Source organism: Vicugna pacos, chromosome 8, assembly GCF_048564905.1.
Source record: "Vicugna pacos chromosome 8, VicPac4, whole genome shotgun sequence".
Lineage (NCBI taxonomy): Eukaryota > Metazoa > Chordata > Mammalia > Artiodactyla > Camelidae > Vicugna > Vicugna pacos.
The window spans coordinates 41333836-41466940 of record NC_132994.1 but is presented as its reverse complement, the minus strand read 5'-3'; the positions used below and the strand labels follow the sequence as shown (position 1 = coordinate 41466940).

The 133105-nt window shown below is 40.0% G+C and overlaps 2 protein-coding genes across 6 annotated transcripts; one reads left to right on the top strand and one right to left on the bottom strand.

The window, feature by feature from the left end:
* Window positions 1-17186: 17186 nt before the first annotated feature.
* Window positions 17187-116899, top strand: MCM9 (minichromosome maintenance 9 homologous recombination repair factor). 5 transcript variants are annotated; one of them, XM_072965787.1, is made up of 13 exons: window positions 17187-17531; window positions 19901-20219; window positions 23981-24297; window positions 25436-25517; window positions 30642-30842; window positions 34471-34596; window positions 36034-36153; window positions 65071-65245; window positions 83563-83765; window positions 84383-84586; window positions 85687-85769; window positions 86256-86401; window positions 116629-116899. In XM_072965787.1, the coding sequence occupies exons 2-13, from the start codon at window positions 19916-19918 to the stop codon at window positions 116651-116653; spliced, it is 1986 nt and encodes a 661-aa protein (XP_072821888.1). In that variant the 5' UTR covers window positions 17187-17531; window positions 19901-19915; the 3' UTR covers window positions 116654-116899. The 5 variants fall into 5 exon arrangements, with proteins under 5 accessions (XP_072821888.1, XP_006205764.2, XP_072821889.1 ...); XM_006205702.4 differs by lacking the exon at window positions 116629-116899 and adding an exon at window positions 90559-93885; XM_072965788.1 differs by lacking the exons at window positions 84383-84586; window positions 85687-85769; window positions 86256-86401; window positions 116629-116899 and having other exon boundaries at window positions 83534-83654.
* ASF1A (anti-silencing function 1A histone chaperone) lies at window positions 39858-51354 on the bottom strand. Its single transcript, XM_072965796.1, has 4 exons — window positions 51221-51354; window positions 45557-45672; window positions 41539-41715; window positions 39858-40256 (listed from the first exon to the last, which is right to left on the bottom strand). The coding sequence occupies exons 1-4, from the start codon at window positions 51327-51329 to the stop codon at window positions 40044-40046; spliced, it is 615 nt and encodes a 204-aa protein (XP_072821897.1). The 5' UTR covers window positions 51330-51354; the 3' UTR covers window positions 39858-40043.
* Window positions 116900-133105: the final 16206 nt, after the last annotated feature.

Sequence of the window (133105 nt, the reverse complement as noted above, 5' to 3'; positions counted from 1 at the left end):
TAGAATGTAAAAAACTGTAGAATCTTGGAATCTTGGAGTCAGAATTCTGAGGCCTTAAAGGCCTTCTCTTCCAATCTTCTACAGAATGCTCAACTCCTGTGTAACATCCCTGAGTGAACTTTAATACTTCAGTGGTAGGAAGCTCACCTCCTCTGAGGCTCCCTCGTACTGGCTCTGCCACCAACCAGTATCTTAACCTCTGTGACTCCGTCTCCTGGGCTTCTTCCTACAAAGAATAAGAGAGTTTGAGAAAGGTATAAATTACTACCGTTGTCTTGGAAAGTAGAGAAAATATACTGGGGGAGTGTAAAAGGATTGTCAGGCAGTGCTTGAACTCAGACTGTATATTATATATGTTACATATTGTTTATAAGTTACATATATTTTTTGAAAATACAACTAAAGAACCTTTATTTGTTTTTCACTAAGACTTTATCTTGATATAACTAAACTGTGTCACCACCCCCATCCCAATTTGAAAGGGTTAGTACAGTGAATGTTATAAAGCAGGTAAGAACAGTTTGAGGATTGAAACCAACATTAACTGACAAAAATCAACTTCCATATAAATCATCATAAAAATATTTTAAGTAAAAAAAAAAAAGGTGGGGGAGGGCAATGGGGTTTCTGATTGAACAAGATCCTCAGATTTCATCTAATACATTCTATCCTAGCTAGAGTGTACCAAAATGGAAACAGGATTCCACTTCCAAAGAGCATGATTATTCTTTGGATACAGGTTTATAGGAATGGATAGTTACACTCAACCAGGATTAGGATTTTGTTAGGTAAGTACAACAGAAGGGAGGAGGAGGTCAGAATAGCAAGAGTATTTGCAGAGACGAGATTATTATTTTTATGCTAGAATTTTAGAAGTAAAAGCACAATGGACAAATACTATCAATTGCCTTACCAAAGGGTCTGGCCACCAACTTCCAGTGGTGTCAGGGGCATTCCCCCACACATCCAAGCAAGTCTTGGACACCAGCTGGGTGTCCCAAGCTACAGTTCCTCTCAGTTCTGACACTACCTACCCAGATAGGACATCAGATCCCACAGTTAAGGGCCTAGTCCTGAAAGACTACCTTCCCCTTCAGATGCCAATCATAAGCCTGGGTTATTACTGGCTATAAATCAGAGGTTCCCATGACCCTCTCCTTGGGTTTGATTAATTTGCTAGAGTGGCTCACAGAACTGAAGAAACCCATTTACTCACCAGGTTACTGGCTTATTACAAAGGATGTTAAAGGACACAAATCAACAGCCAAATGAAAATATACCTAGGGTAAGGTCCCAAACAAAGGATCTTCTGTCATAGGGAAGTTTGGGGCCCAGCATGGTGGCACATGAAACTGTTCCAGCTCTCCAACCTGGAAGCTCTCCAAACACAAGTCCTTTGGGGTTTTTATGGAGGCTTCATTATATAGGCATGACTGATTAAATTCACTGGCCATTCGTGACTGAATCAGTCTCCAGCTGCTCTCTTCTCCCTTCCCCTGAGAACCAAGGGGCTCTAACCCTTTAATCACATGGTGGGTTTCCCTGGCAACCATCCTTAGGTGGAGGTGGGGGGTCCAAAAATCACCTCATTAACATAAAGACTACTTTTGCACTCGTCACTTAGGAAATGCCAATGGTTTTAGGACCTCTGTGCCAGAAACAGACTAAGAACAAATACATATCTCTTACTATAAATTACAGTATCACTCTTACCTTGGGAGTTCTCAAATTGATTTTTACACTTAGGTCAAGATGTTTAGTTCTTAGTTCTACTCATTCTGTTACCTCTTTCATAACCAATCATATGTAGGTATGATTAAAACTCTTGTTTTTTATCTTAACACTGTATCTTAAAATATTTACCTAAGGCTTTTCATCATCAAACAGTAAGTCTAGCTCAGAGCTTTTCCCCAAACACTCTGATTTTGAATCTGGAGTGAAGAGATAGGTCCTCATGGGACAATCATAAAGAATATTTTCTTTGTATATATGGTGCCCTGCATTAGAGCCGGAGCAGAGAAAGTGCTTCTTGAAGAGATGAACCATGACTGGTTTGTTTTGCTGTATTTCTCATCATGTTGTAGAGAATGTTAATATGAATTAGGGAATGGAAAAGGAAAATTGTATAACATATGCTTCATTCATGTCCACAGGAGCCATATGCAAAAGTTGATTAAAAAAATACATATTAGATGTATGGAAATATGTCCAGAACAAGTTTCTTAGTTAAGTATTTGGATTCGAAAAATGTATTAATGATAAAAGCATATGAAAATATTTTGAGAGCAGTATCTTGGTTTGGACCCATCTGGAAATTCTCTATACAAAGTCTCTTAAATACTAATTTTATATATGAAATGGAGAACACATTTTATCTTTCCAGCAAAACAATATAATTTGGAATAGACATTCTTTGACAGTAATGACATGCATAATTTTTCTTTTCATGTTATCACAAATACTCTGTCATATGATACCACTGTGATAATGGATTATATCAGATTAATTTCGGTTTGGAAGACTACTATGTATTAACCACCTCTAGTAATATTAGGAATATAATATCTAATTTTGTGAATGTAACTGTACTTAATGTTAACAATATAACTATTTTTTATTGTAGTATAGTCAGTTTACAGTGTCTCAATTTCTGGTGTACAGCATAATGTTTGAGTCATATATATTCATTTTCATATTCTTTTTCATTATAGGTTACTACAAGATATTGAATATAGTTCTCTGTGCTATACAAAAGAAACATGTTGTTTATTTATTTTATGTATAGTAGTTAGTATCCACAAACCTCAAACTCCCAATTTATCAATTTCCATCCCTTTCTCCCCCAGTAACCATAAGTTTGTTTTCTATGTCTGTGAGTCTGTTTCTGTTTTGTAAATAAGTTCATTTGTGTCTTTTTTTTTTTTTTTAGATTCCACATGAGTGATGTCATATGGTATTTTTCTTTCTCATTCTGGCTTCACTTAGAATGACAATCTCCAGGTCCATCCATGTTGCTGCAGATGGCATTATTTTACTCTTTTTATGGCTGAGTAGTATTCCAGTGTATAAATATACCAAAACTTCCTTATGCAGTCATCTGTCAATGAACATTTAGGTTGTTTCTCTGTCTTGGCTATAGTAAATAGTGCTGCTATGAACACTGGGGTGCATGTATCTTTTCAAATTAGAGTTCCCTCTGGATATATGCCCAGGAGTGGGATTGCTGGATCATATGGTAAGTCTATTTTTAGTCTTCTGAGGACTCTCCATACTGTTTTCCATAATGGCTGCACCAAACTACATTCCCACCAGCAGTGTAGAAGGGTTCCCTTTTCTCCATACTGTTTCCAGCACTTGTCATTTGTTGACTTTTTAATGATGGCCATTCTGACTGATGTGAGATGATACCTCATGGTAGAATTGATTTGCATTTCTCTAATAATTAGTGATACTAAGCATTTTTTCATGTGCCTATTGGTCATTTGTGTGTTTTCATTGGAGAATTGCTTGTTTAGGTCTTTTGCCCATTTTCTGGTTGGGTTTTTGTTGTTGTTGTTGTTGTTGTTGTTATTAAGTTGTATGAGCTGTTTATATATTCTGGAAATTAAGTCCTTGTTAGTCTTATCTTTTGCAAATATTTTCTCTCATTCTGTAGGTTGTCATTTTGTTTTGCTTATGGTTTCCTTTGCTGTGCAAAGTTTAATTAGGTCCCATTTGTTTATTTTTGCTTTTATTTCTATTGCCTGTATAGACTGCCCTAGGAAAACATTGCTAAGATTCATGTCAAAATGTTTTGCCTATGTTTTCTTCCAGGATATTTATAGTGTTGTATCTTATATTTAAGTCTTTAAGCCATTTTGAGTTTATTTTTGTGTATGGTGTGAGGGAGTGTTCTTACTTCACTGATTTACATGCTGCTGTCCAGTTTTCCCAACACCACCTGCTGAAGAGACTGTCTTTACTCCATTGTATATTCTTGCTTCTTTTGTTGAAGATTAATTGGCCAAAAATCTGTGGGTTTATTTCTGGGCTCTCTATTCTCTTCCATTGATTCATGTGTCTTTTTTTTTTTTTGGTGCTGATACCACACTGTTTTGATTACTGTAGCTCTGGAGTATTGTCTGAAATCTGGGAGAGTTATTCCTCCAACCTTGTTCTTTTTCTTCAGTATTGCTTTGGCAATTCTGGGTATTTGTGATTCCATATAAATTTTAGGATTATTTGTTCTAGTTCTGTGAAAAGTGTCCTGGGTAATTTGATAGGAATCACATTAAATCTGTAGATTGCTTTGGGTAGTATGGCCATGTTAACAATATTAATTCTTCCATTCCAAGAGCATGGGATAGCTTTCCATTTCTTTAAGTCATCTTTAGTTTCCTTAATCAATGTTTTGTAGTTCTTTGCATATAAGTCTTTCACCATCTTGGTCAGATTTATTCCTAAGTATTTTATTTTTTTGGATGCAATTCTAAAAGTATTGTTTTTTTACTTTCCTTTTCTGATATTTCATTGTTAGCGTAAAGAAATACAACTGATTTCTGTATGCTAATCTTGTATCCTGCTATCTTGCTGAATTCTTTTATCTGCTCTATTAGCTTTTGAGCCTTTAGGGTTTTCTGTCAATAGTATCATGTCATCTGCATATAGTGACAATTTTACCACTTCTCTTCCAATTTGGATCCCTTTTACTTCTTTTTCTGTCTGATTGCTATGGCTAGTACTTCCAATACTATATTAAATAAAAGTGGTGAGAGTGGGCATCCTTGTTCCAGGTTTTAGTGGGATTAATTTACATTTATTAGTAGCAAAATGCCTTTTAAATAGAATAGATAACCCAGAAATAAACTCTCACATATGTGGTCAAATGATTTTTGATAAGGATGCCAAGGTCATTCAGTTGGGAAAGGACAGTCTTTTCAACAAATGGTGCTGAGAAAACTGAGTATCTACATAGAGAAGAGTGAACATGGGCCCTTACCATCGTATACTGTATACAAAAACTAACTCAAAATGGATCAAAGACCCAAACATAAGAACTAAAACTATAAAACTCTTAGACAAAAGCCCTCGGGTAAACCTCTATGACATCTGATTGGGCAATGATTTCTTTGATATGACACCAAAAGCACAAAGATAAATTGGACTTCATCAAAATTAAAAACTTTTGTGCACCAAAGGACACTACCAACAGAGTGAAAAGGCAGCCCTCCAAAATGAGTTGCTAAAAAATTTACAAAGCATATACCTGATAAAGGATTAATATCCAGACTATATAAAGAACTGCTAAAACTCAGTCAACAAACATAGTTTGAAAATGGGCAAAGGACATAGCCATTTCTCCAAAGAAGATACACAAATGGTCAATAAGCCCTTGAAAAGATGCTCAAAATCACTAGTCAACAGAAAATTTAAGTTGAAGCCACAATGAGATATCATAGAACAGCTTTTTGTTTTTTAAAGAAAAATAACAAGTGTTGGCAAAGATGTGGAAAAATTGGAGCCCTTTTGCACTGCTAATGAGAATGTAAAATGGTACAATCACTGTGGGAAACAGTCTAGCAGTTCCTCAGTTAAACATAGAATTACCATATGATCCAGCAGTTCACCTCTAGGTATCTATCCAAAAGCAGAATTGAAAGCAGGAATTCAAACAGATACTTGTACACCAATGGCCATAGCAGCATTATTCACAATAGCCAAAAGGCAGAAACGATACAGATGTCCATCAACAGAAGAATGGATAACTAAAATAAAAACCACAGTCTTTCCCTCTTGTTGTAGGGAAGATCTTCAGTTTAGTCTATCTCCTGTGGGTTTCCTTTACTCCTGATACAAAACACTATTTCTGATTATCTAGTGCGTGGGGAGGCTTTCTCTGCAACATGCAAGTCTCCAACACCAGCTGGGTGCCCTATGATTTAACTGAATTCTGACACTACCAGGAGGTAATATCCCACAGTTTTAGGGCTCAGTCCCGTAAGACTGCAGAGACACCACACACGCACACACACACTCAATACTTCAGATGTTAGTCCCAAGCCCAGGTGATCACTTGTGCCTCTGAACAACCAGCTACAGATCAGAGGTTCTAATGGCCCCCTCCTTGAGTTTGATTAACTTGCTAGATTAATTCGACTCACTGAACTCAGGGAAACATGTTTACCAGTTGATTAAAGGTCATGAGAAAGGATACAAATGGACAACCAGATGAAGAGATACAAGGGTGAGGTCTGAGAGAGTCCTGAATGCAGTAGCTTCTGTTCCTGTAAAGTTGGGGCGTGTCACCCTCCCAGTGTAGATGTGTTTGCCAACCTGGAAACTCTCTGAACCCCATACTATTGGGATCTTATGGAGGCTTCCTCATGTAGGCATGATCAGTTATTAACTCTGTTTTCAGCCCCTCTCCCTGCTCTGGAGAAATAGGGTGGACAGGGCTGAAAACTTCCAAGCTGCTAGTTAAGGTTTAGTCCTTCCGATGACTGGCCCCATTCAGGAACCTGCTCAGAGTCACCTCAAGAGGACAAAGGATGGTCTCAGTGCTCTTTTATCATTTAAGAATTTATAAGGGTTTTCAAAGCACTGCGTCATGGACAAGGGCAAAGATAAATATTAGAACAAGATGCTATTAGTGTTTTTATCATTTAGGAAAGGATTTTAGGAGCTCTGTGCCAGGAACTAATGGCAGAGACCAGTACATATTTTCTGTTCTCTCAGACTTACTCTTCGCATTTGTTGATTCCTTGGATCTGTGGGTTTATAATTTTCATCAAATTTGGAAAATATTTTGGCTTTTATTTCTTCTGTTTTTTCTGCTTCCCTCTCTCCTGCCCTTTGAGGATTACAACTATACACATATTATGCTACTTGACATTGTCCTACAAAACTCACTGATAACCTGTTGAATTTGGGGGGCTCTTTTTTTTTTTTATTATGTTTCAGTTTGGATAGTTTCTATTGCTCTGTATACAAATTCACCAGTCTTTGCTGCTGCTATGTCTAATCTGCTGTGAGAATCCTATTCAGTTATGCTCCATCTCAGCCATTGTAGTTTTTATCTCCAGAAGTTAGAGTTGGGTTTTTTAAAAAATATTTTCTATCATGTCTCTACTTACCATGTTCCTCTACGACTAAATCTTTCATACTGTTAATTATGTAGTTTTGAAACATCTATCTTGTTCTATTTCTGTAAATTTTTAGTTATGTAGTTTGAAATTATTTTACTGTTATTACAAGAATTCTTAATTTCTACTTTTGTCCTACTATTCTGTATTCTTTTACTCTATTTTACTTCACAATTTACATTCTGCTAAAATGCGAACAGGAGTTTTTGTTGGTTTTGAAGCTCCTAATATAGTGCCTTTCACATAGGCGATACCAAATACTGTTTGTTGAATTGAATTTTTGTCATATCATTAAAATACTGGTTTTTATAACATTGTTTTAGACCAATGTATCTATTTTCTATTATCTCACTATAACAGAATGTGGTATATACTTAAAATGGAATATTAGCCTTTAAAAGGAATCAATTCTGATATATGCTAAAACATGGATGAACCCTGAAAACATGCTAAGTGAAATAAGCCAGACTAAAGAACGAATATTGTATAATATGTACAAATACTGCATATTATGTGGGATACCTAGAATAGACAAATTCATAAAAACAGAAAGAAGAATAGAGGTTGCCAGTGACTGAGGGAAGGCAGTAAAGGGGAACTACTGTTTAATGTATACAGAGTTTCTGTTTGAGCTAATGAAACATTTCTGGAAATGGCTATGGGGTGATGGTTACACAACACTGTGAATGTACATAATGCCAATGAATGTACATGTAATGTATGCTTAAAAATGGGTAAAATGATACATTTTGTGTATATATGTTTAATACCAATTTCCAAAAGCAACAAAAGCAAAAATAAACAAGTGAAACTTCATCAAGATAGAAGTTTCTACACAGCAAAGGAAATCATCAACAAAATGAAAAGGCAACCTACTGAATGGGAGAAAATATTTACAAGTCATATCTGATAAGAGGTTAATATCCAAAATATATAAAGAATTCATATAATTCAGTAGCAAAAACAAACAATACAAATTTAAAAATGGGCAGAGAATCTGAATAAGACTTCCCCAAACATACAGATAGCCAACAATTATATGAAAAGATGCTCTACATAATTAGTCATCAGGGAAATGTAAATCAAAACCTCAATGAGGTATCACCTCACATTGGTTAGAATGGCTATTATCAAAAAGACAAGAAACAACAAGTGTAGCCAAAACACTAACTCTAAAAGATGCATGCATGCCTATGTTTATTTCAGCATTATTTATAATAGCCAAGACATGGAAACAACCTAAGGGCCCACCAATGGATGAATGGATAAAGAAAACAATAATAGAAAATTGTTCAGCCATTAAAAAGAATGAAATAAGTCAGAGAAAGACAAATACCATATGATCTCATATGTGGAATATAAAAAAACAAAAACAAGCTCATTGATACACAGAACAGACTGGTGGAGGTGGAGGGTAGTTGGGGGTGGGAAAAAGTGAAGGAGGTCAAAAGGTATAAACTTTCAGTTATAAAAAAAGCCATAGGGATGCAAAGTACAGCATCATGACTAGTTAATAACACAATAGTGAATATTCATATATTTGAAAGTTGCTAAGAAAGCAGATCTTAAAAGTTCTCATCCCAAGAAAAATAAATTTTGTGTAACTATGTAGTGTGATAGATGTTAACTAGACTTATTGTGGTGATCATTTCACAATTTATACAAATATCAAATTATTCTGTTGTATATCTGAAACTAATACGTTATATGTCAATTATATGTAAATTAAAATTTAATTTTTTAAAAAGGAAGACTAAGTAGTGGAATACTGTCTCAGTGATCCTGCAAGATTTTCTGAATAAAAATAATTACAAATTGCTATATTTGCAAAGTATTCAAGGTGAAATCTCTTCTGTTTAGTAAGATCCATTCCTTTTGCTTTTTTCTACATGCCATTTTCTACATGAATGAATGATTTGCTGTTAGTACCTCAATATGTTTAAATTCCAGTATCTGAACAGAAAGTGCTTAGAAAGTACAGTCAGAGAGATAGAGAAGGATGCCTGAAGATTACCTCAGATACTGGGAGGATGTCAGGTACAGACTAACTCATGGCTTCTACCTAGAGCATTACAAAGGCATTTATCCTTCCTATTTCTGCATATTCTGTACTTGTGCCTGAAATATCTTTCTGTTGCCACTTACTGAATTCTCTTGTCACCTCCTCTCTGAAGGTTTTTTCCACACCCTCACACTGAAATAGACATTCCTTTCTAGGTGCACCTATAGCACTAAAATCACAATTATTCACAATCATTTGACAAATATTTATTAAGTGCCTACAATATGCCAGGCATTAAGGTTGTTGAGATAAATACATCATCGAAAAAAACAGATAAATATCCCTATCCTCATAGAACTTAGATTAGAAGCAGGGAATGTAGACAATAAACATCATAAATGCACTTAATGTTAGAAAGTGATAAGTGCTATAGACAAAAAGGAAAGGATGAGTAAGAATGCATGGGCGAGAGGGGATGGATATGATGCAGGATTAAACAGAATGGTCCGAGTTAGCCTTATCAAAAGATGATGTATGATACTGACTTTAAGACCTTAAAGTCTAAGACCTAAAAGGTCTTAAAGTCAATTTACTATGTAATTTATCATTTGGCTCTCCCTCCTAGTACAATGCCCAACTCTTAGTAGGTTACTGGAAGAATTGAATAAAATACATCTGTATCTTTAAGAGAAAATGACTCCAAGTGTTTGTCCATATGTTCACATACACGTGTGTGGTTGTACATATACACAAATTCATTTACATTCTAAATTAACTGTCATTTTATGTTTATATATGTATATATACATTAAAATATAGACACACTGTTTCATTCAAAAAGGATTAGAAGTGACTACATAGAAGATATACACTAAAAAAATACGTATTCTTTAGCAAAGCAACTAATCAGATGGTACTGGAAAATCGGGACTGAGAGGAGAATACAAACATGTAATTGAAGGCCAACATAACTGGGTTTAAACCTCAGTGTTTGTCTGACCCTAATGTCTTTGAGCTAGGGTGAAAAGATGTATGTTTATATGATTCTTATCAGAAAAGGGAAAGGGTTCTCGGGAGGATAAAAAGCTTTCCTAGCACTAATTTCTGGAAGGAATTCCTCATAAAACTTCACTATAAGAGACAGTCAAATAAAATAGTGAACGGTATTCCCAATTATTTTCACAACAAAACAAACGAATTTTAAACATGTTATCTCAAAGTAACCTTCGGTACCTTTCCGTTTGGAAATTATAGCATTTAAGAATAAATCAATTTATGAAATTCTGCAAAAAAAGTACCAGACTACTATGAAATAGCTATCTCATGTCTAACTTGATCCTAGGATCAAACTGAAAATAAAGAGGTAAAAAGTCCCTTGGACAACCATCCCCAAGTATCATTTATCTTAGCTAGACTCTTGGCTAGCAGAAAGAGGTTGTAATCAGACAAGCTACTGATGGCAAGACCTGGAATGCTGTTATTTTGTATTTCTAACCAATGACAGAACCATGTGCTTTGGAAATGGTGGATTTGAAACCTAATTATGAAACCTGAGACAGAAATCAAATTATGAAATCTGAGATAACTTATGTTATGACATATCCTCTGACCATTTTATTTCAAGCAAAATAAAAATTTTCCTCAGAAATCTGCTTTAATTGAATTTATTTTAGTTTTTTAAATCACTCTTTACTAGGATTCCAGAGTTCCATGTCATAAAACAGCCAAAATAATTTTGGCTGGAACACATTCAAAGCAACTGCTGATATCACCCATGATGGCCAAAGAACAGCTTCAGTCATGCATCCGTGTAGCATCTGTTTAGAACTGCATGACTTCCTAGTATAGAATTTAGCTGAAAAAACATTCTTACAAAAGGGTAGCCAAGATGGCAGAGCAGGAAGACCCTGAGTTCATCTCCCACAAGGACACCAAAATTACAACTATTTACAAAGCAGCTATTGATGAGAATGACATAAAGACTAGCAGAAAGGATTTTCCACAGCTAAACACATAAAGAAGGAATCACAAAGAGATGGATAACAAAGCAGAGACCCAGTAAAATTAACACTCATATCTCCTGGGGTAGGAGACCCACAAACAGGAGGACAATCACAATTGCAGAGGTTCTCCCCAAGAGGCAAGGGGTTCAAGCCCCATATTGGGGTCCTCAGCCTCGGGGCCCTGCCTGGGGAACATGTGCCCCTAGGAAATTTGGCTTTGAAAGCCAGCAGGGCTTGTGTACAGGAGAGCTAGAGGGCTGTAGGAAACAGAGACTTCCTCTTAAAGGGTCCACACAAAATCTCACATGCTCCAGGAACCAGGGCAGAAGCAGTAATTTGAAAGAAGCCTGGATCAGACCCACTTGCTAATCTTGGAGTGACTCCCAAGAGAGGCAGGAGGCAAAGGGGACCCCCCTTGGGACAAAGATGCTGGCAGCAACTTTTTTGGAAGCTTGTTCTACCATGAGGACACTGGTGCTGGCAAGAGACATTTTGGAGTCCTCCCACTATCCTATTAGTGCTGGTACTTGACCCCACCCACCAGCAACCAGCACCAGACCCAGGAGTCCACAGGCCATGCACTCAGCTACACCAAGACCCAGCCCCACCCACCATTGGCCAGCAGCCTCCACAGGAGGCAGGTTCTGACAGTCAACCAGGCGATGGACCAGCCCCACCTCTAAGTATATCCACAGTAGTCCACCCCAATATAACAGAAGGGCCCATGCAGCCCACATAGGCATCACCCTGAGATCATATAGCTCTGGTGACCAGAGGGAAGTATGCTGCTAGGCCCCATAGGATCTCCTACATAAGGACACTACTCCAAGATCAGAAAGTGTAGCCACCCTACCTAGTATATACAGATAAGCAAAGAATTAGGGGAAATGAGGTGACAAAGAAGTATGTTCCAAACAAAGGAACAAGCTAAAACCCCAAAAGTACTAAGCAAACTGGAAATAAGGAATCCACCCAACAAAGGGTTCAATGTAATGATTATAAATATGCTCAATGAACTCAGGAAAATGGATGAATACAGAGAGAAGTTTAACAGGGAGTTAGAAAATACAAAGAACCAGAGATGAAGAATACAATAACTGAAATTTTAAAAACACTAGAAGGAATCAAGAGTAGATACAGGACAGCAAACTGGAAGAGAAGTGGAAACACACAAGCTGAACAAAAAGAAAAACAAAGAATTTTTATAAAATGAGGATACACTAAGAGACCTCTGGCACAATGTTAAGTGTACTAGCATTTACATTACAGAGATCCCAGAAGGAGAAAAGAAAGAGGAAGAGGCAGAGACATATTTGAAGAAATAATAGCTGAAAACTTTCCTAATGTAGGGAAGGAAACAGACATCCAGGTTCAGGAAGCCCAAAGAGTCTCAAACAAGATCAACCCAAAGAGGTCCACACTAAGTCACAATTGTAATTAAAATAGCAAAAATGAAATACAAGGAGAGAATATTAAAAGCAACAAGAAAAAAGGAAATAGTTACATACAGGGGAACTCCAGTAAGATTTTCAGCTGACTCTTCAGCATAAACTTTGCAGGCCAGAAGGGAGTGGCACAATATATTTAAAATGATGAAAGGAAGAAACCTACAACCAAGTATACTCTACCAAGGAAGGCTATCATTCAGATTTGAAAGAGACACAAAGAGGTTTACAAAGAAGAAAAAGACTTCAGCATCACTAAATCAGTTTTTAAAATACATGTTAAAGAACTTCTGTAAGTGGAAAAGACCAAAACTAAAAATATGAAAATTAAAAAAATAAAATCTCATTAGTAAAGGCAAATACACAGTAAAGATAGTGGATCAACCACTTAAAAGCCAGTAGGAGGTTAAAAGACAAAAGTAGTAAACATCATCCACCCTCAGTAAGTAGTTAAGGGGTACACAAAAGAAAAAGATGTAAAATATGACATCAAGAACATTCAACAGGAAGAGGGGGAGTAAAATTGTAGGGTTGAAGGAATGTGTTCAAAGTTAAGAGATCATCAACATAAAATAATCACAGATAAAGAGAGGAGATAGAGACGATGGTTATAACAAAACAAAAATCTATGACAGATACACACAGAAGAAAATTGCCACTTAGTTCTGACAAGTAAAAACCTAAAACACTGAAAAATCAATAGCTCTTCTTAGATCCATAAGAAAGTAGGGGCAAACTATTGCCCCCCCCCCCAAACTGGAGAGACAACAGGCTAATACAGAGAATCACAATTTACTAGAGCAGAAACTCATGAGCTAGGGTAGGCAATCCTAGATTGTAACTGACAAATTACCAGAGGCTTAGCCTAGGCAAGTCTGAAAAGTTAAAAACCCCAGGAGAACCCCCTCATGCTTTTGTGGGTTTTACCTCCAAGAGCTCACCAGGTCCTCACAGTAGATATTGGAGAAAAATCCGCTTGTGCTTCTCACAGGGTCTGGGGAAAGGGAACCATTTTGAAATACACCAGAGCATTCAGTTCTTGTTAACAAGCTCTGCCCTCAGTGGAAACTATTTAACCAGAGCCTAACTTCCCAGGGTCTATCAGAGCCTAATCGACCTGGAGAAGGGAAATAGCCATTACCAGCTGGCGCTAGCCTTCTACATAAAAGAAGGGAAATACACAACTCCAGCCTCCTTTAGCCTTTCACATGGGAGAAGAAAAATATCCAGGTCCAGCCCATTCTAACCATCCTATCCCACATAAGGGGAGAAGGAACTGAGAAGAACATGTGGATTTCACAATCCAGAGGCAGAGTCACTAAAAGATTGATACCTAATCATAAGTCTATAGAACATGTCTCCTAGCTCCACACCTTACCACCAGGTTACTAAAAACCTACTTACAGCACTTTTACCCAGTACATCATGTCTATCTTTCAACAAAAATTATAAGATATAGTATATCTTTCCTTTTAGTAAAGGAAAAAAAAAAACACCCAGTTTGAAGAAACAGAGCAAGCATCAGAACCAGATTTTGATATGGCAGGGATGTTGGAATTATCAGACTGAAAATTTAAAACAACTATGATTAATATGCTAAGAGCTCTAATGGATAAAATGGATAGCATGCAAGAACACATGGGCAATTTATGCAGAGACATGGAAATTCTAAGAAAGAACCAAAAAAATTAAAGATTAAAACCATCACAACAGAAATCAAGAATGCCTCTGTTGGGGATATTAGTAGATTGCACACAGCTGAAGAAAGAATCTCTGAGCTTGAAAATATGTTAGCAGAAACCTCCAAAACTGAAAAGCAATGAGAAAAAAGAGTGAAAAAACAAAAACAAAAACAAAAAACTTCACCAGAATATTCAAGAACTGTGGGACAACTACAAAAGGCATAACCTCCACATAATGGGAATACCAAAAGGAGTAAGAGAAAGGAAAAGAAGAAATATTTAAAGTAATGATGACTGAGAACATCCCCCAAGTTAATATCAAATTAACGTCAAAGAAAAAATCCTGAAAGAAGTCAGAGCAGAAAAAAACACTTGTAGAGGAGCAAAAATAAAAATTATACTCAACTTCCCTTCAGAAATCATGCAAACAAGAGGAGAGTGGAATGAAATATTTAGTGTTGAGAAAAAAACCCCAGTCTAGAATTCTGTACCCTAAGAAATTATCCTTCAAAAGTGAAGTAGAAATAAAGATTTTCTCAGACAAATACAAATTGAGGGAGTTTGTTGCCAGTAGACCTGCCTTGAAAGAAAAGTTAAAAGTTCTTTAAAGAGAGGGATAAATAATAAGGGTCAGAAATTCTGTTCTTCTCTGTTACACATACACACACACACATACACACACACACACACACAAATCTAGAAACAGATTTTACAACCTTCACAAAAATTAACTCAAGGTGTATCATAGAACTAAGTGTAAAATATGAAACTATAAAAGTTCTAGAACATAGAAGAAAATCTAGATGCCCTGGGGTGATGACTTCTTAAATGCAACACCAAAACCACAATCCATGAGAGAAACAATTGATAAGCTGGACTTAATTAAAATTTAAAATCTGCTGTGAAAGAAAATGTTAAGACAATGAGAAGACAAGCCACAGACTGGGAGGAAATATTTATAAGACACATCTGAAAAAAGACGCTTAAAACTCAACAGTAAGAAAACAAGCGATGTGATTTTTAAAATGGGCTAAAGACCTGAACAGACAGCTCACCAAGGAAGAAATATAGATGAAAATTAAGCATATGAAAAGATATTCAACATCATATGTCATCAGGGAAATGCAAAGTAAAACAACGAGATACTACATACCTTTTAGAATGGCTAAAATCCAAAACAGTGATAAGTCCAAATGCATGAGAGGATGTGGATTAACAGGAACACTCATTCGTAACTGGTAGGAATACAAAACGGTACAGCTACTTTGGGTAACATTTTGGTTGTTTCTTATAAAACTAAACATACTCTCACCATATGATCCAGCAATCACACTCCTTGGTATTTACCCAAAGGAGATGAAAAATTATGTCCACACGAAAACCTGCATGTGGATGTTTAAGGCAGCTTTATTCATAATTGGCCAAACTTGGAAACAACCAAAATGTCCTTCCTTAGGTAAGTGGATAAATAAAGTGTGGTACATTCAGGTAATGGCATATTATTCAGCACCAAAAATAAATGAGATGCCAAGCCATGAAAACACATGAAGGAAACTTAAATGTATATTACCAAGTGAAAAAGGCAATCTGAAAAGGCAACATACTGTATGATTTCAACTACAGGATATCATGGAAAACTATGGAGACAGTAAAAAGATCAGTTGTTGTTAGGGGTTAGTGAGGAGGGAGGGATGAACAGACAGCACAAATTTTTAAGGCACTGAAACTATTCTGTATGATATTAACAATGGTGAATACATGTTACTACATATCTGTCAAAATCCATAGAATGCACACCACAAAGAGTGAACCCTACTATAACTAGAGACTTTGAGTGATGATGATGTGTTAACACAGGTGCATCAGTTGTAATAAACGTACCACTCTGGTAAAGGGATACCAATATTGAAGGAGGTTGTGGGTGGGTGGAGACAGGGATTATATGGGGAAATCTTTGTATTTTCTGCTCAGTTTTGCTATGAACCTAAAACTAACACTGTTATAAAAATATATTTTACTATTAAAATTTTTAATAAAATTTAAAAAATCAATCGTATTTCTGCATGCTAGAAAAGAATAACCAGAAATTGAAATTGGTTCCTCCTTCCGCATGATTTTAGGGATAAATCTAAGAGATATATTTGACAAAAGATCAAACATTGTTGAAATTATACAATACCTAAATAAATGCGGCTTACCTTGTTCAAGGTCAAACGACTCTATTATTGACATGCGAATTCCTCCCATATTGACCTACAGATTTTATGCAACCCCAACAAAAATCCCCGCTTAACAGAAAATGACAAGCTGGTTTTAAAATTCATATGGAAACAGAAGAGCCCAAACAACTTTGAAAGAGGACAAAACTGGAGGCCAAACACTACCTAATTTCAAGACTCATTATAGAGTCACAGTAACCACGACAATGTGGTACTTTTTATAAAGATAGACAAATAGGTATGGGAAGAGAATCCTAAGTCTTAGACCCACACAAACAAGGATAACTGATGTGTCTGACACAGGTGCAAAGGCTATTCAGTGGGAAAAGAGTAACTCTTTTAACAAACGGTGGTAGATATCTAAAAGCCAAAAAATTACCTAAGATCCATACTTCAAAGCATATCCTAAAGTCAGTTCAAAATGATCATAGACCTAAACGTAAAAACTTCATTCTGAAACTTCCAGAAGAAAACATAGGAGAAAACCCTTTGCGGCTTTAGGTTTGGTAGAGTTCTTAAGACTAAAAGCCAGGCGGGTGCAACCCCTGAGCCACCACACAGCCGGGCTCTTCCCACTTCACCGAGCGGCTGCCCGGCCCGGCCCCGCCTCGCCCCACTCCCTGCCCCGCCCGGGATCCTCCTCGCACCTCCCATCCAGCCTCGCACCTCCCATCCAGCCCCACCCCGCCCCGCCTCTCTCGTCCTGCGGCGTCTGGCTGGGCGCGCGAGCCAGCTCGCTTCTCCACCCGGAAGAGCACCTGAGGCTCCGAGTTGAGGCGGTGCGCGGCCCGGCGTCCGTCGGGAGCGCGGGCCGGGCCGGGCCGAGCCGGCCGCGTGGCGCCTACTTCTCCCCAGCGCGAAGCAAGCTCGCCAGAGCCTGCGCGCCCTCGCGGCCGACGGCGCCTCGAGCGGCCCCGCGCACGCGCCCCGCCCCGCCCCCACCCGGGGCCTCCTCCCGCCTCGCCGCCGCGCTACTCCGCTGCCCGGCCCGAGCTCTCCGCGCCCCTCGGCCTCAGGAGCAGCGCGCCCCTGGTGACTTCTGACACCACGCGTCCTCCAGTAAGTGACAGCCGCTGCCTCGTTTCACCATTATTTATTTCTTTCTCCCGCAATGCGTCCCAAGTCTCGCCCACACCTGGGTAGTTTCAAAACTATTCAACTCGGCGACTGGTCCGGCGCCGGAGCTGCCCGCGGCGGAGTCTGGGGAATGTCAGAGACCCGCCGGTTGCCGTAGGGCACGGGCTGCGGCCGGAGTCGCAAGGGTGGAAAGCAGTCCTCCAGGCACGACTTGGCTCCACATTTGCCGAGCGCCCGCGGCGAGTTGGGCGGGGAGCTGACGGGGGCAGGCGGGCGGGCGGGGCGTGTCTTAGGGCTCTGGAGGGCGTGGCTCCCGGAGGGGCGGGGCGGCGGTTTGCGGGCGGGAATTCCCACTGACCCAGCTTCAAGTTGGCGCTTGTGCGGCCTCTGGTTTTTCTTGTTGGAGGGTCACTTTAGTTAGGAGAATAAAGTAACACAACTTGACTTTATTTATTTTGTCCTCAAATATTCAGTAAGAAAAAGGGGAAAGGACTTGAAAGTTGTAAAACATTGCCACCAGCCTGTATCTGGGTGGGCACGTTTATAGGGTTAGCAAACTGCTTAGAAACATTTGATTGGTCAATTGGGCCCAGATATTGAAAGTAAATGCTATTTTTTTTAAAAGATGCTCTTTCAAAAAGACCAGGCGAAGTTTAATCTGATCTTAATTTGAACCATAAATTCTGCAGCTGCCCTCTGCCTGCCGTATGTGGAGCTGACTTTTAAATTGCTTTCCAAATTTAATACGCTTTTATAGAATTTTAGATTGTCTTAGAGCCACTTCTCGCAGTCCAGATTGTTTTTATTAGCGAAGGCCACTTCGTGAAAATACTGTATGATTTAGTTGCTCCTTCTCAAGAGCTTTTTCTGCTTTACATTTAGCTGAATTTATATTAACTAACCCAGACAAAACACTTATCAGTGTAAGTGGTCACAGTTTATTTTCACGAGTTCTCTTGGATATGCGTATTCTTGTCTCTTAATCTCACATTGGCATCCTGTAGGTGTCAGGATTCTTGACCTAACTGCTGTATACCCACCTTACTCCTTTCACACCTTCTAGTAGGTTCCCAGAGAAGGCAAAATATTGCTAATAGCACGTGTAACGCATGTTTAGGATGCTAAATGACATGTTAATGTCATAACAATGTCTGTAACAATCTTTCTATTTGTAGAGTCTAGTACAGTGTGTTGGTTGAATGCAATAAATCAAAGGACACATCCTCCAGTGCTCTGTTTCCAAACCAAGCAAGAGTTTCTTAGATGATCACTTTGGACAGTTTATTTGTAACTGTCTTGCCACATCTCAGATTGTCACCCATTTAAATTTAATTCTTCTCTCCTTTGTGCTCCCATTTGTATTGCATTTTTACCACTGTTAGAGCACTGTTTCATTTGATCTGTTCCTTGGCTCTCTTGAGGACATAGAGAACCTTTTATTGTGCTTTTTTCATTTCCCAAAACAGTGCCTTGTACATGGTAGATACCTGAACCTATCCATGAAAACATAATGGAGATAGACTCTTTTAATCTGTAGATACGAATTTTTAAATATATATTGCCAGCCATGTAATATCCTGTATTTACTTTCAATCTTGGTGATTTATCACTTAGAGACCAATTTCCTTTCCTCAGTTTAATTATCTAGTTTCTTTGTATTCTTGACAACTGTTTTTTCTGAAGCCAGTAGGTTTCCTAGGTAAGGAAGAGAAAATAAGAACAAATTCACCTCAAAATGTAAATTTCTAAAACCAGTCTGTTAACTAAGTCATAATGGCTACCCATCTGAGCAGTAGTGTGTGTTCCATTTATGTAGCAGAGTATAGATGAATGTTTGTGTGTGTGTGTGTGTGTGTGTAACTAGGTTGAGGGGACAGAGAAAGAAAGAGAGAGAAAGGTATGTTCTTTATGTGAATAAAACCTAGAGCCAGGATACTTGCAAAGAACTCTACCAGGAATAACTTAAACCAGAAGACTGGCATTTAAGATTTTATACTTGAGAGCAAATGCGTGTATGGAATGTGATTAAAGAAAAGGCAAGGGCCTGTTTCATAATATAGGGTTAATGAGGAGGTTTTGGGAAAAGATATGGAAAAGGAGGCATCGGACCATTTTGGATTTGGATAAGCAGAACAAACATAATTCTTTAACTTAGAATTAACTTCACTCAAAAAATAAATTCACTCAGTGACTGACAAATAATTCAGATCTAATAAAGGTTTGAATTCAGATGATAATTTGAGATTAGAGTATGAGCCAAAGTCAGAATGATTTACAACCAATCTTTTGTGTAAACTAGTGTATAAGTCTAGAAAATTAAAGGTCTAATGCAGTACTTTCTCTTTTTTTAGTTACTTGGATCCGAGATGAATAGTGATCAAGTTACACTGGTCGGTCAAGTGTTTGAGTCCTATGTTTCAGAATACCATAAGCACGATATTCTTCTCATCTTGAGGGAAAGAGATGAAGATGCTCATTACCCAGTTGTGGTTAATGCCATGACCCTTTTTGAGACCAACATGGAGATTGGGGAATATTTCAACGCCTTCCCGAATGAAGTACTAACTGTTTTTGATAACGCACTGCGAAGATCAGCCTTGACGATTCTCCAGTCCCTTTCTCAGTCTGAGAGTGTCTCCATGAAGCAGAATCTTCATGCCAGGATATCAGGTATCACTTAAGGATTTTTACTGCCATGTTATTCTTTGAGAAGATGTTGAAAAATCCCAACATATATTGAATCCAAGCACTAAGAAATAATTGATGTTTATACTTCAAAATATTATGCATTGTGTAGTTGGTCACTTTTGGAGCAGAATAATGATTTTATACTGTTTTCTCTGGATATTTTGGAAGGCTATGGGACTAGCCATGCCAACTGAGGAGAGGGCGAAAGTGTGGAGACACAGTGTATTTGTATCAAGGTATACACATACGTATATGTGTAAAAAATTATAATTCAGTTTTCTGAGTTTTTGTGACTACTGACAGTAATAGAATTGATAATACAAAGAATTGGAAAAATGGTATATACTACTCAGTGATCTTCAAAACTGTTTTAGGAAATTCTTTATATATATGTTTTACTGAAGTATAGTCAGTTTACAATGTTGTGTCAATTTCTGGTGTACAGCATAATGCTTCAGTCATACATGAGCAAACATATATTTTTTTTCATATTCTTTTCACCATAGGTTACTACAAGATATTTTTTAAATTCGTTATTTTTGTATATCAAGTTTAACATTGTGCAGGCCACCTATTAGGCGCTCAGTAACTTTCTGTTGAATGAACGACAGCTGAAGCATCCTAACATTAAAGAAACTGCTGTGGAGCAGTCCGCAATTTGTGATGTCAAAGCTGTGTCCTTGAATTACTGCAATCTGTGGTTAAGTTGGAGAACACATACCACTTTGTTTGAAAATAAATATTTACTTTATACATTTCAGAAAGGTAGGGATTTATGATCAACAAAAAAACAATGGCCATGATTCCAAAAAGGTTAGGAGTCACTATAGTAGAACTCCTTGGAGACAAATTAAATTTCCAAAAAATGCCAGCCCCTTGATTTGACTGAAAAAAATAGTATCTGCAATTGCACTTACTATTCCAGTAAATTTATTCCAAAATTATGATGATTATTAATCTTTATGCATCAGACACTAGATAATCTCTTGCTGGGATCAAGAAAACTTTCTCTTCTGATAATGTTGCAAAAGGATTGTTAAAAGGGGCTTTAGTTAATTTTGAAATGGTATTTAGTGAATAATTTTAGTCTGTCCTTATATTTAGACACTCTTCCATGCTTGGTTTAAATAATAAAATTCTGTCTGCATAAATCACTGTATTAGTTTCAGGTGAATTTAGCTTATTTCTTCATTCTTCTCTGAGAAAGTGAATTGTGAATTATGTTACTACCATAGTAACATTCATTCTACAAACATAACCTATGAAGGCATTTGCTAGACCTTTGGGAAACCAAAAAGAGTATCGTATAGTCCCTCATCTAAAGGAGTTCAAGGCTATAGAGGAGACAGCAGTATAATCAAATATTTACCAAATGGTGTATGTATGCCCACAGATACATGCATATGTGCATATGAAAGGAGCTTAATGGCAACTTTTACTTATGTGATGCATGCCTCACTCAAGGTATGTGCAAGATATGTATTAGCTCACCTAGCAGGGAGTGAATTGTCCTAGGGCATCCACCCAGGTTTCAGGGGATGGGTGTGTCCCAAGCAGAATGAACCGAGGTGGAAATAGTCTGAGCTTAGTTGTATTGCACTTCCATCTTGGACTCCAGGCAAGGCATTCAATTATTAAAACTCAGGATGCCTCTGTGGTTCAGTCTCTTTAGGAACAGACATTTTCTGGTTTGTTTTTCCAGGATATGCATTGCTCTCTGTCTTCTGGGACTTTTATTGGTCTAAGATTTACTTGCTGTTCCCAGTGGTTTTGATGAAAGGTGTTCAGATCCACAGTTAGCATCAGAGTAAGTGAAGAAGGAAAAAAATAGCCCTCATGCGTTATTTAAAGTAGTGGTTCTCAAACATTAAGGGGCATCAGAATCACCTGTAGCGCCTGTTAAAATGCTGATTGCTGGGCCCCAACCCCAGAGTTTCTCATTGAGGAGGTCTGGCCTGGGGCCCAAGAATTTGCATTTCTCAAAGCTCTGAGGTGGATGCGCTTTCCAGGGACTGCACGCGGGAAACCCCTGACCTGAAGTAATTGATCTAGATATATCTCTATTTTAGACATGTCTCTATTTTAAAAATGTACTTGTTCTTTTACAAGTGAATGAGTCAGAATGATAATGGTTTTTGTGTTTCAGCGATAATAGCGGCTTAGTGCCTGATGTCCCCCTGCGGCTTCACTAGGAGAGCACACTTAGTACCGTGTGTAGTCAGACAAAGATTAGAATAAATTGACAGTTCTCTCAAAACACTACCCCTTAGCCTTCTTTAGTACTGAGATTTTGATTTATGGGGTCAGTTTTGTTTACCATTATGTTGCTTTGTATCTCTATATTATAAATGTACTCAAAATTATAGTATGAAAGAAAAGAATGTGAAGATCTAAAAATGTACTCATCTCTACTGACCTTTTCTTAAAATGATTCGGCTACTTTACATAATGAACCACTTAATGGTAATGATAGCCATGTTTTAGACTCATTTGCTCAATTCTAAAAATCAAAAATTATTCTAACAGGTACCCATATACATGATTCAATTCAGTAAGATAAGAACATTAAGGGTGGGTTATTGCCCTGTATTGTAAAAATATAGAAGATAATTAAAAGCTAATTTTCTTAGAAACACAGCTTGTAATTTGTTACGTAGTTTTTTCTTTAGAGGTGCTACGACTGGGTTTAGACACAGGTCCCTTGCTGGGGGTGGGCAGCAGGGAATTCACTCAACTTGGCCATACTTCAGGAGGAACACAAGAGGGCTGGTGAGCATATGGGGGACCCTTTGGCTGAGCCCTGATGCCCTCTACCTCCCTGCCTTCTTCCTGATGTGTAGTCTCTCTCTCCAGCACATTTTATGCTAATTGAAATAGGACCAGTATTGCATAGACTTGCCATGACCCAGCGTGCACAGGCCTTAGTCATTATTTGCAAGAAAGGAAGGCATCTCTGGACCCAAGGAGTATGCTTTTTTTTAATCTTCCGACAGAAGGTTCCTCCAGATATAAAAGACATCTTTCATGCAGTGGTGCATTCATTTGACCATTTTGCTTAACTGTTCCGTCTGTGTATGTGTGGGGGTTCTAGTCTGGATTTAGGAAACTTTTCTTGCAGAAAGTAAACTTCTTCCTGGGTAAGTGAACTGGGGAGAGTTCCCCAGACAAAGTACAGTGCCTACGGAAAGCTACAGAGGTAAGAAGCCCCATATACACAGAAAAATTCATGCATTTTTGCCTGAACGGGGACACTGGGGGCCAGATGTGGTAAAGGCAAGGCTGGAGAGAGAGGGAAAGCCCATCCCCCCCTTCTCTTTCATTCACTAATTTCCCCCTTATCTAAAAGCTCTTAATAAAGCACTGCTTTTACTCAGAGTCATCAGTTGATTTTATGTGTGGCATGTGGCAATATATTCTTCATTGAATGTGGTTACAAGTTTATACAATTTACATCCGACTGAGATATCCCTCTTACGAGAATCAGTTTTTTTTTAATCCAGGTTATTATATCTTCTAGATGCTTTTAAAGAGAGTCCATTGATAATTGTTATTTGAAATAATTCTTTTCTATTAGTTGAGTTGATCTGAATTTTTTCTTAAATAAAACAAAAAGGTTTTTTTTTTTGTTTCTGAAATTACACTTTCTCCCTCAGGAAATATGAGAAAAATTCATTACGTGGAGTCACATACCAAGGTATATGTTGATGTGTTTTTTTCTGTGTGCTTTTTTTTTTCCCCATCAGGATTACCTGTTTGTCCTGAGCTGGTAAGGGAGCACATCCCTAAAACCAAGGATGTGGGACACTTCTTATCTGTCACTGGGACAGTGATTCGAACGAGTCTGGTGAAGATCCTGGAGTTTGAGCGAGACTACATGTGTAACAAATGCAAGCATGTATTTGTGGTCAAGGCTGATTTTGAGCAGTATTATACCTTCTGCCAGCCATCCTCATGTCCCAGCTTGGAGAGCTGCAATTCTTCAAAATTCACTTGCCTCTCAGGCTTGTCTTCATCTCCAACTAGGTGTAGAGATTACCAGGAAATTAAAATTCAGGAACAGGTAAATGATCAAATAAGAAAAATAACAAATTTGAAGAAGTGTTTTTCAGCTAAGTGGAAATCACCAGGACTAGGGAACACATAGTGGATTATCAACGGAACTTGTCTCATCACTTGGTAGATCAAGTGTGAAACCGTTGCATATATATCAGAATATAGAATTTAGGGACCATAAAATAATCATCTTTTTATAGCAAACATTGGCAAGAGGGTTGTGAAATGACTTAATTACTTTAGATTAAGTGAATATTTAAGAAATTCAAAGAAGTTGTACTTAACTGATAGGAGAAGATTAAGTGGGTGTAATTGGTTGTTAAACGTTGGAGTGGGCAGGATTTGGAGTTTAGATTTAATTTATTTACCCTGCCAAATGAGTTATGCATAAGCTCTCTTTAACATGTGAAAGTGAGCTTGATTTGCCTTTACTTGCAGCTTATACACAAAAGCTTATTCAGTGTCAAGAACACAGACCCCTTCTGTCTTTCCACACCATTCTTAAAACATGGCTTCTATTCTTATGGGTGTCTGTGGTCCAGGATGGTGGTTACAACTCTGTCACATCTGTTTTCCAAAGAACAGGAAACTTACAGGAAACATGTCACTTAACCCAAGTCTCCATTTAAACAGTCTCCCTCAAATTCTCTTGCATCAGGTCTGCTTGTGTCTCACAGGACTTGGTCGGATGACCACACCTAGCTGTAAAGGAGCCTGGGAGAGTCTACTTACTGGGCATATGTCCATGTGGAATAAAATCAGGGTTCTATTACTAAGGAATAATCAAAGGAACTGAGTGATTTGTCCCGGGTCTTATGACTAGAGATGAGGAAAGAACTGCCTCTCTTTTCTAGTTAGGTAACTTTGTTATTGTATTCAGTAGTTGGAGCATATGTCTATTTTGACCATCAACATGGTAGGTTATATTTGGAGATATTTTCCATATTGGTGATTTTAGTTTACTCTAGTTTTGGTGAATTCTTAAACTAATAGTAGGCACAATTTTCAAGAAAATTTCATAAGTCCCCATCATAATTAAACTGTATGTTAATAACAGAAATAGAGTAATTTCAAGAAGTGCTAGGCTTCTGAATACTTAGTATGTATTTAAGCATACTAAGTATCTGCTTTCTTTTCCTTGCTAGGTTCAAAGACTATCTGTTGGAAGTATCCCACGATCTATGAAGGTTATCCTGGAAGATGATTTAGTAGACAGTTGCAAATCTGGTAAGAATTAACTTTTGTTAACTTATATATCAGTTCCTAAGGTATTGATTAGGAAAAGCCACTTTTTTAATTTTCCCAAGGTCACTGGCAAGTGAATGTGGAGTATTGATTGCTCACTTTGAGAATAGAGACGGGCATGAGTTGGGGGGTGAAAGCAGGAAAGAAGCTGGACTGGAGGTTAGCAGTCTAGTCCAACCGCTTGTTTTACTGATGAAGAACCTGATTTTCCCAAGGTCACTTGGAGAAGTAAGTGGCAGAACTGGAACATGAACTCAGATCCACTGACTTTTAGTCTGGGACTCAATTCAGTGCACCATAGCTTAACAGAGGCAACATTAAAAAAAAAAAAAAGCAGTGGATTTAGTGGGCAATTATACATATAAAATGCAGCAGAGGATGTGACTCTGTCAAATGCTGTTGTACTCAAATTGGTGTTCTTCTCTGCTCTGTGCTGGTGACACCAATACAGGAGCCACATGATTTTGGTCTCCTGAGCTCTGAGAGTCTTCAGTCTTCCATTGGCCAGTTGCCTGAGTGGAGAGGGAATGCAAAACCAAACTGAAAGAAGAACTGTGGGTATTTAGCCTAGAGAGGCCTCAGGAAGGACATGACAGCCAACGTTGATTAGTTGGAAAATGGTGATACAGATAGGAATTCTAATTACAGAAGCTACTGTTTGATTTCAGTGGGCTGAAGCTGCAGGAAGACCGATTTTGACTCAATATCTAACAAAGGTGTTTAACATGGGCTTTGGGTGATGGTGAGTTTCTGTTCTCAGACAGCCAACTAGAGGATGAACAGCAGTTTGTTAGCAATTGAGGCCTCATGATGGTCGTTGATCTGGGTGATCTACAGTGTTCCAGGCAAATCAGAGTCTCTCCGAGCCTCGGAGCTGTGCTGGAAACCTGAGGGCTTCAGAAGCTTGGTTGTTGTAGTCTCGCTTTGATTTAGGCTCTGATCTTCAGGCCAGTCAGACAGTGCCTAAGCTCTCCTTTGTCCCTCTCAGCTCATCTTGACCCCTCTTACTCTCCTCACCAGGGATCTTGGGAAGAAGTCAAACTTAAAAGTATTTATGGCCCGATTCTAAAGATTGGAAATTTCCTACACTGAATTAAAACTCGCTATTTTGACAAAGAAAATGGTAGGGAAAGGTTTTATTTGGAAAAGTAAGATATTAGGAGTTTTTGTGTGTCAGCAGTGTGGCTCAAGAGGGTAAATAGTATTCTCCCTCCTGTAGTACCCGTAGTTAAATATCATAAGAGATATTCTTAATAAAGTTTGGTATGTTTTTAAGTGGATGTGTTATTGACTGAGAGAATGAAGCGTGCTTTCTTCAGTTGGTAGGTGGTAGGGCTATAAGACTCACATGGCACTGGTCGCCTTAAGGTGAAGATCTTGGACAGAAGCAGACTGCCTTCTAAGTGATAATCTAAAACTTTTTTTCTACCCAAAGCACTTGATGTCCTCTGTATGCCAACTCTATCCTTATCCATCCTTCTTCTCCCTCCTTCTCCCTCACTGTCTTACTAACGAACCTGACAGGCCCTAAAGGCTCTAGTGTAGAGCTTTAAAGTCTTTTGGCTTCAGAGACTTTCAGTCTCAAAAGAGGTTTTCCTCAGAGCTACAGAGCTTTCGCCAGCGTCTCTGAGGCTGTATCTCCAGCCCAGGAAAAGGCAGGTGGAAACATGTTCACTTAGAGCCGGTGCCTTCTGCTCACGTTCCCAGGCCTTAACCAAACCTTTGTTTGTGAGGAGGACATGAGAGCTTGTCCCTTCTGTTTCCTCCTCTTATTCCAAAGAACTTAAAAATTGTTGCTTTTACTCTTTGCCTAGCAATTTCCATTGGCCATTTAACATTTAATTTAAATTGAAGGTAGGTCAGAAGGTAGAAATCATTATTATCATTGCCTTTCAGTTCACCACCTCAACATTTCCTGCTTTAAATATTTCCCATCCTCACTGAAAAACCCTTAATCTCTATTAAAAACAAATAGCACCAATGTGTCCCCCGGGAAGTAACAGGTATGTCTGACCTTTTATTTCATATTCCAGTTCTCCCCTACTGGAGAAATTGAAAATGCTTGATTTTTCTGAATTCCATCATTTCTTTTTTCTTAATCCTAGGCCTCTCCAAATGCCTCGTTTAAAAAAATATTTACTGATTTGATAGTTCATTAAAATGATGAGGCAAAGGCTTTATGGAAAGAAAGAGTTCGGCGTCCAGAGTTAATTCTTTTTCAAAAGATTCTCCCCTTCCACCCAAGAATCACCACCCCTTAGCTTGAAATTTATATCAAATATATTAACAAGTTTGTAGTTGTCTAAACAGTATTCTAAGTGAATAACAGCTTTGATATGGACTGCCTGCTGAATGGACAAGGCTGTGTCATAGTACCTTGCTCATATAAGACACTAGATTTTAACCAAAATCTGTAATACCTGGATCAGCAAAGCAATGCTTGTATGAGCTTGGCTGGAACATGAAAATATCCTTTGATTGAGACTAACATATTTTCATGTGGTTCACCTAATCTGAATTCTTTCTGCACTGAAAAAAAAATCTTAAGTTATTTTTCTTTCACATGTCACTAACAATAAAGAATGTATAGAAGCAGTCTGTCAATAGCTACTTTTTCCTTTATCCGTTGCTCTGAAGTTCTGTGAGAATCAGAAGACATAAATGGCATAATTCTTGCCTTTTAGGGGTTTACAGTCTAGTTTGGAACCCCGATCTGATGTTGCAGAGTAATAAAGTTGGAGGTTGTGTACTGATAACTGTCAGTGCAGCAGGAGATCAGAGATGGGTCTGACTGGGGGGGCGCCTGCAGTGGTAAATATGCCGCAGAAGATAGAGGGGCACAAAGAGATTGGATTGTACAAAAGTAAGAATTTTAGCTTCCTGAAAATAGCATTGTTTAAATGACATTTACTATGGAAAAATGCAAAAGTTTCAAATGAGTGTCTATTGCCTCACATGTATACCTCTGATGTTCTGATGATCATATGAATCTGTCAAACAATAAATATTTGAGTAAATGAAAACCTGTGTATATTAAAGGGTTTTTAATGGTATTAGTTGCTCTATAAACATAAGGTAGGTTTAGTATAAAAATAGCTAATATTTAAGGGGCACTTATTCTAGATATTGCATTAAGTACTTTATATACATTATCTGACCTAATTCTCACTAAGCTCTGTGATGTAAGTATAATTATTTGCATTTTGTAGGTCAAGAAATAAGCTCAGCTTATTAGGTAGCTTGCCCATTGTCACATAGCCAGTGAGTTGTGGAGCTAGGATTTAAATCCAGATCTGAGCTCTCGGCCATTCTTGAGTAGTCTGCGTTTTCCACATTATCACTGCTTGCTGAAGTCAGATTATTACTAATCGTGCAATATCTGAAAGCTAAGTTTCTCATTTGACTAATACAGGAACAACCTATATATAACCCACTAAAATGACCACAGTAGAGAACTGTCCCAAGTGCTCATATAAAGTTGCTCTGGTCATTTTCATCTAAAAAAAATGGTGCTAGACAGTAGAGTAAATGACCACTATTCCTGATTTATATTTGAAAACCATCCAAGCAGTTGTTTAGGAAGGATCTTGAAAACATTTGTGAAGAATCTATTTAATGTGTTTGTCATCATTTACTATGAAGTTGCATTTGGCTAGAAATATGCCTTCTATTCTGTGAATTGGTACCACCAGTTTCATGCATCTATAAAACACTTTTCTTCAGGGAATCAAAAGTCCTGCAGATTACACGTTACACATTGAAGTTGAGAGAGGGAAAGGCATTTGACATCGACAAACATCATGTATTTGACACATGCTTGGAAATGAAGACTTGCCTGTTAGTTCAGAGGCAGTGTCTGTTGTGCAAACTGTGAATACAGGATTGGATCTAAGGTTTGTTCAACATCCTGTGTTTGAAAAGATTGAAATCTTGGGGACTAGGATTATGTCTTTTCTTTCTTTGGCCCCCTTTTCTCCAGTTCCAGAATATTGAACACCAAGCATTCACCTATGCTTGTTCATTAATGCTGAGAATTGTATGTAGCAATAAAAACAGATGTCAGTGCTTGGAGAATGTGCCTATAAATTATCCAAGACCTCTTAGGAAAATCTGTGACAGTTTAATATTCTACCCATCCATCAGGATTGGGAAAGTTTCCTTAGGTGTGAAGGAACCATCAAGAAGGAACAAGCAGGGTTGTATCTTGTGCTTTGATAGCTTATGCAAAGGAGCTCTGAAGTAGAACAGGTATTCATTCATTTCTTAGTGTACTCATCCGTTTGTACATTAAAAAAAAAAGGCAGTGAGTAAAATGTTCACAAAGTAGTTAAGTAAAAGTGAATATAAAAGAAACTAAAACTGGTATCATAGTATCCCTCATTACTAGATTGTGTCCTTTCCTGACACCAGAGTGACCCCTGACCAGCATGGGTTTGAACTGTGTGGGCCCACTTACGCACGGATTTTTTTTCAATAGGAGATACTGTAGTACTACACGATCCATGGTTGGGTGAATCTGCGGATGCTGAACCGCAGATTCAGAGGACCAACTGTGGGTCCTGAGCATTCGTGGATTTTGGTATCCTCGGTAGGTTCTGGAACCAATGTCCTGCAGGTACTGAGGGACTCACTGTAGTTTAAACTTCTGGCTACAATTCCCACCTCTTTAACTGTGAACTACATGGCTAGAGATTCTGAGAGGATGAACATTTCAGCCAATATAATCACAATGAATAAATCATCCATTAAACTGTTTTCCCAGCCAAAGGCTATAACTTGGTGTGATTATCATGTGGCAGATTAAGAAAAATTAAAATGGTGGAGTTAGCTTTTAGCTGTGCAAATACAAGTCCCTGTAGAAAGAAAGAAAGGAAAGAAGGAAGGAAGGAAGGAAGGAAAGAAGGAATGGAAGGAAGGAAGGAAGAAAGAAAGAAAAAGAAAGGGAGAAAGGAAAGAAAGAGAGAAAGAAAGAAACTCTGCTGTTCTTTTGCCCCAAATGGTTTCTGGATGAATGTGCCCCACTATAAACCCTGATCCTTTGTTGTGTGAGTTTGTGCCCGAGCAGGCAGGATACTACTGCTGGACTGACTTGGTGCTTTTTCTCAGGTGATGACCTCACTATTTATGGGGTCGTGATGCAACGGTGGAAGCCCTTTCAGCAAGATGTGCGCTGTGAAGTGGAGATAGTCCTGAAAGCCAATTATGTCCAAGTAAATAATGAGCAGTCTGCAGGGATCAACATGGATGAGGAGGTCCGAAAGGAATTTGAAGATTTTTGGGAATACTATAAAAGTGATCCCTTTGCAGGTTTGTAATTAAGGATATGGTATTTGTGATTTACATGCTGCATATCGGTGCCTGTGTTCCAAGGGAGTAGCATTAGTCAGTTCTTCTAGCTCTAGTCTCCTTTTGAAGAACTTTTCTGGCATAATCTTTTCTATTTAGAGATCTTTCTGGATAATTTCAAGAGATTTTCCATTTCTAACTATTATTCTAACATCTCTTATATTGCCAAAATAGTTTCAGAGTTTTCTACCACCTTTACCAATTAAATAAATAGTTTTTCCTTAAATAAGCAAAGCACATCCTATTATGAAACCCCATCCTATTAAAGCCATATTTCTTTTCTGATGTATCTAGTACAGTTAAGACAGCTTCACACTGTTTGAGCCGAAGATTTAAAAATATGAAATAAGTAGGAAAGAGATGATAAGAGAGATACAGAAAATAAGCTTTATAATCACAGCAAAATTTTTGACACTAAGATATAATTACACAGATTAAAACATTACAGCCTTTGGGTTTGTAGAGTATTTTTTATTTAAAAATCCCAACTGCATAAAACACCAATTAAATCTTCAAATGTCTCTTTTCATTGTTCCTTGGAGGCATCTCAGAAAAATATACGGAAGCCAGTAATAGGCTATTTCTGATAAACTTCACCTCAAATCTAATACATGGAGATTACTTCATTAAATCACATGCTGAACTGGACAGGTATCATTTCACAAAAAAAGGCTTTCATTTGCCTAAATACAGGAGTTTACTTTTATTTTGTGGGATTTTTGTTGTTGTTGTTTATGTGTGTAACACGTATGTAGCGGTTATCGATCATGCTTTCATCTGATCCGTACAGAAAGAACCCAAGGGCCTTACATTGTGGCTTTATTAGGCAAGCCTTTTAAGAGTCATATATATTTTCAAATACATTTTTTTGCTTAGAACTGTTTCTTAGGATCAAATCCTCACAAAAATCAGTGACTTTTCCTTGGACATCACCATTCCTTATTGACTCCAGTGCCCCCGCTACACCCAACCCTGCACCAGTGAAGGAAGGAAAGGCATCATACAGTGCTCCAGCCAGACCATCAGAAGTGCTGTGTGCTGGCAATTAAAGAGTCTGTCTTGTTTTGATTAGAAGGCTATAGCTGTACAACTCATTTACTGGACGAAAGGAAGAAATAAATGTAATAACCTGTGAGAAATGTTAAGTAGGAAGACAGGGAGAAAATGAGGCAACATTTTTCTTTTTAGTATGAGCAGATTCTGCTTTATTAGTTAAGTACCCATTATCAGCCCACTGTATTTTACCATTTCAGTGTGTGTGTGTGTGTGTCAGGGGAGAGGGTGGAGATAGAGAGCTGTATCCAAAAGGGTGTCTTCATTATGCTAGTCTAAAGCCAGAGATGACGTCACTGCTTAGCTCTGGGAGGTTGGCCTGTTTCATTAAGATCTGATACTGTGAGTATTGACAAGGAGCTAAAGATTTTCTTATCTATACTGACCTCAAGAATCCCCTGATCCTGGTGCTTAAATGCTGGATAGAAACTTAAAACATAGGGGTTGGGGTCTGCTGGGCCATCTGAACCCACCCTGGGGTGACTCACTCTACTGTTGCTCTAAGAAATTCTCTTCTGGAGGTAACTGAGGGCTGTGCCACAAGAGTGGATTGCACGGGCATACCATTAACACAGTCTAGGATCAGAAATTTGGGAGGGAGGGAGGGATGAGGAAGCATTCACCCTAATGCATTCTCTTCATGATACAGTCATGGGAGCTTCTATTGCCATGACCCAGGGAGCTGAGTTTTCAACTTTTAGATAACAAATTTAGGGAATGGACCTTCCCCTTTGTTTTTATCTGGTATCTCACATGTGACTTCAGAGCATACTGTTTTATGTTGACTACAGGGTGAAGAAATCTTGAGATGAGCAATAAGCACAAGTAATACAGGCAATATAATAGTTAACAGTCAAGTAGCTCCTGTGGTGTGCCAGGTACTGCTGTGTGTGCTGTGCACTTAGGAACTCCTTAGGTCCTTAACAGTTCTGTGTGATACCATTATTATCTCCATTTCACACATAAAGAAATGGAGGCAGAGAGGGTAGGAAACTTGCCCAAGGTCACACAGCTCGTTAGTACCACCCTAGGGTCTGACACCAGAGCCTGAGCTCTTTACCAAGGGATGTGCTTCCTGTCAGCACATTAGTCACTGAATCTACCTTTACCCAGAAAGTTGGCTAAGTTTTGACTTGCATGTCTCGCAGGTCAGTTTGCTACTCGCTACATGCTTAGTGAGGCTGTTCCTTCTTTCTGTGTGTGTGTAGTCTCTAGATTATGGTCAGAATTTACCTACCTACTGTCAGGTCTTCGTAAATGCTTAGAGCTCAGAACTTTCATCTCTTCCCGTTGGGCTTTCTACCACAGGAAAGGGCAGGATTCCCTCCAGCAGTTACTTTCCTCCAGGATTCACTAATTCTTCTTTTCGGTTCCTTTTTTACTGAAGTATTTTCTTTCTTCCCTGTTTCTGCTATCCCAGGTCACAGCACTATAGCTCAGTTGCCACTGAGTCAACTGTGATTCATTACAAAAAGTAGCTTTTGTGTATAGGGCCATAAATTGTGGAGGAAGGCCCTTTCCTTTACCTTGATGGAAAAGCTTCTGGAACTGGAGTCATCGGCTAAAGGAGTTCTTGTACTGCTTTTCCTCCTCAAAAGTGCTATCACTGAAACATCAGTAAAAACGCAGAATTAAATATAAAAGTCCTCAAACATGCAGATCAGTTACCAGCATGCGGACATTCATTTCTGGTAACATGAATGTAGACATAAAGATTACCATCACAGTAGTGACTTCCATGTAAGACCGACTCAGGAAAGGCTTGTTAGAATCTCCTAAGTTTATGACCCTCTGTTGGTTGATTAGGCCAATGACAGAATGAAATCCCTACTTTATTCATGGATGGCATGGGCAGATTCTCAGATTTGCTGTTTGACATTTCTGAATAAAGAACCTAAAATAATGATAATCTGTTATTTAAAGCATGTGATCAGAATCCAAGACCTCCAGCTTGGATTACTAGAGTTGTCATTTATAATCTTCTAAATACCTCGACCTGCTGATACTTCAGAAGTTACCAAACTGCTCAGAGCCAGTGCTGAACTGGCTTGCAGGACAGGTTAATTTTACTTCTCTTAAACCTCTGGAGAAGCTCCACGAGCTAAGTCCTGTACTTAAAGGTTACTGTTTCTACAGTCTGACTCATTGTTTCTGAGATGGAACACCTTCCTTTTATTTAGGCAGTGGAGAATTTTACTGGAATTATTGCACAGGAAGTACAGCTAGTTTATTTCTAAGGGATAATGTTGGCCTGCTGAAAGAGAAAAGAGATTTCTTTCTGTCCCTTGTAAAGTATGCTAACTTTATAGAAACTTAAGCAAGTAGACCCAGGAATAAAGACTTTTCATCTCATGGCATTAATAAGAAAAGGACTTTTAGGACCAAAATAAAGTTATTCACTCATTTCAGTCACTTGGAAATGGTTCCCTTGATCATTTTAGATGTAGTGTTTACAGGAAGATAGGATAGAAAGGGAAATTTCAGTTAGGATTTCTTGAAAATTATTGGTAACTTCTGATCTTTCTGCCTTGTCTAGGAAGGAATGAAATATTGGCCAGTTTGTGCCCCCAAGTTTTTGGAATGTACCTGGTAAAGCTTGCTGTGGCCATGGTGCTGGCTGGTGGGATTCAAAGGACTGATGTTACAGGAACACGGGTCAGAGGTTAGTACCCATTTAAAAACTTTGAGAAGTACTAAGACATAAAAGAAGAGAAGCTAGAATTTTTCTTTCCTGAATAAAAATTGCTTGTTGAGCTTTATTTTCCACATACAATCTTTTAATGCTGACAGTTGTCTCACTAATACTTGGTCCAGGATCAGGAACTACTTTGTAGAATTCTAGTCTTTCCGAAGACTTTTTCAATGAATATATATTTTTGCTCCAGCCTGTAAGGGTGCCACAAAATAAAATCCTTGTTTCTTTTACTGTCTGTGTTTTTCATTGGATCCCCAGTCTCTCTCCAAAAGGAAAGAAAAGAAATAGTACTTTTTAATGTCTCCAAGCCAGTGTCTCTCCATCTGTGACTGTCAGTGTGTTTTTCTCAGACTGCTGCTCTCTGTCATCTGCCTGCTGGTTCCCCTTCTGCTGGTGGGCAGCAAATGTGCCATCTGCCAGGAGGTGCTGCTGTAGGTCACGCATTTCAGCAAAAGTTACTCTAAGTGTGTAATTATGTCCAAATGGCAGAAAGCTCTTCTGTGGTTAACACACTGAACTGACCAGAATGTTGCATAAAATAGGTTTATTAGGGCCCTCGTATAGGCCATATGAGGGCCATAATAACCAAAGTCTTAACCAAAAGACTAAAAAGATATTATTGTAAATCAGGCTGTTATTAGGGACTCTAAAACCATATAGTACAGTATAGTAAGTATAATAAGGTTTTTGTGTATTGTATGTTTTGATTACCTACTGTTTGCAAGGCACTCTGCTAAATGTTGAGCTTAAAATAGGATTTCCCTATTAATGTACTTAGAAAATACTTGAATATTACTGAAGAAATTTACCAGTGAGATAATATATACCACAGGATATTCATATATTCATCTATGTTACGTTTGAAAAATAAGAGTACTTTAAGATAGATATTTCATTAAACTACTTAAGTTTTCAAGAATGAAAAGGTTCTCAATTAGCTGTTAGAATCATAAGTGATCTAGTATTTTTAAGGTACTTATAAAGTCCTGAACACTTAAAAGTACTTAAAGAAAAATAGAGTAAAATGCTTGTATGGCTGGATGGAAAGATTTAATCACAACAGTTTGATATTTAAAAATAGATTAGATATACTGAGAAACTTCATAAGCCAAAATTTTTTGAAAAGTTAAACATAGTCCTAAACATCTGGAAATAGCACAAAATCTGTTAAAAAAATTTAGATTTTAAATGTCACATTCAGAAATTAATTAAAGATTATTATTTAGGATGATGTTAACTTTTCTAAAGATATTCTACTTAAATCTTTCCTTGAATGACCTTAAGCAAAAGCACTATGTATAATTTGTGTTGGGCATGCCAGGTGGACCATGTTCTTTTTGATTAATTATACTTCTGAGTCTTTTCACAGAAATTAAAAGCTTTACATTATTTACATTGTTCTAGGTGAATCTCATCTTTTATTGGTTGGGGATCCTGGCACAGGGAAATCTCAGTTCCTCAAATACGCAGCAAAGATTACACCGAGATCTGTGCTCACCACAGGAATTGGATCTACCAGTGCAGGTATTTTACACGGCAGTTTCAGTTAATTTAACGTTACTACAGAAGTTAGCACAATGGTTGTTTTCTTATGAAAAAGTACCTATAATAGGATAAATTTCAAGATAATTTTTGAGTTACTATCAAAAATCAAAGTAAATATGTAGCATTACTTTTGTAGCTCCAAGAAAATATTTGAAAAGCTCCACCTTTTGGAAAAGCTATTTTCCAGAACTTATCCCATCATTCTTTTGTGTCTTCCTTTTGAATGATCCTATTCAGTTTTCTCATTCTCTAGTGATTACCTTCATACATACTTACGCAGCATCTGTTATTCTGTGAAGACCCAGCAAACAATGTTGAAATTAAGTAGGGGAAAAAACCTCACTTTTGTAAGTAGGCAGATGGTATAAACCTTAAGGCATTTTCCTGCTTACAGATCTCACGGGCAACAGTAGTTCCTACTGAAAATTCTTAGGTAGAAAATTTGTCTTAGTACATGGAAAGCATACCTTCATCACTGCAGTGTGGAGCTTCATTCATACACTGTAATGATTCCTCAACAAGTAGATTTAAAGCCTTTGCTGATAGAAATGTCAAGATTTGATTATAAAGTGACTTTAGGAGAAAATTATTTTAAAAAACATGTTTTGATGCCATTTTGAATGGGGAAGTATTTCTCCTGTTATAGGAGAAAAGGCTTTTGGTTTGATGCATTTCACAAATGCTATTTGTCACTTGTTAGGAACGCCTGTCTATGGCCTGTGCTCAAATCTTACAAGAAGCTTATACTTTAACACTTATCACAAAGCAGCAAATGCTCCATTAACAGTCCTCTATAACAAGGGCCCCGGTTTAAGGTTGTGAAACATAACTAAACAGTATATGAAGCATTGATAAGAAGGGATTTGTGGATTGAGTAGACAAGTTTTAGGATACTCAAAGGGAAGGAGGCAAGAATATATGAAGAACACTTCATGTGCATTTAAAAATTCTTATAACCCAGTGTTCTAGAGTTCTGTATTAGATGATAGTAACAACAAATAAAGTTGTTTCCCAAGTGGAATGATGTGGAATGTTTTCCTAAGTTCGTTATATGGAGTGTCAAGAAATGAATCCAAGTTAATTTGTGGACAACTAGTAATTTCAGAGTATTAGAACAGTTTTAAAGCAAGTGGCTACTGAATTCACCATATTAGCACTTTTCTCTTTTTTTTCTTATTGCCAAGATCATAATCCAAATATGAGAGAAAAGATGGGTAGAGGGAATATAAATTTCAGAACTGTAGAAAAGTAATTGCTACCTCTCATCTATCCAGAAGGACCAAAGTAGCCTTTCTTCAGACTGTATCGTAGTCCATTTGAGGGTCATAAAAAGTTACTTCAGTGAGTTAAAACCAGCACTTTGAAAACAAAATACAACAAAAGATACCAGAATATACTGCATACAGTAAAGGTGCACTAGTAAGAGTGCATTTTCATGAAAACTGTTAGTATAAATACATCCTTTCATTAAGGGGTCATATATATATTTATATATATATTTTTGCCATGGAGTGCAGTAAAAAGTTTTGAAAACTGCTACCATAGACTTTCTTGGTAAAACTAGAAAGCTCAAATCTTCAAATCTGAGGGTAAGACCACATGGAAGCCTAAGGTTATATTTTTTATTTGGGTTTTTTTTTTTTTTGAGGGAGGTAAGTAATTAGGTTTATTTACCTATTTTTAATGGAGGTACTGGAGATTGAACCCAGGACCTCGTGCATCTAAGCATGTACTCTGCCACTGAGCTATACCCTCCCCCAGAAGCCTAAAGTTAGAGAACGTTACAAGTGGACAAGTGCATGCATGTTTCTCAGACTTCTGCTTGTTTTGTCCTCTCAAAGGATACCCTCATTCCCTCCAGCCTACTTGCCTACCTCTTCTGTGGCATAAGGAATTTGTTCACGTTTCTCTCAGGACACAGCTATTTACTATGACCAAAAAGCAAAAAGACAGTTCTAAACTTTCTAACTATAATTCAGTGTCTGTAAGTAAGGCTAAACAGGAAAAATGAAAAATCTGTGTGCTACAGTTTCTTAGTTCCTAATGTTTAAATACGAAATCTTTTAATCTTAAAAATTATCTTATAGAACTATAACAATTTAAAATGAGATATAATAGTTTTTAAGTCTCAAACTTCTATGAAATTGGCTGTTTTACAAATTGATATAAAAACCTAACCCTTCAATGTCAATACAAACCAATCATAATTAATCAGAATAAAAACTCAGCAATGAATTGATTTGATAATTTGGCTTATATATGCTTTATTTCTAATATTGTGTTCCTGTTATATTAATCACTGAGCTCTTGGTTGGAAATTATTACTTTTATTTTCATTTTAATATTTTAACATTTTCTTTTAATTGCAAGTAGACAAAAATGAAATTTTCTTCATATTGTTTTAACAGTTGGACATATTTTACTTTTAAAGTCTATGAACTAGTTAGTGGACAGTATTTTAATAATATGGTATATTAAATTTCAAAGTTTAACATTTAGCAAAATTTTGCTTCACAAATTCACTTTTTAGAATGACAGGAAATATATACAACTTAGAATCCATATTCAGACAAATGCCCCTTTCCCTTCCTCAAAATAAAAGCTTTAAAAAGTGCAGTATAAAAGTTTTAGATATGAAGGCACTGCATAACTGCATCATATGGCTAATGTCTTGCTTACCAGCAAGAATAATGAGAATATTCTACACTTAATTTAATGGAGAATAAGAAACTTTTTTGAGGAAGGACCTAGCTCTCATCAAAAAAAAAAAAAAAAAGAAAAGAAAAAAGAAACTTTTGGCCCATTTAGTTAATGCATTCCTTTCCAAGACTGCTTTTAAAAAACTTATCTGGAAAAGCTATCTAGAATATGTTAGCCACAAATATGCCTAATCTTATTGTGCATGAATGTCAGGGGATATGGAGAAGAGTACATGTGAAAATATATATAGTTCCAAAATAGTAACCTATCTATTATGACAAAGCTAAATATCTTTCCAAATCCACTGTTTTTATATAAATGCTGCTAACAACAGATGACCTATCAAAACACTTTTAAAGAGTTGAGTCCATAGTATTTTTATAAATCTAATGAACAGAACCAAGTCATACTTTCCTATTCTTAAACTTAGGGAGTTTGTATCTGTTCTTTACGTACTGAATTCACTGGGTAATAATGATGTATGATTCAGGAAGTGTTCTGATGTCCTAAACTGTTATAAAAACAAAAATCATAACCAGAGGACCTTATAAACAGTTAACCACATTTGTTAACTTAGAAACCAAACTGAATGCTAACATTACACAAACCGAATAGCAGCTACAAAAGGCTTCAAGGTGGCCTGGAAAATCAGATTCTAAAATTCTTAGTAGCATATAGTCGACTTCAAGTCTCTTCTTTAAGGACATGCCCCAAAGAAAGAATGGAAAGTTGCCCCTTAAATCAAACCAAATTTTGTGTTATCACAGGAAGACACATTTTAGTTGATGCGAACTCTGTTCTTTCCAAAGTTAGTAAAATAGTGGTCCAAAGATTATTGTCCAAGAGGCTAAGACATCTTTACAACCTGGTCTGCTGATTGATTTTTCTTTATAAGTGCTTTAATTACATATAGAGAAGAAAATAATATATGTTTTAATCAGATTAGTTTCAGAACAAATAAAATAACACATTAGAGAAAAAAATTACTTAAAAATAGTTGTATTTATATTCCACAATTTGCTCAAATACTGGTTTTCTTATAAACTTTCTACAGGATGTTTTTTAAACAAATTCTTCACATTGTATCTTGACTATGTACTTACGGAATTTCAGGGAAATAGTTCTGTATGTTTTTATAGCTTAATTTGTACTAAAGGGATGGCAAGTGGTCACATGCAGTCCATGTGGGATTCTAACATGACATTTAGTGAGTTTTCTGATGTGGACCATCCCTTTGATGCTGAAGGTAATGCATCTGTTGAAAGAAGTGATTGTAGATTTGGATTACTGCTCTCTGCATCTTCCAGTTTTTCTGTGTTATCTTCCCAATTAATGTGGAATCTGGTGACTCTGGGATTGGATGCTAGAATGTTCCTTTGAAGCTAGAGGAAGGAAATACATAAATGGTAAACACTAAGAAAGTTAGATCACCATATACAAACAGACCTTAGTAGAATGGTTCTTTATATTAGCCTCCTAAAAGGCTAAGTTCATATACAAAGTTTAAGTCAAATAAAGCATTTTAAACATAACTAATAAACAAGGACTAAGGCTGCAGCAAAGAAATTATTTTGGCCAAATGGAAGCAAGATATGGAAAAGCTGAGGGAATTATCCAGATCTTTTAATATCTAACAAAATAGATATCTAAGTCTATACTTGTTTCCTAAAAGGGAGAGAATCTCGACTGCTTCAGAGGATGCTTTATTTAACAAATTAACATGCTTTCTAGATTGGTGCGGTGTTTATTCTGTAATATTTTCAAGGAAAATGAAAAATTTTCCCAAACATAGCCCCTCATTATTAATGGTTTCCTACCTTTTAATTATTATGGCTTACTCTTAGAAACAGTATTCTAGTTTCTCCTCTTTTGCTATACAAGGAGCCATACATGTAACAAATTAGAAATGGAAGGCTCCACATCAGAATAAAAAACACTCCAGCCTTATTATCGGAAGGGAGAACATTCCATTCTACTCTCATGTAATTTTTCCTGCATGGTCTGGCAGATAGTGTGATGTTCAGTCTCACAAAAATCACCAGTTACTAAACTATTACAGTGCCCAATGGAAAATTACAAAGTACTCAGTATTTTTGAGAATACCTGAATCACAGATTTCAGCTTCTCACTCAGAAGCTAAGCTGCTTTCACCACCAGAAATATTTAAGACCTTTAGTTTAATCTCTGAGAACAGCAGATAAAGCAGGGCAAAAAGGTGTTCTGAGACAACAATGTTCATATGAAAAACAAATGCAGTCCCCCTCCCCCATTTTGGGAAGTTACAGACAAAAATACTATTGAATAATCAGTACAACAAACACGAATTTGAATGTCCTAAAGATTGAAATGGATAGAATCATGATGTTTGGGGAGTGCCATACTGAGAGCTACTAAGAAAGGCCTGTTTCTCACAGGAGGCACTTTCCATTTTCTAAATCATCAGAGACTCTCAAGGTGCCTGACCAACATTAATTACTAATGACTAATCTGGACATAGGGTTTGAGGTCATCCATGGTAATGGAACAACAATTAGTTTGCTCATTTGGCATAAGCACCTCAAATTTATTTTGTCTCAAAGCCATTTTCATAATGTACTATGAAATGGTAATTGCTTAAAAAATTATATTGTAAAATTGATGAAAAAGGAATACACAGAAAATTACCTTGGAAAAGTCTGGTTTTACTGGTGGGTTTTCCCTTAATTCTGTCTCGGTATATTCATTATTAACATAATAACCAACTCTAATAAATTCTTGACCTCGATAGGTACATGTAATTAGCACAACTGTTACACCTACTGCATCTGCATCTGGAATGAGTCCTGGATTAGGTGCATCAGCCTAGAATAATTTAAAAAGAAAAGAAACACACATCACAAAAGGTTGTTAACTGCAAGCAAAACTGGAGTTCTGGTTACACTGAGCACCGTCAGTTAAGGGCACAGCAACCAAGACTTGGAAACCATACTGGGAAGGCACGTGCTCATTTTTGAGACTTGACTTATAGCTAGAAAATATAGTTCATATGTTTCTCCACAGCATACCTAAGTACCCTTGGTACTGAAAGCATCACTACTTCTAGAGGAAAATAAATGTGGCATGTGATAGTTCATGAGGGATTATGCAATTATAAAACCTTTTATAAAGTATGGTAAACAAAGCAATAGTCTTATTGATTCCAACCTTTCCCAGTCATACCTTTCAGACCTGAATTAGTGAATATTCAGTTATCTCCACACAGCCTTTTGGCAGCAAATGTTTCTTACCCAGTTTCCCAGGAGTGACATATTCTCACTCCCACCCCTCACAGATATTCTAATAGTAAATTAATATAAAACTGAAAATGGAATGGAAATGGTTACATAGCAGATTTTTAAAGAATACTAACAGTTACACACTATGGAAATTCAATGAAGGTAAAGACTGACGGTGAGGATGGTGAGGCATGAGAGCATGACCGTTGAGTGGTAAGTGCATGAAGTCCCAGCAGATTGGCTTACTCTTGCCTGGGCCTGACTAAGCACTTCAGCCAATACCTTAGCTTGGGAACACTCCTGGCTGGCATTCTCAATCAGGCTACTATCATAAAAGACTAATGATTACTGTATATACAGGTGACACCAAAAAGCATGAAGCACCCACCTAGTCACCGAGACTAAAAACCTCTGACACCCTCAGCTTCCCTGCCTCCTACAATTAGTCTGTCTCAACGTTTTCCATCTCTGAAAGTGGGATTCATGTTTTCATCTCTTATCTGGAATATTGCTAAAACTTCCTTACTGGTCTCGACCAGCATTAGCTACTGAAGCACAGATTCATGCCTATCCCTTCACCAGGTTTTAAAACCTCAGGTGATTACCCTCATTTCTAAGAGATTAAAAATCTCAGTTCTTTAAAACTTTGTTTCTAAGGCCCTTCACCGTAGGTCTCCAACCAACATCATACCCCCTTTAACTCCCCATCTCTTGTTCTAGAAATGTAGGTTCCTTAGAATGGAATGATAATCTTTCATTCCTCTGTGCCTTGCATATACTGTTCCCTTGGCCTGAAAGGTCCTTCCCTAACATTCTGAAAAATTCATTTTCTAAAGCTTGCATCAAATGTATCCTCAACAAAACACTTTCTAATTCAAAGGTATAATTAATAGCATTCTTTAGGACCTCATTATTTGATCTAAATCCTCTATTCATGTATGTCCAACAATCTTAATATGTTTACCCTTTAATCTTCCTTGCGAGTCTAAGCTTTATCCTAGGTGGGAGTCACATCAACCTCATCTTTGTAATCTCATGTTTGGCATAGCTCTAGGCACATAGTATATACTTAGTATTCTGAATTCATTCATAACTCAGTTCCTGCCCTGACGTGGTTTATGATCTCTTTGGAGAGATGGAGACAGAGGGCCTGTCCTGAGAACATGCTCTTTGTCTTTGGGTGGAGATGGTATTTCAGTGCTATGGGAACTTTTCCCCATATTGCTTCCCATACCCTCAGGACATTCGTTCTAGGCATGTTTGTGTTTTAAAATTCGTTTGCTAAAAGATTCAGCTTGAGTAAATTCAAGGAGAGAAGCCTGCATACCTCTCAGATCATTCAGGATGGGGAAGTGGTAAGCAGAGATCTTTGACTCCAAAAGCAATACTAGGCAGATGTCTGGGCACCTTCCTGCTAGCCCTTGACACACTTAGGAGAAAGGCATGTTTATTCTGAGAGGTAAAATCACAGCAGACCAGGAGAATACTATGGTAGTTTCTTTAAAACATAAAACAAAAATTATTTTAGTCCCTTTCTGCTGATAATGGTAAATTTTGAAAAATGCATAGGCTGAACATATGATCTAAATCATACTGTACTTCATTAATACCTTTTGGCAATATGTGCACAGATACCAAGGTAAAAATCACTGGAAAATCACTAGAGGGAAATAGTTTTGAAATATTTTTTTTTCCTACAACACTCTAAGCCAAAAGCTGAGGAGTATTCTTAACAATATAAACACATAGAAGATTTTTAAGGGTTTGTTTCTAAAACATGACACTTATTTGCAAGTTTTTTTTTTTTTTTTAGCAGTGTCAAAAGGCATCTCACTACATCTCAAATCAAGTTTCTTACACCACAAATTATCATCTGTGAAGTACAGGTTCTCCAGGCTTGTGGGTCAAAGCATTATAATACCACTTCTTTAAATAATAATCTCAAGAAGCTGAGAGAATAAAAACTTAGTTCTAATTATAGAAATAAGGCATTGTCTGTCAGTGATTGTACTTAACTGCTTTATTCCTCATAACATTCTTATGAGATAGGATATTACATTTTATAGACGACTAGAGTGGCTAAAGAAGGTTGGGAGCCTGTCCAGTCTCTCACGTGGCTATGAAGCAGTAGAGCGGGATCTGACCCAGGTCTACAACTGCAGTGCCTGCTCTGCCAGGCTTTCTCTGATACCCACATCTTTCACCAAGATTATGCACTCACACAACTCAGGTTAACAGCACTTAAATTTAAGCCTCTTAGTCAATATATTTAAACTTTTCTTAACCATTTATTTAGATGTAATAGAATATTTGTTGCTTTTTAACAAAAAGCACTAAGGCTAGGAGACTGAGATTATGAATTCTGTATGTAAGAGAGGGGAGGGGGGGTAGCAGCTCTAGAGATACCACATGTTTGAATGATTCTTAGCCCATATCTGGTGGGATTATTTGACCAACAGTATTCATTTAAATTGGTCCCATCTGTGAAGTGAGAAAAGCAAGAGGTCAGGGATAGAAGAGTTAGATTCTCTTTCTGGATGAAGTCTTTTCAGTGGGTTCTACTTAACTAATGGGACTCTTGGGTAGAAATACTTGTAACAAAATTAATAATAGTTATTAAAAAGGTTTTGGCTAGTTACTCTTTGGACTATTATAAATATCTCCCTCTAATAAATATGGATAATTGAGAAGTGACTGAATAGTTTTATAAAACAATTTGACATGGATTAAAAGATTTCTGAATACAGGAGATAATGTCTGAAGCCTTGGCACAGACCTAAAGACTGTCAGTGGTATCTGAGAACAAAATTTACATTAGTAGAATTTCCCCTCACAAATAATAAATACAGGTGTGGATTTGTAACAGTAATCCTCTATAAGAAATATAGATTAGATGCTTTAGTAGACAACTGGACTTCATTTAGTTCCAGTGACCCAAGATCTTGCACATCTCTATCTTCTAACATACCTGTTAACCTAGCTGAATTACTAATTATGTGGAAATAAAGCTGTTCTATCATCACCATCCCTCATGGCTGAAACCATAATCTGAAGATGCGTGTTATTAACTGTATCCGTTAGTAGTAAGCATTTTGAATTCCTGTTATGGGCTGCTGGACAGCCACCCTGAAGGTCTCATACTAAGGGACTATTGACAGGAAGAGCCCAGAATTAACTACCATGTGTGCCCTGACACAGTATAAGGTTTACCACATGCTGTGCAAACCCTGAAGTAAGCACTGCAGTGACATTTCTCGGCACACAAAATCAGGAGGCGGCATTCCTTATGACACAAAGACTTATTAAAACATGATAGAAGCAGATAAAAAGTGAATATAGCAGACACAGACTGATTTAATCCAGAAGAAAAGGAGTAAGGACCATTTGGAAATGTGTTTGGCATACATAATTACCAAGAATCATCTTACCTGAAATACAAACATATGCCTTCCTGCAGGAACAGGGCCCACTAAAACAGAGTCTAAAACTTGATCGTATTCTTCACTTTCTGCAGAGCCCACATAGATAATTTTCCATTCCAGGTCTAGGGTTAAAAACCAAAACATTATTTCATATTCAGTAATTATCAAAGACCATTTGAATGTCCACTTAACCATTTACTGGCTCCTAAAACTGGCTTCTCATAGCAAAAAATCCAGAAAGGCACTGAAGTGCACCTTAGAAAATTCTTACATTTCGTACCAGAGTTTTCAAGATGCTGTTTTGTGAAATACTGGTCCCCAGGCAGGGATCCTCACAAAACAAAGCAACGTGGCCAGAAACTTGGGGAATAATACAACCTTCTCTTGAGGATTCAGAGAACACTGGCAGAGCAAGTAGTCTGTAAAATCCTTCAGTAAAGAACACCAGTAACAATAATCCAGTTTTTCCTAAATTTATTTAGCTGAGGAATCCCTCCCCCTTTTCTGTATGTCAGCTTTTAACAATCTGCTAAACACCCTTTGGAAGGGCTGCCCCATACTATGTTGCACAGATCCAAACCTTCAAAGAGCTCCAAAGTGGAAAAATCAGCATTTGCAAACTTTCCTTGTGGCTCAGAAACCCCTTAGGGGCTTCAGCTCAACTGTTAAAGGTCCAGCCAGGTTTTTCCCCATGGCACCCCTTCATATCATATATTCTTTACATTGGGAAGAGGAAACCAAGAATCCTTACACTTGATACATCAGAGTATATATAGTGGGAACAACACAGAATAAAGTACAACCTAAGACACTGTAGGTAAATCAATCATTATATGTAATTCAGACTTTACTGAGCACCTTTTATAGTGTGCTCTGTGAGAAGAACCCAGAGATGAGTAAAGGACTAGCCTTTGGGAGGGGCCTCCTCTTTAGTAGGGGGGCCACTCTACAAACACAAATCATCACTGAGACCTCCTGGTCCTCTTAGGGTGTTTGGCACTGTGTGGCCTGGCTCTTGGATTTACTACACAGAGACTACATCAGCACTCCCAGAGGGGTGTTTCTGGGTCACTTGTGGAGAATCAGTTACTGCTACCATGTGTTATTTCTGTGTAACTTTGTAGATATTTTTGTTCCCTAAACAGATAGTAGTATAGGTACTACTTACTCATACTGTATTATAAACTGCAATTTATCAAACTAAAAGATCCTTAAGTGTATACTTTCTCTTTTAAGCCAGTAGTCATTTTCTGAGGACCTATTATGTCATGGTTCTGTCCCAGACCTTGACCGCTTTATCTCCAGCTTCTAGCACATTTCTAGATGCAGGATCCTGCATCTGACATCTCATGAAATCATCTATTTGTTGATGAAGATTAAGAGAGGGAACAAGCAATATGAATATTAGTATAAAGATTTTTAGCTTTTACAGTGAGTGGCATGGGAAGGCCACTGGAGGGTTTTGAGTGGAGTGACATGATCTAACTTTTTCATTTTAAGATGGTCATTTTGCCTGCTGTGTTCAGTACAGACTATAGGAGGCCAAGGGAAGAAACAATAGGATAGCTCAACTGAGACAAGAAATTATGGTAGCTTGGACCCTGTGTAAATATGGCGGAGAGAAGCAGTAACGTTCTGGATAAATCTTGAAGATAGAGGCTCTAAGAACCACTTATTTTTATATTGGACATGGGAGGGAAACAATCAGGAATTTGAGACACAGAGAGTAAGTGGAGATAATGAATAGGTATGGTAAAAATTTGGAAACTGTCAGCATGTAAAGCCTTGAAAATAGGTGGGATACCTAGGGAGTGGTCCTAGGGGCTCTCTAAAGTTAAGAGGTCAGGGAGATGAGGAAGAATCAATAAAGTAAGTTACAAAACTAGTGGCCAATGAGGTAGGTAACTCAAAAGTCAAGTGGATAAATGGTTTTAAGAATAAAGGCATGTGCAAGTTACTAAACTAAACCAAGTAAGGATAAGGCTAGGAATTGTCACATAGAGGTTTTCATAATGTTTTGTTCATTTCATACGTATTTGTACTACTATGTATAGTGCTCTTGGCCTAATTTGTATAAGTTGGCATATTTGATCTGGCATAGGAACATGGTTATGACTTGTAAACCTACTTTTATAAAATACCTACTGTGTGCTAGGCATTGGTCTCGCCATTTCACACTTGTTTAAACCTCAAAAGCTTTGTATCATTTCGATTTAATCATACCTGTTACACAAATAAGAAAGTTGAGACTTTGGGAGGCTAAGTAATCTACCCCAAATTCACATAGCTAGTAAATCAAAGAATCAGAATCCAAGCTATGTCTCTGCAGCTTTAAAGCCTAGGCTCTTTCCAAAAACCTAAGGAAGACAAATTCCTCCCTTTCTAGCTCTCAAATTAATAGTGGAATAAAGGAACTTAATTCTGGCAAGGGGGAGGCCATGCAGATAAATCCAACCTTAACAATTATAGGCGGTAACTCAGGGAACACCTACCTGTATCTCACTTTCTATGCTTATGGATACGTCCTGTAGCTACTGAGATTGAAATGCTCAGTACTTATTGATAAATTAGCATCAGTTGTTTTGTTCTTAACTTTTTTCTTTTGAACCCAGGTTTCATTCCCCTGCCCCCTGTATTCGAAACAAGAAGGGCTAGGGTCAGATGTTTTTACACAGGTTATCAATGGAGGGAGTTTACTTATTTATTTAAAAAGGTAACTGTTTCATTTAATCATGGGGATCCAAGCCTGCAAGGATTTCCATTTTGATGGGAGTGAGGGAAGTCACCAAGGGAATTTGAAACTAATTACACTACTTGGGAAGACCTGTGATCTAGGGGAAAGTATGTAGCACCATCCAATTCTGGTACATTGTAAGTATGCAACTGACAGTAACTATAATTATTGATATAGATCAATTAAAAAAAAGAAGGCTCCATTCAATAAATAAGCAGAGGATCAACAGTCCACAGAAGGCATAACAAAGAAAGCAGTGAAGTCAATCGAAACTTGGACAGGCTTCATGACCATCAGATCAAACACATCCAAGGTCTCCTATCAGACTTACAGGAAAGCCTCTGTTTGAATCTGTGGATTGCTGTCCTACCTCTGTATAAGTCTTACGGTAGACACCACTAAAGTCTCTTTAAGAGTAAGCACTCCTCAGGGCTTTTTCTGAAGCATAGCTATAGGGCAGCTTTTAAAGGAAAGTAAAAATACTTGGGAACTATTGACAACTTAAAAGCATGAAAAATGGCAGCCAACCTTTGGCCTGGGACTTGAGACAAAATTATAAAGTGAAAATTTCTCTTCAGGATATTCTGTAGTTTAATTTCAAGAACAAATTTTTAAAGAACTGCAGTATAAAAGAAGGGACCTGTAAGAAGCCTTTGCTAAGTAAACTCAATTTCCTTAATCCACACAGCCTCTAGGTGGAGTACATAAGCATGGCACCTTTTTGAAAGATTCCTTTGCAGCTTCAGTATGACTCAGCTTAAATTCTTTAAAAAAAATACTAAATGCTCAGTATAGGTGCCCTAGGAATTGAGGTGGTATACAAGTCGGAGATGGTGTATTCCTGACACTGGTACTGTAAAAACTCTGATGTAATTCAGCTGGGTTCTGAACAGCTCCCAGTTAGATACAGAACACAATTCTGCTTCCACCAATGGCAGGTTTCAACTATCCAAAGTCAAAGCCCTAACAACATTCTGAATCATCTATCTTCCTTGTTCAGAACTGGCTCCTAAAATGGAAGGCATCACTTGAGAAATACCTGTAATTTCAAGAATTTCTAATGCCTAAAACACTGTAGTGTAAGTTGTAATGGACTAATCAATAGTTTCTCTTGCATTTGTCCATTTTTATATTCAATTGGTACTAAAAATGAAAAATTAGTCTAGAAGGTATGAACTTGGGTCTGGTGGCTGAAATGCTTCATGGTGGTACTACAGAAAAGTAACCAAATAGTTTGAGTACCGTAGTAAGAAAAATTCCCTTTAATTTTATTACCAATGGCCTACTTAGGAATTAGTTTAATAAATAAATCTTCCTTCAAAATGTGCCCTACTTATATGTGTGCATATAAGCTTTATATATGCAGTAAAACTCAATGAAGAGCACAGACTAAAGTGTTAATTATGGTTACTTACAGGAGTGAGATGGGGGAAGATACTGAGTACAGAGGACTGTTACTTTATATATGTCTGTACAACTTTTAAAAAGTTTATTACAATGAACATATTGTTTTTGTAATTTAAAAAGTTAACATCCTACATAAATACATTTCATAGAAATTAAAAACTAATTTTTAAGTGAAAATGCTTTACACGCCTTGATTAGCATAATTTAAAATGCACTGTTAAACATATTTGTAAGTTCAAAGAAATAGTCCCCTATTTAATTGTAAAAATTACCATTGATAAAGCTAAATTTTTCCCCCTCAAATTTTGAAAATGGAGCACTGCATTAATAATATCGCAAAGATAAGACCTTCACAAATTTTAGCTTTCTAAATATTTATTACTGCCCATATTAAAAATTTTATCTTTTTGAAGGGCTTAAAATGTAATTAGAAAAAAATAGTAAAAAATTTTGCATTGCCATCAGGACTTTACCTTTTACTTCCTAGCCCAGTTTGTGTCTTATGTTCAGGGTATTTGGATGTGGACTTATTTTAATTTGATTTCGACACGTTCTTGAAGTCTTCTTTCAGACTACTTAGAAGCCAGTGATTAAGTCCTGGAAATTATTTAAATGTCTTACTTATTTCTGCTCTTGGGTTAAATGTAACTTCCTAGCTTAGCAATATTTTTCTTCCTGAGAGAGAGGAGAGAAGATTTCGGTCATTAAGGATGAGGAGTCCACGTTGGTCCGGGCGAGCCTGCGCGCCGGCATCCCCGGGCGCCCCGAGCATCCCGGGAGCCGGCCGGGGAGCACCCGCGGCCCCCGGGGAGCGCCGGCGCCGGCCCGCGGCGCCGAGGGGCCGAGCCTGCGCCCGCCTCCCCCGCTGGTTGGTCGAGGGAGCCAGAAATCAGCGCGAGGACAGCCTCGCTCTCCTCCCCGAAGCGGCCGGGCATGGCCACCCAGGAGAGTACGGCAACTCCAGCGTAAGCCCTAAAAATGGATCTGCCTCTCGCTCGGGGGCAGGAAGGTGGGCAGGCGCGGCGCCGTGTTCGTCACCCGCGGAAAGGAGGCGTCGTGACGCCGGGGTCGGTGGCCCGATTCTCTACTCTTGGTAAGATGGCTCCGCTGCTAACTCGCCGGCGAGACCACACACACGCCTCTCCCTCCCCAGCGCCTGGCCCGGGCCGCCGGGGCTGCCGAGGCCGTTCGCGGCTCGGGGCCAGCCCGGCGCGACCCCCAGCCGGCGCCGCGGACGTGAGTGCGGGTCTCGCGAGCCGCCCGCCCGCCAGACAAAGCTGACAACATGGCTACCTCCGCTCGAACAAGTTCCTCGCAAGTTGAGCCCCGGCAGGCGCCCCGGCTGTGGCCGAACGCCGCGCGCGCCTCGGCGGCCGTCGTCCATCAACTTCAAGTTTCCCTCCGCAGAGCCGAGCCCGCAGCCCTCCCGGCGCCGAGCACCGGCCGCCCGCGCGAGGCCGGGCCCGGGAAACTTTCAACGTCTGCAGCCCGCAACTGACAGCCCGGCGGCGGGCGGGCGCCCGACTCACCTTCAGACAGGTCCTCGATGCACTCGAAGGTGATCTCGAACTGGAATGGGTTGTAGAAAGGAGAAGGGTTATCCAGCACCACTACATTGTTCACCTGAACCTTTGCCATATTTTGAAAAAAAACACAAACAATGGGAACGGGGGCTCGTTGCGGCACAATAAAGTCCAGCGCGCGGCCGCTCGGGAGAGCGCAGACCCCCGCCCCGGCGCCGGCCCGACGTCGTGCAGCGGCGACTTGAGAAACTTTTTTTTCCTCTTTTTATTTACACGGGAACACTCCACAGTGTTTTGCAGCTTTCCTATTTCACTAAACTACAGCCCATTCTGCTCTGATAACTAGCAGCGTTGCCCGCGATTGGCTGCACCCGAGCTCTGACCCTCCTCCTCTAGCGAGGGCCTCCGCGGCGAGCAAGATGGGCTCCCGCTCCCGGAATGGACTCGGAAACTTTAACTGCGGCTCCACCTGCTGGTGTGGATTAGGACAAAGGCGGAGAACAAAGTGAGTGGAATACGGGCTGGGAGGCCCGCGCGGAGGCCGCCGCCGCTGGCGGCGGGGGGGGGAGGGGCGGCGCAGGCCCCGCCCCCGGCCCGGCGGCTCCCGCGCCTCACGTCGGGCGTGGCCGCGCCCGCGGCGGGGCGGGGCCGGGGGAGGCGTGGCCACGGCCGAGGCGGCGGGAGGCGTGGCCACGGCGGGGAGGCGTGCTCGGGCGGGCACGGCGGCGGAGGGCGCGATTCCGGGCAGCTCCCGCCTCTCGGGTTAAGTGTGGATTTCTTTTTTTTTTTCTCCTTTTGACGCTCTTTTTACACCAGTCTAACGGCTGTGCTGGCTCTCTGCTGAATTTAACAGATGTGTATCAGTTGTCTACAGTAGGTTAGGTTCAGCTTTCTAGATATTGGGTAATATTTGAGGTAGTGAGAAGGGTTGGTTGCAGTGGAAATAAATTGCATTTTATAGACTGATGCCAACTCAGAAGGAGCAAAGCCATTTTGGAAATCTAGTTCTTGGCCAATATCAGCGTTTGGGCACGACAGCACCGTTAGTAAAATAGATATAAAATGAAGGGTGAGAAGACACTTTCCACACACTGTGGAATAGGTAATATCTGGGCTGTACCAGGGTCGTCTTCCTTCCATTCCAATCTGGAGAGCCTGGAATAAGAAAAAGATTACTGGAGATGTCATCAGTTACACCCCAGGTTTCTGTGGTGGGCATAGAGGGAACATAAAAGGAGAAAATGGAAATGTCAGGAGACCAAAGGGCAACAGATTCAATAGAGAAGGGGAAAGGAGCCATAGAGACCACAAAGATATGCATACCGAGACATGCATGGAATTTTCAAAAAATTTCATGGCTGTAACCGTTAGTAAATAAAAATTTATGGCACCACAAACAAGTTCAGAGGAACCTTTGTTGGATTATTCCACATTCAGTGTCAGTTTATTTATGCTACTCGCATATCTTTGTAGGGAAGGGGAGAGCTTGTAACACGTCTGTGAGGTTGTGGAACTGTTTCTGTTTACTAAGAGCAGTATAAAAGTTTTTTTTTTTCTGCTGTAATGGAACCTGATATTCATAAACCATCATTTTTTTTCCCCTTAAGTGTTGTGAATGAAACTACTAAACTTAACTAATGAAATTCAGAGAGAAAATTATTTCTTAAGTATCACCTATGCTGGAAGTTTTCTCTTAGCATAGTGTCGAGAGAAGTTTATTACTGTTCTTTGGGCATTGTTCAAACTTCAGAAGGTTGCTTTTGATGAGACGTCATCTGATGGTCTTTTGAAAGTTAGTAGGGGACAATGAACACCAGGCTTCCCACATTTAGGAAAACTACGTGGAGTGGGAGTCCCATTTTATTGTCAGTGGTTTAGCAGTCAGATAGGGCCTACCAGAAAATGCTTCCTCAAGCCCAGTTGTTTGTGTGTGTTAGAGTGTAAGAGTCATACTGTGGTGACAGATGTAGATTACTTTGACTCATAAACTGTATTCTCTGTTCGCTGTGAGTGCTGGTCCTAACACTGTACCTCAGATAAAGTGTAAATTGCTGTATACTCTGAGACACACTAGATAAATGACCATTTGAAGTATAAAACATGATTCCCTTGAGAATGGTGTATGCAGTTTCCTGATTATTGCAGGCATACTTAAAAGGAGATTCTAATCCACTTGCTTTATAAAAACGACATTACAAGCTTGGTAAAGTCAAGTGCATTTTGCATTCTGACCAAAAGCGTGTCATAATAAGGTGCACCTTACTGTAAAATTCACTTTTGGTGGATATGCAGCATTGATAATGAGAAAATTTACCTGGATACTACTAGTTTGGCTTATTTTCTTTAAAACCTTTTAAAGTGTCATATATAACAGCATTTATGGGGGGAGAGAACCCCTCCCTAATAGCTCACTGGAAACCACAAGAGTTGCTTCGAGGCCTCTCACATTGCCTCTCTCATCTTAACTCTTTTTTTCGCTCCTGCTCCTCAAACATATTAAAGAGCCTTCAAGCACTCTCCCCAGTCAGTCCTCACCATTAACAGTACTTACTTTCCAGGAAAGACCAAAGGGATTCCCAGATGTGCCCTTGCATATTTTTAAATTATCTGGTATGCCATACGGGGAAAAACTGTAAAAGCATCATTTTGGTTTCAGAGGCAATCTATGGGATCTGTTGCTGAACAACTTTTTGGTGACTCTCAGTTAACCATATTGCAGCAGATGGGTCACCATGAATGTCGTCATGTACTAAGGCCCACATGATGCTTGCAGGGCTGCATGGAATGTAATCCCCAAATTGTTTCTTTCTGTGCAGACTGCTTGGGGGAAGGATGGCTGAATAAGATTGTTTGGGCTCTAAAGTAAATAAAACTTTAATTAATGCCTAGGACAGAGATAAATGAACCTAGTTAGCTATCTTTTTCGGCTGAATTGTGCCTCCTACCCCCAAATTCATATGCTGAAGCACTAACACTTCCTCCCCACCAATACAGACTGTGACTGTATTTGGTGACAGGCCTTTAAAGAGGTGTTTAAGTTAAAAGGAGTCCCTTAGGGTGGGTCCTAATCCATTCTAACTGGTGGTGGTGTCTTATATGAGAAGGAAATTTGGATGTAAAAAGAGACACCGGGGCACTCATGCACAGAAGAAAGACCATGTGGGGACCCAGCAAGAAGGCAGTCATTTGTAAGTCAAATGAAACCAACCTTGCTGACACCTGATCTTGTACTTCTAACCTCCAGAACTGTGAGAAATTAGATTTCTGTTGTTTGAGCTATCCAGTCTGATATTTTGTTATGGCAGCCCTAGCAGACTAATACAGGTGTAATTTTTCCTCCCAGAATTAAGTTTATTTGGTAATCTAAGCGTATTTAATCCAATTATTGGTCAGTTATCAAGTGCTTTCTATGGCGTGAAATGAGGTGGTCCTTTAGCCGTGCCGGTAGGTTGTGCTGTGGTGTGGAGTGCTGTGCTGTAGCTGTTCCTCAGAGGAAGTACCTGCTGTTGAGCATACGCACCTTAAATTCTAAACAGACAAGATGCAGCTTGCTTCTGTGTTCCGAATCTCATCTACAGAGGGCTTCTAAGAATCTTAAACTTGAAGTTAAATTGAGTTCACACAGAAAACTAAATGGAAGAGTGAATTAAAATGTGCTAGAATTAAACTGGATTAAGTTAAAATATACTGAATTAAAATGTATTAGAACTAAGAATTAAATCAAGTCTCAGTCTCTGCCAGCTGCAAAAGTTATCATAGGAATGGAAGTGCTAACCTCTTGCCTTTCTTCAAATCCTAGATTCCACCTGGGGTAATTATCACTGTGTTGAATGCTCTTTGAAAAATCATTTGCATTATTGTTCCCATCTTTAAAACAAAATTATCATTTAAGACTTGTAATATGATCTTTAGTAGTTTAAAGAGCTTTCTATTATTATTAAGTGCAAGATGTCAAAATTTAATGCTAGTTTTAAATGAAAATTCCTGTATAAATGTGGAATGTAGAGATTTGCTTCAGTTTACAGACATTTCTAAAAGGAATAAATCCTACAGTAATGATTTGGTAATAACTTATGGAGAGAGAGAACATTTATTATGTGGAATTATTGTGCTAGGCTTTGTGGAGTATTCAAATACAAAAATATGTTTGGACATGATCCTCAAAGACCTTATGGTCCAGTAGGAAAGATAACTATGTATTCAAGTCAATATGATACAGAATAAAAAGTGTTAGATGCAACTTTAACCATCAGTGGTTAAAGTTCTATGCAAAATGTGGTATCACAATAAAGGCTGTGTGTATGTGTGTATGTAATAATATGTGTATGTGTATACATATATATAGTATGCATGTATATGGTATGACGTTTTCTTTACTATTTGTAAAAAACTTTTAAATAACTTCTTTTTGAGCCTTGCAATATCCTGGTATGGTAGGAAGGTGAGACATTATGTGGAGACATTATCATCTCCATATAACAAATGAGGACACTGGTGCTTAGAAACTGGCTCCTTTAATTGCTGACCTAGTGCTTCTCTATTTTCCCTCCACTGTGTCAGATAATATTTAAAGTGGACTTTATGTATAGAAAAGCAACTGGTATAATTTCCTGGAAGAACCCACAGGCTGGCAGACACTGTAATAATGACTTGATTAATGCACTCTTGAGAAACAAAGCTCCATGAATGAGGTTTGCCCAGGTATATACTGGGAGTGAGAGGAGGCCCCAGCCAAGGCAAATCTGTGGAGTCTCCCTATTGAGGCAGAACACAAGCCTCCTGTTACAGGAGTGATCCCATGGGAGGTGAGGGAGAATGGATCCCAGAGTGCATCCTTATACTTTTAATAAGATTTTCACATTTGTTACACAAAGTACATCCCCCTCCACCATTCTCTGCTCCACCTCATTAACAACAGTTTCACTGTTTTGTGTTCATTGATAGCCATCATTAGGTTACAGATTTGTTGAAGGTATAAGCTGTGTCTGATCTCTTTACACAGCTGGACTAGACTGATAGGATAGCTATTATCAATGTTAGTCAGCTTTCTGGAGCACCATAATTGTGTTTGTTGTTGACTATTTGATGATGTTAATATCATGGAATTGTTTCTGACCAGAAGAATATGAATGGAAATGCTTGATAACTATATTCTTTTCTTGCAGATAGTGTTTAACCATATGTTCTTAGTCCTCTTATAAATGAAGCTCCTTCTAAACTCGTATTCTCTTGAACTCTGTCTACTCGTCCACCAGCTTTCATGTTTTACATCCTATCCTTTTCTCTTTCACCCTCCACCTCTCCCATTCAGCAGAGGCCCTCTCCTTTTCCTGGTACCAGGAGGCATTCAGTGATAAGTAAAGAGAGAATTCAAATCTTTAAAATATCTCTAGGTTAGACCACTGCTTGCACAAAGCCACTGCTAAGCATAGCAGCTTTTTTAGCTGGTTACTATAGAGACAAATGACATTAAATGGAGTCATACTTGACAGAAGCTAGGCAAGTAAGCTTCCTGAGATTGGGGGCCTTACATGCAGGGTTATTTAGGAAAGGTAAAAAACTGGAAAGGATAGGAAGAGGAGAGTTTTCACAAATGAGCTAATTAATTGGTAGATTTTCCATTGGTAGAATTTGTGCTGATTAAGGCCTTGAATCCAGCATATTATGAATCTGTCTCCAAGTCCCCTGGTATGATTACACAGTGGTTTTTTTTTTTAAATAAAGCTATATTGCTGTCAACATTTGTATACAAATTTTTGTGTGAGACATACGTTTTATATTTTTCTGGGTATACGCCTAAGAGTGGAATTGTTGGGTCATACAGTAACTCCTTATGAGGAACTACTAGACTGTACCATTTTACATTCCCACCAGCAGGGATTAAGCTTTCCAGTTCTCCACATCCCCACCAACATTTGTTATTATGTCTTTCTGATTATAGCTATGCGTGGTGTGTGAAGTGGTATATCATTGTGGTTTTGGTTTACATTTCCCTGATGGCTAAAAATGTTGATCATTTTTCATTTGCTTATTGGCTGTTTGTATATCTTCTATAGAGAAATGTCTGTTCAGCTCCTTTGGCCATTTTAAAAATTGGATTATTTGTCTTTTTATTACTGCGTTGTGAATTCTTTATAAATTCTAAATACGAGTCTCTTATCAGAGACTTATCAGAGACTTGCGTTTACCAGATTTGGAGATTTTTTTTCCCATAGTGCGGGTTATCTTTTCATTTTCTTGGTGGGAGTGTCTTTTGCATCACAAAAGCTTTTAATTTTGATGAAGTCCAGTGTGGTAATAGCATAAGGACACAGACCAACAGAACAGAATTGATAGTCTGAAATAAACCCATACATTTATGGTCAGTTCATTTTTGATAAGGGTTGCAAGACAATTCATTAGGGAAAGAATAGTGTTTTCAAAAGTTTCTGCTGGGAAATTGGACATCCACATACAAAAATATAAATTCAGACCTCTAGTTCACACTGTATGCAAAAAGTAATTCAAACTGAATCAAAGACTTAAATGTAAGGTGCTAAAAGTATAAAACTCTTAGGAGAAAACACAGATGTTAATATTCTGGCCCTTGATTAGGAGAATCAAGAAGTTTTTGAGAGATGATAAAAAGCACAAGCAAAAAAAGTCAGTGAATGTGGGATGTTTTTTCATTTATTTGTCATTTTTAATTTCTTTCAACAATGTTCTATACTTTTCAGAATATAAATTTTATGTTCTTCTTTTGTTAAATGTATTCCTAAGTATTTTATTCATTTTGATGCCGTTGTGAATGGAATTATTTTCTATTTTTTATTGAAGTATAGTTGATTTACAATGTTGTATTAGTTTCAGGTGTACTGCAAAGTGATTCAGTCATACATGTACATATATATATGTGTGTGTATATGTATATATGTGTGTGTGTGTGTGTGTGTATATATATATATATATTCTTTTTTGGATTCTTTTCCATTATAGGTTATTACAAGCTACTGAATATAGTTCCCTATGCTATACAGTAGGTCCTTACTGTTTATCTATTTTATATACAATAATGTGTATATGTTAACCCCAAACTCCTAATTTATCACTCCCCACCTCTTCCCCCTTCGGTAACCATAGTTTGTTTTCTGCGTCTGTGAGTCTATTTCTGGTTTGTAACTTAAGTTCATTTGTGTCTTTTTTTTTTTTAGATTACACATATAAGAGATATCATATGATATTTGTCTTTGATTTATTTCACTTAATATGATAATCTTTAGGTCCATCCATGTTGCTGGAAATGGCATTATTTCATTCGTTTTCATGTCTGAGTTCTTAATTGTATTTTCATATTCTTCATTGCAAATATATAGACAGACACTTGATTTTTAAAAATTGATTTTGTATTCTTCAACTTTGATGAGCTTATTTATTAGTCATAATTTTTAATAGATTCTTTAGGATTTTCTATATGTAAGATCATGTCATCTTCAAACAGGGATGGTTTTACTTCTCCCTTTCCCTTCTGGTTGCCTATTTCATTTTTTGAAGGAATTGCCCCTCCTAGAATGTCCAGTACAATGTTGAGTAGAATAGTGAGTGTGAGCACCCCTGTCTTGTTTCTGATCTCAGCAAGAAAAAATCCAGTCATTCGTCAGGAATGGTGTTAGTTCTGGGTTTTCTGTAGATGTCCTTCAGCAGGGTGAGGAAGTTCTCTTATGTTCCTAGTTTGAGTGTTTTGTCATGAAGGGTTGTTGAATTTTGTCAAATGCTTTTCCTGACGCTATTGAGATGAGCATATGCTTTTTGTCTGTTCTTCTATGAATATGGGGATATTACATTAATTGATATCCAGATGTTAAACTACTAATCTTAGATTCCTGAAATAAATCTCACTTGGTCATGGTTGTATCATCCTTTTTATATATTGCTGGATTTGGTTTGCTAGTGTTTTGTTCAGGATTTTTATATATATAGTCATGAGAGATACTGGTCTTTAGTAACGTCTTTGATTTTTGGTATATGGGTAACACTATTCTCACAGAATGAGTTAGGAAGTGTTTCCTCCTCTTCTACTTCTGAAGAAGAGTTCATGAAGAATTCATATCTGCAACTTCTAATGTTTGGTAGAATTCACCAGTGAAGCCATCTGTGTGTGGGCTTTTCTTTGTGGGTAGTTTTTAAATTACCAATTCAGTCTCTTATTAGAGATCTGTTCAGATTTTCTTTTCCTTCTTGAATCTGTTTTGGTAGTGTCTTTTTAGAAATTAATCTATTTCATCCAAGTTATCTAATTAGTTGACATACAGTTTTTTGTTGTGTTCCCTTGTACTTCTTTTTATTTCTCTAAAGTCACTGAAAATGTCCCATCTTTGATTCCTGGTTTTAGTAATTTTATTCTCTCTTTTTGGCTTGGTTAATGTAGCTAAAATTTGTCACTTTTGGGATTCATTAATTTTCTCTATTGTTTTTATATTCTCTGTTTCAGTAATTTTTGTTATAATATATATTATTTCCTTCCTTATGCTTGCTTTGGGTTTAGTTTGCTTTTCTTTTTTTTCCAGCATCTTAAGGTAGAAGCATAGATTATTGATTTGAGATCGTCCTCCTTTTTTAATATAGACCTTTATAGCTTCAAGTTACTCTATAAGCACTGCTTTAGCTGCATCCCATAAGTTGTGGTACGTTCATTTTCTTTCATTTTGGTGTTTTCTGACTTCTCTTTGTTCAGCCGCCTGCTCACTTCATGAATATGTTTTTACACTATCTCTGACAAATAGACTTTCCATTTTTGCTTAAAGATTACTTTGATTAAAAGTTCATTACTTTGCAGAGTAGCTCATTCCTTTTAAACAGCTCAAGGTTTCCAGCAGTTCCCTGTAAAATTCTATATGTTGATCTCAGTTATTTCTTTTGAAGCCACCCCAAATTAGTCTAATTCCTTTTCCATAGGATAGTTCTCTAAATCCATCATAATTACTTTCTCTTCTCTAAATCTTTATTTCAGGCTAATTATACCCTATGTAATAAACTATTCTTTAAGTGGCATTATTTCCATGCCTTTCATTATTTGTTTACTTTCTTTTTTATTAGTATTTCTTTTAAAATTTGAGTCTCAAAGTAGATATTAATACTCTGCATCAGGAGTCAGCAACTTTTTTCTATAAAGGGTGAGATATAAATATTTTAGATATTTGAGGGTCATTCAGTGTCTGTCACAACTACTTGACTCTGCCGTTATAGTGTGAAAACAGCCATAGATAATATGTAAATTATAAGCCTAACTATGTTCCAAAAAACTATTTTTACAAAAGCAGGTGGTTGGGCCAGATTTTGCCCACAGATCATAGTTTGCTGACTGCTGCTCTGAATGTTATCTAACCAGTGCAGAACCTAGTGTGATTTTATCTGCACTTTTGCATGCTAGTCTCACCTTAATGTATTTTTTAGATTGTTTTAAAATATTCTGAAGGGAAGTGGATATAATTCTCATTTGCTTCTCTAAAAGGTAAGGTGTTTTTTCCCCCGGGCTTTTTTCAAGATTTTTTCTTTAGCTTTGATTTCTAAGGTTTATATCATATGCCTAGGTATAATTTTGTTAATCTCTTGAATTAAAAAAAATTTTTTTTTTCTTAGACTTTTCATCTCTTTGCTTACAATATTGAAACAAATTGCTGATACTCAACATGAGAACCTGTTAGAGCTCCTGGAGGTAAAACTCAACAAAAGTATCGGTACCCGCCCCCTGCCGCCCCCACCCCATGACTGGGTTCCTAAGGAGTTTTTCATTCTCAGAGTTGTCCACACTTAGCCTCCAGTAATTTGTCAATTTCAGTTCAGGGTTTCCTATCCCAGCACTGTGCCCATGGAGGCTTCTGCTCTGGTAAGTTGTAATTCTCTGTCTTTCTGTCTTTCCAGTTTTGAGGGCAGTGGTTTGCTCTGTGGTCCCATTTCTTAGATGGATCTTAGAACAATTCTTTGATTTTTCGGTTTGTTTAGGTTTTCATTTGTTAGGATGGATTGGCAACTTCTAAGTTCCTAAAATGCTGGACCAGAAACCAGAATAACTTACATAGCTTTTCTCCTATGTTTTCTTTTATAAGTTTTATATTTTTCATTTAGTTCTTTAATGCATTATGAGTTAATTTTTATATCAAATGTGAGTTATGAATCAAGATTGATTTTCTTTTTTGCATAAAGATATCCAGTTATTCCAGCACCATTTGTGGAACAGATGATCCTTTCTCCATCTAATTATTTTGCATTTTTATCAAAAAATCACTTGACCATATATTTGTGGGCCTATTTTTGGACTCTGTTCTATTCCATTGTTCTGTTTGTCTATATCTTTTCTCCATTACCACACGGGGTTGATGACTGCAGCTTTGTAGTAAATCTGAAAGTTGGATCATGTGAGACCTCTTACTTTGTTTTTGGTTTGGCTCTTCTATTTTCTTTGCTTCTCCATAGAAATTTTAGAATCAACTTGTCAATTTCTTAAAAAGAGAGAGAGAGAAATCCCACCAGGATTTTGTTTGGACTTACATTAAATCTATAGAGCAGTTTGGGGAAACATCTTAGAAGTACTGTGTTTTCAGTTCATTCCATGAACATGGAATATCTCTTGATTTGATCAAGTCATCTTTGATTTCCTTTATCAGTGTTCTGTAGTTTTTGCACACACACACAGACATCTTATTTAAGGTTTATACCCAAGTATTTTCATATTTTTGGGGTGCTGTTATAAATGTATTATTTTTAAATTGCAATTTCTAATTGTTTTTTCCTAATCTATGGAAATATATTTGATTTTTGTGTGTTAACTTGCACCCTGAAACATTGCTGCACTTAGTAGTTTTAGTAGCTTTTTTGTAAATTATTTGGGATTTTCCACATAATCATATTTTCTGTAAATATAAACAATTTTAATTTCTCCTTTTCAATATGTATGTTATTTATTTATTTTCTTTGTTTTATTTCACTGGCTAGACCCTCCAGTATAATTTTGAATAGAGGTGATGAGAGCAAATCTCCTTGCCTTGTTCTGATCTTGAGGGTGAGGGTGGAGATGGAGATTCAGTCTTGTATCATGAAGTATGTTAGCTGTAGGATTTTTGTAAATATCCTATATCAGATTGAAGAAATTCCCTTTGTTCCCTACTTTTCTGAGAGTTTTGTTTTTAAATCATGAATGATTGCTGGATTTTATCAGATGTTTTTTCTGTATGTATTGAGGTGGTCATTTGATTTTTCTTCCTTAGTTTGTAGATATGGTGAATTGCAGTGATTAACAGTTGAATGTTGAATTAGTCTTGCATTCCCAAGATAAACCCCACTTAGTTACGATCTATTATCATTTTATGTATCATTTGTTTTTCTTTTACTTTTGAAGGGTTTTTTTTTTTCATCTATGTTAAGGAGAGATACTGGTCTGTAGTTTTCTTTTATTGTATCTTTATCTGGTTTTGGTATCATGATAGTGCTATTTTCATTAAATGAGTTAGGAAGTGTTCTTTGTTTCTCTATGTTTTTGAAAAGTTTTTGTAGAATTGGTATTACTGCTTCCATAAATGTTTGGTGGATTCACCACAAAGTCATCTCAGCCTGTAGCTTTCTGTGTTGCTACATTTTTAACTACATAGTCAGTTTTCAAAGTAGATAAAGGATTGTGCAAGTTATCTATTCCTTTTTAGATAAACTTTGGCAGTTTATATATTTCAAAGAACTTAATATGAAAATGAATATATGTATGTATATGCATGACTAGGACATTGTGCTGTATACCAGAGATTGACACATTGTAATTGACTGCACTCCAATTAAAAAAAAAAATTGACCCTTTCATCTAAGTTAGGACTTAGAATTGTTTATTGTATTTTCTTATTATTAATTCAATGTCTTTAGGGTCTATAGTGACGTCCCCTCTTTTATTCTTGATGTTTGTAAATTGTATCTCCATTTTTTCCCCTTAATGATCAGTCTAGGCAGAGGTTTATTAATTTTTATCAATAGTACTCATTATCATTACTCATTATGTATCATATACCTTTTAAAGAGCTTTATTAATATTCTCTTGGATATCCAAGAATCTATTAAGTATTTTCTATTCTTATCCTTTTTTTTTTTTTAAGTAAATAAACTAAGGCCTGGATATACAGGCATACCTCAGATGCTGCAGGTTCAGTTTCAGACCACTGCAATAAAGCGAATCACATGAATATTTTGGTTTCCCAGTGCAAATAGAAATTATGTTTACACCATGCTGTAGTCTATTAAATGTGCAGTAACATTATGTCTAAAAAAGCAATATGCACACCTTAATTAAAAAGTATTTTATTGTTGCTAAAAAATGCTAACCATCATCTGAGCCTTCAGTAAGTAGTAATCTTTTTGCTAGTAGAAGGTCTTGCCTCGATATTGACAGCTGCTGGCTGATCAGGGTGGTGGTTGCTACAGGGTGGGGTGGCTGTGTCAGTTTCCTAAGACAGTGATGAAGATGCTGCATCAGTTGACTCTTCTTTCACCAGTGATTTCTCTGTAGACTGCACTGATGTTTGATACCATTTTACCCACAGTAGAACTTCTTTTAAAATTGGAGTCAGTCCTCTCAAATCCTGCTGCTACTGTATCAACTGAGTTTATATAATATTCTAAATCCTTTGTTGTCGTTTTAGTAATCTTCACAGCATCTTCAGCAGGAATAGATTCCATCTCAAGAAACCACCTTTTTTTGTCCACTCCTTAGAAGCAACTCATAAAGTCTTTTTTTAAAATATTTTATTTATTATTATTTTATTACTTAATTATTTTTTATCTTGAGGGTCAGGTAACTAGGTTTATTTATTTTTAGAGGAGGCACTGGGGCTTGAGCCCAGGACCTCGTGCATGCTAAGCATGTGCTCTACCACTTGAGCTATACCCTCCCCCCAACTGCTCATAAAGTTTTATCATGAAATTGTAGCAATTCAGTCACATCCCCAGGCTCCACTTCTAATTCTTGTTTTCTTAGTGTTCTCACCATATCTGCAGTTACAAGAGTAACAGCAAAGATCACCGATCACTGGTCATGGTAACAAATATAATAATAATGAAAAAGTTTGAAATATTGAGAGAATTACCAAAATGTGATGCAGAGACAAAGTGAGCAAATGCTGTTGGGAAAATGGCACCAATAGAATTGCTTGACTCAAGGTTGGCACAAACCTTCAATTTGCAAAAAACACAGTATCTGTGAAGTGTAGTGAAGCAAAGCTCAATAAAACAAGGTATGCCTGTATTGGGAAACTTGCCTACAGAATGACAGCCAGAATGACAGATCGAAGATTCAAATCCAAGTCTAGGTGATGCCAAAGCCTTTGCTTTTGACCACTCCGTTTTATTGACTGGTCTAAAGGATGACTCAAAATCAGATAAACTTGTGAAGAGGATCGTCTCCTTCTACTGAGACTGGCCGCAAATGTTTCGTTTTCATCACTGGACTGTAATGTCTTCTATTGTCTGTCTTTGGACTCTTATCTGTAAACATCTAGTACGGAATCTAGTTCAGAACTTGTTGTCATAAAGTGTCTGCAGATCTGTTTGCTCTTTCTAAAAGTTTAGACCACTCAGTGAGGGCACCTACCAAGGAGAGACAGCAAATCTGGGGGCTTCCGCTTGCCACAAAATACTCAATAACACATATTAGATTTTCAGAACATAGACTCTCCTAAGACTTTACAGTAACGGGATACCTGGAGTCCTGATGCTATCTGTTCTTGGTAGAAATAAAAGCCTTGATTCTATGCCCTTCCCTTTAAAGTACAGGAATTTCTTTTTCTTCATAGTTATAAGATAAGCTTTTGACAGTAAAAGCTAACTTAGCTTGCTTGTTGTCTTAGGTCTGACGGTAACTGCTGTCAAAGACTCAGGAGAATGGAACCTGGAGGCTGGGGCGTTAGTCCTGGCAGATGCAGGTCTCTGCTGTATCGATGAGTTTAACAGCCTCAAAGAGCATGATAGAACCAGTATCCATGAAGCAATGGAGCAACAAACCATAAGTGTTGCTAAGGCTGGGTAAGAGTTTCTTTTCTTTAAAATCTATGGGAATAATGAGATTCATTAATATGTGGTTATGGAAAAATGTGAGCCATATTGAACTGCAAGGTATGTTTGGTCCTCTCAGAGATTATCATTTATACACTTCAACACATGTTAGTTTTCTCATGGACTTATGTGAAGAAGTGAAAATGAGTTGTTGAGAAAAAGAAAGGGAAAACTAAAGTATAAATGTAAGTTGACTTAATTCTTGGAGGGGACTTACAAAGAACTTTCAGTGCAGCCTTCAACTCATTCTCTCATTCAATAATTGTGCATCTACTCTGGGCGTAGTACTATGTTAGGAATTTTGAAAGATTCGAAAAGAAAAAAATTGTAATTTCTGCTTTTGATGGCATTCTCCTTATATTAGCATTCTCCTTATATATCTTCATGGAAGGCTTATCACAGCATGTGGAAAATGAAATAATAATATATATTAGCATGAGATGAAGTACCTACTGTGACTCAAGGAGGCTCAGAGGTTGAGATATGTGAGTCCTTGACTGCAAATGACCAATGAGGAGGAGAAATAGGCAGGTTCAGATAGAAATCCATTCATCCAGGCCCTGCGGTGGTTATGAGAAGCTTACCTGGCTACAAAGGCTGACCATCAAGCAAGCTGCCAGGTCATCCCAGCAAAGAACAGAGCCAGAACAATCTCAGCCCTAAGGCTCCTGTTACAGATGTGAGGCCAGCTGATCAGGCAGATGGGGCTGCCAGCAGAGTCTTCAAACAGTAGTGGGTACTTGGGAGCCAGGCAGACACCAGGTGGCTAAGGATTCTTTGAGATCTATTTATATATAGTCATCAAAAAGGAAAGTGGTAAGGGCAGTAAGAGAAAGATATACCCCATTGGAAAAAGATCCAAGAAAAATCTAGGCAGAACCATTATCAAATCTATTCATTTCACTCAATGTATAATCATTCAGAGCCCACCATATGCTAGGCACTGTGCAAGACACTGAGAAGTACAGAGGTGGATACAACACCATCCTTGAGGTGTTCACTCTTTTGTTGTGGAAGATAGAAGAGCAACAAAGGGCTAAGTCAATAATAAAAGAGTGATAGGAGAATGTACTTTAAAATAATTATTGCTTCTGTACTCTTTATCAGGGGAAATTGGAGATACGGTTTATGAAGTGTCTTCAAGGCTACTTTCTCTTCTCATTATGTCTCCATTCAATCAGCACCTTTGCTGTTTGGTAGAATCTATGGTTTATTTCAATATGCCTTTTCCAGAGGCTGTCTGGGACATTATGAAAGATTCCCAAGTAATTAACCCCTACATCAGGGAAAATGAAGACAAATGCTGTGAATCTGATTTAGAAAGGGAGAAAACTAGCAGTGCTGTATGACAGGCTGTAGGATAAATCTTTGGAAGTGAGGGTATTTTCTCTCCTTTTTAAAAAAAATTTTTTGTGGGGGGTGGGGGTGGGTAATTAGGTTTATTTATTTTATTTATTTTTAACAGAGGTACTGGAGATTGAACCCAGGACCTCGTGCATGTTAAGCATGTGCTCTACCACTGAGCTATACCCTCCCCCGGAAGTGAGAGTCTTTTATTAACCACTCCTACTGCCTTACCCTCTGCTAAGTGTGAACTAGTATGAAACTTTTGTGCTATATCTGTATGTCTTAAGTTCCAAAAGAAATCTTCTTGTAGCTGCACAGTACGCCCACAGGTTGGACCATCTTGTCACAACCATAACTACTTTATGCACTGGAACAGTGCTTTTCACTCTATTTGTGGTGAAGGGCCAGTTTTATTTATTTGTTTATTTTTTTTCCAATTCATCACAGAGAAATATTTTTATAAAATATAATAAAAATAATTTTTTAGTGAAATAAAAAAGCAAAGACATACAAGACACTAGCTGAAGTTCTTCTTCCACTTTTGATAGAGAAAACTGTAAGAGCATGTCACTCTCATCCTAACGAGAAAAATCCAGGGAGCCCTCAAAACTCATAACCTTCCTTGAGCACATCAGAGAGCTGAGTGTATAAGGAAATCAGGGGAGCTCAGTTCCAAAGTGCGACAAGCCCCTCCTAGGAGACATGAGGCACACAGACTGTTCACTTCTGATGGAGCATGGGAGGAAGTAGTGGCTGCCATAGAAGCAAGTGAGAAATAACTAAAAAATTTTTATTTCCCTGAAATCCAAATGTGAGATAGCATGTCGGTCAAACTATTTTCCACGGGTCTCTTCAGGAAGGAGCCAGGTAAAAAGGTGCTGCTTTGGGGAAAAGGGTAGAAACAAAAGCCATCATCCCCTAAGGGAAGGTTGGGAAAAGCTCTCGGGTCCAGAATCCTGAACCAATACAAAGTAGAGGTCTCTACCACTGGGAAAGGGACAGAAAGACCCCTTCTGCCCAAGAACCACCACAGATACATGGCAGGGTTCAGCTTCCACTGGTGGGAGGGACAGGAAGCCTTGCAACGCTCTGGTCTGTCCACTTCAAGAGCAGGTGCCTAGCACCTGCCTAAGACTAGGAGACCGGGAACTGGCCTGGCCCCAAAATAAGCCTAACACCAAGTAACAAGCAACAGCGGTCTGTGGCTGGGGCAGGCGCTGGAGTGAGCTTTATTCATAATCACCCAAGGTTGAAAACAACCCAGAAATCCATCAGCTGGTGAATGGATAAGAACATTTCAATACATCCATGCAGTGGAATACTGCTACCAATATAAAGGAACAAACTATTGATACATACAACAAATGGTTGAATCTTAAAAGCACTATGTGAAGGGAAAGATGCCAGGCACAAAGGACATAGTTTATGATTCCATTTATATGAAATTCTAGAAGCAAAATTATAAGAAGGGTAATCAGATCAAGTGGTTGCCAAGGGTTGGGGGTCAGCAGAAGGGATTGACTTCAGAGGGACACCTTAAAAAGTTGAATTTTACTATTCATAAATTATACCACAATAATTCTTAATTTTAAAAAAATATATATATATATGTATGTGTAAATCCATATATTTTACTTCTAGAATCAACAGACAAGAAACCACTTGTCAAATGCTACTAAAGTTTCCAAACACTTAACACTTTCTACACTCATCTCTTCCCTGACTAGTAACAATGTGGAACAGGTTCAAGGTCACAGTCCCAGCTTTGACCCCTGATGGTGGACTCACAGAGTCCACATAAGGATGGGAGGAGACAGAAATGAATAGCAGTGCTGGGGGAGGTGATACATTCATCATCAGTAAAGCTCTTTTTTAAAATTGGAGCAGCATCTTCCAAAGGAAATAATTTTAAAGAATAATTTTCAGATTGGATTTCTTTTGTCTGTTGGGAAAGAAGATTTCAGCTGAGAGACAGGAGATTTGAACTTTATTTGGCTACTTCTATTTACAGTCACTTTTCCATTGTTTCTGCTTTAAACCGTCTGTCAGATACATGATATGTTTCGCCTGAGAAGCACTTTGAATGCTTTGATTTAATGAACTTTCTCAAGGGCTTATTTTTAAACCATTGGGCCACAGCAGACATTGATGTTATTGTTATTTCTGTGGTAAACATTTATATGATAATCTTTTCGATATTCAATTCTTCAGATGTTTCTCTTTTGTCAGAGTTTGGTACATACCTCTTTGAACTGTGGCATGGATCACGACCAATATTTCATTTCCAACTTCTTTAAATTTATGTAAGAAGTTTTACTTTTCAAGGCATTTTAGCATATACATTTCATTTAAAAATTGCTATAATTTCCTGCATTCCTGGATCTTTGTTCTCCTCTAAATTATTATCCAACCAAAATCTTATCCATTGACTCTCAGGTGTGGATGTTGGTGGCATTCTGATTTATTCCTCACCCCACATAACTGTTTCTGGATTCATGAAGACATTTGTACTATTTTATTTTTACCATGCATTTTTAAAGACCGAGTTCCTAAACCTTGCATAACTGTACTATTATGTAATGATAGTCAGTGGTTTGCTCCTTTTATTTCTTCGTCTTGAAAGGGTTTCTTGATCAACTTAGTGCAGATACTTTTTAATTACTCTGTTACAGCAGATCTTGACTTCCTGTAGTCTCTGAACTCACTGAGCAGTCAGCTTCCAGCCTGTTCCCCAGGTGACAGGCCCACTGCATGCTAAGGGCATCTGTTTGTAGCTGCTTTTGCTTCTGAACACAATGTTTCTAACGTTTGCTGCACTGAAAATGTATTTCAACCAGACTCAATGTTTCTTACACTGTTCAAAAATTTAAATTTTATTTGAAAATATACATCTTGGATTTGAGTCTCTCTCACTGTGAGTTATTAGGCTCCGTGTTTTCTGCACAGAGGATGTGGCCTGAAATAAGAATCCTCAGGAAGGGCTGATGTTGCCCCTAAGAGACCAGACACTTTTCCTCTGGAGTTATTTTCTTTTTTGTGAATTCTCGGTAAAATTACCTAAAACTGCCACTATCACTACTCAGTAACAACAAATACCCAACAGTAACGAAAGCAGTGAATGTCCCTTCCTTCAGTAATAAAACTAAATTGTGAATATGCTTGTTTAAAAGTCAATGTGGTTAGGGTGGCAAGAGCATAAGCTGTAGGGTCAGAGAGACCTAGAGTCAGTTCCTGTCTCTCTTACTACTTTCTGATCTTGTGCAAGAGAATTGTCATCTCTCAACCCCAGTAACTCAGCTGTGAAATGAAAATAACAACACCCTTCTTCCAGGGTTGTTTTCAGAATTTAGAATTGATATATGTGAATTTGCTCGCTCAGTGACTGTTGTATGGTAAAATCCGCATAGCATGAAATTTACCATATTAACTTAAGCATACGGTTCAGTAGTGTTAAGTACATTCATTGTTGTACAGTCGTTTATGTACTTTTAAAAAAAGTTTTCTGGCCAATATCCTCTTAGGCCAGGATGAGAAGGTACTTATAACTCTTCAAAATTAGATATTCACAGGTATTCCCAGGACTCCTTGTGTTTATGAACTCAGTTAAGTCTCAAAATATTTCAGAATTATTACAACACCATTGCCAATAACAAGCACTAGAAAAAAACTCCTTCTTTGCAGGTCTTTTTGTATTTAGAATATAGTCCACTAAGGTTATATATGGTCAGAGTGTGTTTTCAAAAGTTATTTGAATTAATTTGTTTTAATATGGTTGTATTACTGATTTGGTACGCAGTGAGGAAAAAAGTTTTTAAATCTGTGTTTGTGTTCACTTTTAGAGCTTTCTTTTTTCTATCTTTTTGATTTAATTTTATTTTCTGAATTTGTAAAACACGTTTCAGAAGGCAAAACTATACACCAAAGAAGTCATCATACCCTTACCCCTTCCATTCTATTTTCTCCTATCCCTCACATAAACCTTTTCACTAGTTTCTGATTTATCCTCCTTATGTTTCTTTTTTTGGTTTGTTTTGCAAAAATAAGCAAAAACACATGTGTGTGTGTCTGTGTGTTTGCATCTCTTCCTTATGCAAAAGAGCATGTTTAATATACATGCACTTTGGTACTGCCTCAGTGGTATCCTGTAATTATTATATGTAATGTTCTCATTATCATGTTTTTCATGTGTTTTTTAGAAATTATGCAATTTTGGTTTGTATATCCCCTTTCTCAAGTTTTTTAATCTCCAGGTAGAAGGACCTTTTAAAAATCATTTGGTTTTTGATGATGTCATTAATTTCTGGTTTTGCTGCATTGTGGTCAGAGAATGTTGTTTGTGTTATTTCAACTTTCAGGAAATTAATGAGGTTTTTTTCCTTTGTGGCCTGATATAAGAACAGTTTCATCACTGGCCCATCTATGCTTGTGAAGTTATATTTCCTACAATCAGAATGTAACACACATACACACACATATAAACTGTACCTTAGAAGGACTTCTGTATCTTTACTTACCTTTTGTCTGTTTGATGTGTCTTGGGCTGAGAGTGGTTTGTTAAAGTCTCCTTATTACTGTGTGTCTGTAGTTTTCTCTGCGTCTCTCATAGTTTCTGCTTTATGAAGGTAGTTGCTGTGGCTTTAGCATTTGCATTTTGTGTTAATCCTTTGTGGCCTGAATTTTGCCTTGCCTGGTATCAAGATCACAACTCCTGATTTCATATTATTTACATTTGCCTATTATATCTTTGCTTCTTCCTTTATGTTTAGCCTTTTGATTTCATTTTGTTCTCTTGTATACAGCATAGAGTTGATTTTATTTTATTTTGCTTTGCTTTATAGGTAACCTGAAAATCTTTTTCTTTTAATGTTAAGCACATTTACATTTATTGGTTTTATGTTTCATTTTTTAAAAAAACTTACTATGTGTCTTTTTCTATGTGTTTAGCATTTAAGAAGGTTTGCCTTTTTATGCATTAGGGGTTAGCAATTTTTTTCTATAAAGGTCAAGATAGTAAATATTTTAGACTTTGTGGGCAGTGTCATCTCTATTGCAACTACTCACCTCTGCTAATGTAGACAGCATGACTGCATCTATATATCTATGATGTAGCCAGAACAAAAGAAGCCATAGCTAGTATGTAAATGAATGGGTATCACTGTTTTCCAGTGAAGCTTTATTTACAAAAACAGGTGGTGAGCTGGATTTGACCTGCTGGCTGTAGTTTAATGACACCTGAGTTAGAGCTTACCTGTAACTACCTTTTATGATGCCTGCAGCCCTCTTTGTCTTCACTTGGGAGCTTTAAATAATATCCTCTGACTTTACTCCATTAACCATGTGTGCATGATGAACGTGTTCTATTTTCCTCTTTCTCTCTTCTCTTTACTCTTTAAAAATGGTTATATTATTTATACTTGGTCAGAACAAATAGCACTTATGTTTACATGCACTTCTTCCACTTTTATACCTTCCCTTGTTTTGATCTTAGATCTAAAATTAAATATATTCAGTGCTCATCATCAGTCCTTTGCCAGAATATCACTGTCATCTCTTGGTTGAACAAAGCTCATCCTCTAACAGATTCCTTGGGAGGGGCTCTTGAGCACTATACTGAGTTTGTGCATGTTTCAAACTATTTTTCATAGCTTTGATACTTGAAACACAGCAAGGCTGGATATAAAGACTTAGCCTTACACCTTCTTTCTTGTAGTCTTTCTTTGTATGTTGCTATTGACAAATCAAATGCCATTCTGATATTCTTTGCTATGTAGGTGATTTGATTTTCTTGCCTGAAGGCCCAGAAGGATTATTTTTTCCTTGCAGTTTAGATGTAATACTTTTACTAGGCTGTATCTCAGTTGATTAGTCTTGATCATTTTTTTAAGATGCCCATGAGTCCTTTGAAATGTAGGAGTCTTCTTTTCTGTCTGGAAATTTTTCTTGAATTATAGTGTCACATATTCTGTTCTTTGTTTTGTTTTCATTTTTCAGAAATTCTAATTGTATGTATGTTAGATCTTCTTTTCCTAGATTCTATGGCAACCGCTTTTTTTCTTAGACCTTTTAGCTCTTTTCAATTTTGTTTGTATTCTCTTGGCATTTTTACTCCTCCCCTTAGCACCTTTTATTATATTTTTTGTCTGTTATCATCATCATCATCACCACCATCACCATCACCATCATCATCACTGGTTCTTGCATTTGTCTAGGAACCTTGAGCCAAAACATGATTCTGCTCCAGGATGAAATACTGAATCTACAGGGTGGATGAGAACTGTAAAGATTTTTTAAAGTTATAATAAGACTAGCTCAAGTTACCTGAAATAGACCTGCTAGGGTCTGTGGGGTAGCAAAAGCTGCATTTTGGGGTGACTGGAGCATAATTTAGGGAATTGGGACTTTGTTCAAAGTGGATATGAACTAGCAGCTATATTACATCATTGCCACCTTAACATCAGAAGTATTTTCATTTTCACACCTGCTCTCCCATTGTTGTGACTCAGATACTTTCTCTGTCTTTGATTTATTTGTGTGTTTGTGCATCTTTTAAGCTTGTTCAGCTCTCTTTAGGAGTTCAGCTCTCCTTCTTATGTCCATTTCAAATACCCTGCAGAGAGGCCCAGTTAGATATTATCATCCCTATTAGAAGGTTTATGCAAGACCAGTTCAGAGGCCTCTGGCCAGTTAATGGGTTGACAGCTCTTGGGTCAGTTTCCAATATCTGGTCCGTGCAGTTGTCCATGTATGGCAGTTTACATAGAAGGAATTGCAGAGATACGTGCTTGGTGGGCCTTCCAGTGGCTGGCCAGGACTATAAGGAGGACAAAAGAATCACTTAAGGAATATACCAAAGAACAAGTGGTACAATCAGTTATAAATACTGGTAGATTTGTTGGTGATAGGAAACAATAATTTAGACAGAATAGCCTGGTGAGTCAATCTAAATAGGAGGTACTCTTTACTTGAAGTCTCAAGCTCAGTGGGTTTCAAAAAGACAAGAAAGATGGCAAGGTTTTCCAAGATGGTACTTAGTCACATGTAGCTAGTAAGATGTAAACTCTTGGTGAAGCTCTGCAGTTTTTAATTCTTACAGTTTCTCCCCAGATCATAGCCACCACCTATTATTATGTGTCCTTTTACTTTTTAAAATTTTTTATTTTGACCTTACCATAATATCTATAATATCACTTACTGAAAAACGCAAGAACATGTTGGTCTTGCTCTTGGGCCGGCAATGTGCCCTCAGTCACCAGTGTACATCTATCATCTGCTTGGTGAGGGAACCAAAGAAAACACTCTTCAAGTTCCACTTTTAGCTCATGTATCCATGTTTCATAGCACTTACTCTGGATCAGTCTACAATTTAAGAAAAAGCTGAATCTGCCTCCAACATTAGCTCATCTAATTTGCTGGCTAACAGTTTCCTGAATCTTATGTTCACTCCCCCTAATTAGAAGCCTGTTAACCTTGATGCAGAGTATCAGTTCGTTACCAAATGCAGAACTCCTTAGGAAATGTCTCTGGAGAGAAAGCATATCAGGTTGCTAATCAGGAAGCAGGTAAGAAAAGTTAAGTATGAAAAGGGAATACTTAATCATGTATCCAACCAAAATAAAATAAGGATAGTCTGAATTTTACTCTTGAAACACTTTACCTGTTTCTTGTTCCCTAATTCCTTTGGTTTCTTTTCCCTAGAGTAAGAGTCCTTCACTGAGCTATTGAGTCCAGGTGTTTGGAGCCCATTCTCTAGGACCACTTCAGGATTTTCTTTGAGACGTTTGATACCTTGCAACATCATTTTTAGGAACTCTTGGATATGTCTGCTTCTATTCTCTCCCTTTCGTTGTCTCCCTCATGTCTCAAGTGAGTAAAATCTGTTGGACTTGAGAAGGAATTTTTATTTGAATTATAATCTCCCTTAAGGGTATTATGTGAACCACTGGATCAGAATGTCTGGCTGGCCGCCAAACTGAAGGGAATCTCACAAAGGGGATGTGTGTGTGTGTGTGTGTGTGTGTGTGTGTGTGTGTGACTTTATATACACTGTACAGAGGCAGAGAATTCTTTTAAAACGTAAGAACCACACAATTAATTGTTCCATATAACTGTGCCAATTCCACAAACTGTTTTAGATTTGAGGTTAATGTTTACCCATGTGGTGGGCATATACCTGTGAGGGTGTATCGTGAGCCATACACCCACTGTTCTAATGCACAAGGGGCTAGGAGGAAACCAGTCAATATGACTTCTGCGGTGTAAAAGCTTGTTATGGGCAGACATAATGGGGGGAAAAATGCTAAAACACTCAGGATGTCTACTAAGGATGTCTAGAGTCTACTAAAGTATAACTTATGGTGTCAGTGACAAATTATAGGTCTTATTGAATCCATATGTTTGAAAAGACCAATAGTTTTATTGTTCTTGCTTATGCTACTTAAATCTGAAAATATTTTTAAAGTTTGGGAGTTTAATCCTTTACATTTTGTCCTGGCTGCTTAGCAAAGTAGGAGAGGAAACCAAGAAGCAAATGATGCAATATGAACTTAAAAGAGGGTATCAGTATTTGAATTTACCTTTTTAAATTGTTCACGTGAGTCCCCACACCTGGTAAATGGCAGCCCAATGCCACGCGGCTTTGTGAAGTCATTTGAGAGGAGCTTTCCCTGGTGATGATCTTCAAGTCTGTAATATGCTAAACTGAATAATGATTTGGGAAAGATAATGTTTCATTATTTTTTAGGTTCTTTTCAAACTTAACTAGGGTAGTATCTCACCTAGGGCAGGGTATCAGATTCTTCAATAATAGAGGATACCCTCGCTACTTGCTGGGGACACATTTTAGGAGACAGTTTGACATTGCAATTACATATTTGCTGCTACTAAATTATGCTCGCATGCCTAGGTAGAAGCAGAGTCTAAAATTTAAAAGCAGCAAGATGGCAATTTATTGTTTTGCCCAGTGAACATGCCTTGAGCTCTAAGCAGCAACATGGTCTCTGCTAGCTACTAACACCACAAGGATGAAAGACAAGGCCTTTGTTCTCAAGATGCTCACAACCTACCACTCACTGAATCAGCCTAGGGGTAAAAGGTAACTTGCCAACATTACTGACCTTGTCAGAAAGCAGGGGGTGCTGTGTATACCTAGCATTTCAGATTACCAAAAAATATGCAGCAGATTGTGAGAATATCATCTGTGGTTTTATTTTGCATAGTTTTTGTGGGGTTTTTCATCCATTTTCGGGGGTGCTAAGCAGTTTTGTTTTCAAGTGAGGCCCTATTAATCTAGAAATGTTGGATAATCTAGAAACTGATACGTGAGTGTTGTATCCAGACTGTTCTCTGGCCTGATTCTTTAGGTTGGGATAGTTGTTGCGTAGCCAAAGGGTCTGGCTCAGTAGAAAGATGTGCTTCATAGTAGGCTACTCTGACTGCTGTAGCACACAGTGACTTAGTACAGTCAAAGGTTGATTCTTGCTCATGTGTGCGGGAGAAGAGTTGTTCTAGCCCAGGAATCATTCAGGGACCCTGGTTCCTTCCCTCGTAGAGCTCTTCACACCTGGTGCTCCTTTACGTGGGGAAAGAGAAAAGTAGAGGGTTGTGCAGGAAAGAAGGAAAGATTTTAGGGGCGAGGCAGAAATGGTGTACCTTGCTGCTGCCCACATCCTGTTGGCCAGAGCTCAGTCACACAGACTCACTTTACTGCAGGGGAGGCTGGGATATCTGGTTTAGGTTTGTCAGGAAGAAAAGGAAATAAGATTGGTGAACACGTTTCCATCTCTCCTGCAGTGCGCTGTTTCACTCTTCTTTCCTCAGAGACAACCCAAGGTCCTTTCCGTTTACTGCGTTCAGCTCAGTGATCGGGACCTGCAGGTGATTTGCACGAGTTGTGGCTCCCGGTAATCTGGTGACCCACAATAACCAAAAATTGATGATGCATTTTTTATACCCCTTCCAAGTTTGGCTGCAGCTACGTGGCAGTTCCCAGGATGCTGTCAGATTCTCAACTCTAGAACCTCTCTGCCCATCTGCCCAGGGGCGTTCTCTGTTATCTTAGAAGCTTGCATAGCCATGTGTGGACAGAATAGAAGTGTGGGGGATTTAGTGCCCCCAGAATTAACCCTCAACTACTGAGGGATCATTCGGTCAGTAGCTTTGCTTCCTCGTGACTGGATGGGACAGTTCTGGTGTAAGTTCCCGGGCAGGCCGGAGCCCTGTTTCCTGCAGCAGTAACTTGCTCATCATTGTATTCTTCATTGGCTTTTCTCTTTTTCTGGTCTGACTTTCCCCACTCCTAGGGTTATCTCCCCAGTAAACTCCCTGTTCCTAGGTCCTTATCTCAAAAGTCAGCTTTGGAGGGAACCCAACTAAGACACCTTTGAACTCAGAAAGACGAGTATGTCCCCACCACACACAGTGTGTACCACAGTGGACCCGAGACTGGTTAATCACAGTAACAGCCTCCACTTAGAAAGGGGGGAAATGGGAAATGCATAGTGGGCACTTGACTGTAGAAATTCTGGAGTTGTGCGGAATGGGCATTATTCATGGAAGTTTTGTGATTAAACCCTGGTTCTAAATCTAAGATAACTCCTTTTTCTCTGTGGCCCCTGGCTCAGCTCAGCACACATAGGGGTCCTCCTTTCTCCTTGTCCATTGTCCTCCTTGGCCACATCTGGAGACGGTGCCTGAGCTTCCCAGCCTGCACCCTCCTGGAACAAGCTTAGAGGATCAAGGTTGTTGTTTATGTTTGTTGGTTTTTTACACACATACCATTTATTTTTATCCTTTCCTCTGACTTTTTCATAACAGCTTTGAGATAAAAAGTTCACCCTTTTACAGTATACAGTTCGTGGTTATTAGTGTGCTCGTAGAGGTCTGCAGCTGTCACCATCTCTAATTCCTAAACATTTTAATCACCACGAAGACGTCCCATATCCTTTAGCTGACGCTCCTCATTCTCCCTGTCTTCCAAGTCCTTGGCAACTGCTGATTTACTTTCTGTCTCTATGGTTTTGCCTATTCTGGACATTTTATATAAACACAATCATAAAAAAAGATGTGACTTTTTGTGTCTGGCAACCTTCACTTGTTTTCAAGGTTCATCTAGATTGCTGCACGTATCAGCAGTTTGTTCCATTTTATGGCTGAATAGTCTTTCACTACATGAATATACCACATTTTGTTTATTCGTTCATCGGTTGATAAAAATATGGGCTGTTTCTACTTTTTGGCTATTGTGAATAATGCTGCTAAGAAGATTCATGTATAATTTTTGTGGGGACACGTGTTTTCATTACTCCTGAATATATGCATAGGAGTAGATTGCTGGGTCAAATAGTAACTCTGTATTTAACTTTTTGATGAACTACTAAACAGTTTTCCAAAGCCACTGTACCATTTTACAGTCCCTTGAGCAATGTATGAAGGTTCCAGTTTCTCTGCATCCTTGCTAAATAACACTTGTTTGTTTGTTTTTGTATTTGTGATTATAACAGTACTGTGCTTAAAAATGTGCTTGAAGTGGTATCTCACTGTGGTCCTGGTTTGCATTTTCCTGATGACTAGAGATACTGAGCATCTTTTCATACTCCTCTTGGCCATTTGTGTATCTTCTTAGGAGAAATGTCTGTTCAAATCTCTTGCCCATTTTTTAAGCTGGGTTACTTGTCATTTTATTGTTAAGGTCTAAGAGTTCTTTGTATATTCTGCATATAAGTCCTTTATCAGATATGTGATGTGCAAATAATTTCTTCCATTCTGTGGGTTTTTTCACTTCTTTGATGGCATCCTTTGAAGCACAGAAGTTTTTACTTTTGATGAAATCCATTTGATCTATTTTTGTCTTTTTTTGCTTGTGTTTTTGGTATCATACCTGCCAAAGATTTTACAACTTGAAAGCAACTGTCGATGAAAAAAATTAATCAATAGTCTAAGAAAGAAATGGAAAATTTTATTTGAGCCAATCTGAGGATTATAAGATGAGAGACAGTCTATCAGAAAGTTCAGAGGACTGTTCCACCCCTCATAGGTCAAAGTCCCATAGAGGTTATATAAGTTTTTGAGACAAAGGGTTATATATGTCAGATGACATATTATTGGCGGCTTACACCATCCAGATCTATGCATACAAAGCGAGTAGTGGGTCGTGGGTCATCGTGGCCCCATACAAGGTTAAGAAGGAAGACTCTCCTAAGGAGGTCTGGTTAATGCAGATGTACAATACACACTAAAGGGGAGGGAAGAGGCCCAATGGGACAGAGAAAAGTTTTATGTTTAAATCTTCTTATCTTGTCATGAAATATAAATTCTGTTTCTTCACCACAATGGCTTTTTCAGACTGAGTTTGTAGTCTCTCAGGCAGTGCAGATCCTGTGGAAACCTAGGTCTCTGATCACTTTGCTTCCAGGCAGTCACATGGGCCAGTATCCAGAGTTCTTTTCTTGGCATATTGCTCAAGCCCAATTTTGTTGGGGTTTTGTTTTTTTAATTCTTGGCCTTTGTCTTAGCTTGGGCTGCCCTAACAAAATATCACAGACTGGGGGGCTTAAATCACAGATATTCATTCGTTCCTCACAGTTCTGGAGGCTGGGAGGTCCGAGATCAGGATGCTGGCAGATTCGGGTCCAGTGAGGACCCACTTCCTGCCTCCTTGCCGTGCGCTCCCCTGGCCTTCCCTCAGTGCGCGTCGGGGGGTGTGCGTGTGGAGAGAGAGCACTCTGGTCTCTCTTCTTCTTTAAGGACTTGAATCCCGTTATGGGGGCTCTCCCCTCGTGACCTCATCTAAACCTAATTCCCTGTCTAAGGCCCCAGCTCGTAATCTCATCACTTTGGGGGTTAGAGCTTCAAAATATGAATTTTGGGGTGTGGGGACACAAACTTTCAGTCCATGACAGCCTCCATTCCTTTGTTTTTTATTGTGGTTAAGAAAAAAATAGAATTTACCATCCTAATTATTTCTCAGTATGCATTTCAGCAGTGTTGAGTACTTTCACACTGCTGTGCAGCCAGTCTTCAGGACTCGTTTCATCTTGCAAAACTGAAACTCCATACCCTCTGAACAACACCTCCGCATGTCCCCCTCTCCCCATCCCTGGCAGCCACCATTTACATTCCATTTCTGTGAACGTGACTGTTCCGGAAACCCCAGATAAGCGTAATCATACAGTATTTGTCTTTTGTGACTGAGTTACTTCACTTAGCATCATGTCCTCAAGGTTCATCCGTGTTATATTATGCAGCAGGATTTCCTTTCTTTTAGACTGAATACTATTTCCTTGCGTGTGAGTGTGTATTGTGTATCCATTTATTCATCCGTGGACACTTGTGTTGTTTCCTCCTCTTGGCTATTGTCAATAGTGTGCTATGAAAATGAGTGTGGCCTCCATTCCTCTTTTATTCAACTTAATGATGGCTACCTTAAGGTCACCTAAAGCTGAAGGCTTCACCCCTTTAACCTGGGTCACTTTCTACAACTGAGAAAATTTACTGGGCCTTTTTGGTTCAAAGCCTGTTTCAGTCTTTCCCCTTACTCTCTGAGGGCTAGAGGTAATTGTTTTTTCCAGCCCTTCAAAGATTCAAATTTCTGAGCTGTCCGTTCTCTTTCTTTACTCCTTGAAAACTGGACACTTCTCTCCTGTGCTCATCTCTTGCCTGCAATGTTTTGCCAGAGGAAGCTTTTCCTGTTCATGTCACAGTCTGCTGTGGGTGGAGGGTGTGGCCCTCTGCTCCACACAATCACTCAGGTGGCTCTCTGACGCCAGGGCCTTAGCCTCACCTATTTCGGCAAAGAGAGAGAAAGAAAATGGGGCGGGTCACCCAGGAAGGCTTTTAGGAGCCTGATCTGGAAGTAGCATCTCTTCTACCCCCTCCATTCCGTTGGTGAGACTTGTTATCACAGCTCTACTTAACGGTAAAGGAGACCGGGGAGATTTAATCTTGCTCTGTCCTCAGGGAGAAAGGAAAACAAGGTTTGGTGAACGCAGAGCAGCCACTGCCACAGGCTAGCACTAAATTCGGAAATGCCAGCAGACAGGTAGTGATGAAAGCCATGAGAGAAGGTGGGGATCACCTGTAGAGACGCAGTGAGAGTAATGGGAGGCCATCACAGGAGCAAGCACACTTTCTGGAGGGCCTGTCACGGTGAAAATAATTTATGTAAGCTAACTTTACAATGTTGAGAAAAATTAACTCCCATGTTTATAGGGAAATTTAAACATGTAGATTAAAAATGGAAAAGTAGCTTTTCAGAAACTGGAATGTTTTCACTCCTTGAAGTTAATGCAGGAGAAACATTAATTTGCATGATTATTTTATGATTGATGGAGCCTAGGAGTATAAAATGACTCTGGATTTTAGAAATACTGAACTAAGTAGAGATTTTTTATTTGTCATTTATTTAGTACATGTTTATTGAGCATTTAATATGTGACAGACAGTGTGAGTATTATGACAATAAGTCCTAGGCCCTCAAGGGGGATCAATTTAAGTAGGAAAGAAATAAGGTAAAGAAATGAATACCTGAAATATCAGGCAGAATCTTCGAGACCACAGGAAGTGATGAAAATGTTCCACCACCGGGGCGGCAGCCTGGAGGTGAAGGAGTCGCAGCTCCGCTGCTTTCCGAGTAACCTTGGGGAAGTGATTGCTGTCTCTGGACTTGTAGTTTCCTTATTTCTTTCAGGTGGTTGTGGAGATCCAGGGTGATTTGCGCACAGAAAGCCTAGCACAGTGCTTGGTGTTGGGAATACGGTAGTTATCTTCCTGTTACTGAGGCAGGTAGAGCTCATATGGGATTGGAAAAGTGACCCTCACTGCACCACTCCATGAGTTCCGCGCTCAGCAGTGTTCAGTGAAGCATTACTGTGCACAGAGCATTTAGGATTAGCTTGTGTATATCTTTATTCAGTTTGTACTGCAGTCATGTTCGTATCACAGGTCTGCAACCACCAGGCTTATATACTGCCTTCCCCTCCTTTAAGTGACCAGAGGCGGCTCTGCCCTCCTGGCACTGTTGCTATCCTCTTCTTTGCTGCTGGCAGCTGCCTGACTTACTATCCCACAGAGTCTCCCTTGCCCCGCCCAGCCCTCCTCCTGTCACATTTCCACTCACTGCCACTCAGGAGGCCTTTCTTCTTCACCTGTAAGTCTTCCTTGGCCCCTTCCTTAAACTAACTCTTTTCATTTTTTCCCCACGCACCTTGGGAATAATTCACCACCTTCTTTCTGTGTCTGCTTGTTCATTTTCCCTCTCACATCATGGGTGACTTTAAGAGTATATATGTTACAGATGTCCAGGTGTCTCCACAGAAGTTTCTCTTTCTGGTACTGATGCTGATTCTGCCGCCAGCATCCATTGTGCACGTCCTGTCTGGCAGGCTCTGTGTTAAGCCTCCCCATCCTCCAGCAGTTCTGTTGTAAACTGATCGAAGGCGGGGACCAGCTGTATACCCCTACCAATACTCAGTACTGTCCTTTGCACACAGGAAATGGCTTGTAAATATCTCTTGATCAGAGAGAGGAAGAGCAATCAATTTTACCTCTCAGAAAATAATTTTAAGAAATTAATTTATATTCAGTTGTATTTAGTTTCATTGCCACTGTTGTAGCAATATTTCTTTTTTTATGATAAATGCAAACAGCCTCACTTCAATGTGGATTAACTGTGCATTTTTGTGGGATTAGTTAGGAACCATTTATTATGTTGATTGCACAGCAAACTGGATTCTGAGTTCTAGACAACTGTCTTTGCAAAGCCATTTTGGCACATAAATGATACGATGTGGACTCTGTCCAGAATTTTTCCGTCAGTAATTTCTTAAAAAGAAGATTTAGTTTTCAGTGAAGGTGCCTTGTTTTTCTCTTCTATGTCTTCTTGTGCCATTTACGACAAATAAAGATTCTCAAACTTTTTCAGTCTTGGGGCATGAGGTCATTGTTAGAGCCGACTGGAAATAGATCAGGGACTAACAAATGGAGCACATGTTTGCTGATGTCACAGGGCTGTGACTGCAGAGAGGCAGACATGCTACTCTAACTGAAAACGGTCCTCGACTAGAGAGCGTGCAAATTCACAGAGAAAGAATTCTCCATGTGTTGTTGTCAATGAATGTGCCCACCTTTAGTAAGTTTCAAAACAATATCTAAGTAATGCCATCTCCACACCTACCCTGCCACTGCTCTGTTTAGAGTTTATATACCTCTTCCTGGACCATTGCACTTGGCTCTTCGGTGTGTCCCGTCCACGGTCCTTCCCCGTCTAACCTGCCCTCCACGCCAAGACCTCTTCAGCCTTCCTTCCCATCGTGGTTGTTCCTCAGAAACACTATGCTTATCAGCCTTAATTTTTCCTGGTTTCTTCTGCTATTCCTCCCTCCTTCCCTTGCTCCCTTCGTCCCTTTCTCTTCAGCCCATTTCTTTCACTTTCAGAAAAACCGAAAGAAAATAAATGAACACACAGAAAGAGTCCAGATGTCATGAAGGGCTCAGTTCAAGAATTAGTTCGTAATATGTCTCTGAGTGTCTCTTCCATCCGCATAGATGAATACACGCCATCTTTATTTCCGCTGGGAACTTTATGCTTCTAGAACTGACTGTATTCTGCCTTGTCTTAACCATTGTAGCTAGTGGATTGCAGGCAGTGTCTGTGTTTGGTTTAACTTTGTATTCCTCGTAGCACCACTTAGCAAAGGGGTCTGCTCGTAGTCGAGGCATAAGAAGTGTTTATGGAACATTTACTTCTCTTTTAAGATAGACCAGTGCAAATGTCCTTCATTTGAACTTGGTGTTGCTGATACCCCCTTGTATCATTCCACAGTCTCTTTCACATGTATGTCTCTGGATTGTCAAGGTGTGAGAGCAGCCCCTTTCTATTAACAGGTTTAATCTTGCTTTTTATTTGAATATCCACAGTGAGTGAATTGCACCCTCTCTCTCGGTAGCCTCGTGTGCAAGCTGAACTCAAGGACCACCATCCTGGCAGCAACTAACCCCAAAGGCCAGTACGACCCCCACGAGTCTGTGTCGGTGAACATCGCCCTTGGCAGCCCGCTCTTAAGTCGATTCGACCTGATCCTGGTCTTGCTTGATACCAAGAATGAAGACTGGGATCGTATAATTTCCTCCTTCATCTTAGAAAACAAAGGTACGTGGAGACAAACAAATCACTCAAATAGACAGAGACCTCACAAATAAAATTCTCCTTGAAGTAATTAAATAAATACCCAAAGTAGCATACCTAACGGGCAGTAGAGAGATGCTTAGACAGAAAGTGGTGAGAGGAGTCAGTGAGCCCAGAACAGTGAGCAGAAGGAAAAGGGCCTTTCTCCGCCTGCTGTTCATGAGATTATAGTGGAAAATATGTCCTTTGTGATGAAAGGCGGCAGCCTTATGATATATAATCACCATGTAGTTCACCTCTTACACACAATGAAAATGGGACTGAATTTATGAAACAGAGTTCTAAATGTGGGGCTTTCTTTAAAAAATTAGATTTTCCAAGTACTACTTGTTACCGTATATGGCAGAACAGTGTTATTCTGAATAATTGAGCGCCTGTAGGAAGCGTACCTTTATTAAGCTTAGAGCCCGAGACTGTTTGTTATAGAACTACGTGCTATGCAGAGTCAGGTCTAGATATCAGTGGCCACGAAACCTGAAGGTTATCTTCTTAAAAGTGAGTACAAGAGCTTTATCAAAGCCCTTAATATGGGATGTTTGCCTATTCTTAGAAATCACTGACCTCACACCTGATATATGCAGGTTATCCAAGCAAATCAGAGAAGCTTTGGAGCATGGAAAAGATGAAAACCTACTTCTGCCTCATTAGGAATTTACAGCCCACACTGTCTGACGTGGGGAATCAAGTTCTTCTCCGGTACTACCAGATGCAAAGGCAGAGCGATTCCCGGAATGCTGCCCGGACAACTATCCGCCTGTTGGAAAGCTTGATACGATTAGCAGAAGGTTTATTTCATTCAACAAATAATACTTCTATTGGGTACCCAATGTGTGCAAGGCACGGGGCTTGGCACCATGAATTCAGAGATGAGTAAGGATAATCTCCGAGGTGCTTGCTCACAGTTGCTTAAAAAGTAAAAACTTGGAGCTGAAACCTCCACTCTTTGGGGGCAGATTATAGAGTTGAGTGGAATGGAGCATGGTTAAGGAAGGAATCTTTGTGACATCTCAGAACTTCCTATAACTCAAGACATCATTCATTCAGAAAGTCTTACTTCCTGGTGTTCTGTTTCGCGACGGCTTCTGTTAGCTTTGGGGAGGGGTACTCCCTTGTTGGGAACGGTTTCCTATATAGCATCTCTGGTTATTTCTCACCAATTGCCACTCACTGCCCATTATTAACATAACAATGCTGAATTCATGCCAGGCTCCATCCCATCCCTAAGGCATGGACTTACATGCATACATGTAGCTAATAGGCATCTCCAGACCTTTTTCCCCCTAATACCAGCTTTTACATTTAGCTCTTATTTAAATAATTCTAAAAAAAAAAATTTCACATGAACTGACTATATCGTATGATGGCGCAATATATGCTTAGTAAAAAGTTCTACGAAACAAATACACTTTACTTTTTCAAGGATTTATAACTAACAATAAGGCAAGAAATACCCAAGATTCAGGCTTGCGAGTTTGGTAGTTTTAAAAAGCTCACAGATAAAGAGGTGTGCCAGAGATGAGAAAAGAATTTTAGTTCTAATTTTGTATATTTTATCATAGATTAGAAAGTAAGGATTTAAAGGTGCTGAATATTAAATGTATGCTTCTATAGCCCCTTTCTTTGCTGGAGGAGAGTGCTTTTTCATGTAAATTCACAGAATTGCCATGGGCTGTGCGGAAGTATTGGCTCATTATTAGAGAAACAGCCTTAAAGCTAGTTGAACTTAAACTTTTGTCCTTATTCTAGTAAAATTTATTTGTTATTCGTAGCTCATTCATAAAATACAGTTTTGGAATGAGGGTATCGGGGAGAGTATTACATTTGTCACCTCAAATATTAATATAAAATAATTCCTATCTTCATAATTTCAAATGCACCTCATTAGCTCATGCTCGCCTGATGTTTCGTGACACAGTGACTCTGGAAGATGCTATTACAGTGGTGTCAGTAATGGAGTCCTCTATGCAGGTAAGAATATTTTGTACCTAATATTTGAACCCTAATTATAAGCATTGTTTTAAAAAAGATAACTTATAGCATACCCGGAGTCATTAAAATGACCATATTCTAGACCTAATAATCCCTGGAAATATATCCAAAGGAAACCATTTAAGAGAAGGGGGAAGATTGTCATGGAAACAGTGTCTACGTCAGTAGCATTGCTTTACCCACTGGCGTAAAGTGGGTCTCAATCCTTTTTCTCCTGAACATACCTGAGAGGTGCTCATGGTCCCAGTAGAGACAGTGGGGCTTCCCAGAGCAGTGCATGCCACCAGGATCCTGGGAGAGGACTACTGAAATTTGACAAAGGCTCCCAGGTGATTCTGATACCCACAGAAGAGGTGTAGAGGGCTGGTCTTAGCCATCTGGGATCAGTGGTCCCTACCCTGTACTTCCTCTGTGCAGGCTGGCCTGCTGACTCTCCCTGGTACTTTCCATTTTCTCCCCCATCAGGGAGGTGCACTGCTAGGAGGTGTGAATGCACTCCATACTTCCTTCCCTGAAAACCCTCTGGAGCAGTACCAGAGGCAGTGTGAACTTATTCTGGAAAAGCTGGAGCTGCACAGCCTCTTGAGTGAAGAGCTAAGAAGACTTGAAAGGTGAGAAAGGAAAACCAAGAAAGGCATAGAATGGAAAGTGCTTGTTTGGCTTTTAGTGAAACGAAGGAGGTATACAGTAAGTGGAAAATCTGTCTGCACTATCTGTAGGGGATTTCAGTTATCTAGTGCTGTGTAATCAGCTACCTCAACGCACAGTGCTTAAAAAAAAAAAGAACACCACATAGTTTTCTAGGAGTAAGAAATTCAAGAGTACTCAGTGGGGATGGCTTGCCTTCGTTCCACATAGTGCCAGCTGGGGTCACTTGTACACCTGCATTTAGCTGGGAGCTAAAGAGGGACTGGAACATCCAAGATGGCTTCCGTCACATGTGGTGCCTTAGCTGGGGTGGCTTAAGTGTCTGGGGGCTGGCTGGGCTCTCTCTCCTGTGAGGTAGTAAGAATTCTGACATGGTAGCTTAGGGCTCCAAAGAGCAAAAATGGGAGTTGCCAGGCCTCTTATGGGCTGGGCCAGAGCATCACTTTTGCCACCTTTTGTAGATCAGAGCAAGTCACAGGGTCAGCCCACATGCAAGGTAAAGGGAAATGGATAGCACCTTGTGTTGGGAGAAGTGGCGTAGACTTACAAGGAGTGAGGGACTTGATGGCTGCCATCTTTGGAGACTACCTTCCGCAGCTTCATTTCCTTGGCTTGCTGGTTCGGTGAGCCTCATGGAGAACACTGACTGGTCCTTTACTATGTATAGTAAACTATCTACTATCTATGATTTTACAATATAGTAAATTTATACCACTGGGTCCTGAGTATAGAGAAGCACCCAGGTAGGCTGCCTACAGTTCATACCCAAGACACAGCACAGTTTCTGTGGAATCAAGAAACCTTGGTGAATGGGCTTATTCCTGTTCACTACCCCCACTTCTTCCTCTGCTCTTTCTTTGGCTCAGTATAAGAAGTAGAGCAGTGCTGTTCAGAGAGGTGGCTGGGACTGCTGTTAAGGAAGAGGAAATTGGACTCTAGGACTAAAGTGGTTTTGTGACCCAGACACAAGCTGTATGACTTTTCCTCACCAGAAGAGGACATATGCAAGGGCGTTTACATAAGGAATCTTAGTGCTTATTAATATTTTAATTCTGTTCGTATTGTTTTTAAAGCTTTCTTCCAAGCATAATAAATATTTGATCATTAGTCTTTACATAACCTTGGGGAAAGAAACGCAGGGGGAAGACCACGGCCCAGACTGCCTTCAGGCTAGCCTTGCTGGAATGCCGGGAAAGCTGCGGGAGTAGAGGTAACTGGTACTGCCTCACACCTGGGAAGGGCCTCCTTAGCATCATGATTTTCCTTCCCTGTATGCCCAAGCCCATGACTTTTTAAAATTTACATATTTAACAGTCAGACTAAAAAAAACTCCCCAGTGGGAATGATGTATTTTATGTTAAAGAGGGAAATCTGTTTTTCATCCTACAGGGTAACAACTCGGGGATGACAAAAGCAATGTTTCATAACTCCCCTTTCTAGTGACTTGTTAAAAAATGTGGACACATGGAAAGAAATGTGTCCCATGTGTTAGCTAAAGAATTTTTGCCTGAACTTTACCATTTGCATGCTCCCTTAATATGTGGGCTTCTAAAAAGCTAGACTTTGAGTCTGTGCCTGTGAAACAGGAGTGAGGAATGGCAAGTGTGTCCATTGGGCATCTTCCAGTGTGAATGGGTTAATAACTGACCTGAACCTGGTTGCCCGTGTTGGTTGATCTCAAAGCTGGGGGCTGATGAATGGAGGGCATGTGGGAGCGGAGCAGCTCCACCGGAGAATTTGGGGATCATGTTGGGATTATTGGCTGTTTAAGTAAAACCTTGAGAATTCTTTTCCTGGCATTTCTCTCATATTCGCTCACTCCCGTCATTCAGCAGTGTTCTCTTTCTATTTATAAAACCTCAGCACAGCCTGCTGGGAAGTGTGGGAACTGGCTTTGTCCTGCTCATACCCGGGTGCCGGCTTGCAGTAAACTGGTACTTGGTCTAAAGTCAGCCCCCATTTCTTTCAGTTGGTCTCCTGGCTTTCTCATGATCCAGAGCATGGTGTTAAAGATCAAAGCTCTTGCTTTGGTTCTTTTATGGTTTGATGTAGCTGATCCTTCTCAGTCAGGCCTGTCCTGGGCTTGGCTTTGCTTTTGGAGAGAATGCTTGTTTTGAGTGACCAGAAACTGGTCATTTTGACTACCCGAAGCTGGCATACACCGGACTCGGAAAGGGAAGGAATGAGAGGCTCAGCCTCAGTGTTGTGCGATGGAGAAGTAGCAGCTGGGCTTACTCAACTCAGAATGACCCTCGTAGAGGGAAAGAAGAATAATGAAAGAAGAGTAAGTGGTGATCTAAAAGATAGGATTCTGCCTTAAAATGTTCCTTTCTTCTGAACTTCTTTGAAATGCAAGGGCATGTTCCCAGAGCTGAACCTCAAAGCAACAAACCAGGTGCCCCACAAAGGAAAGTGAATTACCTCCAAGTCACACTCTGAAGCTAATCCTCGCAAGTGGGAAAACCCCCTGGGGCACGCAGGTTTACTCTCTTTGGAAAGAGTTTTCTATTCCTTCAGGAGATCACATGTTAATAAGAAAACTGTTTGTATTTTCTTCACTTTTCTTTGGGAAAATGCTTTGCTGATGACAGTCAGACTCAAATGGTGGCTGTTCTCTCCCACCTCAGAAGAGTGTGAAGATGCTGTCTTTCAGGAGGCCTAGTGAGACGCAGACCTTTTCCATACTGGAGAAATCAATCCCCCAAATCAGAATCAGACTAAAATAGTAGGGCTAAATTATTCTACCCTTTAAAATTCCCATTAATTCTCAAAGTTACAGCGCTTTAGCAATTATGAGTATGACCTCAATATGATGCTGAAAGTGCCCTAGATAGTAGTAATTTTGAAAGCTTTGGTGTTGGGTTTGTTTTTTGTTGTTGTTGTTGTTTCCCTTCAGTTTGGCTGTGACTACCATGAACCCAGATTTTCCTGTATTGATGTTCCCAAGTCTAGTATGGGTGACTATAACTCAATATTTTAAAAGTAATTTTTTAGTGTTTTTTACCCCAATTGTAAGCAATAATACACAGTCTTTATAGAGTATTTTGAAAGTAACAGTAATAAATTAATAAGAAAAAATCGCACATAATCTTATTTCCCAGAGAGGGGCATCATTAATATTTTAATGTTTTTAAATATATTTAAATTTAAAATTCATTTAATTTTTATGTGTTTTCTTCTATTCCTTCTTTTATGATTACACCTGATTTTTAGAATAATTTACTCGTCTGCTTTTTGGTGTAGTTCCTTTTCAGATTTAGGGCATAGAAGCAGGGTCATTGCCCCTGAGACTGAAAAGGCGTTTCTAGGTTGTTACGAAGGGATTTTTAAAGGACCTCTTTTTGAGAAGCTATAATCCCTGTTAGAAATTGGTCCTCTGGCCAATATTTCAGTTTCTAACTTGCCCAAGATTTAAAATGACTATCACAGATCAGCTCCATCATTCTGGGAGGGTCAGTAGGTTTCTATATCAGATTGATGGAGAGTGGCTGCCCAGAACACTTGCGGAAATGTGGCTGGGCTTGGCAGGAAAGAGGTCACAGCTGCCTGGGGGAGGTCTGCCATGACTGCTGGAGAGCCAGAGGGGCCACGGGCACGGAGGAATCAGTCTCTTCACTCTTGAGGAAGGTGGCTTTTTAGATGCACTAAATTTCAGTACCTAAGTTAGTTAAGAGATGTGAAGAGGTCGTAATCTCTGGTCTTTCAGTTTGGATCTGATCTGCAGACTGGCTGCTAAACAGCTCGAGCCACTTCTCTTGATTGGCAATCCACTGCTGTGCACATAGCGACTCATCTGTCTTGTAGTTGAACATTTAACATGAGAGAAAACTAAGCATTTTACATTGACCTTCAAACAATCTTAAATGAATGAAATGGACTTTCAGAGAGATCTGAAAATGTGGACAAAACTGTTACTCCACTTTCTTTATTTTACTACAGTTTTAGGTTAAATTAGAATGATTATTGGAGCACTTGAATTCTATCCTGATGAAAAAGGATACTTTCCTCCTCTGTTTGGTATTAGCCTGAAATTATGTTGGACTTAAACCTTTAGATAGCATCTCAGAGAATAAAGAGATGAAAAGATTAAAGCAATACACATTTTCCTTATCTGCTGCAGGTTACAGAATCAGAGTGTGTATCCATCTCAGCCCCAGGCAATGGAAGCAGAGATGACTCCAGGGTCCCTGGGAGGTGATCCAGGGGAAGAATTAAAGTTCAGGACATCAACTCAGCAGGAAAGGAATTGCAGCACATGTCCGTCCCCTGCTGGAGGCAGTCCCGGGGGAAGCCCGCTTCTCAATCCCGCATCCCATCTGGGGTCTGATAGACTGGCAGGTAGAAGACATTCAGCTGAACACAAAAATAACCAAGATGACAGTTTGGACTGGTTTGACTCCATAGCAGCTTGTCCCATTGAGCCTAAAAACACCATTCCTGTGTTTCCTAGTCCCAAAACCAGTGGGGGGAAAATGGCTTTGAAAATCTCCAATAACACATCTCAGAGTAGAGGAAACAGGGAGCCAGGCCAAAGTCACAAATTGGAAACTGGAGCTCTTCCAGCACCAGAAGAGACAGAGGCTCCATTGAGGCCAGAGAGCGTTGAGGGTGAAAAGGCAAAAAATGCAACAGTTTCTGAAGCAACATCTGCCGATGAACTAGATTCAGTACTGACTCATCGTGTCCCCAGAAAACTACACAAGCTGCGCAAGGAGAGGGCTCAGGAATTGTGCAGGAATCCCGCTGGGCCGCCCTTGCAGCCCACCAGCCCTTCCCATCCTCAGCCCACCCCTGTACATGGCCCAGAGAGAGAGCTGCAGACTCCCAAAAGAAAGAGACAGAAGCTCCATGCTCATGCGGAAGACCCTGAACTCGAAAGTGCTGAGAGTCCCCTTCCTCCTGTGGCTAAACTGTCAAAATTTACTTTCAAACGGAAGTCAAAACTGATCCATTCTCCTGAAGACCGCAGCCTCGTGTCTCCTGGCACAAGTGAAGTCGCAGCTCAAAGTCCTGAAATTCCCCAACCTAGTGCAAGAGGGGAAGCAGCTCTGCCTGGGAAGGGTCCAGAAAAGCTGGCCTCTGCCTCAGGAATCAGAAGCTCGGCTCAGCTTCAGGGTAAGACAAAGGAGGTGTCACCGAAGCCACCAGAGAAAGGACCAAGAGAGAAGAAGGCACATGCCCCTGCAGAGGGAGCTATTCAGCCTGAGCTAGAGCTTGGGAACAACACTGGGCCTTTCCCTCTTACTTGTGAAAGAGACAGAAAGGAAGAGGGTTCGTGCAGTAATAAAAGCGGTAAGGTTCATGCTTGCACGTTAGCCAGACTGGCAAACTTCTCCTTTACTTCTCCCTCTGAATCCAAATCAAAATCCCCTCCTTCTGAAAGTAAGAACCCAGGTGAGGGAGGAAGCCACAGCTCTTCCCCTGTGACCACAGCTACAGCGCTTGGCAGGAAGAGGAAAACTTTTCAGCTGGAGGGATCCACTGAGAGATTGAGTCTTTCCAGAAAATCTCTCTTCACTTTACCAGAACTCGATGATGAGCCATTAGATTTTGACTGGGATGAAGAAATGAGAAAAAAGCCATAACCATGAAAAGCTTTCCGGTCAAATTTCATGCTCCTCCACTCAACCGAGCACCTTCAGGTCGTCAGCGTGGTGTTTATATACGTACAGAACTGTTAGCCATGCTGAGTGCCAGTCTGAACACCAGCTCCCCGTCAGGTTTTATAGACTCAGGTTTATCTTCATGACTTGAAAAGCTGCGCAATCAGTGTAGACTCGTGTGATAGCAGCGCTTGAGTTGAATTAATTGATAATTGTGCTTGATTTTGCAAACAAAGTACTTATATTCCCAAAGATGTTAGTTTTTATTTTTTAGGGATGAGTCTTCCTGAGATGGGTTCTTTCATTCACTCAGGAACAAATGCCAGGAAGGTTAGTGCTCATAAAGCTAACAGGTCAGAGGAATTCGTTTTCTATTTTTTCCTTTTTGTTTTTTTCTTTCACCCAAGATGTGCTGAGTGTGGTAAATATTGTGACTTGCCAAAATCATATGATTTTCTAAATTTTTTGTGTTTATTCTCATGTTTCAGATTAAATGTGACTAATGCTGTTTTTTCTTTGAGAGGCATTATCACAGTTCCATGATAGTCTTAAAGATCTGGCAACTGGCCAAGTAGTAGCTTTCTTGAGATCTTGACCTTTTGAGTTTTCCTTTCTTTCTCAAGCCAACAGTTTGTGCTTCAGATTCTTGTTTATGTCCTGGGGACTCACCTTCAACACAGTTTAAATCTTGTGGTTGGAAGAAGAGTGTGTGCAGTTGTCTGAGTCATATATCACAGCATTTACCCAACTGGTTCATATGGAAACGTGATGCCTACTAAGTTATAATTCATTTGTCTTTAAAACCAAGCAATGACTGTGTTTGGTAGGAAGAGACAACTCAAGCTTTGTCCTTCGTAAGTGCTTTTAGAATCACTTCTCTTAGATTCTAGCAAGGGTTGTTAGGGTTTCATAACTATACACTTTCTCTTCTGAAGTATGAATTTGGGAAATACATTCTTTCATTGTCTGAAGGACTTTTGGACATGATGGGACACAAAATTATATTACTTTGTTTAATGACCACTTTATTAAATTCATTAAGAAAAAAATTTAGGAACCCCAATTTTTCTTGAGCATTTAAAAATTAATTTCAAAATTAACTTAAGTTTTCTGAAAATTTTTAAACTATGAGTACAAATTTAGAGTGGATGAGTGTTTTGAATCTTCAGACACTTTAAACAGCTGATAAAAGACATACACAAGCATTGATTATACAAGTTATTACTGCACAATCACTTAAATTTATCCTAAAACAGCAAGACTATGGTTTAGGCAATTTCTTCATTACTTCTGTACTTACTTACTAATTTCCCAGTGTAGTGTGATTCTTAATGTGATATATTCCTAATCTTTCAGTATTAGTACTTACCTAGGTTTTTAGCATTTTTGCTAGAATTAAAGGAAAAGGAAACGATAGGGGTTATTGACCTGTTGATTCTTGGTCTAGACATGGTCTGATTGTGTAGACTAGGGTAATTCAAACCTGAGCCACAGTGTTGAGCTGTCTTTTTTTTTTTTTATGGTAAACTTTTATGTCCCTTTCTTATAAATCTTTGTCTTTAAAACATGGTATCTTTTGCAGTAACGATGCATTAAGCTTGGCATGGATAGTACCTAACCTACTGGTTTGCCATTCAGGGTATTTTGTTCTATGACTTAATACGGTTGCATTCTAGAGCTGTCATTTTGCGTTTCAATCTCAATTCTAGAGCATTTAGTCTAAAGTAGTTGTCTCTTTAGGTCACTGAGTAATTCATCTTTTAAAATACAATGTTAACTATACTTCAGTTTTTTTAAAAAATGAAAATGAATAAATAAAATACAGAGTTAAATTGTCTTCCTTAGTTATTGTGCATGACCATCTATGCCATCTTCTACCTGCTTCTTATCTGTACTCACTATACATCCTATTATTTGTGCTAATAAATCCACCCTATATTTTTTAGTACCTTCTGCCAGAATCATTTAATCAAATTACAAGTTCCATGTGTTTATTCTTCAGCACTTACCCAGAGAGAAATAACTACATATGTAAATATTATAAACATAATATTTAGAAGAAATAAAACAGTCAATATGAATGCTCCCCTACTTACTACAAAAATTAAACTTCTATCGCAGCTTAGTTTTGTGTTATGATTACCTCTGTGCTTGGATTTGATGCTCAGATTCTTACAACTTGGTCAATAGGAAGTCTCTTCATGTTGGCACCAATGTCGTTTAAGGACTCTGACTTAAGCATTCATGCTATCTGAAGACAACAGCATGTTTCAGACCCTTTTTACTTGTTTTCCTGCCTCAAGTCGTAGAATCAGCGAACCCTAAGGCACTTTATTTCCTTTAGAGGCCAGGGGTATTAAAGGCCGAACTCAGGGTTTCAGGGATGCTCGGGGAAGTCAGTACTACCCCTCCTGTGGGGTCCCTTTGTAGTTTAAGAGCCGAAAATATTTAATGTCCTAAGGTTACATTTTATCCTGCTGTGTCCTGTGTTTTTATACTGTATGATTTCATGACAACCAAGACTTTTTCTTATGTGCTATTTAATGTGTGTACCAAGGAAAACAGATGTCTCAGGGGAAATATATACAGTCTCAAAGTCATATTTCTAGTCAATAAAGGAAAGTGTAAAAATAACCTTTAATTTTTAATCAACGTGTCAGGATATATATATATTTTTCAGGCCAGTGGACTCCTTGAAAACATTTTAATAGTGTAAAATTATTTAAACACAGTAAAAGCTATACCTAATTTTCATTGTGAGAGGATCAAACCAGAGTCTTAATTCTATTGTAACTGTATATAAAAGAATTGAGTTTTCTGACATTGTTAAAAATACACTTTTCAGTGTATGTGTGGTATTCTAAAACTTATAATAGAGATTTTGTTATTATAATTTTTAATGTTTCTTAGAAATACAGACAGAGCAAGTGTATTGTTCTGATATCTTTAACTCTTTGACTTAATTCAACCAAACTAAACTTTTTCTGAAGGTACACTAAAACTTGAATAATAGAGATCTATTCTTGATTGATAGGCTTTAATTCTAACAAACCTACATATTCTATATGAGTGTATTGCTTTTGTTTTCCGTGCTTTCCCTAGCTGGTAGAATGACTGGAAGACCAGTTCTAGAGAAAATCTTAGGTCAGCCACAAGGAGGATCCCTAGAGCTCACTTTCAGCCAACCCCTAACATTTGGGCGGCCAGAAACCCCCTACCCTGAATGTCTAGGGACTGCCTGGAGCCAGCTTAACCCTTCAGATGCAGCTTACCAGACACCCTAGTTTCAAGTCTAAGGAGCTCAAAATGTGGAAGGCTAGGCCAGTGCATATTGCTCAGTGTTCAGAATCACATTTTCCATAGTTTATAGAATATACATAATGTACAGAATAGCAATGTCCATAATGTTGAATGTAAGCATTCAAGAAAGGTAAAAGAAGGCTCCTGGCTCACCTTGGTGCTCTCTCCAATAGGTGTTTTGCTGTCTAGGTCCCATCTGCAAGTGGCAAAGCCCCCCCGCCACGTATATGGGGAGACATTACCCACATGCATCCCCCTCACGGCACTCAGAGGACACACACAGGAAGGTGTGGTAACACCCCTGTGACACGCTCTTCTGTTGTTCTTACATCAGTTCCACCGTCTCCCCTCTTAAAGGCTTAAAATGCATCTAAAGGTCGTATCCATAAAGGTGAACTTGACAGGAAAGTTATATTAGGCTCAACTAAATTGTTGATGTGTTTATATAAACTACTCCAATACGAGTTAGAGACCAAGAAGGGAAATAGGATACATGCCCTGGGCCTGATCTCACTAGGAGTAGGGTGTGAGTGGGTTATCTTGTGAGTGTAAGGAGTTTTTAGGCCACTCTTCTTTCTTCATGTTCAGTTGGAGCCTTAAGCTTTGGCTGAATCGAACCATCAGAAAGCAAGCATTTGTATCAGGCACACCTTCATGTGGGGACAAACTTGGTTTAATTTAGGACTTCCATAATAAACCAATAAACCAGTGTTGAAAGATTGCTTAATATTTCGGATCTGACTTTCTCAGTGTCTACTGATACCTAAAGGAGACTAGTAGCACAGCGAGATTGGGAACCAGGCAAATCGGGTTCTAGAACACAATGATCACTAACCAGCAGTTATCTGCCTTGATCCTGCATCATTGACCACTCTCCCCTGCCTGAAACCCTTTGTCACTTGGCCTTCAGGACATCACACGCATGTGGTTTTCCTTACTCACCTCTTCTTCAGCTTTTCTGCTCCTTACCTCATTTCTCCTCCTCTCCTGGATCTTCAGTGTTCAAGGGACCCAGGGCCCTTTTCTATCCCCATCCCATTCCTTGTTTTCTCATTGAAACTCAGGGCTCCCCAAGGCTATCAATTGGCTGATGATTCCTTTCCTGAAGTCCAGACTCCTGTATCCAACACCTAGTCCCATGGCTCTCTAAAGGACACCTCCACCTCAGCATATTTCAAATAGTACTCCTGATCTTGTCCCCATTAAACTCTTCCTTCCCCAGATTTATCCATCTTGGTAAATTAGAGACTCCATCCTTCCAGTTGCTTTGGCCAAAAACTTGAGTCATTACTTTCTCTTGTACCTGGCACCCCATCTGTTAGCAAATCCTATGGAATCTCTCCTTAAAATATATCCAGAACCTGCACCCTTCTCACCACATTTGCCAATGTCATGTCAGTTCAACCACCATTCTCTCTTGCTTTGCCTCCCTACAGGCTATTCTCAGCACAGTAATCAGAGTGAACCTGTCAAATAATATTACTTCTTACCTCAAAGCCCTCCAGCAGCTCCCATCTCATCCTAGGTAAAAGCCAAAGTCCTTATAATAATGATCTCTAAGGCTCTGCACATTTGGCCACATGCTACCTTTTTGACATCAGACACTAACCTTGCTAGTTCCTGTAATTTTCCAGACATGAAGCAGCCCCAGGGCCTTGTCACTTGCTGTTCTATCTGTAGAGTGCTCTTGCTCAGAAGATAATCACTCCTCACCTCCTTCAAGATGTTCAAATGTCACCTCCGTGAAGCCTACCCTGTAACCTGTTCAGAATTGCAGGCATTCCTCCCCTTACTTAATTTTTCCATAGCATTCTCATCATCTAACATACTGTGGCATTTATTCCTTTAGTGTATTGTCTGTCACAAGGGCTAACCAAGGGTGAGAGGAATCTAGCATGGACAGCAGAGAAGAGAGACCCTGAGCATCATCTGCTGCTTCCAGACCAGCCACTGTGGTGTGGCTTGTACCACATCTGGCAGCTGCAGTTGGCACTGCAAGTTGATGGAGCTTGAGGTACTCTGCTGACATCTTCCAGGATCTAATTTCTGTAGGGGCTAGACCAACGAGTTCAGTGGAAACTGATGGGCATCAGCACTCTGCTTCCTGTAGGTCTCTAAGGGTGGCACTAGTTTCTGCTCTTTGCCTTGGGATGTTTGTCATTCGCAGTCTTGCTCAGAGGAGGAGTGTAGGGGCAGCTTCAGAGGCTCCCACTTGTCCTTCCCCACTTTTTATTCACAGGCCAAAGAACCAATGTGGATGTGTGGGTGTTCTGGCAACTTCCAAGTATTATCTATTTCAATTACACACTCAGGAACCAGGGACATAACCATTGGGTTGGTCCCTGACCAACTAGACCCTCCCTCTGTGAAGTGGAGCCAGGCCAGGTGTCCCTCTATTGCCTGGGCCCCATACACATTCACTCTACTGGGGGACCACGTTTTGTGTCAGGCTGGATATCATTGTCAGCTCTGACCTTGTATCCAACAATTCTCAAAATATTGGGGTATTTCCTTTCCCCAGGGTATAGTTACCCAAGTCAATGTCTGCTGGTCCCTTTGTAGATGGACAGGGGTAATCACGGTCATATAGGCTTGCCTCGATGTTGCGGGTTACTTCTTCCTGAGGACCTGGCCTTTCCTTCAGGCCAAAGTCTCCGAGTCTGAAATTCATTCAGGTCCTGAAGCTGGTCAAAGAATTCTGACTTTTTATTGGCACCTCTGCCCTCAGCCTCTTCATGATCAAGTTGTATCATTAACCCTGTTTGCAGATGAAAACGTGATCAGAGGGGCTATGTTAATTTTTCAAGGTCACACAACTAACAGATGGCTTCTGGAGGGGCAGCTGTTTGATTCCAAAGCCAGTGCCCCATCCACGATATCATGACAGCTCCCAGAAGAAATGTGATGGTGCAGGGCAAGGCCAAAGTCACAAGGGTCTCTGCTCATTTCCCTTTCAGTCGTCGTGTGCTGTCAGGAAGAACAGTGTGGGCAGCCCTCTCCTATGGGCACTAAGCCAGGGCCACAGTGCCGAGTAGAAGTCAGGACCCTTTCTGCTACAAGCACGCCTGGCAGCTGCTCTGTATCCAAAGACTCCTGCACGCCCCAGCCCTGGTTCAGCACCTAAGAAAACATAGCAGCACTGCAGAGTGGCTGTGCTCGGCCATGCCAGGCGGGGCCCTCACATCTGCTGGGCTCCGGGTGCCGTCCACACCGAGCACACTGAGAAGGCTGCCCTGGAGGACAGCGAGGTGCAGCCCTGCCAAAGGTCCCTTTTTATTTTCCATCAAATGTGCACAAATACTTTTTTTTACGGTGAACTTTGACTTGTTAAAAAGTTTCCGTCGCTGGGGAGTAGATGACTATCCGGAAGGGGCTTTTGTTTGTTTCCAGCGCTCACTTGCCTTGAACAAAGATGGCTCTGAGAAGCGTAGGGCAGCCCGGAAAGGCAATCTAGGCAGCCCGTTCTTTCTGCTGCTCACACCACCAGGGGGCGTGAAGGATCTCCGACAGACGAACGAGAAAGGCCAGAATGGAGACTCGCCTGCGTACAGCTCTCATGAAAACATTTCTTCCAAAATTGGTCTCCTTGGGCACTTGGCCAGACACACAGGCCAGCTGAGGATGGGGCCAGAACGGGCTGGGGTGCCTCAGGGGGCGCCCCATTCCAGCATATGGAACATGGGCCATCTTCTGAAGACTGAAATTCTGTACCTGAGGAGCTGGGCTGCAACAGGGCTTGGAAACCCTCTGAGCCATGAGGTCAGAGTCCATTTACAGAAGCGTACACTCTAAAAGAATATACATTTAAGAATGTGATTCCTTTGGGAGGTGGAGGACAGGCAGTCAGATTCCAATCCAATCTCAGATTGATTTTTGTTAATCAGAAGCTTAAAACTCCCAGACTCTCCCACAGCAATAACCTGCATTATTCTTTTGTTATTGGGGTATAGTTGGCATATAACATAGGGTAAGTTTAAGGTGTAGTGTGTTGATTTGATACATTTATATAGTGTATGACAACCACCATCATGCTAGCCAGCACCTCCATCATGTCACATAATTATTTCTTTTTTGTAGTAAGAACAATTAAGATCTAGTCTTTTAGCAATTTTCAAGTATATAATACATTATGATTAACTATAATCACTGCACTGTGCATTAGATCTCCAGAACTTATTCCTTTTCTATGTTTGTAGCCTTTTATCAGCATCTCCCCATTTCCTCCACTCCCCAGCCCCTGGTAACCAACCGCCTTTCTACTCTTTGTTTTTACGGGTTCAGCTTTCTTAGATTCTGCATATAAATGATATCATTACAGTATTTGCCTTCCTCCGTCTAGCTAATTTCATTTATCACAATGCCCTTGAGGTTCCTCCACGTTGTTGCAGATGACAGGACGTCCTTTCTTGTGGATGTGTAATGTTCCATTGTGTGTGTGTGTACACCTTCTTTATTCCTCCATTGATAAATGCTTACGTTGTTTCCTATCTTAGCTACTGTGAATAACACCGCAGTGAACATGGTGGTGCAGATGCTGTGTTCATGCCTTTGGGTATATACCCAGTAATGGAATTGCTGGATCATATGGTAGTTCTATTTTTAGTTTTTTGAAGAACCTCCAAACTGTTTTCCCTAGGGACTGCAGCAATTTACATTCTCACCAACCATGCACAAGTGTTCCCTTTTCTCCGAATCCTTATCAATACTTATCTCTTGGGTTTTTTCTTTCTGATGATGATAGCCATTCTAACAGGTGTAAAGTGACAGCTCATCGTGGTTTTGATTTGTGCTTTCCTGATTAGTGATATTGAGCACCTCTTCATGTACTTGTTGGCCATTTGTACATGTCTTCTTTGGAAAAATGTTTATTCACCTTCTCCATTTTAAAATCAAATTGTTTGGCTTTGTTTATTTTTTTTTTTTACTATTGAGTTGTATGAATTCTTTACATATTTTGGATATTAATCCCTTATCAGATGTATGATTTGCAATTATATTCTCCCATTCGGTACGTTGCCTTTTCATTTTGTTGACGTTTTCTTTTGCTATGCAGAAGCTCTTTAGTTTGATATAATCCCATTTGTTTATTTTTGCTGTTGTTGCTTTTGCTTTAGGTGTCAGATCCAAAACAATTATTGCCAAGGCCTATGTCAAGAAGCTTACTCACTGTTTTCTTGTAGGAGTTTTACAGCAGATGTGAGTTTGGCACCCGGGGTGTTGGAGGGGATCCTCTGGTGGGGTTTCTCCGGCAGTTCATGAGCAGGCTTCCTGCTGGAGTCTAGAGCACAGCCAGCAGGAACGGGCCCCTTTAATGCCCTCTGATATTCACATCTGCCTCTTTATCCCCCTAATCATGGGGTTCTTGCTGCAATACTCTGGGCGCTGCTCTAGAAACATGGGCTTCTCTGGCAGCGTCCTGCAGAGCGAGGATAGCTGGACACTCACTCCCCACTCTCCCTGTCCCCCATGGGAAGGATCCTTGGCCTCCTCTTTCTCTAAGCTGGGCTGCCTTGGAGGGGAGAAGCGATGCTGGCAAAGTTCCTTTTACCCACTCCAATGTATCCGAACTTGCACTTTTGAATTCTTTTGCTCTAACAAACTACTGTACCTTCTCTAGAAACCTAGACTTCTACAAAGGCTCTCTCTTCTGTGGGTATGCGTCCCAGTCAGCATTTTCCAGGTGCCCTCAGACTGTGGCCCAGAGGCGCTGGAGCTGGTTCACAGGCTCCTGCTGGCTCCGCAGCCCACACTAGAATCTGTCTGCCAATTACCTGATGCACAGGCGGGTGAGACGCCTCTGCGTCCCTTGGCATATGGTGCAGGATCCCATAGCTCCCAGAGACACTTTTGTTCATGGAGAGATGCCAAATCTTAGGTGTTGAAGGGAGACAAAAAATGAGTGACATCTTATGCTACCATGGTGCTGATGTCACTCCTCCCAGTAGCCTGTATATCAGCAATCCATATTTTAGCATCCATGCAGGTGTGATGATGGAAGGAACATGGAGTTGGGTGCCACACACAGCTGCTCCTCACTAGCTTTGTGACTGCCAGAAAGAAGTACTTACTCTAAACATCAGCAAAATGGCACAGTATCTCCTTTGTAAGACTATTGAACACCAACAAGGTGTTGGACAATTATCAAGGACATACTGTGTACCAAGCACTATGCTAGGCACTGTGGATATGATAAATGATAAGACAGACATGGTTGGTACCCACTCTTGCACATTACAATCTAGTGAGGATTGTGCCACCAGTAGGGCTGTATCTCAAGTGCCTGCGCAGGGCCTGGCACATCACAGACACAACACACGTTAGTTCTTTTCTCCTATCCTTTCGCTCCTGTCTCCTTCTCCTCAAAAAAAATATGAATCGTAGGGCCAGGCGAAGATTCCCAGCAAGGATTCCCCCTTGGCAAAGTGGTTTTCTGGAGCAAATGGCAGAATATCCTGTAATATTTCATTATATTTACTTGAGCATATTGTGCTAAGGGAAAGACAAACACTGTGTATCACTTACATGTTGAATCTAAAAAAGTTAAACAGAGAGAGGTGTGCTTCTAGTACAAGACTTGGATGCAGAGGTAAGAGTTGGGACTAGCTCCCTGAGGGAACAGGAGATGATAAGGAAAAGATTCAGTAGTGCAGAGGGCCAGGAGAAGCTGGAAAACATACTTTAGTTGAATTCACCCATGTGGTCAGAGGTTTTTCTCTGGAAATACTTAGCTTCCAGTGTATAGTAGTAAAGAAGGACATTGGTCCAGAATTAAGGTTTCATTGTGAAAATGAAGGCATCTGACTCCAGAGACCCTGATCTTGGACCAGGCTTGCTCAGGTAGAATAAACCACACAATTGAAACCGGCTTTGGTTTGGATGAGGGAGAAGATAAAAGACTGGGTATAATCTTGACTGAAATCTGCCACTGACGGCCCAAATCCATTGCCTGCCCTCACACAAGAGTCATTACGTATTTTGAGTATAAATTTGTGAATGTAAAAGAAACTTTAAAAATAATCGTCTCAATTCACCACACTGTGGGGCTCAAGACGTTCTTCACACTTTGATGGTATCTTGACACGGCCTTCATTTCTCCTCTGAGGAAAATGCACATACACTCGGTGAGCATTTGAAGGAGAAAGCTTGAAATAGTTACAGCAAACACTTACAGAGGGATTTCTATGTACAAAGCACTTATTTAATCTTCATAAAAGCCCCTTGAGGTAGGCATCATTATTAACCCATTTTACAGATGGAGGAACTAAAGGGCAGGGAACATAAGTGACTTGCCTGAATCACACAAGTGGCAAGTGGGAAAGCTGAGATCGGAATCCAGACAGTCTGGCTCTGTAGGTGGCATCCTTAACCGTACACTCTCCTGCCTCTCCTTGGAAATGTCACCTCTCCTTCACTGTCAGGGCTGAATTATGTACCTTTAAATTCTGTATTTTGAAGTCCTAACCCCTAGTACCTCAGAATGTGACTGAATCTGGAGACATGGCCATTGAAGAGGTGATTACGCTAACATGAGTCCACTAGGCTCGGCCCTAACCCAGTCTGACAAGCGTCCTCCCTCGTGAGGAGGGGAAATTTGGACACAGACGTGTACAGAGGTAAGGGGATGTGAAGACTCAGGGGGAGGATGGCCAGCAATAAGCCAAGGAGAGAGGTCTTAGAAGAAACCAGTCCTGCCAACACTTTGATCTCAAACCTCTAGCCTCCAGAACTTTGCAAAAATAAATTTCTGTAGTTTCAGCCACCCCAGTCATACAATGGCCCTAGCAAATGAATACCCTCATAGACCATGAGTTAAGAAGGAGCAGGAGAAGCGGGCGGCAAAAGCGAAATTAATCGTTTTAGCAAATTCCCCTTCTCATTTAAAATACAAAGAAATGCATTTCATTAGATAAGAAAAGCTTCAATTGGATCATGCTATACAAGAATTAATTTGAATTCAGTTCTATGGAGTAAAATAAAGCAGTAACAATCTCCATTTACATTGAAGTAGTATCATAGACGGGAAAAGCAGTTTAATTAAGGCCAAAGTGTGTTTGTTAATTGGCCATCATCCTCTCCAGCGAGCCTACCAAGGGATGCCATAAACAATTAGAGAGCATGGATTTATTGATGGAAGATGAGGTAAGCTGGGCATTAAGTGCCCTGTGTTTCCTTAGAGGGCGGCAGTACTTTCATTAATAATGAATTCAGTCTCCCCTCATGTCTTCTGAGTTTCCCACTAATACTGGAATTATTGGTGTGAAACATGAGAGCTTCCAGTAATTACAGGCAATCAGAGATTCTTAGAAAGTGTGATAGTATAATCCAGGGGAAAAAATAATTTCTAGCCTACTTATTTTTTCTCTAATGGACTTCAACCCATGTGTACTCAGTGCTGAGCGCTTGCATCGGGGTACCGGCCAGCTCTGGGGGTTTCATTGTGTTCAGAATTCTGGGAGATTTGCAGCCTGAAGCCCTTCGGAGGTCTCTTCTCTGAGAGAGAAATTAGGGAGCATCTCAGTCACAGGTCTGAATTGCTTTAAGGTTGAATAGCCTTGTTCGTGCATTTGACAAAATTCAAATTTTGACCAGGTCGTCACCTTCTCAGTTCCTGCTCCATGCTTTATAGAGCCATGTGTTCCATGTTTCAAGAAGATTAAAATCAGGCAGTTTCATTAAATGTTCCATTTTTACAGAAAGTATTGTTGCATTCCTCTCTAAACATGAGAGCTTGCATTCTCCTTTTACCAGCTTAACTTCTTACTAGCCTTGAAGTGTATCAACATTCTGTGTAGATGAATATAGTGTCAACATGATGGACATTTCAGGAAACTCCATCCCAGGTCAGGGAAATGGTCAAGAATGTTTTTTTTTCCCGTCAGGGGTGCTGAACTTTCAAAGATCAGTTGAAATACCTGCATGAGAAAGCTACTTGATTCAGAGTTGGAGGGAGGAGGAATTTTATAATTCTTAGAGACAGTATACAGTGGTTAGCTTTTAATTTAACTTTGAGTAAGTAAATGGGAAAAAAGAAAAGTGTGGGAAAAAAAGAGGCAAAAACAGAGAAGACAGATGGGAATAGACAGAAAGAGACAGTGTAGAAGAAGTGAGACAGTGTAGACGAAGTGAGGCAGAGACAAAAGCAGAGAAAGTGCCCAGGCCCAGAGACACTGGCAGAAAGGCATGTATTAGAAAGAGACACACAGAGTCATACTGGAGTTGACCCCACATTCATGACACCCCACACCTCATCTTAAGAGATTATGACTTTAAAAGCTGTGTCGCATTTTTCACACCAAAACAAAAGCAAAAAACCCAAATTTAAAACATAAGCAAGAAATAAACCTTGTTCTACAAGCCAAAATCCAATGATACTGAAGGCCAAGTCTGCCTGGTCTGGGGATTCTGGGCTGGGGATTTCTCACTTCTGCATTTTTGCCACATGTGAGCGTGTACATGTGCACACACGCACACACACACACACGTACACACAAACCTAATGCTTCTGGATGGCTGGCGGGGCTGACAGGGCTGTCACCCGTGGCTGGTTTGACTGAGAGTAGAAGGGGCCAGAGGCTTTTGGTAAACAGATTCTAAACTGCGCTCATTCTTCATTTCCTCTTCTTTTGTTTTAGAAGCCCGCCTTGGGTGCCCTCTCCGGGGCCAGGCCTGTTCCCCGTCTTTGGTCTCATCTTTGCTCTTTATTTTACTTCCTCCCCATTCCAAGAGCCAGGCTCCATAGCCTTGCAGATGAGACAGCTGAGTGAGAAGAAAGATCCAAGTAGAGAGAAAAGGATTTTCAAATTTCTTGTCCTGCATTGGACCTTCTTGATTAGCCTCAGTGATTTGGATCAACCCAGCTACTCCCCCGAACCAATATTTTACATTTTCCAACATTTGGAACCATCCCTCTATTCATCTTATAGTCTCTGGTCTTTTGCATCTCTGCCTCTCCAGATGGCTTCTTAACTATGTAATTGTCACCAACTCAACTCTGATGATAGTTCAAACAAACAGTAAGCCACCGAACCCTGGTATATTTTAGAGTGTGTTTGCTCTTGGCACCATCCCGAAGGTAGTGATGAATAAACAGTCTGCTGGGAAAATACCGTAGTATTACAACTGGTGGTGGGGGTGAACACACTTATGTTTTCAAGTCTCCCCTACACCACAGCATCCCCTGGGCTGAGGAGGGTGGTGAATTGAGGAAAACAGAGAAGCTTGGAAATGCGGATATTCCGCCACCTGCTCTCAGACCGCAGGGAATTTCACAGCCAGGACAGACGCAGCGGCTGGTGCCAGGGGACTGAAAATGAAAGTGAGTTGTGGATTTTTCTCTTTTCATTCAGCTTTTTTCCTAAACGTTCTTCCCCTTTCAAGAATCATCAAAATGCCTTTCCTTTGAAGTGAACACCACAAGGAATCAAAGTCTCATTTCCTGGAAATACAGGGCTGGACAGCAGCCATCCCTCAAATGAGCCCCCACGGAGAAGACTTGGAGCCGCGAACTCCCAACTCAGGTTTCCGGCGGCTGCACATTAAACCCCGCTGGCGGGCCGCGGAGGTCATGGGTGACTTTCTCCTTGCCGTCAAGGGTCAGTTGAGCCTACACTTCCTGTCATTGTCATCCTGGATCGTGCATGACTCATTCCTTCTCAGCCCATTTCCTCCCGCGCAGATTTCCAACTCAGTTGTGAAAAAGTACCATACGTATATGTCTCTGCATTCAAGAAGACACGCTAATGGGAGGAGGGTGGAGGAACTGTGGTGGAGTGGCAACACCAGGGGTCAAATAAAATAGGGCAGCAAATTGGAAAGTGGGGTAGTGGCCGCTGTTGGAGCAGAGGAGGTTAGGCAGACTGGCCAGCGTCACCACTTATAATGGTTTATGTTTTCCCTTGAAATTTCATTTGCATACCTGAGGCGGCCTGGGGTTGTGGTGGGAGGAAGAAGAGCTCTGCTACCAGATAAATACAGGTAGGAATCCTGCCTCTATATGAGGCTCTGTGATATTGGATGAGTTTCTTCACCCTCAGATCAGGGATAATTCTTGGATTGAGAAATGGTTGGCACACAGAAGCGCTCACTACACTGTAGAGCTACTAACAAAAATAACGTAGCAGTGTGTCCATCAGCGACTGGCCTGATGCTCACTTTGATGGGGGCGAGTAAAGAGGAAAGGCAGCCAGGAAGCTAGCAGGACCCTGGCAAGAGCAGCATTAAACTCACGTTAGCTACTTGATTTGCTTTTGTTGTCCTTATCACATCCTCCCCATCATTTCCCACAACTTCAAGTCAAATGGTGACCCAAAGAGATGACAAGACAAAATAATGTCAAGAATCGTTAGGGACTTGAAATATTTGCCCTGCTCGCAGGCTCACAAACGACCCAACCACAGCTTCACTGATGCTGGCAGAAGCAGCAGATTCCTGGTCAAAGACCAAGGACGGTATTACTCACAGCACAGGAGGCGGCATGAGCTTCGTGTGCTCACAGCTTCTCCTGCAGCCCCAAGTCCTCGGAGTGCAGGGGGGATGCACTGGCAGGCACAGGTGGGCGCTCTGCACACAGCGAGTTTTGGTCACAGCTGAGGAAGTGTGAGTTCAGAAAACCAGGCTTAAAAAACCTGCCCAACCTCTGTTCCAGAGATAGACATTAATTATCTTTATCATCCTTGCCAGAAAATAAATCTGCCCTCTACCCTGCAAAGACACTATCTCTATTCTCCAAGGCTGTTTTGTATACCGTATCCTTGAAAAGACAGTCTGGGACAAGAGTTGTCATAAGACATGTGGAAACAACACAGAGAATTACCCACCCCACCCCACCCCACCCCGGGCAAATAAGACACAGCCAGAAACAACTCAAAAAAAGACACAGGTGGGATATCTTTAAAAAATGTATTTATTTAAGCAATAACACTGATAACCTCACCTAGAATCTTAAGTAACAAAGCTCTCAACTGCCTGGGAAGAAGGGAGACATGCCCACTGCTCCCATCTCTGCTAGTGTGGAAGCTGCCGCCTGCACCTGCTCACAGCGCCTCAGCCATGGGGCTCAGGGCCGCCTCTCCCTGTCGCGGCTGAAGAGTCTCCAGTGATGTTTTGCTTCATGCAATTTCCAATAAGCCTGGAAATGGGATGTTAGCCCAATGAAAGGAAATGCATTCGGGATTTTTTATCTAGTTAATTAAAAGGAAAGAAAGAAATCCTTTAGGACTTTCCTTGGGCTTTATGAGATTAAAAATGGTATCGGAAAAAGAAGTCCTTCAGAGGCCACAGGTGGAGACTATGGAATCCTGAGATTTGTCCAGATAAATCTTACTAACATGCCTACGTGAGGTCGGGCGAGGTTCTCCTAAGGACTTGAGGCCCTGGGACACACCCCACCAAAGAGCTCCTGGCGTTCGGATCCCACCTCGAAGCACACCCTCAAGAGTCTAAAAGCTGAACCATCTTGAGAACCTTCCACCCTCATTTGGAGGCATAGCCCTGCCTCCATTTTCAGACCATGCGGAATCTTATATCCTAAGTTTTGGTTCAAAAAATATTTTCATTAATTGCGGCAAAAGGAAGTAATTGTCCTAGTAAGGAATTCAGGGACTGCCTTGTTTGAGAGTTTGGTGACAGAGCGGCCAAGGTGGGTGGGGGCGAGAAGTGGGTGACTCAGTTCGTGTCCACCTGCCTCCACTTCCAGAGAAGTATGCGGGGACCCAGACCTGGTCATTGGCCCTGCCTCTTCCTTCTCCCTTGCTTTCCACCTCTAATCAGTCACAAAGTGCTGTTGGTGCTCCTAAGTCTTTTTTTTCAGATCTGCCCACAATCTCTATATTCTTTCCTGAGAAGTTCTCTCTTTTTTATTCCTTTATGGTCTTACTCGTTTACCTATTAAAAAAATCCGTCAGAAATTTTTCACTTTTTTGTTGCATCCTGTGAGGTAGAAATCATATTGGATTTTTCTCAAGCTCCCAAGAAGAGTTGGCAAAGCTTCCTTCCTACCCTCTAACAACTCCCCACCCCACCCACAGCACACCCAAGACATGCACACGTGCACATGGCGGGGAAGCGACCTTTACTTTCATTTCACACAGATTCTTTCTCGTTGCCCAGATTCAGCTTCCTTAAGTCATCTCTAGGTGTCATCCAAGAGGAGCCTCTCCAGGCTGGATTTTCAGTACAGACAGAGGCTGACCTAGGGAAACTGGGATGCTTGGGGGTCCTGCTCTCCCTGAGTCAGTGCGGAGCCCCAGCCCCAGCCCTGTGAGCCGCACTCATGGCAGAGGGGAGCTCCCCTCCCCCCGCTTTCCCATCCCCAGCGAAGGAGAATTGCCTTCTGTGATTTTACATGGAATCTGCCAGCAAGAGCTGCCTGAGAGAATAGACAATAGAGCTCTCTGTATCACTGCAGGGAAGGGGGACAAAAACGCCGACACTTCAGTGATTACATCCGGGATCCGCAATCCCCCTGGGGCATCCCAAAGATCACGGATAGATGAGACCTTTACCTTTTCTTCAGAGCTTAAATTAGCCTTTCAAATATCTAAAAGGTTAGAGAATATATCATTTAATTGGAGGGAAACATCTTCCTTCTCCGTTCCCATAAAGCACTGATATGTGTGTGTGTGTGTGTGTGTGTGTACCTGTGTGTGTGTTTTACTTTGCATTTTTTGCACAGACTTTGCAATGCTTGAAGCTGCAAATAGCCATAGGCTTTCTATCCTCTACATAAGATGGCCACAACTTAACAACAGTTATTTCAAATATTCTGTTTCGGTGGGGAGGGTATGGCTCAGTGGTAGAGAGAGTGCTTAGCATGCATGAAGTCCTGGGTTCAATCCCCAGTACCTCCATTAACAATAAACAAACAAACAAACGTAATTACCTCCTCTCCCCTCCAAAGAACAAAACAATTAAAATGTTGAATATTCTGTTTCGGTATCAGGACTCAGCACAGTGCCTTACAAAATACTGTTGGAATACTGAATAAATGACTGATTTTATGGCTTTATCCACACTGGAATTTTGCTAATGAATATGGATACACAGAAAACCCACTTCTTAAATATTCCGTAACTCTTAGTAAAACAGAAATTCCAATAACGCCTGCGCCTCCTCCCAGGCAGTCTAGCAGGGATCTCACTTGCCAGCAGAAGTGAACCATATGGTCGCTGCCCTAAGGCCCCATGTTACGCACATGTAACCGCTTTGCACATGCACAGCAGATTTGTTTCCTCACCAGCCGTGAGAAGCTGTATCTTAAACAACTGGAGCAAAATTTTATTTGTCAAATGTCAGGAACAAAGTGCATTTTTGTCAGTCCGTCATCTTGTTTATAATCAATCCAGTTTCCTGAATACTTGAAAAGTCAGTCATCTGGCTGTAGGTTTTTGGCTTATTTACGTAAAATAATAATGCTTAAGAAAGCTCAGAAGCCACTTCAGCTATGTCTTCATAGTGTGAGTCCATCAGAGGGAGAAATTACACAAGTGGGTTTGTCAACCCTCTTAACGATGCACATGGACCCCAGGAGTCCCCACCAACCAACCATCGGCAGTGTGGCTTGCTCACCTGTGCCACATCATAGCTCAAGTGTGCTACCTTCCAGGTTTTTAGTCCACGACTGAACCGCTGACGAGGTTCTCGAACACAGTTCGTTGTGCTGCAGGTTAGTTTGACTAATGCCAGGTCCCAGCTTGAGCCAGCTTGATTCTGCCCTGTGTGTTGCACTGGGGGGCCAGGACCACAAGAGTTTGAATTGCATGATGGTTTTTTGACTGAGAAAGAAAGGGAGAACTTTTCATTTTTTCATATGCATCTAGGAGAAAAATTAAGATGAGACTTGTCTCTCTGATATGAGTACCTCGGTCAATCTGAGAAACCAGGGGACCAGGACAGATGTTTGGAGCACATGAAAGCTGTGCTGTGGGCAAAGACCTGGCACGGTTACAGAGGACAGAGGTTGCATTACTGTGATTTCATGAGCAGCCAGCATCACAATGAGGGTTAGAATTCAGGAGAATTCTACAGGAGTGACAATATCTAGGACTCTCAGGGAAAAAAAAAATTGTGAACTGGGGAGCGGGCTGAAGCCCTTCATGAAGAGTGGGTTAAAAGCCAGTGAAACTTGAGCTATTGGTGTTACAGGGACAAACCCCAGTGTCCCTGGCCCAGTCGTCTTCTATGGTGTTGCTATCAGAGAGCAGGGCCCGGCCATCTAAAGCACATAAATTTTTATACTTCAACTAAAAAAAAAAAGCACATTAATTCTTGTCCCTGCTTGTGTCTCTAAAGTGGCACTCAAAAGAAAATATGGTTTAGGATCTCCAGTCTCACTCATTACCTCCCCCTTCTACCTCTCCCCAGGCTATAGTCTCACGCTGTAAGTTTACTCAGGCCTCTAGCTCCCTGCTTCCCTTTCTCAGCCTTTTCTGACGCAGGCCTTCCCTCTCAACGGTTCTCCTCACTTGGATTGATCTAATCTGAAGGATGGGTGTGAATTCTGATGAGGATCGGGATGATGTGGAACAGAATGCTGAGTAGGAAACACTCGAATTTTCCTCCGGGGGAAGGGAAGGGAAGGCTTTGAGTATGATGCATTCATAATTTTTGTCCCCATTATCTGTGACGGGACTCTAGCTGTTCCTCCAGCCTGGGGAACTTTAGTTCTACAAAACTGTGAAATTGAAATTTGTATTTAGTTCTCTAGCTTCCCTTTCCTACCAACTTTTCTCAGCATTCAATTGCTCATGCATTTAAAAAACACTAAGAAATGCCTCTTCTATACTAATAGTTCAGCAAGAAATATTCTAGAAAAGGAGACAGACAAGTAAGCAAATACATTCGTGTAACAAACACAATAATACAGTTATAAAATATGATATAAAAACAGTGACTGGTTTTTGCATTTCCCCTTTCTGAACATTCAATGGCTCAAATAAGGAAGAAGTTATTTCTCTCTGACATAATAGTCCAAGAGTGAGTTGTCAAGGGATGCTGTGAGGTTATAGCAGGGACCGAGGCTTTTTCTCTCCTATGGCCCCTTCATCTGGGTGTTGCCTGGTCCACGTGGGATAAGGTTCACCACTATATCTGCTGGATCTTCACCCTGGCTAGCAGGAGGGGGACACGAGAAAGTGGTTCCTCTAAGGAGGTGACCTGGAACTCATTTAATCACATCTAGCTGCAAGGGAGGCTGTGAAATGCAGTCTTTCACTGGATAGCCATATGCCGCAAAAGCTTGGGTTTTGTATTCAGAGAAGGATGGATTTGGGGGAACAACTCATGGTCTCTGCTACATGATAACTAACTCACTATTTCCTAAGACTGTGTGGGCCAAGTAAAATACTTTGTTCTCAGCAGCAATAGCTCGTAACCCTGTAGTTTCCCTATGCCCCTGAACACGGCCACAAGATGCAGCCAAAAGCTGGAAAAGTCACAAGATACTGAAAGGGAAGCTAGTAGGCACATTCTTCTGGTATAGGCAGCATAAGGTATTTGCCAAATGCTTCACAGCTCTGTGCTAAGGGATCTGGGTGGCAGATACCACTTGGCTTTCCTCCCAGCAACGTGTTCCACCTGCTGATGATGAAAAAGGAGAGATTCCCTGGAAGTGCTCAAGGCTTGAGAATTTATCAGCTTACAGCATTCCGTGTCCATCTACACCCATCCATGTGGGTACATGTCATCATCAGTCGGTCTTCACAGCCCTGCCCCCCACCAGATTGCATCTTACACTTCACAGGCAACCTCGACAATGTTCTCACAACCTGGAGGAAGACATGCCCAAACTCCTACAAGAACCAAGACCTAGAGCAGTAGGAAGGGTGTGGGCCAGCTGGGTGTTCAAAATAGCGCACCTCCCCATTCAGAAGGCCGCAACACCAGGTGGTGATGCTGCCCTTTCCAATGGATACTTAGATGTGGTTCTCTGGACCAGAATAAAACCATGCTATTATTTTTTTTTATTTTCCAAAATGAAAATTGCTTTGTTGCTTTTATCTGAATTCAGAAATAATAAATGCCCATTGTAAAAAGAATCGGACAGTGCCGAAAAGTAGGAGGTAAAAACCATCCAATACAAAATACTTGGTGAATATTTTTTCCAGAATTTGTTCACTGGACAGATATAAACATCACTGGTTGGGTTCTCTGGGAAGCAGATTCTGAGATGGAGTTTATCATGCTGGATGTTTCTTAAGAACTGTCCTTGGGTGTCAACACCGGTGGAAAGAAACAGATAAGAGCGGAATTGGGTAGAGAGATAACTCATGCTGTGTTGCAGGACTGAGAATGACTTCGGCTAACCTCACAGGGAGCTCTAGGGTGAAAATGAGTCGTTCTATGTTGAACTGAAATGACTGGCCTTATACTCCTTCCTCCATCAGGCCTCCCTTCTCAGGAGGGTGGGACTTTGGGAGAGGTGGCTGGGGCAACAGGTCCCTTTGAAGGAGAATCTGGGCTGTGCTTTTTCACGTCCACTGCATACATGTGTGTGCAGAGTACACATACACTATAATTTTAAACAAAATGTCACCATATCATCTATATTCTTATGACATTGATATTTTTTACTTAGCAGCATAATGTAAACATTCCCCCATAACCTCAAATATGGATCACATTCATTTTTAATTACTGCAGACATTCTGTTGATCAGATGTACGATACTTAATCAAATCCTTGTTAATGGGAATTTGAAAAACTTTTTTTTTTTTACAAATAACTTAGCTGTGAACATCCTAATGAATATATCTTTTCACACCTATCTAATTACCAAAATTAAATTGCTGGTCCAAAATGTATCCATGTTTACATTTTGAAATGTAGCATCAAATTAGTTTCCAGAAAGCTGTACCAATTTACTTGAGCACTGAGGATAATCAACATGAATCTTCTTAATCTTTGCTAATTGCGTAGGTGAAAAATAGCTCATCATTTTATTAATAACATTTACTAATTAGCAGCCAGGTTAAATGCTGTTTCATATTTTGACAGATCGTTTTTCTGCACTTATTTTTCCTTTTGTGAATTATCTGTACCCATTCCTGGTACTTCTATAAATCCTCATACTTTCAAGTCTTCTGTTAGTAAGTAATATAAAAAATAGATGTTCTCTCCCTAGCCCACTTCTTAATCTCATGTTCTTCCCCAACCGCACTGAATTCTCTGTTATGGAGAAAAGTTATGAAGAAAACACAGTTGTTACATTTCAAAACGGTCATTCTGAGGCAACTGCATCAAATTGGCCACTTCATTGGTCTCCCCCCATCAGGAATGCCCCCTGAATACTCAGACTTTCTGTTTTGGGTCCAGGGAAGCTCTGCCTCTACCTGCAATAGAGCCTGAGCCAGGAGGCAGTGTCCTTCCCGCCTCCAGCACACAAACCTCGGGAGACCCACCAAGGCATGAGCCATGGACAGTGGAGAGTGGACAAAATAAAGCTCCAAAGAGCAGCAGCTGTGCTGGGGGTCCCGCTCACCCCTACCGTGCCCCACATTCCCCTTCCCTCCCACCCAGTTACAAGGTCCAGGCTTCCTAGCTCTGTGCCAGGATTTACGAGTTATCTACTCTGTTTTTCCCTCCTGTTTTTTTTTGAAAAACACATTTATTGAGGTATAATTTACATACCACAAAATTCTCCCATTTTAAATGTTACACTGCAATGATTTTTAGTAAATTTACCGAGCTATGCAACCATTGCCACAATCCAGTTTTAGAGCATTTCATCACCCCAGTAAGATCTTTTGTGTCCATTTACAATTAATTCCCATTCCTATCCCCACCCCAGGCAACCGCTCATCTACTTTCTGTCTCTGTAGAGCTGCTTTTTCTGGACAGATCAGATAATGCAATTATATACCTCTCTAGTTTTGACATTGCCCCTTATCTCTGATGAGAAATTCCAGATTTAACCTCAGCTCTGTGGAAAATGACCAAGGAGACACAGGTTCGCATAGCTGGTACATAACAGAGCTCTGACTCAAGTCCAAGTCTTGAGGTTCCAAATTCTTTCCACTCCCTGCTGCTTTCCTGATCTGGATCCATTTCCAATGTCGAATGGAAAATTCAGTGACAGCATTCAAAAAAGCCTCCAAGGTCACTTCTGTGTCTGCACACTGAGCTCGTGAGTCTTCTCAGCCACCAGAGGGTGCCCCAAAGATCTAGTTTTGAATTGGCCTTTGCTTGTCCCAGTTGGGCATCTTAGGAAAAAGAATGTGAATTGTGACCTGAGCGGGATATTTCCTGGTGGGATTTTCCTTACAATAAATACTTTTCCTCTCTGGGTAACTGCAAATAGCGATGGAGAATAAAAGCTAGGAAATGTTTTTGGTGCACATTGGAAGTTTCTTTCTGGGCTTCTCAGATCAGGATTTCTTTCCTTTTCTTTTTTCGTTTTTTTTTAAAAATATAGTAAAAAGGGAAACTACAGACCCAAACTTGGTTTGGGAAGCTGATAAAGTGTTCTTTAGCTATGACAGTACAGCATGCCAGCTGTCAGGTAATCATAATATTAAGGTGATTTTGCTCATCTTTTGCATTTAACATAACTAAATCAATTCTTTGAGGAAAGGGAAATGGAAACACGTTTTTAAATTGTTATCCAAATCCTGTATCTGTATAGCTAGAGTTAACTGAATAATAATTCAGTATGACAACTGAATTTATCTTTTGAGAAATAATTTTATTGTGATTATCTCCCCAGCTATCTAGATTAAAAATGGCTGAACTCAGTTGTCAATTTTGACTTTAAGAGGAGCTCAGCATCGTAGTCTCCAGAATTCAGAGGGTGTATGTTCCTCCTGGCTTCCTTCCACTGTATGTCTCCTACCCCTCCCTCCATCCTGGATGGATGGATGGATGGGGGCTGCTCAACAGACAGGATGGGAGCTCCTGGGGGGATCTTCAGAGGAACTTAATGATGAATTTGCTGAGCACCACAGCTGCTCGTTGTCAAAGTCACTGTTGCCATGTGTCTGATGGTACTATGTCCCTGTCCCCTCCAGGGGCTACATGATCCCCAGACTCCTAGCTACAGCTGTGGAACCAGCATTAGACCAGAGTCACAAGACACAGGACTGCATCTTCCCATACCTAGCTGTGTGTCACTTCCTCCCTGTATCTCATTTTTTAAATCTGTAAAATGGCAATAATAATATTTGTCTTAACCACCCTCCACCTCACAGAGTTGTTTCAAGGAACAAATAGGAGAGACTCCCAGACAAATACAAAGTATGGTTATTATAGAATTGCACCTGTGTGAGAAAGAGAGGCTGAGGCAAAGACTCAAGGACAGAGAAAGAGAAGAAAGAAGAGGGCAGGGAGGGCGAGAGGGAGGGCAGAAAAGCCACAACTCTTCTGCAGTCTCACGAAAACACCTCTCCCCAGAAAATAATTCATTCCTGTCTTAGGATATGATTTTACCAATATTAGTCAAGCATCAGAACTTTAAAACATTTTAATAGCTTTCCGGGAGAATTAATTTGCTTTTAAAATATAAATGTCCCAATCAAATCCCAGGATGGGATACTGCCAGTCAAAACCTTTAATTAACTGGAATGGGAGGCTGAGCACTGACTTACGTAAGTGGGAAGATGTGTGTTTTATACCTGTCTTTCTCTTGACAACTAAGCCATTTGTGAAAACCCTGCCTTTAAGTGATAATAGTGAAAGGAGGGCACTTTGAATTTCCCAAAGTGACAAACCTTCAAGTACTTTCAAAGCATCTAATTCTATGCAATGAATTGATATGCTAATGAGGAAGCACAGCATTCTGGTCACCTCAGTTGGGTCCCTGCTCCCTGAGGAAGGCAGCGTTTTTGCCATGGGTTTACATCCCCAAATGGCAAGCCATTAAAACTTGGGCCACCTGATGCTCCCTGACTACAAAATACTGTGTCTATGTAAAATGATAAACCATGATGTTGAAATAGCACTTTTTTATTGTGGTAAAACATACATTACATAAAATTTAACATTTTAACTGTTTTTAAGTGTACGATTCATTGGCATTAAGTAGTCTCACAGTGTTGTGTAAACATCACCACTATCCATCTCCAGAACTGCTTCATCATCCCAATGGAAACTCTATACCGTTCAATAGTAACTCTCCATCCCCCACCCAGGCCCTGGTAACCAAGAAATACCACTTTTATAAGTATATTCATTTAGTGCATCTTGGGGTGAGAAAGCCATTTTACAAAAAGGAAAGTTAGGGGAGGTGAAAAATGGCAAAACTCTACCAGAGTCATTATAGTGAAAATCATAAATCTGTTCATCTTTTCCTAACACAGAACGAACCTCAGAATTGGCCAGTGACGTAAAATGTCTTAGCAAGTAAAGGTGACCCAGTCCTGGCCGTGTCTGCTGAGACTGAGGACGGCCCCACAAAGTAAGGAAGTCACAGTCTCCTGAGGACCCAGAAGGATCCAGGCACAACTGGTAGGTGTGGGCACCTGCCCGGGGTCAGCAAGGGGGGCAAGGCCGCAGTCGCAACCAAAAAATTCACGCTAATCATCTGAACTCTGCACGTTTTTACAAAGCTAGACATGGAACACCTACCAAAAGGGACATTGCTCTGCAGTTTGAAACACCTACACGATTACCTCTTCAATCAAATTCAGCCTCCAAACCAACCACAATTTATACAGACTTAGAGTTATGACTCAAGCTACTTTCCAAACCAAAATGTGAGCACATATAGAAAAACAACAGTAAGGAAGATATTCATTGGTAAAAGTGATCTATCTTACACTTGGACTCAGAGCAAAGCCTATTCTTTTGTGCTTCACTTACAGCCTGAGGCACTTACCTCTAACTGGCCTCTTTCCAGGCCCGGGCTGCTTCTGAGAGTACATGGATTTCCTTGTGGGGGAAATACACACACAGAAAGCCTTTCTAGTCTCCCTCCCCTCAAGGCGCTTTGCTAATGTGCACCAGAACATTCTTGAAAGGGGAAAAAAGGAAATGGAGAAAGAAGTGCTGTGTAAAGAAGAGAGTCTGCCTTTGGGCATGCTGGCAGACCTGCCTGTGAATCTGTAACCTAGTTAAGAGAACCAGAGACCCTTGACGGCGCCTGCGCCTCCTGTCAGAACAGAGAACGTTCATTGGAACCCCTGCTCTGTGCCAGGCACTGTGCCGTGCTCTTCCTATGGATAATCTCATTTTCTCAGCACGACTGCCCGATAAGCTAGGAACCATTTTTATAAATATTACCTAGATTGAGGACACTGAGGCTTTAAAGACTTAAAGCAACTTGAGCAGATTCACACAGCAAATAAGCGGTTGAGCCAGATTTTGAACCCTAAGTGATCTCACTCTAGGAGCCTCCCTGAAGTAAATTACACCGATTCCATTCATGCAAAATCACTGTAAGATAAAAATGTTTACTTATATTCTACAGATGAGAAAACTGGAGATTAGAGGAGTTAATTGATTGGCCCAAGGTTGCAGCTATTATGTGATTGCATAGAGAATCAGGCCTGCTGTTTTGGGCCCTCAAGCCCTTGTTCTTTCCATTAAACACACGTGTCTTGTTCCCCGAGGCCACTTTAAAAACAGGAGGGAAACTGAATTGACGTAGTGGCAGTTTATCACTCCCACCAACCGCGCACTTCTAGGAAGACTCCAGGGTCCGATAGATCTCTGTGTACATTCCCTGCCTCTCCCGGCAGCCTCCTCCTGAAGCCACTTGACACAAATTAGATAGTCAGGGTTCAGTTACTGAAGGGAATGAAAATAATACGAATTGTAGAGTTTGCTTACATGCTTTCTGGCACTGATAGGAACCACCAACCAACAGATGTTGTCGGTCCAGATGAAAGAACAGAGAACATGTGATAATAAATTTACAAGCGTTGTATGGAATGTTGAAGTGCTATTAGCCTTAAGCATTTGTTTTTATTCTCTCAGGCAAAGCAACTCCATCCAACTAAACTGTAATTTAGGACGGGAGCGTTTCTTTACAGTCTGTGAAGTTCGTGCAGACTTAGAGTTATGACTCAAGCTACTTTCCAAACCAAAATGTGAGGCCAAATTTGGACTGAGAAAAAAAAAAGCTATAAATATATATATTTAAAATTTTTATCCTAGAATGTTAATTTTTATCCATGTGACTGTTAGGAGAGAAGAATTGTTATAATTATCTGAAAATGAGCATTACTCTCAGGGAGCTGGTCAGCTGATAATTATGGAAAACTTGCGTTCAGTAAGGTTTAAAGATACCCTTTGGTGATGCCATTCAAAATGAGCGACTACTTTGGCAAACGTGAACAGTCAATGCTTATTTACCTGTTTTCTTTAAATTATTTTTTAAATTTCTTTCTCTCTCTTTCTTCTTTAATTTTTAATTGAGATATAATTGAAACATAACATCATCTTAGTTTCAGGTGTACAACATGATTTGATATATTTATATATATTGTGAAATCATCTCCACACTAAGCCTAGTGAACATCCACATCACCACGCATAGTTATGAATTTTTTTTCTTGTGATGAGAACTTTTAAGAATTACTCTCCTAGCAACTTTCAAATAAACAATACAGTAGCTCTTATTTCAGACTGAGATCGAAAGACCAAGAACAGGATGTTGAGAAAGCAAGTTGGTGGCCCAGACTGGATTGGAAAAGATAGTCCTAGAAGAGGGGCCTCAGAGCTGGAAGCCCAGCATCCTTTTCTTTCTTTCTCTGTTCAGCAGGGGCAAGAAAAGACAGGAAACTGAAAGCTTAGAATTAAGCAGGGCAGCCAGAGCAGTAAGCAGACAGCACTGAAAGCACATCCTTATCAGAAGCTGCTGTAAGGAAATGCCTTCTCATCACACATGTCACCTAAGCTGGCCGTTTCCAATTGTCGTTCCCCTGGAAGTTTCCGCTGGTCTTACTCGGGGAGCCGGCCCCTCTGGGGTAAGAGGAAAATGAAGACACCCAAAAGTGGATCAGAAATCTGCCCAAGCCTACTTGTTTCGTGTGGCCATTCTTTTGTTTTCTGGTTTATCTTCGTCTTTTCCTGCCCCTCTCTTTCTTTTAGACTCTCAAGTTTGTGTTCTTTTTCAAGAGCTCTTGTAATACTTTATTTTATTTATTTATTTTTTTGAAGCATTGTTGAATGACAGTATCATATCGTTTTGCTTTTTTTTCTCTTGTGTTATGAGGGGGAGGTGATTAGGTTTATTTATTTATTTATATTTGGAGGAGGTACTGGGGATTGAACCCAGGACCTCGTGCATGCTAAGCACGCTCTCTACCACTTGAGCTGTACCCTCCCCCGACAATATTGTATCGATTTCAGATGTACAACATGGTGATTCAATGTTTTTCTAGCTTATACTCCATTTAAAGTTCTTATAAAATATTGGCTGTATTCCCTGTACCATACAATATATCCTTGTGGCTGATTTATTTTATACATAGTAGTGTGCCTTTTAATCCCCTACCCCAATCTTGCCCCTTCCCTGCTGTAACCACTAGTTTGTTCTCTATATCTGTGAGCCCATTTCTTTTTTGTTATATTCGTTCATTTGTTTTATTTTTTAGATTCCATATGTAAGTGATAACATATAGAATTTGTCTTTCTCTGTCTATTTCACTCAGCATAATGCCCTCCAGGTCCACACACGCTTGTGCTTCTGAAACTGCTCACTCAGACATTGCCCACAATGTCGTCTCCATCTCATTCTTTCCCTCTGACATTCTGCTCTATTTGACTGTGCTGGTCACTGTTTTACTCTTCAGTGCAGGTGGAACCCCAAAGCATATGCCAGGAAACTCCTTCCCAAGGCTGGCCTTTAGAGAGAATACCAACAGTCACTGGTCAAGGTCAGGGCCAGGAAGTCAGATTGTCAGAATAGAGAAAGTGAAAGGACAAGTGGAAGGCTGGAAACAACAGGAGCTCAGACTCACCGGAGGCACACATGCACTGGGACAAGTCAGCGCCCAAGGTGGAGTAGCTAGGAACAAGAGGGAGTCCTGTGCCAGCACAGTGCACAGTGCGGGTGGGGATGGGGCCAGAGTGGTGCTACAGACAGGACCCCAACTAAAAGGCCCATAGCTCTAGCTGTTAGGGCTGAAGGGCTTTGGACCTAGGGGCCGAGGCTCCGGGCCCACCACTGTGGTTCTTGGGATGGTGGGAGCCCTGCTGAGCGAGAGAGGGGGCAGTTCTCAGACCAAATCCTGCCCTCAGAACTTGCCTTTTCCTTTAGTTTCTGTTCTTCTGTTCACTATTGTCTCATCCCACCCCTTTGACCTTTGGCCTTATTTATCTTCATTATCTCCCTTCATCCTAACTTCATCTTTTGGTTTTCTCTGTAGATTCTTTCTGCCTACTGAGTTCCTGCTTTCCCCATTCACCGTGTTCTAGGGCCTCTGCACGCCTTATCTGCAGCCCTGTTTGGTACCTACATTCTAATTCGCTGTCTTGAACAGCCTTGCAGACCACGCTCGTGAATGTTCCGCTGTCACTTTACGGGCTCGCCTGGACAGTCAGCTCTCATGGCAGAGGCTTCTAAAAGGGGTGCCACTGGCAGACTGAAGTAAGGGACCACTCTCCTCCCAACCTCTTGATTCAAGCGATGGTGTTTTTCTGGTCCATGTTCTGGAGGCTTATGGTCCTTTTAACTCAGAATACAATCACTGTATTGGACTCAGCACCTCTCAAGGGATTCTAACTGCCAGGGAATCGCTGGACCTTGCAGTCACTCACCCTGAGGATGCCGAGCAGGGGCACTTAGTTATGGTCTGGCGCTGGTCAAGGTCACCTACCCAGCAGTCCCCGCCCACTGGTTACCTACGAGCACTTTATTTCTTTGCTCGGCTATGTCTTAAACTCACCACTGAGGCATTCAGACTGGTCAGGTCTCATTTATCCTAAATCCCCTGACCCCTTCTTGTTTGCCTAACATGGCACTTTAGAGTTTCTTTGTCCCCTTCTGGCATCAACTCATTTCTATGTAATTCTTTTAGCACAGAGGTCTAAAAAGGTTTCATAAATTTTCCCTTTGAAAACTATGCAAGAAACATTACTTTTAAGACACCGGGGAAAATCTTCCAGAAAGAGTGACATTAATTCTAGCTGATATTTATCTGGCCTTTGATGTAGAAGGAAGACGGTCTTGTTCGCCTAGTACAAACAATGCTTTCTCCATCTCTGTTCGTTTTCAATAAGCTTAAATTCCCTTGTGGCTTCTTATTTGCCTTAATAGCCAAACTTAAGAAAAGTTTGTGATTTTGAAATGCAGAGTCTTTCTGAGAACTGAATGAAGATATTATAGTTTTACAACTTGTCCTAGGAGCTAAAAGATTACAAGAACGTTAAATCTGGAGTTGTATGGGTTGGTGCACTTTGCAATGGATGGTGACCAGCATTGAAAAGATATTTATGGCTCACTGAATTATTTTGATACTAGTAAAAATTACCTTGGGAGTCTCTAATACATTAAAATTATTCTGTCTTCTATTTCTCACTAATCATAGGCCTCAAAAGTTTACAATTCAAATGCTGTAAGCTTTGATGTATGCGCACTGGAGTTAATGCATGGTTTACATTTGTCTTATATGTTAATTCATCTATAAAAATATGTATAATATTGTTTTCCATGTTTTAAAATTCTATCTAAACATAACATACTACATAAATCTGCTTGGAACTTGCCTTTTTTTCTTTTTTTTTTTGGCTTAACATTCTTTGAAGGTTTAGTCTATCAATTCATGTAACTCCAGTTTATTTACTGAAATTTCTGTATTCTTTTGTATGAATAGACCTCAAATTATTTATCCATATTTCCTGTTGGTGAATATTTAGATTGTTTTCATGTTTCTCACCATCACAAACAGTGTTGCAATGAACATCTCTGAAGATGTTTTCTTGTGCAGTTTTGTGAGGATTATTTAGGGTATATACCTAAATATATAGGAAAGCTTTTGATTACAGATTACAGAAAAGCAATAAAGATTTCATTATCAACATTGTCAACAAAGGACCCAACCACCTTCCATCCTTCTACTTCTGCTACCTTAGTATGATGGCTTTGGTCCTCTTGCTTGTTACCACATGTTCACAAAATAGCTTCTACAACTCCAGGCATCACAGTCTCATTCTAGTGTCCCAAACAGAGGAAAAAAAGTATGTGGAAAAGAGGTGTTTTTTTTTTTTGCAGGAAAAACCTTCCTGTGTTTCTAGGGGTAGGCTGCTTCTGACTTAGGATGGAGAAATATTAGAGGAATAAAGGGGACCCCTATCCCTCCCTCCACCCCCACCCCCACCTTCAGAGACTCTCATGTTCTAGCAGCCAGAAGTTCTTCATCAGACTTCCCTTTATATTGCATTGGATAGAATGGGGTTGCAACCCCTTGGTGTCAAGGAAATGGGAAAGCATCTCTGACCAAAGGTTATGGGTGCTTATGACTGGCCTCAACCAGACATGATTCATACACCAAGCCTAAGAATGTGGCTGCCCTAAATATATTGGGGTTCGGTAAACAAGGAAGAAGAGTAGAAAGTCTCATTTTTAGATAGTTAGCATCCATTTCCATACTTTCAAAGAGGCTGTACCAGTTGACATCCCAAGAGCAGTGTACAAGCATTCCTGTTGTGCCATATCTTTGGCAATACTTTGTATTATTAAAATTTTAGCTTTCTTGAGGTGTAACTGACAAATAAAATTGTAAGATATTTGAAGTGTATATCATACTGATTTGATACACGTGTCCATTGTAAAAGGATTTCTCCCTTTTAGTTAATTAACATATCAATTGCCTCACATAGTTATCTCTTTTTTTGATGAGAACATTTAAGTTTGACTCTCTTAGCAAATTTCAATTATATAGTATAGCATTATCAACTATATAGTAGTTCAGTTATATAGTATAATATTATCAACCGTAGTTCCCATGTTTTACATTAGATCCTCAGGCCTTATTCATATTTATGACTGAAGGTTTGTACTCTCTTACCAACTTCTCCCTATTTCCCCACCCCTAGTCCTAGCAACCACTTTCTACTATTTCTATGAGATTTGACTTTTTATTTTTAAGATTCCACATATAAGTGATACCATGCAGTACTTGTCTTGCTCTGTCTGATTTATTTCACTTAATATAGCGCCCTCCACCTTCATCCATGCTGTCACAAATGACAGGCTTTCCTTCTTCCTCGTGGCAGAATAATATCCCAATGTATAGATATACCACATTTTTATACATTCATTCGTTGATGGGCACTTAGGTTGTTCCCAAATCCTGGCTGTTCTGAATAATATTGCAGTGAACCTGGGAGTACAGATATCTCTTCAAGGTCCAGTTTGCATTTCCTTTGGATGTACACCCAGAAGTGGGATTGCTGGATCATAGGGTAGTTCTATTTTTAATTTTTTGAGGAACCTCCATACTGTTTGCATAGTGGCTGTACCAATTTACATTCCCACCAACAGTGCACAAGGATTCCCTTTTCCCCACTTGTTGTCTTACGTCTTTTTTTAATAGCTATTCTGACAGGTATGAGGAGATGTCTCATGGTGTTTTTGATTTGCATTTTCCTGATGATTAGTGACGTTGAGCCCCTTTTCATGTACCTGTCGGCCTTTTGCATATCTTCTTTGGAAAAATGTCTATTCAGATCTTCTGCCCATTTTCAATCAGATTTTTTGGGGTTTTTTTTGTTGTTTTTTTACTGTTGAGTTGTATGAGTTCTTTATATATCATTGGATATATTTTGGAAAAAAGAGAAAACTTTAAATAAATTCACAGATAACAGATCACAATCGAGACACTGTCATTGCTGGGAAGCAATATTTGCTTTAATGGCATTTGCTGATGTTCGGAGCAGCCAGGCTCTCCTGCCCGGTGTCCCTGCCAGGTGATATGTCACATAAAAGGGAAAAGGCATCTGGCCAGGGTGTGTCAGTTGTTACATTCCCGGATACTTAATGTTGCTACATTCTCTATCCTTGGCATATTCATCAGCGCCATTTCCTCCTCTTTTCCTTCAGCAGCTGGTTCCTTTAGACTCCAAGCCTGTTATTAAAAAGGAATGAATTATCCCCAATGTATTTCAACCCTGAGGGGAGTCAGAATCCCCTCTCTACAGACTTTTTCATCACTAGACTTATAATTCACACCCTCTTCTCAGGGTTCTTGGCATCAAGTCTTGAAGGAATTCTTCAAGTCAGGACAAAAAGCATGTGTTAAACAAGCACCACGTGGAGAACAGGTCGGGTACAAGGATGAATAAGGCATCACTGCCAGCTGAATTATGTGCCCACAAAATTCGTATTATTTCAGTAAAATGGAATAAAGTTCATCTGCTAAGAGGCTGGGGAGCAGTGGGTGTCAGGATCCAGTGTCTGGAACACAGTTCTTGCTCAATAAATGTGTGTTGACTAAATGCTGAATAAGAGTTTTTAAAAAATTGGAATAAACACTCTTGGTCATTGGCTAGGAAGTAAGCCATGAAAGAATATAAGAAGAAAAGAATACTTGGACAGCCCTGGAGGTTCAAGTGAGGTTAGGTAGCACGAAACTATTGTGGTAAAGCCAACTGGCAACCCAAGAGTCCTAGAGAAGAAAGAAAATGGTGGGCTTGAGAAGGAAGAAATAACATAGGGAGGCATTGTGGGAGGTTAGTAAAAGCATAATAGAAACAGCCAGTCATGGGACCAGGCTGGCTAACGAGGGAAGTGAAGCAAGGAGGGAAATGAAACCAGCCTGTGAGAAAGAGAAAGGTTGAGGGACTAAAGCTCCCCTCCACGGAAGTTTCTCTCTACTGGCTCCTTCCCATCACCATACAGATTTGCCGTTATTTCTGTCATCTTTAAACAAAACAAAACAAAGCCCTACTCTTAACCTCAATTCCCCTGCCAGCTACCGCCCCATTTCTCTGCTCTACTTTGCAGAGGATGCCCTTAAAAGAGCCTCTTCTACTTACTGTCTCGGATTTCCCTCTGCCTGTTCTCTCCTAAACCCGCTCCAGGGAGGCTTCTCTCCGCTGGCACTCCACTGAAACCACTCTGGTCAAGGTCATCAGTAACCTCCATTTTGCTAATCAGAGTAATCAGTTCTCAGTTCTCATTTTACCGGCATCATCAGCAGCATTAGATACAGCTGATCACTTTCTCCTGCTTAACACACTTCTTTACTTGGCTTCTAGGGCACTGTGCCCTTGGTTTTTCTCCCACCTCTCTGGCTCCTCCTTCCTCCCCCTTTTTTGCTGGTCCTCCTCTTCCCCTCACCTGTTAACCTTGGGGTTCCTAAAGTTGAATCCTTGTTCTTCTTTTTGCTGTCTAAATTCACTCCTTGGCATTACTATCCTGTCCCAAGGCTTTAAATGCCATCTATGCCTCCCAAAAATACATCTCCAGGCCAGAACTGTCTCCTACAATTCAGACCCATACATCCATCTCAACGTAATAGATATCTCAAGCTCAATTTGTTCAGAACCTTCGGATTGTCCCACCTTTCCTTTCCCCTGCATCTCCCCCATCTGTAGTTTTTGCTTCTCAATTGATGTCAAAGCCATCCTTCCATTTGTTCAAACCAAAAGCCTGAGTGTCAGCCTTTCTCTGACACTGCACGTCCAGTCAGTTGGCACCTCCTGTAGGTGCTTTCAAAATATATCTAGAATCCAACCATTTCTCACTGCATCCACTGCTGCTCCTCTGAGCTGTCACATTTCACCTGGGTAACGAACTAGAATGCCTAGAATAGTTTGCCTTGCTTGCACCTTTTCACTTCCCATCAGCTCCCCACCAACTCAGTCTATTCTCAACATAGCAGTCAAACTGTCCTTTTAAAAGTACATTAGATCCTACACTCTTCTCTTCAAAAACCTTTAATAGGTTTAATAGCTTTCCATCACACTCAGAGTAAAAGCTAAAGTCCCCCCAATCACCTACAACATCTACAATCTACCCTGGAGTCACCTGGCTGAGCTCACCTCTACTGCTCTCCCCATCTCTCAGTTTCTCTGCTCTGCCCACTAGGCTCCTAGCTCTTCCCAGGACACCCCCAGCCTGCTCCTTATTTCGAGTCTTTGCAGTGGCTATTCCACGGCCTCAAAAGCTTTTCTCCCAGATGCTGCAGGCTGAAGGCTGACCCCTCACCTCATTCATGTCTTTGCTCCAATATCAATGTTTGATTTAAAATCACACCAGTGGTGTGCTGGCAGATGTTTATCAGCTGTCTGTTGGGGAAAAAAGAAGCTGCACTTTGTATGATTTGCAAATTTCCATGGTGCAAATATTTGGCGGTCTCAAGTTACCAACATGATGTCACTGAATTGATATTGCTGAACACGGAGTTGGGGAAGAGATGCCACAACCAGCTCTCAGGAGCTGATTATCCAGAGCACATTACTTATCATCATGTCCATTGTTTATTATCTGCCTCCTCTCTACCACACCCCCAGGGATTTTTGTTGTTTGGTCCATTGATGTAAGAACAATGCCTAGCACAGAGTAGTTAACAACATTTAATGTGTTGTTAAATTAACGAATTTTCCTAATGAGGGTGCTCTATTCAGAGCTGGTAATAATGATTGAGTAGGAGAATGTTCAGGGCAGAGAGCTGTGGTCAGGCTGAAGATCTGAGTAGACAGGACAAGGGTGGCCATACCTCAGTATGGGCCGAAGTGGAATGAAACGGAATCCAAGCTTTGGAAGAACACTGTGAGCTTGGGGAGTTCTGAGCAGCTGCCACCCTTATGCAGTTTTAGAACCAGCTTTCTCCTTCGCAGGAATGTCTGGAAACATGGTTAGAAACCTCTGGGATTTATGAGGTTGAATAGCAGCCCCTTGTTTTGCAGCTCTATGCTTAACTTAAAGACTGTTATTTCAGACTGTCATTATTATCACATTCAAAATTAAAAAGACATGCATAGGGGTGCACTCACTAAAGAGAGAGAGTTTTGTGTGTGTGTGTTTGTTTTTTTTTAAAGAGAGAGGGAATTCTTGCTAGTTTTGGGAATTCTTTGCTGTCACTCCTCTTTGAATAACCTGCCCTGCAGGCTTTCTTTTACTGTGTGAACGTGTCAACATGACACCTTCTTTACATCCTGATCCAGGGCCTTGAACATCTGGAATTTTCTCCTCCTGCAAACGTAGGCCCTCTTACTCTTTAGCAATTCCATTTACACTGAAACTTCTAATAAAAATTTTTCCTAATATACCACGGAAACCCATTTCTTCTCCATACATTCACTGACAAGACCATGCCAGTGAGCGTGTCGTTTTTATGAGTTCAAAGCCTGACTATCAATTAATTGTCCTGCCTTTCTGAACCTGTGTTGCACTGTTCTCACACGTGGATATAATCAGCCTCTGCCTACACTGCCTTGCAATTTGAAAGCTGCTTAACCCATTAACAGCAGCCTTACGCCTCTATGGGCACATTTTCTACAGCAAGGTGTCCTCATTTATCCAGTTTCTTCAAAGGACAGCTTTCATGAATAACGTAGAAGTTGAGTGCCATTTGCTATTCTCCTCTGACGTGTTCTTGGATTTGCTGTTTAGGTTCAAGGCAGCCAGCATGAGAAATATTGATGTTACACTTAGTTTCAGCTACTTAAAATTACAGAAAAATAATTCATACCCAGTGTAAATTTCCAAAATCAGACATGAAAGGAAGACCAGAATACAGATGATAAGTGTAAGTGCTGGTTTGTGACACTGACAGTGAGTGCAAACCTCTACCAGCATCTCCAGAAGGACGAGATATTCAAGATCTCCTGGAGAATCGTTTTCTGCAGCTGTTTATTTTGGCCTTGAGGGAGCTGTGGCATGCTGAGTGTGGGTTGCGGCGGGGTGGCTGCCGTCAGCAGTGTGGCTGCTGTGAATTCCTTCCCAGACTTGGAATTCTCCTCATCCAGGGCTGGCCCACGGCAGGGCCCACTCTGTTCCTCCAGGAGGCAGGTCTCGCCCTCTGAACACGTTATCCTGTACCCATTGCCCCGATGGCTGCCAGGTGTGTCTGTGTTGCTCACTGTCCACCTCACGCGCCCCTCCCCTGCTAGTCCTGCCTAACAAGCTTTCCATCTCCAAGCAGGGGCTCCGCTGATCTGAGCCGTGCTGAAGACACCCAGGCCATGACTTCAGGCCTGCCTGCTGATTCCAGGCCGCCCCTAGCCTGTCACCATCCCGGAACTTGTCTTAGTCACAATAGGGACCAAGCCACTGATGCCACTGGATCCGTCCAAATGCATCCCCCAAGACCTTTCCTAGGAAAAACCCTTAAGGTCCTTGCTTTAGTGATCAATTCATTCAACAAATGCTAACTTGATCACCTTATTCTGGCATCCACCCTCATGAAGCTTATGTGGGGAGTCAGGAAATGAATAGTTAAAAAAGCAGCAAAATTAAATTGTAGAGTACTGAATGCTATAAAGAAACTATGGCAAGGAGAGAGTGAACTGGGAGAGAGAGGCTCTCAGAGAACACGAAGATGGTAGCCAGGAGTTCAGTTAGAACACAGCGTCCCCACATTCAAATGCACTGTACTCCCGGAAACCAAGAATGACAGCCGTTCTTGACACACCACGGTCTTACAGCATCTACGTCAGGCTTCCGTTCCTGAAAACAGTCAAATGAGAAGGTAGAAATGGAGAGAAGTGAAGCCCAATGTAAATCTTAAATTGAGATGAGCCAATTTGAAGGGGAAACACATTTATGAAAAACCACAGCTTCAGTGAGGGATTCTAATGACTGAAGTCTCACCTGTTCCTCAGATGAGGTGGATGTAGGCGTGCACAACCATCAGAGGCATACCTCTGCCTTCACCTGTGTAGAAACAGCCTGTGCGAGGCGTCCGCTTGCCCCGGGAAGATGTCCAGCTCACAGCCTCCAGGCTGTCCTCCAGCCCAAGTGGTCGTGCTCTCCGTCACTGACTCTGTTGCACTCAGAAACAGGAGCCAAGAATCTGTACCTGCTCCCAGGACTACAAATCCAGAGGCTAACCAGTTACCTATGTGCTGGCCCAAGGCAATAAACTGTACCAACAAGGTGCATGCGCTCTCTTTCCGCTGCTAGGAAATACGGTACCAGGAGAGAAAGCATGAAAGCCTGGACCGAGAGGGAGGCGGAAGCGTATTAATGCTGAGCACGGGAGAGAAGACCATCCTTCCTCGGCTGCTGGTGAGTAGGTATTAGCAGTATCTGCTCACTCCTCACCTCCCGTTTCCCCGCCAGCCCTTCGGTGGCTCTGGCTGACGCCAGCTGCCAGTGTCTGCATCTCTCAGTCTAAAGGCCTCCTTCCCAGAACCTCTAGCAGGCTAGACGTCGTGGGGAATTAGCGTCTCTCAGGAACAGTCCTTAGTCAGCGGCTCACAGGAGCAGTTAAATACTGCCCCAGCTTCCTCACCCCTCGCGCTGGGTAAATCTGGGTTTGTGTTCTGCACCATTGTACCACGAGATGAAGCTGTGGTCACCCCTGGTGATGGTGCTTATCACATATCCTGCATTGTCTGCCTTCTACTCCGTTCCCTTCCCTACTCCTCTGCAAGTGTCTCTGCACCTCCCAAATAAGGTCATTGCACGTTAATCCTTGTCTCAGACTTGCTTCCCTCAGGAGGGAAGAAGATGATTTAGACCCCGAAGCGACTTGGACCTTGAACACCAGTTGCCAGACCAGCCTGGATAGCTGTGCTTGGCATCTTGGGAGGTTCTCACTTGTTCCTTTTATCAGATATATCCTTACTCAGCAAGTGCCCATTACTACAGCCTAAATTCTCAAGGCAGGAAACAGGTGTCTGGGGAAGGAAGAAATTGGTGGTTTCTTAGAGATAGAACCATGTCCTCCTTTAGGAAGTATTTTTGGTAAATATTTGTTTCATGCTAGGATGTTCTATTAAAGCAAAGGCAGGTTCCTAGTCAAAATATTTAATTAGGGCTTCAAAACATCCTATCTTTGTGAATGTCCTATGATTGCCACGTGAGCATTGACTACATTAAAGATAAGAGACGACTGTCCAGTACAATCTGCTCATGACATTGTTTTTGGAAAAAAGCTAATAACCTATGATATTGGGGAATTCTTTGGGAATAATGTATGGTTGCTTGTGGAGTGCTTTTCTTATAGATGCCAGTTAGAGAGAGCCAGAGAACCAGGTGATCCTATTATATTCATTTTGAAGAGAAGATGTTTCTCCACAACTTGAATCTAGGCCCTTGTGTGTGTGTGTGTGTGTGTTTGTATGCAGAGAGAGTGGTTACACTGTGGTACATTCATATAATAAAATATGTTCAGGATGCGAGGAAAAATGCAGAAAACCTTGAGATGGGTAAAAACTGACCTCTGAGTGTCCCGAGTAGCACACTCCTTCGGGCTATCTCCACCTTCCATTGTCTTCGTGGTATTTTGGACTCTAGGTTGTAGAAAATGGTAATAGTGAAAATGATTGTTTCCATAGAAATGCAGATGAATGGTGTCAGGTGCAATTGGTTATTGCCTGGTGGATCCTGACCAGTCTTGCAGGCATGAAAAACTCATTTCAGCATTTCTGATTCTCTATATCTGTATGGTACTTCGAATTCTTCTTTGAGTGGGATGTATCGTCTTACTGGTTCCATCTTTGATTAATAAGACAAATAAAATCAAATAAAATGTGTTCATTTTATAATAATATGAGGGTCATGATTTTACCCTTTAAAAATTAATAGATTTACAAAAAAGGGTAACCACAAGTCAAAAATTTACAAGGGAGTCACAAAAATTAAATAAAATCCATGATAATACAAAGGAAAATTACCAAACCACAAAAGGAAGAAGAAAGGAACAAAGAGGATATACCAATTCAACTGCAAAGATAAGTTCAAAATGGCAATAAACACACATCTATCATTAATTACTGTAAATGTTAATGGACTAAATGCTCCAGTCAAAAGACATAGAGTGGCAGACTGGATAATAAAGCAAGAACCTTCAATATGCTGCATACAAGAGACCCACTTTAGGGAGAAGGACACATATAGATTGAGAGTGAAAGGATGGAAAGGATATTCCATGCAAATGCAAAAGCCAAAAAAGCAGGTGTTGCAGTACTGATTTCAGACAAAATAGACTTTAAAACAAAGGCCATAAAGAAAGATAAGGAGGGACATTTTATAATGATTAAAGGAGTGATACAAGATGAAGATATTACACTCGTTAATATATATGCACCCAATATAGGAGCACCTAAGTACATACAAGAATTACTAACAGAGATAAAGGGGGATATTGATGGGAATATAATCATAGTTGGAGATTTTAACACTGCATTAACATCACTAGACAGATCTTCCAGACAGAAAATAAACAAGGCAACAGAGAAATTAAATACTACAATAGAAAAACTAGATTTGGTGGATATTTTCAGAGCATTACACCCCCAAAAAATGGAATATACATTCTTTTCAAGTGCACATGGAACATTTTCCAGGATCGATCATGTACTTGGACACAAAAGAAACCTCAACAAATTTAAGAAGATAGAAATTATCTCAAGCATCTTTACTGACCACAATGCCATGAAACTGGAAATCAACAACAGAGAAACAAAAGAGAAAAAAAGAAAAGCATGGAGATTAAACAATATGTTATTGAAAAAACAATGGATCAATGAGGAATCAAAGCTGAAATTAAAAAATACCTTGAGACAAATGATAATGAAAGCACAACCACTCAAAACCTATGGGACACAGCAAAGGCAGTGCTAAGAGGGAAGTTTATAGCGATACAGGCCTTCCTCAAAAAAGAAGAACAATCTCAAATAAACAAGTTAACCCACCACCTGAATCAATTAGAAAAAGAAGAACAAAAAGCCCCAAAAAGCAGCAGAGGAAGGAAATAATAAAGATCAGAGAGGAATTAAATACAATAGAGATTAACAAGACCATAGAAAAAATCAACCAAACCAAAAGCTGGTTTTTTGAAAAAGTAAATAAAATTGACAAACCTCTGGCCAAACTCACAAAGAAGAAAAAAGAGAGAGCACAAATTAGCAAATTAAGAAAGGAAAATGGAGAAATTACAACAAAAAAATAGAAATACAGAATATCATACGAGAATATTATGAAAAACTATATGGAACCAAACTGGATAACCTAGAGGAGATGGACAAGTTTCTGGAAACATACTGTCCACCAAAACTGAATCAAGAAGAAACTGAACACTTGAACAATCCAATCACTAGAAAGGAAATAGAAATAGCAATTAAAAACCTCCCTACAAATAAAAGTCCAGGACCGGAAGGCTTCACCGGGGAATTCTACCAAACATACAAAGAAGAACTCATACCAGTCCTTCTCAAACTCTTCCAGATGATTGAAAAGGAGGGAACACTCCCAAACTCATTCTATGAAGCCACCATCACCCTGATACCAAAACCAGGCAAAGACACTACAAAAAAAGAGAATTATAGGCCAATATCACTGATGAACATAGACGCCAAAATCCTCACCAAAATTTTAGCAAATAGAATCCAACAACACATAAAAAAGATTATACATCATGACCAAGTGGGGTTCATCCCAGGGACACAAGGCTGGTTCAACATACGCAAATCAATCAATGTAATACATCACATCAACAAGAGAAAGGACAAAAACCACATGATCATCTCAATCGATGCAGAAAAAGCATTTGATAAAATTCAACACCCATTTATGATAAAAACTCTTGCCAAAGTGGGTATAGAGGGAACATATCTCAACATAATAAAAGCTATATATGACAAACCTACAGCCAGCATAGGTCTCAACGGTGAAAAACTCAAAAGCTTCCCACTAAAATCTGGGACAAGACAAGGATG

Coding starts and splice junctions, on each gene's coding strand:
- ASF1A (XM_072965796.1), bottom strand. CDS start 51,329: ATGGCAAAGGTTCAGGTGAACAATGTAGTGGTGCTGGATAACCCTTCT. Junction 45,673..51,220: donor CATCGAGGACCTGTCTGAAG/GTGAGTCGGGCG, acceptor TTTTAACCCTAG/ACCTGGAATGGAAAATTATC. Junction 41,716..45,556: donor GGCATATGTTTGTATTTCAG/GTAAGATGATTC, acceptor AAATTATTCTAG/GCTGATGCACCTAATCCAGG.
- MCM9 (XM_006205702.4), top strand. CDS start 19,916: ATGAATAGTGATCAAGTTACACTGGTCGGTCAAGTGTTTGAGTCCTAT. Junction 30,843..34,470: donor TAAAAGTGATCCCTTTGCAG/GTTTGTAATTAA, acceptor TGCCTTGTCTAG/GAAGGAATGAAATATTGGCC. Junction 36,154..65,070: donor AATTGGATCTACCAGTGCAG/GTATTTTACACG, acceptor TTGTTGTCTTAG/GTCTGACGGTAACTGCTGTC.